Raw genomic sequence first — 121,896 nt, 5'->3', positions numbered from 1 at the left:
CTTATCTAGCATTCACCTCACTCTGACTTATCTCATCTTATGGGTTTCAGCTTAAACTCACTTTCTCAGAGAAAACTTCCCTAACCTCCCAGAGTAAAGTTTTCTAGATAAATGCTTTCATTGTACCTTGTAATTTTCTTTGTAGCATTTATCATAAGCAGTTATTTACTTGACATTTATTTCCCTTGCTAGATGTAAACTTCATGAGGATTTTTGTATTGTTCAGTGATTATTTCCCACATTACTTCCCGGGTCATAGCAAATATTCATACCGTTTGTTGACTAGTTGAATGAATGAAAGAAAAGTCATAGTAAGAATATAAAACATGATAAGAACAAATACTTTACAGTGAGAACAGATCTTCTTTTATTCATATATTGAGATAAACTGCAAAGACTGAAAGACAAAAATTCATCATAAATCATTCAGCAGAACATTGATTAAAAATCAAATGCATTTTCTTTAGTGGAGTTCTTACACAGAAAATTTCATTTTATGTAAGTCTGATACAACATTAAATATTTTACAAATTAGACATTTTGTTTTTAAATCTAACTGTATAATCTTGAATGCACTATAGACAAATAAAATAAGATCTTTACCAATTTCACTTCATTTAACTTATGCAAGGCTTCCATTCCATTAAAATTTCATCACACCTTGAAAATTACCTGCAGCTTTTAAAAAACACATGATCTAAACTTTATATGGAAAGAAAAGTCTTATGTAGCAATCCAAAAACTGAAAAAAAACCCAAAAAAGGTAAGAAGCATTTCTTAATACAAATAAATTGCAAAAGTACCATTTATGTGTGAGTTTCTTTCTTTTCACTGATACAGTCATCCACCCAGAGTCCAAAACAATTCACTTTAAAGTCAATGCTTAAAATATTCCAATGTCACTGAAAAATCTATTATTTTAGTGGTACAATTAAATGGCAAGTCGAATATCAGATTAGAATGTCCAAACTCCTGTACTGAAGTGAATGAGACATTCACATTCATGCCAGATGTCATCTATTATGCATTACCAGACAGTTTGGCAATCAATAATCCCAATTTTTAATGAAAACTTACTAAAACATTGCAAGAAACACTTCTTACCCCTACATATTTCCAGACTGCTATAGAAAATACAATTATATTTGAAGTATGGGCCTTATAGTAGGAATCTCTGTTAAAATATGGAAAAGATCAACAAAAAGAACCCACACCAATGAAATTCTATGGACTGATTTTCAAAGTTAGAAATAAGAAAATCCACTGCTAATGGAAGCCCTGCACCGTGCAAATATAGTGTGGTATATATTAAACAATCACACATTTGAGGTATTAGCTAGAAAATATATATGTATTTATCTATATATATACACCTATACATGGACACATCCACAGAATATCCACAAATCTATTGGCCCCCAAACCAGCAGATAATAAAATTAAATGAAAAGAAATGACATACCAACAGGAAAGTTACACACAAGGAATTTACAAAAGATGTGGTTACATAATCCTTAATATAAGGAATATGATCTGAACTAGTGTTTTGAGGGAAAATGTTTCCATTTATATGAAACTGTCTATTTAATAGTAATAAAACCAAAAAGGAAGCCTGAATTCAAGGACTGTATTGCCTGCCAGATTATTAAAGGGCTGTACAAGAGTTCTTGAAGATGCTCATTCTATGCACTTTTTCTTTAAAAATTAAATGAAAAAACCAAACAAACCAAAAACCTTTGAAGTTATTATGAGACTATATAGAGAATTTTATGAACTTTAAGCAGTAGTCCAATGTGGCCAAGAGAAAAGGTCTTTCAGCTATTTAGTACAGATTAAAATTAAGATCTATTGTTCATTTTCAGAAGGTTTTCTGTTTAAAAAAAAAAGATTATAAATGCCCTTTCAGTTGGTTCACTCAGTACGAGGACAGAGTATAGCCTTCAACAACAGTAATATATTACAACAGTATAGTAATACTGAACACAAGCTATGGGTAAGCTAAGTAAGTGCACAAAATCTCCTTTTGAATCTTTTGGTCTTTTGACATAATTCTTACTTAACTAAAAAGACGACTTATTGGTCCTCAGGGGTCCTCAGGCCAACATCATGGAATATTTCACTGCCTTCACACAGGTGGGAGATTTTTTTAAAATGAAATCTGTTGAATGCATTATTAAGCAATATTAACATGTCACATCTGTTAAATAACACTGGCATTTAAAACTATTACAGATCAACAAAGGGAAGTCAAGAGGTTAATCATTTCTCTCAGAATCTATTTTACATACTAGTGTAACTAAAGATGCAACAGGAAGAACACTTAAGCATGAAAGTGCAATTAAAATAAAGGGCTGGAATTCTATCTTCCTGTTCTTAACAATAAAACCTGAGGTGACATACAAGCAGAGAGGCCTAATGCACTGGCACACGTGTACCTTAAAGATTCACTTTTCTCTACCAAATCTTTGTAGATCATAAATAAGAATGGAATGATTATGAAAGAAATACTTATTTAACCATTCAAATGCAGTCTGTTCCCAAAACATAGTTTCACTTATTATTTCTCATTGTTGAGAATTAAATTCTCAGATTTGCTCACAATAAATCCCAAAACAAGGACTAGCACCTATTGGGAAACAAAAAAATCAAAAGAGGAGCAGAAAAGGTACTATTTTCTTTCCCCTAAATTCCTGCAAGAACACTGATGTCTGTGTGTGTTTAAGAGGGATAAAAATGTAAAGCATTAATAAATATAATTGCTTCCAAACTTCTAAAATACCAGTCAGAGAAGCTAGTAAAGCAATATTCAAAGACTGACAGCATTTATGCAATGATTAAAATGAAGAGGAGAAGTTATCACATTACTGGAGAGCTCAGGTAGCTAAAAATATGATGGTAAAACATTGGGATTTTTGTTAGAAGAGCAGAAAAAAAGTCTTACATTTCAAGATAGCTGACACTGAAAATCAACTATACTTTGATTACAGAAACAAACATAGATTAGGTCATTTTACGTCGTAGAATTAACCCAAAATTCTAAGACACTTACTTGGACCGTTACATCATGACATAGGTGACATTAAGGACTTACTCTTTACTTGCATACTTTACATGTAGCTTAAATTGTTAGGCACTCGATCAGTCCTTTACCAAAGTCATTTGAACATTTTATCAAACACATTTTATGAAATTTAATGTAATGCAACTGAAATATAATACTGTCCAAAAGTCATGTATGACTTCATAATATGTAACTTCACTTAACATGATAACTTCACCTGTTCCTTTAAAATCAGGATTAAGGGAAAAACAATCGGTCAACAAGAGTTCAATTCACATAAACATCAATCACAATAGTGTAAATTTCCCATTAAAGCCAGAAAATTAATGGATGGAATTTTTTCATTTAAATTTTTATAAGTTTTTTGGTGAATATAAACTTTCAGTTACTTAGAATGCTATTATTTTATTTTTTTAGAAACTCATTCTATAGGCTGAAGAAAACATTTTAGATTATATTTTCTTTTAGGCACGCTAATTTAAGGTTACATTTCTAAAGAAAGTTGATTAAGTTGTCCAGTTTTTCTAGGACAGTATCTTGTTTAGTTAAACGACTAATTCAATCAAGGCATTTCTACTGATAAGAGAACATTTAAAAAAGAATGGTCTTTTCAGAAGCTCTATTCAACAGATGCTATATAAATTATACTCAGGAAAAAAACTTTAAAAGAACACCACACTATAACTAGCATTCTCCCACACACAGAAAAAACCAAAGATGTGTTTACGTTCTGTTAAATGAGTATGAAAGCAAAATCATTAGAATACTACAACTTGTTAAAACATAGAAGACTAGAAATCAAATAGCTTCATATCCAATATATAGGCATCAAAAACTTCAATTTCCAGATGATTTTTCTAATTTACATTTTTGGATGTAACTGTAAGGAGCTTATTCCTATAGGATTAATTGAATTACTAATGGTGAATAAATTTGAGCTCAAATTTTTGTAAAGATAACCTGCTATAAATCACTATTCTACCTGCTGCTATATTTCTGCTCACTGTTGCGTATGGCCAAACAGATCATGCTCTGATCAAGTAAGTGTGCTGTAATCTATGTAAATGTTTAAGAGTTGGCAATCAGGTTAAAAGGCACAAGCTTCATTTTAGTAGTAATTTTTCTTATTACTTAGACAATAGTAAAAACCCATTTACTTTTGGATCCTGCTTAAATGATCACTACTGCAGATTTCCATGGGGCAAGGGGTAAAACAGGTAGGTCCTTTTCTTCATAAATTTTAACAGCCTTCAAAGATGTACATATGAACATTTGGGGGCCTTTTAGTTATTGGAACTGCAAATGACATAACTGCAATTTACTGTTGAAGACCCTTTTTGGTTAATATTTATATAGCCATTTCCTCATATTTTCTTTAAAATCTATCGGTATAGCATTTCATGTCTATGCATGGCTTAGCAATTCATAAAACTAAATAAATAGCAAACTGATACTTTACACCAGTTCATTTATCTCAATATATACTTTAGAATATAATGGCAATATTAAAAATATCAGTTTTCTCTAAGCTGATAATGCTATAAGATTTTACACAAGTTAAACAGCTTTTGTTTTTTTCTTCTCTTTTTGATAAAGTTTCATTGTAAACTCCACACATTTGACATCTGACAAGATAAATGTAATTTTGTCATAAAACATTTATTCCATCAATTTAAACTAAAGTGTCTCATGGAGTTAAACCCAAAAGAATTTAAATAAAAAGGCAATAACCTGTATATACACAAAATGATCATTCCATAAATATTTACATGACAAGGGAAAAAAATGGAGGATCTAAAAACCAGAAATTGCTACAGGTATGATAATCCTTTCTCAAGACATTTTTAGTTAGGAATCATATAAGCTTTTAAAGTAAAAATAATTACAGAAGCATAACTAAAATAATAATTTTAGTTTTCAGTTTCTTACTATTTAAAGGAGCCAGTAGACCATAAACAGTCCAAGATTTCAGGATCAACTATTCAGTTTAGTTTTCAATATCAAATCTTTCTCTTTAGCTCTCATGATGAAACTAAACCTACAGAAAAAATAGAAAGTACTCTAAAAGGTATAAATAAAATTCCCATTCATCCTCCTTTATAAATACTGGTCAGTCGCTCCAACTCTTTACAGTTGTCCATGCTTAAGGCTTCTGCCTTCCGTCGGAGTCGTTCATCATGGTAAACTTTTGCTGCATACTGCATATCTGTTTCTGTTAACAAACAAAAATATTTTGCTAAGTAAATAATTTAGATCAACCAGTTGTTTAAACTCATGATGCTTCATAGAAGCCCTTCAATATATTTCTATTAATTGTTTTTTATTTTAAAATTTATTTGGCTAGGCCAGGTCTTAGTTGCAGCACACAGGATCTTCAACCTTCACTGTAGCATGTAGAATCTTTAATTTTGGCATGTGAACTCTTAGTTGCTGCATGTAGGATCTAATTTCCTGACCAAGGATCGAACTGGGGACGCCTGCCTTAGGACCTCAGAGTCCCAGCCACTGGACCACCAGGGAAGTCTCTTATTATGTTTGTTTTTTTTTTTAAAACCCAAGTACTAGACCTAAAAGCCATGTGGAGTCCTACCATGTAAAATAAATACAAGTTGCTCTAGAAAAGAAATAAGGATAGTATCATATCAACCCTTTCCCTCCTCCACTCCTGTCCCCAAAGGTTTAAAAACAACTGCCCTAAAGCATCCTCTTGATCTCTTTCCCCAAAGATATCATATGCTATTCAGTACTGTCAGTGGTTGTTTTTGCTGTGACCTTTATTGAAGTTCCAGATTAATTAATTATGCTGAGATCTGAGAAGAAAAATTTACAATCTTGTTCTGAGTTTATTTGAATTAATGCAGGGGCCCAGGTTCCATCCTTTCATGCCACAGCTAAAGATCCAAGTTGCTACAACTAAGATCTGGCACAGCCAAATAAACCAATAATTTTTAAAAACCATACATACTAAATTTATTGAAGGAACACAAAAAAGAAAAAAACCTTGCTATACAATCAGAGTAGTGGTATTTAGCAAATAAGTACTTTTGAGCCTTCCTTCAATATGTAGGTAACATTAGTAAAGAAATATAGACTAGAAATCAAACATTCTTCAGGGAATGTATTCCTTGTCATTTTCCTGGTAGTCTCAGCCATTTTACTATTAGCACTTCTAAAGGGTGGGAGCAGTTTAGATAAGATGTAACCAAAAACAGTGACTAAATTAGAAGACATCAATCAGGACCATATTCAAAATAAACTCATAGATAAGAGTATAATCTATTTGTAAAAATCTTCAGAAACAGAAATGATCAGTTAGGTTAGGATTTAACCAATCAATCGAAATCATTCCACTGCTTTTATTTATAAGTGAGGCACTTGTAATATCCATCTGCAGATGATTCTTTTCAAGTGAGGTAGATAAACCAAAGTTCACAGAGCTAGTAAATGGCAGAATCTAGATGCCAATTCAAATCTTTACCTCCTAGCCTAATATTCTTTCCATTACCTCAAATTACTGCATGTATTTTATAAAACACCCATTTTACCAATCTAGACCTCTGACAGTATTAGAAGTGACTTCAAAACAGAAAAATGCTAGTAAAAGAGTATCCAAGCCTTTAACCTATAGATATGCTGAATTTTAAAAATTTCAAACATATACAAGTTAAAGAGTACCACAATAAACACTCTAAAGCCCTTTACCTTGACTGACTAATTTTTCACATTCTGTCAAATCTGCTTTAGCATTCTACAATAAAGGCTGCTGTTACTGTTGTGGTGGCGATTATTTGGAAGAACTTTTTGAGAGAAAGTTACAGGCATCATGACCTTTCATTCCGAATACTTCAGCAAGTTTCTCCTAAGAACAAGGGCATTCTCTTATATAACCACATTACAATTTTCAAATCCATAAATTTAACAATGACATAATACTGTTAGACATAATACTATTATCTAATACATAGTCCATATTCAAATTTCACCAATTGTCCCAATGATGTCCCAATTTATAATTGTTTCCTCTCACCCAGGATTCAATTTAGGATCACATACTATATTCAATTGTCATGTCTCTTTGTCTTTAAGAGCTTTATCTTGTTTCACTGATATTTTTTAACACAAGCAAGTTGTTTTACAAATAATGATATTAAAACTGATTTACCAATAAATAAATAAATAAAATAAAACACATTTAGCTAAAACTTCTGATAGTAACTTTAAAAGACACATGTAAATGTGTACAATATAGCTATAGACAATGTGATATAGTGGACAGAAGATGGACTGAAGGGTCCATGAAACCAATTGATAGCAATCTTGTTGAACTGTTAAGAGATTAAATTATGCCAAGAAAAACCACATGGCTCATGCTAGGGAAGGAGTAAAACAAAATGATAATAAATAATAATATAGAATACATATGGATACAAGGCATTATGCTAAGTGTTAACAAATATTATCTGTTCTGGTCCATATTTTAATGATGAGATAACTGAGATTTAGAGAGGTTACGTAACTTGGCCTAGGTAACTGTGTTGCTGAAGCCAGGATCTCACAAGGGATTCCCAGAGCCAACACTTAAAACATAACATTACACTTTCATCCATAAATGTGAGTATCTTTCCTTCTTTCTATTTTTGCAGTCACTTCCCTATTATTTAAGGTAATAGAATATAAGCATGCAAAACTCAAAAATCACCCGCTTTTAGCTGGGGACTAGAACTTGTATTTGAAAGTGATATATCTAATGTGCTCATTTTTCTTTTAGCAACAAAATACGTAGGCCTTTCACTCATTCATTCATTCATTCATCATGTGTGTGTGAGTATTAGTTGCTCAGTTGTGTCTGACTCTTTGCAACCCTGTGGACTGTAGCTCATCAGGCTCCTCTGTCCATGGAATTCTCAGGGCAAGAATACTGGAGTGGGTTGCCATTCCCTTCTCCAGGGGATCATTCTAACCCAGAGAGTGAACCTGGGTCTCCCACACTGCAGGGAGATTCTTCACCATCTGAGACACCAGAGCCCTGTCATTCATTCATATGAATCCATTACTCATTCATTCAATAATTGTGCATGGTTCTAAAGATAAAAAAATTAAGTAAAATAAAATTAAATAAAGTTTGATAAATACTTCTCTTAAGACATTTGGCTAATGCAGTTTCTCAGCCTCAACAATACTGGTGTTTAGGGCCAGATAATTTTTGTTGTGGAGGCTGTCGTGTGCACTGCAGCATGTTTCAGCAGCACCCCTGGCCTTAACCCATTCAGATGCTAGAAGCGATCTCTTCTACTCCAACCCCATGCTGATGCACATCAAGTTTCCACATATCATCAAATGTCCACTGGGAGGTGGGAGCAAATCATTCCCAGTTGAAAACCACTAGTCTAAGGTAACCTCCACATTGAGAACATACTGATTCACAGACTCAGAAACCAGGGAGGTTTCTACTCTAACTATCAGTATATAGATGAAGAAACCAAGGCTAGAGAGAAGAACTCTCTGAGAAATATATAAAGGTAATGTTTTATCAAATTTTCCCCAGTAGGTAAGAGATAATGTTAACTGCTACCATTTTCTGAGTATTTACTGCATGTGAAACACTTCAGCTATTCCCTGATTTAATTTTCATAACAAATCCATAAAGTTAGGTATTAATGAGAAGACTGTAGAGCACACTGCCTAGATTCTGAAAGGAAATAGGTTTTGAATCACAGATTACCTTAATGACCTTGGCAAGTTATTAATTAATCTCTCTTTGGCACAGTTTCCTCATATGCAAATTGGGTATAATAACCTCACAGTGTTGTTGTAGATTTTAAATAAGTTAATATATATAAAGTGTTTGGGACAATGACTGAGAAAATAGGTGTTATATAAACTATAGTTATTTCTCTTCCCACTCATCATTATCATCCATCTTATACATGAGGTTAGAATATTTGGTACTAATCACTCAGCTAAAAATTTCAGAGCTAGGATTCAATTTCAGTCTATTTAATCCCAAAGTCTATACTATATAATCTATGTTATGACTTGGAACAGCAAGAAAAATAAAAAACTATAATAAACAGTTAACAAGGAACATCTCAGCATATTCTTATGGTCAATCTTTTTATAGATACAACTACTTAAATTAAGGAAGCTGAGGCTGGAAGATGCTAAACAATTAAGTGTTCACAAGAACTTCTCTACATACAAATAAAGTAAAGGAAAATGAATTGTCAACAAAACTCATTGTACACTGACACTGCTACCTGTTGAAGCTAAATTAATGAGCTTCAAAGTTAATTCTGAAACAGGATGCATATTAAAACTGATGACATTACATTGTTTATGCCAGGACCTTCTTTCTTAGTGGTCATAAAATAATGATGCATATTACAACCATCAACATCTTAAATACAATGAAATTTGACACTATCTACTTATTCCACCTATAGTTACTAAGAACAACAATAACACAAATACCATTGTCTTTGCCATGTGCCAAATATTGTTATAAGGCTGCAAGTACATTATAACACATTGTCTCACTTAAGTACCGGGCTCCGGGTAGGTGCCAGGCAATTTTAGAACATCTCTTGAGTAAGGAAATCTTCAGTAATCAATTCCAAGACTGAATAAGTTTTTAAATGTTAAACATTTAAAATGTAAACTTACTTTGTTGTCTTTCTTTCCAGCAATTATTTCGAATATTAGTCACATAATCTTCTTCCACACTCTTTTCTACCTTTTGTAGTAACATTCCTTTATATTCATTTTTAAAGTCCTTGTTGACATAATAAACAACACCCAAGTTTTCTGTCTGCATTTTAATTGTTTGTCCTGATCCACTGTAAAAGAAATGTTTGATCATTATTTTTTAATTAAAAGTGTACATTCTGATCTGCTTCTACAAACCAAGCTAACAAAAACAATTAAAAATAATTTAAAAATTACTATTGGTAATCAAGTAGTTACATAATTTCAAATTGCCTAAAGCTACTTTTTAATGTCATAAAAAAGTAATCATATTTTAATACATTATGTTCTTATAAGTTCTCTCAATTTTTAGTTAGCAAAAATCTTATTTGGAAGAAATAAATTATTTGTAGACCAATCATTGTAATACTATAAAAGAACTAGTAATATGGTTTTACAAGGTTTCCTTTATCTTCATTGTATTACACTAAAGTTTTTTAGAATGTATACTGCATTAAATTTGCTTTGTCCTGATCGCTTATAGAGTACAATATATTGTGGAAAAATACATAAAAAGTAATATTTGCTTGTATTTAATCAATATTTTATAAAGAGAAGAGTAACATCATTTCCACTTTAATGACACAAATCTATATAGCATCAATCACAATTCTACTTTTGTCTTTAAACTATTTTTGTCTTCTGAAGGTTTTTGTCTTTGATGTCAACCCATTACCTATTATATTAAATTGCTATCAAGTTTGAATATAGCACTTCTGTCCTTATCCACAATAGAACAGAAATGTAAACTAACATAATACAAACTTACTGCTTAGGTAAATTCTTTAAAATTAAAGATTTTTAAATGGTACACATAAAATAACAGAAGATTTGTCACTTAAAAGTTTAAAAGTGCACAGGGCCCTTTAAAGTTATCCAAGTAAAAAACAATTTTGGGGGGGGGGAGGTAAAACTTCACTTAGCTACTTACGATCTGGGATATAAGGAATAAGGAGGATTAGAGACCATCAACTGGCTTAATAATGAAACGAGGATCAATACGATAATGGGCATCAGCTGGATAAACACAGAAAAACCTCCCTGTAAAAAATCATTAAAAAATAACAAATTTCAATATAACTGTAGTTGTCAATAATCCAACAGTTGTCAAATATTTTTAGAGGCAGAAATGACATTTGAGATCATCTGAGTCAGTGCTTCCAAATCTGCCTGATCAAACCAACTTCCTGGGATGATTCTTAAAAATACAACTTTTTAGGTGCTTCACCTAGAGATCCTGACACTGATCTGGAAAACACTGATATAACCTGTTCATGGGGTTCTCAAGGCAAGAGTACTGAAGTGGTTTGCCATTCCCTTCTCCAGTGGACCATGTTTTATCAGAACTCTCCACATGACCCGTCCATCTTGGGGGGCCGTACATGGCATGGCTCATAGTTTCATTGAATTAGACAAAGCTGTGGTCCATGTGATCAGTTCGGTTAGTTTTCCATAATTGTGGTTTTCATTTTGTTTTTTCTACCTTGGAAGAAAAGTTATGACCAACCTAGACAGCATGTTAAAAAGCAGAGACATTACTTTGCCAACAAAGGTCTGTCTAGTCAAAGCTATGGTTTTTCCAGTAGTCATGTATGTGAGAGTTGGGCTATAAAGAAAGCTGAGCGCCAAAGAACTGATGCTTTTGAACTGCGGTATTAGAGAATAGTCTTAAGAGTCCCTTGGACTGCAAGGAGATCCAACCAGTCAATCCTAAAGGAAATCAACCCTGAATATTCACTGGAAGGACTGATGCTGAAGCTGAAACTCCAGTACTTTGGCCACCTGACGTGAAGAACTAGCTCATTTGAAAAGACCCTGATGCTGGGAAAGATTGAAGGTGGGAGGAGAAGGGGACAACAGAGGATGAGATGGTTGGATGGCATCACTGACTCGATGGACATGAGTTTGACTATGCTCTGGGAGCTGGTGATGGACAGGGAAGCCTGGCATGCTGCAGTCCATGGTGTCACAGAGTCGGACACAAATGAGCGACTGAACTGAACTGAACTGATATAACCTGATCTCATTTTACAGATGAGGAAGTTCTCTGTCTCCCTCTTTTTTTTTTTTTCCATACATAGACTCTATCAATACGCAGCAGGTTGCAAAACTATTTTTACCTTGGATTTGAGGGTGGAACGTGGACACTGATGAAAATGGCAGAGCTGGGGCCCAGACCTTTTAATTTCTAGTCTAGAGCTCTTTCCATTTACCTTTCTCCTTCATGTAATTTAACTGCTATACGCAATGAAGTATAACTGCATTAGAACAAGGACAGTTACTTCTAATTTAAGTTGTTCAGTATTAATCCTAAATTCTTTGACCCAACAATAAGAATTTGCCTTAGGGACATGGACATTTGAGGTTTATCTTCATTCAGACCATAGAATATCAAATGTGAAGGTGTCATATTGCCCAACAGCCTGCCACCCTGACTTCTTCTCCTGGCCCCCAATATCCCTAGGGGGTTCTCTGGTCTATACCGAACACCTCTGGCAAAAGAAAACTCATTATTTCCTTTTAAAACAATGTAATCTATTTTCAGACAACTCTATCCTTTCCCTGAGCTGAAATTTGCCATTTTCTGATTTCTAATCATATCATAAACATACATCTCCTCTTTCTTCTTCTCTTTCATGTCCACTATGTCGATGCTGATGTTGATTGCTATAACCAGCTCGTCCATTTGAAAATGAATGTACACTACCTAGAAAATTAAAAGCAAGGTTAAATTAGGGAGAAAAGTTATGATCAGAAAAATTATATTTTCCTTTATATTTTTATTTTTTTAATTACTAAAATAATGCACATTTGACTAATGAACTTTTATTGCCCTCCTGTGTATGAAGAGTGGACAAAACCTGGAATGATTCTTCTTTGTTTCCCTTAAAGTAAAGGAGAGACTCTTCTTTGATGAAAACTTGAGTAAGAATTCCTCTCTAATACTGCATACAAACAGGACTTTTGTTGTGGTTGGTTGATTTTACAAACCTGGGATCATTAATCTGAAACTGTGCCTTCTGCATTTATCAATGAAACACAAGTACCTCTAGAAATCAAATGATACTACTTTCATTCATTAAAAAAAAAACAGCTGTATAATATACTATGGTACAGGTGGACTACAACTTTCCAACATTTTCTTGTTGATGACATTCAAGTTGTTTACAAAAAAAGGTGACCAATGAGCAATGGCTATCACTGCTAAAGTAAACTATGTTAAGACAAGCAAAATAACTGCAGATCAACTATCAGAAAGTCACTATTTCCTAAAAGATTTCTAATTGTTCCTAGCATATTTTTAGTCAAAATTATCAGCCTGAATAATTTTTCTATGAGAGGGAATTATATATCCTAATATGTCAAGGTTATATTTTCAGTCATTAATTTGTTTTACATATCCTCTTTCTTTCAAGGATGTTTTACAAAATACCTTATCAATGACCACAATGTTTCTCAATAATATCAGACAGTGCTACCACGCCAAATTATACTGCTACATTCATAAAGACTCTCCTAATTTTGAATGGGATGTTTAACTCAGCACCTTTTTAAACTGTGGTAAACAAGACTAGAGCTACAATTTTAAACACTGTAGAGAAGCTACTCTTAGAAAAAATTAATTTCCACACAAGCAACTCACAGTAAATGTAAGTAAAACTCAATACTACATATGCTGTCTATTTATTTAGTAATACTTCTACAGTACTTTACTTTGATAGCCTAGTTCAAGTAATTATTTCTATCTTAATGTAATGTAAGTTGTTAAAACCCACTTACTTTATATAGAACCAATGTTTCAGACATTTTAATATTTCAATGGAAAGTATCTCCACATGTATTCATAATATATCTATAATGCTATTAATGAAGTATCTATGAAGATCTTCAAAGAACCCATGTCAAATAGTCCTCCAACAGACAGATTACTTCCTATAGTTGTAACAGCATTTAACTAAGATGTTGCCACTGGATTTCCCACTTATAGATCCTTTCTTCAGCTTTATGTAAAATACAGAACATCTTTTTAAAATTAAAATATATTATGGGAAAAAGACAGACTTACAATAAAGTTAATAAGTCTACATTTTTCTCCTATTTTTATGAAGAACTATCACAGGATCATAATACTATAAGAAATGTCAGAGAGAGGTACATAAATCTCTAAACAGCCTAATTGGTGGTGAGGATCTCTAGCTTCATAAAATATAATATTTATAATTAATACTAAAATACCTGAAGGAAATCCTCCACCAAAGAATATATTAAACAAATCTTCTGGCGTTATATCTGCTTCACAACCTCTATGGAAATTAAATCTACCATTGTTCTGCTGATTACATGCTTGTTCTTCATTGCCTGTGAGGTCATACTGCTTTCGTTTTTCTGGATTGCTTAAAACAGCATAAGCATTTCCAATCTCTGAAAAAGTAATGAGAAGTTGATAAGCAAAGTTTTTACATTAAAAAAGACTGTACCATATAAAAGCTACTTGTCAAACAACAACAAAAAATACTTGAGGCTAATCAGAAAACAAAACACAACAGTAACAATTTCTTTTAAAGGTATTATATACATTGCTTGTAATTATATGTATTACCTTCCAATACAATTTTTTATACAGTACAGTCTCCCTACTGCCTTGAACATAAACGAATGCCCATCTTGCTTTCTTACTATTGTGCTCTATCCCCTAATAGCCTGCTATTATTTCCTGTTTGAGTATCCTAATCTAGTCACTCACTAGTGCCCTTCAAACCAATAATAACAGCAATAGCTACCAACTGCCAGGCTCTGAACCCAAATATCTTATTACATTATCCATTACTATCCCCACTTTACAGATGAAGTTCCCAAGTTTCAAAAAGGTTATGAAACTTGTTTAAGATCAAATTTATTTTAGCATAGTAAGCTAACTCTCTGCAACCTACACCATAAAATTTTTCTTGCACATGCCAGCCCAGAGTGAGCTATTCTCCATTCTAATCCTGAACAATTTATTTCTCTTAAACTGTCAACTCCATGAAGGTAGGAACTGTGTGTTTCATTGCAATATCCCCATAGTCTAGCACAAAGTCTGAATTTTTAAAAAAATGAATCCATATAGTCTCTAGTTTTCCTATCTTACTTTGCTACTTTTGTGATATTCATAAAAAGTTTGATTTCCTATATCACATTTCCATGTCCAAAAGAGCACATTAATTACCAAAATGTCTTCTTGAGGTAATTCACAAAAACTGTACTGCTTTAATCTAACAGCAGGAATTACCCTATTCTTATTCTGAAACTTCTAATAACTAATCATTTTATAAATACAACTTGCTTCTCAAACTAGATCATAAGCCTCTTACATATGGGATTGTTTTTAAATACTTTATGGATCCCATGTGGTGGTTGTCATAGGTACTGAGCAAGCAAATAGATGCTCATTAGGTAGTTGTTTCTGGATGACTACATATCACATTGAAATTAATTATATGCAGATACTCTGGAACTTTTTTCTGATTCTGAGATAGCTTTCCAGTCATCTGTGAACACTATGGAATGAAAATTTAGGTGAATAGTCCATTTATCTTGAGGAGATGGCCCAAAACTTTCCTTAGATTTCCAAACAGATCTATGACTCAGAAATATAGCAATCATTTATAATGTTGATCCAATGGGAAACCATAATCAGAGATCCAAGTAATGTACTTATAAACACCACCAAGGTACATACCCAAAAAAGAAGCATATCTATCAATATCTGCCAAAGTTGTACTTCCAGTATTAGCAACAGTTTTAGGATTCTTAACCTCTATACACTGAACCTATTTCAGGTTCATAATGCTATTACTTTTTAAACTATTTATATATTGGCAACTCAATTCTACTTCTAAGGCTTTGCTATAAAAATAACTTCCAAATGTTATGATATTTCAAAAGATATTTGTGAACAATTGTCATAATTCATAATTGTATATGTAAGACAATTTAGTCTATCTACTGTGACTAATTTTCTATTTATTTACCTTGTGCTATACCTATAATCAAGACTTTTTTCAGTTCTTTATTATCTTAATAATTAAAATCAAAATTCATTTTGGTATTCAAAGCCTCACAAAACACATTTCCAACTCAGTGTTGTTTACTTCACAAAAAGATACATTCTACTTTATTCATTTTCCTTTAGTTACACTGTTTATTTTGAGGCTAACTTTAGATTCATATGAAGTTGTAAAGAATAATATAGGTAGACTCTTCTACCCATTACCTAATTTCCCCCATGGTAATACCTTACAAAATTATTATATCAAGGATACTGACATTGATAACAATCAGGATATAAAACATTTGCAGCACCATCTCAGGCTGCCCTTTTATACACACACCTACTTCCTTCTCCTCCTTCCCCCTTTAACTCCCCACAACTACTGACTTGTCTTCTCTATTTCTATAATTTTGACATTACAAGAATGTTAAATCAATGAAATAACACAGTATGTAAATGGAATGAAATCTCCTGGACTGACTTTTTTCAATCAGCTTAATTCTTTGGAGATTGAACCAAGCTGTTATGTAAGTCATTCATTCCTTTTATTGCTGATTAGTTCTCCATGGTATGGATGTATCACTGTTTCACTAATCACCCAATGAACAACATCTGAGTTGTTTCTAGGTTTTGGTTATTACAAATAAAACTGCTGTGTACATTCATGACCAGGTTTGTGTGTAAATATATATTTTTATTTCTAGGATAAATTCCTAGAAATGCAATTGCTGGGTTGTCTATTAGTTAAATACTTAGTTTTGTGAGAAACTGCCAAACTGTTTTACAGAGTGACTGTGTCATCTCATAACCCATCAGCAATGTGTAAGTGATCCAGGTACTCTGCATCTGTACCAGTATTTGGTGTTCTTACTTTTTAAAATTTTAACCATTCTGATAGGTGTGCAGTAGAATCTCATTTTGGTCTTACTTTGCAATATCTCTAATGGCTAATGAATGATGTTAAAAACTTTTTCACATGCATACTTGCCATGTGTATAAAATCTTTAGCAGGATGTCTCTTCCTGTCGCATATCCATTTTCTAATAGGGTTGTCTATTTTTTTAAATTGGGAGTTTGGGGGAGTTCTTTATATATTCTAGACACTAGTCCTTTGTCAGATAGGTATGTGCTTGGCAAATATTTTCTCCTCCCTTGTTGCTTTTCTTCTACTTCATAGCATCTTTGCAAAGCAAACAAAAAAAATTTTTGATCAAGTTCAACTTATCTACTTTTTGTGTTATAAACTGTCTAGTGTTAAGTCTTAAGAAGTCATTGCATAGCCTAAGATCCTAAAAATTTGCTCCCATGATTTTTTGCTAAAAGTTGAAGTGTTGTTTTAGACTTTATAAGATTCATGTTGAACTCATTCTTATATAAAGCATGAGACTTATTTCAAGGTTAAATTTTGTTGTTTGTTTTGCCTATGAATGTCCAGCTGCTCTAAAACTATTTTGTTGAAAAGGCTATCTTTCCTCCACTGAATTGATTTTGCATCTCTGTCATCTGTCATCACGGGAACCCATCTCTATGGGTTCCCATCCTGTTCCACTGATCTGTGTGTCTCTCCTTCTGCCAATTCTATACTATTTTGCTAACCACAGCTATAAAGTAAGTCCTGAAATCAGGTACACTTATTACTCCTACTCCTTTAATGAATCATTTATTCAGGTTCTTTGTATTTTCCATATGACTTTTAGAATAAACTTCCTTTTATCTACAAAGAAGTCTGTTAAGATTTTGACAGGAACTATATTAAATGTGTGTATCAACTTGGGGAGTCTTGACATCTTTACTATTATGTCTTTCAATCTATGAACATGATATATCATTCCATTTATTTAGATCCTCTCTGATTTCTTTCATTAATATTATATAGTTTTCAGCAATACAAATCTTATACAAGTTTTGTTAAATTTACACTGAAGTATTTCTTGTGTGTGATTATAAATGGTAATGCATTTTTTAATTTCAGTGTCTACATGCTAGTGTGCAGAAATATACTAAATAGTATATATTAGTATGCAGAAATATACTAAATAGTAATTGATCTTTTTATGTTTATCTTATACCCTGAAATCTTGCAGGATTCACTTATTGGTTCTAGGATTTTTTTTCTTTTCGGTACATTCCTTAGGTATTTTATACATGATCATATTATTTGCAAATAGGGACAGTTCGTGTGCCTTTCATTTCTTTCTCTCACCTAAATGTACTGATTAGAATTTTCAACACTATGTTGAACAACTTATATTTGATTTGTTTTATAACTAATTTTCAGTTGTACTTTAGTGTGAATAACAGGGAAAAGTCTTCCTGAAAGTGGAAGTCCTCATTGACTTTTAAATCACTTCCCTCATTCTCATACCCAAGTTTCTGCCATCTTCTCTAACCAAAGAAATCATACTCATCTTGAAAATACTTCATTCTCACCTATAATATGAAGGCTGCTTCAATTACTCTGATTATAACTCTACTGTATCTTTCTGACTTTTCTTTGGATATTTTTATTCTATGTTTTGAATTTTAATTACATTCAGTCTTCTGGGAGATCCTGGGTAAATCAGTTAATCTCTTTGAGACTCAAATTTTCTTACTTGCAAAGGGATGACACTGGTCCCTGTTTACTTCAGAAGATTTTTAATAGCATTAAAGTTTTAAAAATGGGAATGACCAGAAGTGGGATTGCTGGGTCATATGGCTATTATTCCAAATGTTCTGTGTGAGATTTGTCTCCTCTTCATAAATTACAAATTCATTTAATAAGAGGATATCTCATATTTTCTTCTTGTATTTCTCTAGAAGAACTAGCCCATAAGGTAGACTGACTTCTCTACTCTTAGAAATTCACTCTAAATGTTAAGAATACTGAGGGGCTTCCTTTGTGGCTCAGTGGTAAAGAATCCGCCTGCCAATGCAGATGACACAGGTTCAATCCCTGGTCCAGGAAGATCCCACCACATGCCTCGTATCAACTAAGCCCATGAGCCACAGCTATTGAGCCTGTGCTCGAGAGCCTGGGAACCACAACTACTGAAGCTCATGTGCCCTAGAGCCTGGCTCTGCAACAGAAGAAGCCACCGCAATGAGAAGCCTACTCAACATTACTAGAGAGTGGCCCTTGCTTGCCACAACTAGAGAAAAGCCCATGCAACAATGAAGACCTAGCAGAGTCAAAAAGAAAGAAAAAAAAGAATACTGAACTACCAAACCTGACATAGACAGTAGCATCTGATCCATTGTTATTTAACAAGCAAACATACAAACAGCTAATCAATGCCCTTTGTAATCAGATTCACGTGTATGTCAACAGGCACCTGTATTATTCAAACAGTCTATGAAATACTTCGAGTCTTTGAAGATAATGCAGACAGGGCATGTTTTGAAAATATCCACATCAGAGAGAAGGAAAGGGATCCATTTCAAATATTTTTAAAGGTGTGTTTATATATATTATGCAAGTTATTGTCTAGATGTAAATAAAATATTCCCTGCCTTGAGAAATTCACAAACCTAGTTAAAGGACAAAGAGTTACATGAACTTAAGAGTTCATTTAATCTACCCTCTTTGATGGTAAGCTTTTGTTTTTAAAGTTTTACAAAACACACAATGAAAATATCTCTTCTATCTAATCTCATTCCTTAACTAATTGTCTCTTTTTCTATTCTAGAAGAAAATTAAAAAAAAAAAAAATGGTTTCCATCTTCTGTAAAAAAGTATTTTAGCAATCACAGAGCAATAAATCTATACTTATCTCTTATACAAACAAAAAACTATTAGACTGAATAGCTTGGTATCCCAGACACAGAAGTTAAGATCAATTGATTAAAGAGAAAATAAGATGATTCAGAAGGTCATGAACAGATCCTATGTGCTGAATGAAGGAAACTTGCCACTTCTCTGTGATGAAATACTAGCAATGATACTGTCTAATTAACTACCTTTGTTCACCAATCTTCTGCGGCTTACAGTCTGGGTTTTTTTTTTATTTCTTTATAGCTGTACCATGGGGCATGCAGGATTCCCCATCCAGGGACTGAACCTACTATGCCCCTTGAAATGGAAGCAGAGAGTCATAACCACTGGATCACCAGGGAAGTTCCAACAATCTGGGTTTTCTGTGTAGTTTTACTCAATGAAAAATGGGCTCATCAACCCCCACCCTATTATGATCCTCTTTGGGATTAATAAATCAGCATTCTGATTTACAAATAACCTTCTGTGTATTGAATAATGAGCACCTTTCCTCTACAGATGAGTCACCACCCAGCATGTTGATAAATATTGCTTCTAGTTTTGCAAATCAGAGCATTAGACTCTACACATCAAAGTAGTATCACCTTTGTAAAACTTCTCTGAGTGTCTGTGTGGGGTGACATTTATGTTGCTCATCTCTTCAAAACACAACACAAGCTGTAAAAATATTGGTAGATCCACTCACTGTTATTCTAAGACCAATAATGCTATTAATAACACAATTTCAATACAGAAATGGGAGAAAGAAGCATGTTCTTAGCATTAATGAAGAATTAATACTGAAATCATCTAACAGATCACAGACATGCAAATAATTCACTGCCAAACACTTTAAACATCTTAAAAACACAACAAAATTTAAATTAAATGATTTTAATTCAGAATGTGAAAAAAAGTTTTTTAACTTTGTGGGGGGAATATGTGGTAAAAGTTAGTGTTTTTGAGTAAAGAAGCCTTTTCTGTACTTTCAATATGCTACTTTTAATTTAAGGAAACAATCAGAGAAGGTTCTTACTGTCACAGTGATATTTTAATTTCACCAGTACCACTTTGGCAGCTGCTTTTATTGAACTATATTAATAATCCTCAAATGTATGTTGATTGGCAACTTCCTTTAAGAAATAAAACCGTTCTGGAAACAATTTTAATGGGATTTTGTTGAATCACCAATTGAGTCATCTATTTTTTTTAGGAAAATTTAAAAAATTAGTATCTCCTTTCTGTTATTCCAAGACCCCAGCACTTCACCGTAAAGATCATACATTGGCTCTATGAATGCCAAATTCGCAAAAACAAATAATTGCAAATTTAAGGATTTTCTTATTAACCAGAAAAGAACTCTTATGAATAAATTGTAATAAACATGAAATTATAAAATCAGTTCTCTCACGCTTGTTTACTAAATTGACAAAAAAACTGAAATAACAAAGAAAAATGAATAGTAGTCAAGAGGAAAGAAACATTCTTGGAGAAAAAAAAAGTCATGTTAGAACTACATATGAAAAATGCAAAAAATTGTCTGGAGTTAACAGAAACAGAAGAACACTGGACAAACAGTGATCCTAAGTAATTTTCCAATTCTAGATAGTCTCTAATATTTTAAAACCTCACAGAAAATATATTTTGCTTTTAATTCCTTTAGAATCAGCTGGTAATATGCTAGAAGCTCATGCATAGTCATCATACTACTTGTATGGTAAACAAGAAAGCATGCTTGTGTATCTAGAAAAGTTACTTTGAAATTTGCCAAAACTGACATCTTGCTTTTGTGAAGCCAAACATTATCTGTTTGGCTCTTGGTGTAACAAGTTAAGTTTTAAAGACTTTTGAGGACCCATGCTTATGCTGGTCTTAAATGCACCAGTCTAAAGGTAGGACTTAGTATCTGAAATACTGTAAAGTAAATTTTAAAAAGAGCTGAGAAAATTGCTTTAAAAGGTTTACTTTACTTTTAAAAGCATCTGTTGCTCCAGGTGCATGGTTTTTGTCTGGATGAAACTTCAAAGCAAGCTTTCTATAAGCTTTTTTCAAATCTTCATCACCAGCATCTTTGGTTACTCCAAGTACTTCATAGTAATTTTTACATTTGTTTATGCTGTGAACAAGAGAGTGTGTTATAAGTAAATTTCAAGGAAGAACTTTGAGTAATATTAATTTTTTATTGGTTAGAATAGTATAAAGAACTATTTGTGTATTCTTTCCTCAATATCAAATGATCATTTATTCATCAAGGGTCACTGCTCCATTCTCTTCAAGCACAGACCATCTTTCCAACCTCTCTCTAACTCTAAGAAGAATTGGCCGTGAGAATGTCCTTGTACAATCTATCACAACCACAGAGAAGTAAAGCAGAGCTCATAACAAATATGGATGGAGGACAGAGCACATACTAAAAATGAGAGAGTAAGAACAATTTCATAGCACTCTTAAATACCTAAGAAATCCCAAAACTCCTCTCAAGATGTCACAGCTAAGGATTAACAGACATTGCATTTCAAGAGTTTTGTTGTTGCATAATGCAAACCTAACCAAATATCAAAGCAACAGTTTGGTGCATGTAAAACAACTACTGTATCCTATGGCTTAAATGTCAAAGCAAGTGAATTCAGCTAGGCAATGTTAAAGAGAGTTCACATGTATCACTCTCTATGAAAGATAAAATCTCATAATAAAATACATTATGGGACTCAAAAACATTTGTTACACCTGATTTTCATTTTGATGAACACACTCTTAAAAGACTACTTACATTGTTTATAACCCTAAATATGCAAAATTTAAGCCCAGAGTCTCTGAAGTAGGTTAGAAAGGAAGTACTGTGAATGGAGCAAAGAACATTAATCCTTTTGGATGCTTACATTTTCTCATGACCTAATAATTTTCCTTCACTAAAACAGATATATTTTACATATTTTTTGGTGTGTACTTTATGACTTTAAATGTGTTCCATGTATGAGTGGCTTGATGACAGGTAGTAAGAGATTAATGGATCTGAGGCACAATTGTTCACTGACAGCTAGAGGACTGCAAAGACTGACTCTAAGTGTTCAAAGAAAAGAGAAAAGATTGACCTTCTTTCACTACTAAACCTATCAGTCATCACTGTGCTTGGTAAATATTTATGGAATAAATGAACTTCAGCTTTCCTTTCATAATGAAAGCATTCATCATTTGTTATATGAACAAGGGTAAAAAGAGAACACACTGAAAAGATTATAGAGTTCTTTTATAATCACATCAACAAAAATCTGTTAGGCAGTCTTCTTCATAATAGTAACAATTAAAATTAGACTTTTCTACTTTTGATAATAAATACTGACACAAGTCAATTTTATTTCATAAGCATGGCATTTCCTTTATTTAGGAAATAATATTTATTGAGCAATAAATAATTAATATTTATCAATTCATTATTGAGTCAATAATATTTATATCCCAGGGCTTTTGAGATCAGTTAGTGAACAAAACAGAAGATGATTACTCTACCTTTGTAGAGACTCATTTTCCTAGATAAGTTAAGAAAGTATGTGACAGAAATAAAGGGAAGAAGGACATGTACAGAACACCTACTGTGTGTCCGGAAGAGGAGAAATTCTTTGAGAAGCCAGTAGAGAGGTATAAAGCCAATGTCACCAATGGACAAACTATAGACTACATATTTCAAGTAATGCTAAAAATATACTCATTTACTTAAATTTTCACACCTAAATAAGAAACTACCATTCACGTATTACTTTTAATCCACATATTGTTTATCATACTCCTTTTCACCAGCTAAATGCATTTATCACACTTTTTATAGTTTGCTCCTTCTTCGCCATCCTCATCAAAGAATTAAAAAAGAAGGAAAGGAAGGATGGAAAAAGAAAATAAATTAAAAAGAGGTAAACTGTTACCTGCGCTGGAAGGAAATATTGTGGACAAAGGCCAGAAAAATTTGTCTAGGAGCTCAACAAGGAAGAAGTATGAATGGCTCAACTTTTATGTCTTCCTTTATGTGCTAGAAAGCATATTGGCTGGGGCAGGGAGGCCTTGTTCTATTCTTTTTTCATATGTTATAGATGACTTTTTGTTATTGTTATTATAGATGATTTTTAAATATACTCCAAATTCAATTGGTATTTAGGAAAATAATTCTTTATTCCTGAGACAAAAGATTATTGATTTTATAAATTTAGCAAAATGACTCGTTTCCATTCAAAGAACGATAGCTTAAAATCAATCCTAATGAAATCCCCATAATTCAGATAATTTTAACGGTTATACGAAAAGTGTTCCTAACTGATAAAATGATGGCCAGTTAATGATTTCACACCGATCTTATATTTTTAAAACAAAAAGATGGGCTTTTTTCCCAATGAGATATTAAAAATCTCTTCAAATAAGATCTATGACACCTTTTGCACTGTGATTTTTCAACACATTTCAACACTCAGAGACAATAAACAGTGCTTAGTTTCACAGAATATGAATTTTACAAAGTTACATACTTTTTGTTCAGTCTTACTGTATGCTAGCTCTTACTTATGCAATGGATACAGTATTATTGCATGGCTTCTCCCTTTGAGCCATGTCACTGAGCAACTTGTTTGCATAATCATGCTAACCAACAAGATAACATGGCTTTCTTCAGAAAAATCCCCTGTGTATAGGTAAAACAAAAACACACAGCATGTGTTTGCTGGTGATCTGTTACCTCACTAAAGCAACACTTATGAAGGCTAATATGATGAATAAGTGTTACATGATTAGCTAAAGCTAAGCAACTCTTATATAAGGCAGCAAATGAAATACTCTGAATAACTCAGGGATTCTATTAAAGAATGTTCTGATCATATTAATCCCCCCAAAAACTACATTTATGTAATACAATAAAAAGGTATGCTAAAATTGACCAGAGAAACAATCTCTAAACACAGGCATAAAACTAAGCTAATTCTTGTAACTCACTAAGAATTCAATCTGAAACTTGGCTGGCTCCTCAGTGCTAGCCAGCAATCCTCCCTTCCTGTCTGCCTTTCTGTCTGCAAGTATTCCATACTTTCACCATTCTTCTCAAGCTTTCAAACTCATATCTTTCTTCTAACTTCAGAGGATAACTTCATCTCCAATTTCAAAGAGAATACAGACCCAACAGACAGGATCTCTCTCAACATTTTATTTCCATCTGCCCAATTCTGGCCACATACAAAAGTGGATCTGCACCCATCATCATCTTTCATTCTTCCATTCTCAAAATGTCCCCCTGCCTAGCTACTAAAAAAGAGAGGAAAACAAAACATTGCTCTTCTTTCTTTATTTCTACCATACCTTGAGCTACTCCTCTTTTCCTTTCAAGGCTAGAGTAGAAGAAATGAAGAAAAGAGATTTTTAAAAAATAATATCAGATTTAGGAGATTCCTATTCTCCAAAATTTCAATTATTTGGGGAAGGGGGTATATTTTCCAATATATAGGTGATTCTATAGTCTTTCTTTAAAAACAAATTATAAAATAATTCTAAATAAAAATCACATATAACAAAATTCACTCTAGGTCTTTTACTGAGAATATGTTCTCCTGGTAAAAAGTAATTTCTACCAGAAAATACAATTTGGTTTTTGGAGAGATATGGCTTCCTGGAACACATTTCAGCACACTGTTTAGTAGAAGCTTTTTCTTAAAGGAATTCAAAAGCAAGTCTCTCATTTATTCACTTATCTCACCTATTCAGCCTCTGACGCAACACTACAGTTATAAAAGTGGTCACCAACATTATTTATAATTCTTAAAGGACTTCACTACCATTCAGGCCAATTGAATACCTTTATCATGACTTTATCATAATCAGGGAGTCTTTGTTCTTATTGTGGTCACATACAGATAAAATGTTACATTTAAACTTTAGCATAGGTATGAAAAAAAGTAAAATATAAATACATTGATACTTAATTTTAAAATAACTTCAATTCCAAATAATGCTGAGTTAAAAAGAACTAACTAAAAATAAGAATGGAGTAAAAAAGGAAAAAAAAAAAAAGGAAGTCAGGTTAAAAGAGGATAAGAAAGGGCAAAAGAGAAAGAAAACTAGCTTTGCCTACTCTTCACTTAAGCTAGTTCACTGCTATTCACTCTCCAAGTTGAATTATCTGATTAATCACTGTTCAGAGTCCTTCACCCTTATACTTTAGACTTCCTAGAGAGCAATTTCAGTACAACATCAATACAGCCTCCTTAAGCTGTACAAGGGAATAACAGTATTTTTTCTAGTGTTTCATAGTCAGTTCATTTTCTTTCCAGAAGACATTTTCTTAATTACAAAATTAATAAAGTTAAATCTCCAAAACCCAGTTCATAATTTACCAATTCTACCTAATTTTTTTGCTTTAAGTAGAGGTGTATCATGAAGTAAAAATAAAACACTGAAGCAGAATAATGAGAATAAGAAAAAATACTAAAAGGAGAAGACATTGTAGTACTTGCTATATATAAAGACAGCCTTAAAGAAAGAATATAAATAGAAAAAAAAATTATCCTTCATTTATATAAGTAGAAAATTGAAAATGCTTTGCAATTACCCACAATATGCTCCTCATATGAAATTATCCTTCATACATATATATATACACATTTGTTGTTGTTGTTTGTTTTGTTTTTTGTTTGTTTGTTTAGTTGCTAAGTCGTGTCTGTCTCTTTTGCGACCCCCTGGACTATAGCCCACCAGGCTCCTCTGTCCATGGGATTTCCCAGGCAAGTATACTGGAGTTGAGTTGCCATTCCCTTCTCCAGGGGCTCTTCCAGACCAAGGGATAAAACCCACGTATCCTGCATTGGCAAGGGGATTCTTTACCACTGAGCCATCAGGAAAGGTTTCATTGTACTGTGTCAAAAAAATTGAAGCAATTTTCCTAAAAAAATTTTTTTTTGTAATTGGTTTTGTGCCTTATATTTAAAAGATGGAAATTTCAATAGAATTGGTAATTTACACTACTTTATAAAGAATATAAAGCATAAGACACCAAGAGTTCAACTCCTCAATGTCTGTTCTTCTATCAAATTGTAATTAAAACCCATTTTTTAGGTGTTACAACATTAAACTTACATTAGTATCAACTACAGCTGACACATATAAATCATATTCATTCCTACCTGAGAACTCCATCTACTTGGTCTTTGGTGTAGCCTTTTCCACTTTCACCACAACCAGATGAGCTGTCCTTTGTGCAATTAGGTTTGCTTTGATCACCACTACCTGATGGTTTTCGGCAACGAGGGCTATTTCCAGCAGTGCTTCCATTTTTCATGATTATTTCCAACAGTGCTGTAGAAAGATATGGAAAGCATACTCCATCTGTTTACATCAAGGTACATACACATAGTCTTAAGAAGAAAGTTATAAAGCTGACAAAATGTATACTCCAGAAAGATATACCACAGGGCCTTTTTAAATAGATAGTAAGCACTCTCTTATGTACTTAGCTGTTCACAGATCACTAATCACTATTTAGAAGTAGAATAGTAAGTTTAATGTTAATAACTCAAAATTACTATCACCTAATTTCTTATGACATACTTTATTTGTAATAAAATGGTGAAACTGCCAAATACCAAAGAAAACAATAATCCTTAAAGTAGTCGATGAGATTATCTACAAAGAAACAGAAGTTAGACTTCCTACTTATTTCCCAACAGCAACAATGGCAGCTAAATTGAGTAATAGCTTCAAAATGCTCAGGGAGAATAACTGTCAATTTGAGTTTTGCGCTGCTGCTGCTGCTAAGTCGCTTCAGTCATGTCAGACTCTGTGCGATCCCACAGACCACAGCCCACCAGGCTCCCCCATCCCTGGGATTCTCCAGGCAAGAACACTGGAGTGGGTTGCCACTTCCTTCTCCAGTGCATGAAAGTGAAAAGTGAAAGTGAAGTCGCTCAGTCGTGTCTGACTCTTCACGACCCCATGGACTGCAGCCTACCAGCCTCCTCCGTCCATGGGATTTTCCAGGCAAGAGTACTGGAGTGGGTTGCCACTGCCTTCTCCGGAGTTCTGCACTAATTTTCTGGAAATTATATAAGATTAAAAACATTTTCAAACAAACAAAGACAGAGAAAATTATCACTAAGATTTCACTAGAAGATATTTACTACCTTGAGATACCACTGTACATCCACTAGGATGACTATAATCAACAAGGTGGACAATAACGTGTTGGCAAGGATGTATTACTAGGAAAATTACTAGGAACACTCATATACTGCTAGTGGTAACAGGAAATGGGGTGCTTGCTTTGAAAAAAGATCTGGTAGTTCTTTAAAAGAGTAAACATATAGTTATTATCTGACCCAATAATCCTATCTCTCGGTGTATATCCATGAGAAATGAAAACATACATGTATACAAAAACTGGTTCACATATGTTCATAACAGTATTGTTCATAATAGGAAAAAAGTGGAAACAACTGAAATGTCCATCAACTGATGAGTAGATGAATAAAATGTGAAATGTCCATACAATGGAGTACTATGACAATAAAAAAAAAATGAAGTATTATATGCTGCAATATGGCTGAACCTTGAAAACATACTAAGTGAAAAGTCAGTCACAAGAGACAATACACTGTATGATACCATTTATACAAAATGAACAGAATAGGCAAATCTAGAGACAGAAAGATCAGTTGTTGCCAAGGGTTACTGGGGAGGAAAGGATGAAATTTGGGAGAAGAAGTGATTGCTAGTGAGTATGAGGTTTCTTTCTGTGATGAAGAAAATGTTCTAGAATTAATGGTTGCAATGGCTACACAACTCTGTGAACCCACTGAATGGTATACTCTGAATGAGCTGTGAGATATGTGAATTATATCTCAATAAAGCTGCTATATATCTTCCCTTGTAGCTCAGTTGATAAAGAGTCTGCCTGCAATGCTGGAGACCCGGGTTCAATCCCTGGGTCGGGAAGATCCCCTGGAGGAGGAAATGGCAACCCACTCCAGTATTCTTGCCTGGAGAATCCCATAGACAGAGGACCCTGGCAGGCTACAGTCCATGGGGTTGCAAGAGTTGGACACGACTTAGCGACTAAACCACCACCACCAAAGCTGCTATATAGATATTTTAAAAAATCCAGCAGTCATTGCCACATAGCCTGTGGGATCTCAGTTCCCTGACCAGGTACTGAACCCAGGTCATGGTAATGAAAGTGCTGAATCCTAACCAGTAGATCACCAGAGAACTGTCAGTAATTATTTTTAATATTCCAGAAAAACATCTGCTTCATTGAATACACTAAAGGCTTTGACTGTGTGGATCACAGCAAACTTCAGAGAATTCTTAAACAGATGGGAATACTAAACCACCTTACCTGTCTTCTGAGAAATCTGTATGCAGGACAAGAAGCAACAGTTAGAACTAGACATGGAACAACAGACTGGTTCCAAATCGGGAAAGGAGTATGTCAAGGCTGTATACTGTCACCCTGCTTATTTAACTTCTATGCAGAGTACATCATGTGAAATGCCACGCTGGATGAAGCAGAAGCTGGAATCAAGATTGCTTGGAGAAATATCAATAACCTCATATACACAAATGACACCACCCTTATGGCAGAAAGTGAAGAAGAACTAAAGAGCCTCTTGATGAAAGTCAAAGAGGAGAGTGAAAAAGTTGGCTTAAAACTCAACATTTAGAAAATTAAGATCATGGCATCTGGACCCATCACTTCATGGCAAATAGATGGGGAAACAATGGAACCAGTGACAGACTTTTATTTTCTTGGGCTCCAAAATCACTGCAGATGGTGACTGCAGCCATGAAATTAAAAGACGCTTGCTCCTTGGAAGAAAAGCTATGACCAACCTAGACAGCATATTAAAAAGCAGAGACATTACTTTACCAACAAAGGTCTGTCTAGTCAAAGCTATGGTTTTTCAGTAGTCATGTAGGGATGTGAGAGTTGGACTATAAAGAAAGCTGAGCGCCGAAGAATTGGTGGCACTGGAGAAGACTCATGAGAGTCCCTTGGACTGCAAAGAGTCCCACCAGGCAATCCTCAAGGAAATCAGTCCTGAATATTCATTGGAAGGACTGTTGCTGAAGCTGAAACTCCAATACTTTGGCCACCTGATGAGAAGAACTGACTCATTGGAAAAGATTCTGATGCTGGGAAAGATTGAAGGCAGGAGAGAAGGGGACAACAGAGGATGAGATGGTTGGATGGCATCACTGACTCGATGGACATGAGTTTGAGCAAGCTCCCCGAGTTGGTGAAGGACAGGAAAGCCTGGCATGCTGCAGTTCATGAGGTTGCAAAGAGTTGGACACAACTGAGTGACTGAACTGAACTGAACATATAAGAGAAATTTCTTCCAAATCTTTTTCATAGCTCATGCATTCAAGAGGTCACCAAATACATAAGATACTTAGTTTTTATAACAATTTAATTGTAGATGGTACAGAAAGGCTCTTAATTAGCTAGCTATCTAGTAGTTTAACAAGATAATAACATATAGTTTATTTTTAATTATAGTTCACATTTAATGCAATCACATTGACCTTGAGAGTAGAAGCCATCATAGTCTAGGGGGTAGTAGTTCACAACTTACTACTATGAAAAGTTCTGTGGAAATTCTGGGAAGGCAGAAGCTTAAATTTTAAATCTCATAAAACCAGAGCAGTTAGGTAACAAAATCAAAACATCATGTACAAAATCCCAAAATACAAGAAGCTGGGACAAACCACCAACAGTCGCAAGATCTATGTGGGTATTAGTATTTGTGAGGGGAAATACAGAGGATAGTAACAGGGCATTTTATCAGCCCATAGAACAAAATAACTCCAAAAGAGCCAGCAAGGACTCTCTATGAAACACAGCAGGCAAAAATAAGAAAAGGGAATAAAAAGAAATGGGTTTTGCTCACTACAATAGCATGTGATTGAAAGGATCTATAATAAAGTCTTAAGGGCATACAGTACTCCAGTCACTAGAACTCTTAAAACGAATCAGTCAAAGCTCTTCTCTAGAGCAAAGCCACATAAAGAAGAAATTTCTAGGAACAGGATCCAAACTGAAGAGGACAGGGGAATGGAGAAAAGAAAATAGAAAATTCAGGTCACGTGAGGAAGGAGAGAGTGAAGAGATCTTATATATCAAGGTGACATATTTTCAAACACTACATAGAAACTGGAGATCTCTGTGTATTTTGACAGACTAACTTCATATAAAAATAAATAAAATGATAAAAGTTAAATCTGATACAAAGTTACAAAAGATAAAAGAAAACAGGACAGATCTCCAACACAATGAAAGCACAACACAAAGACTTGCAAACAAAATAGGTAAACACTATAACCTACTATTTCAAAACAAGCTGAAAAGACTTTTTAAAATTATACATTATACAAAAGAACAACATAAATTTGAACAAAAACAACCCCCCAAATTATCTACCCATTGCTTAAGTGATAAAACTCGGGGTGGGGGGTGGTAATAAAAGGAAGAATCAATCCAAAAAAGAACTAAACTAGAAGAAACAAAGAGTTAATAAACACAATAGATAATGTTGTCTAGGTAAAAGAGAACATAAAAAGGAAGGAAAACTTTTTAATTAAATGAAAAAGACAAAAAATTAGAAAGAAATGGCAAATACTGAAGTCAAGTTAGAGAAGATCCAACATACACAGGAGTCCTGAAAAAGAAAATTAAAGAAAATAAAACCAACAATAACTGGAGAAAACTTTTCTGATATAAAAATAAAAATATGAAACCAAATAATGAAAGGGCAAATTACATATCTAAGAATACAGACCCAGAAAAACCAACATTAAGATATATTCTAGTAAAATTAATTGGGCATCTAGTCAAAAAGATTAAATGGCTTATAAAGGAAAGAGTATTAGATTGTCAGTCTTTGCTCATCAGTAGTACTTGTATAAAACAATAGAATAATATACTTATATATCCAGAGAAAGAAAATTTGAGCCAAAGATTTTGTATCCATCAAAAACTTCAAGTATTAAGACCCACAGATGAACTGTTTTCAACATTCCCCAGAACTTAGGGAACACAGTTCCCACAAGGCCTTCCTAGAAATCTACTATAGGCTTTAGGAATCCAAAATAAATAGATATACAATGACAAAAGGACCAATGGTAAGCATTAAATGTACAGTGACCTATTGAATTAAGACTGAATGACAACTAAAAGAGAGTACATAGTATGTAGTGATAATGTGCTCTGACACTGTAGATAGGTTCAATAATTTTTAAATGGCAGGCTTCCTCTGACTTTCCTTCTGTGGTCGGGGGCGGGGGGAGGGGGAGGCCAGAAACTGTCTTCTCTTCCTTTTAAACTTGGCAGCTGAGGCCTGGACCAAGACAACTTATTGGGACCAACGTTAATACTCAAAGCCTAAAGCATGACTGAGCTTGACAGGCAATGTACCACTGAGGTCAAAAAAGGCAACTCATTACATATAGGGGAAAATGAACAAATAAGTAAACTGATGGTAACAAGAGTCACATTTCTTGGCTGTCAGAGAATGGAATTACAAATATGAAAATGCAGAAGGCAAGAAAGAACCCTATGGACTTCAGAGGGAGGTGTGTGAATCTTTGCACAGACTGCGAAATTAATATAGAGTAAATTACTATAGGTATGTGTATATCCACAAATGCATATAACACACAGATACACATAACATACATTCATGCATCATGCATACATACATCTCTTAGCTCTGCTACTAAGAGGGTCTAGAGGCAATGACACACTTGTAGCAATGAATTTATCAAGTGTCTATATCTTAGTTTCCAAGTATCATTATCCACTAAAAAGAATCAGAACTCTTGGGGAAAGAATTGATTCCCAGGGCAGAGAATATGAGCTTGAAAACTTTTTTGTGTTTGAAAGTAAAGAAATTCAAAGAATGATGAGGACATGTTATAAGACATAGAAGCTTGAAGGGGCTTGAAGGGGCTCCTACTGATTAAATCTGAGGCAATCTGAGCATCAAAATGAACGGTGATAATAATGGATTAAATAGGAATCCATGAATCCATATTAATAAATAAGGTTGAATGTCAACTAATAAACTGTAGAAGGAATAATGGAATAAGAAAACCAACATTTGGCAACCATTAGAAATTTATAATGGAAAGAATTATCAATGGATGCTAAAAGGAGCTGGTGGAAATTTGTTGCAGAATAGGAATTCAGAGTTTAAAAGTATTTTCCCACAAAATACTTATTAATCACAAGAGGGGAAAAAAAGTAAGTTTAGAGTAGACAAACCCGGTAATACCAACTTCACCAAGTGATCAAAGTTAACCTCACCAGTAAGGACCAAATCAACATGTTCCCTGATATGTTACACTAAGAATGCAACATCACTTCTATGGTATGCGTGCCAAAAATTCCTAAGGAAATGTCAGCCAAACCTAAATTGAGGGAAAATCTATAAAATAGCTGGCCTGCATTCATCAAAAACACAAAGATCAAGAAAGAAAAGAGACTGAACGCAAATTGGTACAACCACTATGACAAATTGTATGGAGGTTCCTTAAACTAAAAAGAGCTACCAGCAATTCCACTCTTGAGCATATATCCAAAGAAAAAATGGTTCAAAATGATATGTACACCCCAGTGTTCCCTGAAACACGGTTTACAATAGCCAAGACATGAAAACAACCTAGTCCATCAACAGATGAGTGGATAAAGCAGACGTGGCACATATACACAATGGAATATTACTAAGCCATTAAAAAGAATGAAATAATGCCATTTGCAGCAACATGAATGGACCTTGAGATTATACTAAGTGAAGAAAGTCAGACAAAGGCAAATATGATATCACTTATAAGTGGAATCTTAAAAAAATGATACAAATATACTTATTTACAAAACAGAAAGACTTGCAGACTTAGAGAAGGAATGAGGTGGGGGGAAGTATAGGGGAGAGGGATAAACTGGGAGTTTGAGACTGACAAACTGCTGTATTTAAAACAGATAATCAACAGGGATCTCTCTGGGCAAATGGGAAAAGAATTTAATAAATAGATACATGTATAACTGAATCACCTTACTGTACACCTAAAACCAACACAATATTGTTAATCAACTATACTCCAATATAAAATAAAAATTAAAAAAGGAAAAGAGAAAAGATGGTATCTAGATAACAAAATATGCCAAAAAATGCAATGTAACAGGGAGAACTGGCAGAATCTGAATGAGGTACTTGCATTAATTTCATGACTCTGACAGCTATACTGAGTTATGTATGAGTGTCCTTATCTTAAAAAACATATACTGAATTACTTAGGTGTAATAGGATATCATGTCTACAACTTACTCTTGATTGGTTCTGGAAAAAATATAAGAACAAACTGTATACCTGTGGGGGTGGAAGAGAGATAGCAGGAAGAAAGAAAGGGCATGATAAAGCAGATGCAGTAAAATTTTATCAAATAGGAAGCACTGAGTGAAATGTATATAAGAAGTGTACACTGTTTTTAAGACTTTTCTATAAGCTTCAAAGTATTTCAGAATTTTTAAAAAGCTAAAATGAAGAGGGAAAATGGAGAAAGTATATGCAAAGAAAATTTAACTGTTTTCAGTAATTTTATCAGTGAGGTAGTACTGGTAATGTTACACTGAAACTATTACATATATCATGTGGCATAAAGCAAATAAATAATCATGACATATTCTACCATTTGCCATGGGCTTGAAAACCAGGATTACTACTGTAGAAGGAAAAAGATAGAAATATATGCAAGAAAAGTTTAAAGAACCCAAAGTGCTTAACTCAAATTTCACTTACTAGTATAAATGTATAAGCTGTTTTAACTTAAAAAAAAAAAAAATTCCCTAGTCTATACACTGAAAAGGCCCAGAAACAATCTATTAACCACAGCATCATTGTTACCAGACTCTGATACTAAAACACAATTTTCCACTAAAAGAAACCATGGCTTATTGGAGATACAGTTGATTCAAGATCTAGTACAAGGAACGTATAAGAGAAACCTGAAACTTTCTGTTATACCAAAGAGAAAGAAAATTATTAAAGACTATTAGGAATGTGTCTATGAGACTCAGGAGGTAACCTGAAGAGGTTCCACTGGCCACGTCTAAAAAATAATATTATCTGCTTTTGGAAAACAGGAGTCAATTCCTTTTATTGAAAACTGATAAAAGCAGTCAAGCACTTACCATATCTTGCCTTTCCTATATGAACTGTACCACTGTGTAACCCTAAGATAGGTGAGGGGGAAAGTGTCTCTTTATAGAAGTATTTCAGCCAATAAAAGAAGAAATTCTTTTGAAAAAATTGGTAAACCAGATGGGAAAGTGGTTATATGTATTTATATTTACAGGTGGCCACAAAGTCCCTATGCATGCTAGTTAGACGTTATCTGTACATTCCCTTTCATTCTTTGCACAAACACATTTTCTCAGTTTTTCTGGACATTTTCCACGCTAACAGCTAGATGCTGGATATTGCTAAAGCAAAATCATATAGTTGTTTTAAATTTTCAAGTTATGATGATACTGAAAATCTTTCTACAGTGCCTAGGGGTTCTGCTTAACAATGGCTATGTATTTTCGTGCACTCACATCAAGCACTTTGGCTCCAAACAGTGAAAATGTGAACAAGCTCTATTACCTCTGTGTCTCAATATCCAGTTTTATCATCTTACAAATGGAATCAGCAAGGTTTTCTTGCTGATTTCTTCCACAATCACTGGAACCAATGCCTGAGAAGGTAATGTGGTTCAGTTCAAGTACTGCCAGAATTTGGAACTCACAAGCTTTTTCTGATTTATTAAATGTCTTAGCTATTATATGAGATCACATTTACAATAATGCGCAGTATTACAAACATTTGTTGGACAGATATAAGATCTGTTTATAAACCGGATTACTTTTGGTTTTAAAACTATCCAACCTTATTTTATATGTTCACTTTCCAGACATACAACTTTGCTTGTATGTCTTAATGTAATCTGTATGGTTTTAATGTAATCTGTACTTAATTTACACATATCCCATATTAAGGACCAGTGAAAAAGTAAACATAGTATTAAAAATGTTTATGTGGATAATCCAAAAGTGAATAACCAAGATCTACTTTTATTTCATTAGGTTCTGCTGCACACCTATTATATATAATACCCATCACTAACAAAACCTAAGAATATATGATTTGGAAAACAGATTTTTTCATTCCAGGCAAACAGATAATAGCTTTTATTTGTGTGATTATAAAAGTAATGTTGTTCAGTTCATTAAAAAAAGATATAACAAAGTAAAGATCTCCTATAAATCACACACAAAATCACTCAACCATTGTGGTATATTTAACTCTAGTTACTCTAGTTGGCTAGCTGTTTAGCTTTTTAAATATTTTGAAACAAAACTAGAATAATCTACATATGTTGGTAGCCTGCCCTTAATAGGTTTATAATTCAATGTATATATCATTTTATAGCAATAAATGTAGGTGCATATCATCTTTATTTTTTAAGATCTTATTTAGGACTATTGCAACAGGGGAGTGACAACAGGCTGAACTCTGAATTCAGTAAAGACAACTGGAAACTTATAGTCAATGAGCAGGGTAAGGTGGGTCACTGAATAGAAAATTACTGAGGCACATCATAGTTTTTAAGTGCACAGTATATGTAGGCAATTCAATTTATTTGATCAGTTTCCAGTGATGGACTCTTTCCAAATTTCTGCTATGATGACAACCCTTATATACATTTTTCCATACTTGTCTATTGTGGGAAAATTTCATTTGTGAATATATTATCATGAAAAGCCTTACAGCTGTAACTTTTTCATATATTTATGAACAAATTGTCTTCACTGATAAGGGATAAAACTACCTAAACAGGTATCATTCCAGAAAACCAGGATTTACAGATGCCACAATACATGCAAAAGACTGGTAGACACCACATGAGTAGAAAAGACAGTAACATTAAAATAGTTCCTGACAGCAGAGGAATTTTTAATCTAGGAAAGGAAGAGCTATATACATAAATAATACAAGGAATAAATGCAAAGCAGGGAGAACTACATATTAACTAAGAATGGAATGAGTACCTGAATTCACATGGAGATTAATCCTAACTTAAGGCATTTTTTTAATGATAAAAATGACGGAAAAGAGACAAATATTATATAAGTAACTCCAAGGAATCATCCAAATACTTTTGCCATTGTACTAATACATGAAATTCTTATAGCACTTAATAAAATAACCTCATAATAATCCTGTGAAGACTACAGATGAGAAAACTGTAGCTCAGGAAAGGAAAAGCGAATGATAGGAACTGAGCCATTTTTGTGTCTAGCAGAGATTTCCTATTCCATTCCTCTAAAATGTAAGCTCCAAGAGGACAACTGTCTTATTGATCACTGACTCGCTAGTTCTGAGAACAGTGCCTGCCACAAAGAAGCATGGATTCAGTAAATACTGCTGAATAAATATATCCCCATCCTACAGATGTAAAAATTGAGGCTCAGAAAGACAGTTATGGATATAAACACATAAAACCATTAAATTGAAGTTCAAAACTAAGTTTAGTATTCTTTCTTCAACTATAATGTTTGAGACAGTTTGGTTATTAGCTGAAATGTGGAAATCATTTTATAATATTTAACTAGTGCTACCAAAATAACTGTTTTGAATGTATTATTTACACTCATCACTAAATTTTGATTAAGTCAGAAACAGAAAGAAAATGGTATTGTCTTCATAGGAATAGGCTGGATAATACTGCAGATGTGAAATGAGAGTTTTAAATGTTTTATTTTATCATTTTAAGTGAGACTAAAGGGAACAGAACTTTGAACTTTTTATTAGGTTTAAATTTTAAAATAAAGTAGCAAAAAAAGGGAAGAAAAATCTATACATATAGCTCTCACCTGAGGGGAAATAATAAAAAGAGGACTATTTTAATTTGCTATTGTACAGATAGAGGCTGCAAATTATATGAGTTATCTATTCATTAGAGTAGACACAGGATGGCCTTTTTTGAAGCTGTAGACTGCCATTTGGTTCAAATTACTATGAAACTCTTGAAAATAATTAAAATGTTTTTCTCTGAAAAAAATCTATACTTCAAACTGCCTGACAATTAGAATTAAACACTAACATATTAAAATAGTAATATAAAGCATTAAAACTGTGAGGCTGAATCTCTCTGTAAAAATATAAAACATATCAATAATCCAGTAAACATAAAGTTTAAGAAATCAAAATGGAATTTACTTCCTCTTGCTGATATTTTCCCAGTTTATATTTCCTATGTAGCATCATATACATATATTAATCCTTTCAAACATAAACCAAACTCATAATATGAAAGTATTTGAAAGTTATAAATCCAATTTGCTTACAAGTCCATTTAAATAAACTGTAAAATAATATCCTCAACTAAATACTTAGAAAGCAACAATGTCCTAGATTCTTTTGAGGATGCAGTTTTTCCCTAAGGAAAAGTCTTGCCAATTTTTTAAAGTGGTTTATCAATCAGATTCCTTACCTAGCAAGAATAAAATGTAAAGGGGACAAAAACTCTGGAATTTAGCTAGAATTTAGTCTCACATTTTTGCATTCACTATATAAAAATAAGAGAAATCAAAATGCAATGTTTTATTTTGCCTACCTTAGCATGAAAATACATCCAAGAGGAATATTTTTAACCAAAGCTCTAAGTTATAAAGATGTAAAAGTGGTCTAGAATACATGAAATTCAGGGATAAAAATTTTAAATTTCATTTTAAACAATAGCTTCAATTCCCTTCTACACTAAATATTTTATCAGGAGCTTATACAAATGTTCTAGATCTTTTCCTCCTCCTCTGGATTCTTAAATTATTCCAGTATGCATCTGAGAACATTCTATGTAAAATACACTTTGTTAAGTATTTGCACATGATCTATTTCACCTAACATCAACCTTGTGATGAAATCCTCATGTTATACATAACTAAACAAGGTTTGGCAATAAGTAACTCATCCTTGTCAGAGTAACTCAAATCTGTCAGAGGCAAAGTCCATATCTGAATAAGGTCTTCAGACTACACCACAACTGTAGCTAATCACTTTATGTTGTAATCACGTGTTGCCTTACAATACATTGTACTATTAACTTTCACTGTTACTGTCTTAATTTTCCCTATGTTCATGTCTTTAAAAGCAACAGCTGTATTGTGCTTTGATATTTTACAGTATCTTTAGTAGATTGATTCAAATTGCTTGTTTCATAGAAGAATTACAGACTATAGGTTTAAAAACTCTGTCTCACACTTGTTAAATGGAAATGACACCAAAATAATCAAGTGCTATTAAATGCTTCCCATGTATTAACTCATTTAATCCTCATGCCACCCCTATGAAATCGGTACATTGTTGTCCTATTTTGCAGACAGAAAAGCTACAAGCTAGATAGGTTATCTAACTTGCCCAAGATTAAGGTTACAAGCTAGTTATGGGTGAGGCTTCAAAAGCCAAGGTATTCCGTCTGGAGTGGTTACATGCTTAAAGTTAAAACTGTCCCTCAAGTCTGTGCGTGCATGTGTGCTAAGACACTTCAGTCATGTCCAATTCTTTGCAACCCTATAAATAGTAGCCTGACAGGCCTCTGTCCACGAGATTCTCCAAGCAAGAAGACTGGAATGGGTTGCCTTGCCCTCCTCCACAGAATCTTCCCAACCCAGGGACTGAACCTGTATCTCTTTCATTTCCAGCATTGGCAGGTGGGTTCTTTACCACTAGTGCCACCTGGGAAGCACCCCCTAAGACTACATAATGACTAAATGAAATCATGCATTCATACAGTACAAAAATTCAAAAAGTTTTAACTCTTGGCAATGATTTCTTGAATATGAAACCAAAGTGAGGTGAAGTTGCTCAGTCGTGTCCGACTTTTTGCAACCCCATGGACTGTAGCTTGCCAGGCTCCTCCATCCATGGAGTTTTCCAGGCAAGAGTACTGGAGTGGGTTGCCATTTCCTTCTCCAGGGGGATTTTCCCGACCCAGAGATCAAACCCGGGTCTACAGCATTGCAGGCAGACGCTTTACCATCTGAGCCACCAGGGAAGCTCTAAAGAAACCAAAAGCATAGGCAATAAAAGCAAAAATTGACAAATGGGCCTATATCAAAAGGAAAAAACTCCCGTGTATCAAAAGAAACAACAGAATAAAAAACAACCTACAGAACGGGAGAAAAAAAATCTTCAAATCAGACATCTTGTAAGAGTTTCCTAGCATGAGTGGCATGAGTGGTAAAAAAAAAAAAAAAAAACCTGCCTGCTAATAATGCAGATGTTACGATGTGGGTTCAATCTCTGGGTTGGGAAGAGTCCCTGGTGGAGGGCATGGCAACCCACTCCAGTAATCTTACCTGCAGAATCTCACCTGCAGAATCTCATGGACAGAGGAGCCTGGCAGGCTATGGTCCATAGGGTCACAAAGAGTCAGATAAGACTGAAGCAATTTAGCACACAGGAATAACTCAACAACTAAAAATAACCTAATTTAAAAATGGGTAAAGGACTTGAATATTTCTCAAAAATGGCCAACGAGCAAATAAAAAGATCCTCAACATCACTAATCTTGAGAGAAATGCAAATCAAAACCACAATAAGGTATTACCTCACACTTGCCAGGATGGGTAAGTCAAAAACCAACAAAGAATCAAACAGAAAATAACAAGTGTTGATGAGGATGTGGAGAAACAAGAACTCTTGCCCACTGTTAGTAGGAATGTAAAATTGTATAACTCTTATGGAAAACAGTATGGCAATTCCTCAAAAAATGTGAAAATAAAATTACCAATATGATCTGGTAATCCCATTTCTGGGTATATATCAAAAACAATTAAAGCAGGATCACAAAGAGGTATTTGTACACCCATGTTCTTAGTAGCCTTATTTACAATATAGACTGTGATGGTTTCCAAGATATAGAAACTATCAATACAGTCTAGTCATAGATGGTGAATGGATATTGAAAATGTGGTATATGTACACAATGAAATATTATGAAGCCTTCAAAAAGGAAATATCATATTTATGCTATAACATGAATAAACTTCAGGGACATTATGCTAAATTAAATAAGCCAGTGAAAAAAGGCAAATACTAAATAATTCCACTTACTATATAATAAGCATCCAAAGTAGCCAGAGTACTACTTAAAAGAGAGTACAGTGGCAGTTTTTTTTAAAAGAGAGTACAGTGGTGGTTACCAGGGGCTGGGTGGAAAGGGAAAACAGGGAAGGGAATTGTTTAATTGGCATAAAGTTTTAGTTTTGTTAAGACAAAAAATTCTGTAGATCTGTTGTACCACAGTGTGAAAATCTTTAGCGTTATGGAGTTGTACACTTAAAAATGGTTAAGTTGGTAAGCTTCTGTTTTTGCCACATTAAGAAAAAAAAAATCATTCACTTATTTTCTTTCATTTCCCTCAACAGCAGGGAAATAAAAAGGACAAAGAAAAGTAAAGAAATTCAAGGACTTCAGTAAGTAGAAAAAAACTAAGAAAACAATAAAATGAAACAGGTAACCCCACACTCTTACTGTCTTATTGATAATTTTCTTAACATGGAAATATCCTGAACCTCAAGTGAAACTGTATCCTATGGACCAGATAATGGAATGTCGTGGTTAAAGGCCTTTTGGAGCTGGAGAGCTCAAATACTACTCTGACTTTGCTACAAATTACTGTGTGACCTTGGGTAAGATATTTTCATTGATTCACTCATTCATTCATTCACTCATCAAAAGGTCTGTTTCCATATGAGTGAGCCTGGTCAAATGAATCCTAGGATCGATTTGAGGAATAAATGAAATAAGTCATATAAAACAGTAGGTATTTCACAAGCACTCACTAAGTGCTGGCTATAATTACTTTAGAGCCTAGAGAGCAAGAGAAGAGCAGGATTTCGACTAAAGGAAATCCAATGCTCTGTTCCTAAAGATGTGCCTCATTTGTCGATAATTATGGTGCTATCAAATCGGATATTATTTAGCAAACCCTCACTGACTCTTATCATTCTTGTGGTCCTCTCTTCTAAAGAATTCTTTCCCAGGGAAAAGCAATGTCATCTCAGGTGTTCGAAAATGTTTGCTTTGGGAACAACGTTTTCTACCCCAGAGGCGGTGGAACCAGGGACCTGTACATTAACCACTGAGTTCCCTGTTCCTCTCACTTCACTAGGGACCTAGGCCTTAATCGCGGATAAGGATGAGGAGGGAGGGGGGTCACACAACCACACATCCAGATATAAAGCCCCATCTGGTAAGACAGGACCAGATGAATCTCCTGGGAGGATGACAGCTGGATATTCATGAAAACCGATAGGGGAACCGGCAACTCCAGCCGGGTGCCTCAGAGCCGGCATCTCGCAGGTAGGCCGGTGAGGAGGGAGTCTCGCGGAGCCCACGGCCGGCCCGGCCGGGATGTTCAGGGCCCGAGCGGGGGTGTGTCGGCGAGGAGCGTTCTGGGGGTCCGACCGGAAGGGTCGGGCGGGTGGGGGGCTCCGCGGCTCCCTGAGGGGCGAGGGTGGGGGCGGGGCGGGCTGCGCGGCGGCCCGGGGACAGGGCAGGGAGGAAAGGGACCGAGGGCCTCACCGCGGGCCGAGGGCAGTGGGTAGAGCTTCTCGGCCTTCTGAAGGAAGCGCTGGGCCTTCTCGCGGTTGCCGGCGTTCAGGGCCTCCCGGGCGATCTCCACACATTTCTCCGCCTCATCCCGGTTCCCCTCCATGGCTTGCGCCTTCTTCCGTTTCCTGCGGGAGCTCAGCAACGAGGGGCGGAAGCCGCCGCCGCCGCTGAGGAGGCAAGGCCGGCCGGGGCTGGGGGCGTGCGAAGGCGAGCGGGGAGGAGCGCAGGCAACCGCGGCGGCGGGGCCGGAGCGCACTGGCGGGCTCGCAGCTCCGCCTCCTCACGGCGGCCTCCCCGCCCCCCGCGGGTCGCTACGCCGCGAGCCGCGTCCCTCTGGTCCCCGGACTGGGCTCCACAACCGGGCCGTCAGAACCCGCTCGTTGGTCCTTGCCGGCGCGGACAGGCTCCGGGTCGACCGACCTGGAGGGTGAGGGGGGGTGTGCGGGCGATATCAGGCCGGCTGGCCGCCGGAGGGGCTCCCCTGAAGGGGTTTCGTCGCGGCGTGGACCCAGGCGCCAGCCTCAACAACGCGGTGCCCTCCAACCCCCAGCGCGGCCCGCGAAGGCGGCAGCCCCCCTTCCTAACTACCGGGCAACGAGTGAGGGGGGACATTGGTTTTCAAGAAAATTCCCAGGCATCAAAGGCCCCGCCCCCCGGCCCCTCTCAGCCTAGGTCAGCCTAAGGAGAATTCGGTCAGGTGTGGACCCAGCTGCCAGTCCCCGGGACACCGCTTCCGGCACAGCTGTTCAGGAACCCAGTAGGGCGTCCTTTGACCCTAATTCCTGTTTCATTGCCTTATTTCATTCATACTCCATTTTTCTGACTCAGTGCCATTAAACGCTTAGTACATCCCAAGAGGTACAAAGCGAACACTTAAGATAATGTGTAGTTCGCACTTATTCTGGTGAAAACCAAAACGCTAGTAACCATGACCAGAACAGGGCAGGAATCAGCTCCTTGGCAATGTATTACCTCTATAGGTGAACTTGGTTTTCTCCCTTCTCCCATTTTAATCATCACCCTTGTGAAATACTCGCCATGTTGGTATCCTCAGTGAAGGCAAAGGGCCCACCTTTTGCTTGGTATTAAGAACGTGCCAGAAACTAAGTGTCAAAATGATCCACTTAACCTAATTACAAAGTAACCATTTTCACACGTTCTTCGGTAAAGATATTGTCTGCCATAGCAGCAAATATGTAACTCAGGACTTTCAAAGAAACCTTGATTCTTCTCTGTTAAATGTGAATAGTATGTTCCCCAAAGATGTTACCACATACTGAACAATTTAATACAAGTAACCTTCAAAACAGCGTGTAGCACACTGAAAACATTATCAGTCTAAACTGAAAAGTGCCTTCCGTGTAGGTAGCTACATACAGGACTTTCCTACCTGGCCTCTGCTCCCCACCCCCACCCCCACCCAAGTCCCCACAGTACTCTGGTGTAGTGCTGCTAACACAAACAGCAAACAAAGCTAAAGAACTGAGATGGTTAAACTTAGCCTAAAAAACATCAACTTGTGCTGAAGTTTTAAAATCTTTTAATAGTTCATTACACAGCATTAAAAAAAAAAATACTTGGGCCTTTTAACTTTGTTGATCTACAGACAGAATTAACAGTGATTTCAAGGGAAGAAATGTGCTTAAGTTATTGCTAGGTAAGATACCTATTCAAAACAAAGCTGTTCCTACTATAATCAAGCAAATTTTATACACAACTAGTTTGGGATATGACCTTTATTGAGCTTATCCACCAGAGTGGAAATAATGTCTGTACAAAACCAAATGTTTGTTACTATAACTTCTGCATCACAATTAAAATCCAAACAGTTTTTTAAAAACAGTCAACTCAATCAAAACCCACTACTTCAGAATCAATAGCTTCTTTGAAGCCACAGTAACACTTAAATATGGTTAAGACTCAAATGCAGAAATTTGGTTGGTTGGAAAGCTAATTAAACTTCCAACTTGCTCAAATAGAATTACAAAAAGGCAAAATTGTGTTTTTCACAGAGATACAGTCCACTGGAATCACCAACACTGGACAGCTGTTAAGAGTGTTTAGAGTCCTGAGATAATAAGGAATCCAGGCATCCTTTAGACAGTCTTCTGTTGTCCTTTCTTCCCAATCAGAGATTTGTGGATGTGTGGAATGACACCTAGAAGAGGGATAAAATAACACAGTACTTTAAAACCAAGAGTTTAATGTTCAACTAAGTGCAGAGTAAAAATTCAGAAATACATAGAGAAATCAAATTTCATAATGCAACCATACTACAGATCAGTGAAAATATACTGTGTCCTCTTCCAGACTGAAAATTACTAGAGGGAAATTTAAAAGCAAATTCTTTTCTCTAGAGAAATTTATAAGTTAATATTTACATACCACCACCAGCAATGGTAGCCTTGATGAGAGAGTCCAATTCTTCATCTCCACGAATAGCAAGTTGCAAGTGACGAGGGGTAATACGCTTTACCTTCAAGTCTTTCGATGCGTTTCCTGCCAATTCAAGTACCTAGAAGGCAGAATGAAATCAATCTGCTTCCAACTTTCATTAATGTCAAATCCAGACAAGAATCAAATCTTCATGATGAACGCATATCTACCAACTATCATCTCCCCCACTACCTGAATGCCAAGATAAGCAAAAGCCATAAAGAGGGCACGCAATTTTATTTCCTAAGGCCGCAAGCTCAGGAGGATCCCCATCATGATCACCAGCCCCCCCTAGCGTTGTCGGAAGCTTCTCGCGGCGTTCAGAGCCTGGGAGTTTTCTTGCATCACTTTCCTCCTTCCCTCTCGCCGCCTCCCCCCACCCCCTCCCAACCTTATCCAGATTATAGGCGTACACCCATTTACCTCTGCGGTGAGGTACTCCAGGATGGCTGCGCTGTACACAGCGGCAGTCGCGCCCACACGTCCATGGCTGGTCGTCCTAGATTTCAGGTGTCGATGAATACGGCCCACCGGAAACTTCGTTTTTAGCATACACAAACATAAATGCATAAAGATAGACGAGTCAAAGATGGTAAAATTATACGCGCGCCAAAGGCAGGGGCACGGACGCTGGTGCAGCAACGCGCCCCAGCACAGACACACGTGATCGCCCCCCCCCCATATTTATTGCATCGGTAAACCAAGTCGCGACACTATCACCCACGCAAAGACGAAACGCTCATCCAGAGCGATGATAAACAAGAGAGGAAAAGGAAAGAAAAACGCCACGATTTCCAGAATGCACGAACCACCACTGACCTGCAAACCGGCTCTCTGCGAGCGGGAAACCGCCTTTGTCTTGGCCTTTCCGGAGTCCTTCCCAGCCTTACCGCCAGCCTGCGGCGCGCACACGCCCGCGAGCGAAGGAGCAACGCAGAATATAGGATTACCAGAGCAGCGCGCCCTTCCCCCACCGCGCCGCGGCTCGGGCGCGAGCGCGGCCCCGTGCCCAGCCGGGGTCTCCGGCCCGCCGCGCACCGCAAGGGCGACCCCGCCCGCCCGCCCGCCCCCCGCCGCGCGCCCGCCGCGGCCGCGCGCCTTGGTCCGCCCGCTCGCCGCCCGCCGGCCCCCAGCGGCGCTGCGCGCGCCACCCAACCGTCACCGCCCGCCGCGAGATCCGAGGCTGCTCCGCTCGCCGCCGACAAAACACCTCCCCCTGCTCTTCCAAATCCTGTCTCCGCGCGTTCCCAACCGTCGCCGCTTCACCCCCATCTCCGTGTGTAACGGGTTTTTCTCCCGCCGGCAAAAACCCGCGGAGTCTTCGAGCGTCTCCACCAAGTTTACCATTTCGAATTCTGCGGAAGCTCTAACAAGCAAGGCAGAGAAAGGACTAGTCAGACACCCAGCGAGAACCCGCCGCCTACTCCTCCGGCGCACCGCGATTCAAACTGCGCTGTCTCCCGCCTTCCCCGCTCCCTTTATACTGCAGAATGTTCCCTCATCCGGGAACTCGGATTGCTCATCCCACCAATGGCTGCCACCCGCCCTCGGGACGCGTCCTTGAAGCTTCAGCCAATGAGAAAGCGAAGAAAAGGGCGGAGGGGCGGGCGCTTCGCAGCTCGAATCCCTATTGGAGCGTGCGGAAGGAGGTGGGGGAGGGCGGAGGGATTGGAACTGGGGAGAAGAAGGGCACGGCGGCGGGAGGGGAGAAACAGAGCGAGCTTTGCAGCGGGAGCTAGGGGACCCCCCGCCCCGGCTGTGGTCACGTGTCCGAGAGGCGGAGCTGAGAGGCTCAGGGGAGGGGCACGCAGTATCGCGCACCCCACCATCACCCGTTCGCCTTCTTCTCCTACCCTGATTCCGGAGACCACGTGAAGTCTCCGCGGGGTCTAGCGCGCCCCACTTCCCGCCCTCCCCTTCCAAATGAGCACCTCGAAAGCAGAGACCCACCAGTCCACAGCCTTTTTCCGAGGCCCAGGGTACTCTTTTCCCTGGTACCCTCAGCATCCCCCAGCTTTTTCAGTCTGACAGGTGACGCGAACGCGTCCAGCGAGAGGAGCCCCAACTCCCCTAACCACAGCCTCGATAGTGATTCCAGTCTTCTAGCCCCGCTGGGCGAGTCTCGAGCCACAGACTGATCATGATCCGCTGCTCCCACGTCACCTTCAGTTCTAACTCCCCCTTCTTTCCTCACCATTTTTGAATGCCCAACCTCCCCCGCCGCCACCCCAGTGGGATACTTTCACGGAAAAAACGGTGTTGAAAGCCCCCTTGCTGGTCAGAAAAGACACTTTGGACTACCCCTAGAGAGCTTGGAGTGAGACGGTATTCTTTAATCAAATCATAAGCCGTATCTTTCTGGAGATTACACATCAATGGGTTGTACCTATAACCTGGTGACTAAAGGTGATTTAATGAAACCTCAAAGCTACTCTGTCAACTTTTCTATGCTAAACAGTTTGCTACATGACAAATGTTCGGTAAATGTCAGTGGGGTAACTTATAACGTGATTCAAAGGCACATGGTCCATGTAATCAATTGCAAATGGTGGGCTTAAAAAATAGTACAGTACACACAGTACTATCATAATGCCAGCTACTTAGTCTTCCAACTATCAGATTAATAACACTTGTGTAAATGTCCAGCTGCTTGAAGGCGGTAATGATCTAAATCTTTTATATTTATAGCATTTAATGTATTACATTTTAAATATAATTCAGTATTTCTGACGTCAAAAAGTTTTAATATATGTATTCTTAAGTACTGTAGTTTGAGTTTCAGTTTGAAAGATTTTTATCAAATTAGAGGACCCTTCCATATCTGATAGATACGTTCCAGAGAAGAAGTTCCCAACAATTTGACAGAAAGTTTTGTTATTTTCTTCCCCTTAAAAATGAGGAATTTTTACACTGTAATCAGTAGGAAAAGTTAATCAGTTCTCCCACTGAATTGTTACAATGACATTTTAAAACTGTGAAACCTGATGTAATAGTTAATCTGAGCTCTGCTGAGGCTTCCTGATAGGTAACTAGAAGCCAACATTAATACCTTTTCCAGTTTGGACAATATGTACTCTTTGCTATGAGGTCCTGCTAAAGGAATTCACTGTTGCCTCACTAAACAGCAGTTAAGAGAATGTGCTCTGGAGCAAGTAGACAAGAACTCTGCTCTGCTTTCTTCTCAATGTGTCATCTTAGTTACTTTTTGGAGCTTCAAGTTTCTCTTCTATGAAAAGAATACAGTAACACCTATTCTCAGGTAGCTGTTGAAAGATTAAAGGAGAAGGTATGCAATGTATGCTCCATCATGTGTTTATCACGTAACAGATGGTAATGATGGTGTCCTCTACATTGGATGCTGGAGAAGGATGAAATAAAGTATCTTTGATTCCTAAATCTTTTCCCTGGTCTAGCATACTGTCTTCCTTTGACGTGAAAGTAAAAAGCCGCAATGCAAGCCTGAAACCTGCCTAGGCCCCCTGCATTGGGAGAGCACAGTCTTAGCCACTGTACCGCCAGGGAAGTCCCCACTTTAATTTTAGATTGCCTATCACTTGCTGAAATGGATCTTAACTATTATAGTAAGTCAACACCCTAAATCTTGGGGAAGGAAAGCACACTTTACCCTGAAGCACTGAGAAACCCATCAGTATTTCTGAGAAGGGAGAATACAGTTTTCCTCAATTTTAAGGTACTAATCTAGCATGGGGTAGAAGCTAAATCATAAAAGAGAAAATTTTTGTGAGAAGGCTGGTAAAGCTGATGTATGTCATTTAGGTATAAACCCTAAAACCATTAACCCTGAAACCAAGACAAGGATGTAGAATCTTGAAGGAAGACTCAGTAATATTTAGTAACTGGGTGTGGCATTTAAGAAAGTGTAGGAAAGATATGGATAAATGAGAGAGGGCATACAAGAAGATACTCAGCCTTTTTAGATTGATAGTTTAGGATGTGAAGTAGCATCTATAGAAACGAAAATGCCAAAAGGGTAGACATGGATGAACAGAGGAGAGAAGAAAGGAAAGTCAGGAACGTTATGAAAAGTTCAAGCTGACATTCGGGGAATTCAAGTGAAATTTTCTAGTAAGTATGTTGGCATTGAGGGCAAGAGTTTGTGAAAGAAAAACTTTCAAAGATATATCCTAAGAAGCATCCCTAATAAAAAAACTTTAGGTGATGATGTCAGCCCTGTCACAAGATAGCGTGAGGCATATTTAGCAGTTTATGTGAGCAAAAATTGGTTGGATCCACTTTTAAATTAAGTGAGCCATTTTAAAATTTGTAATTCAATAAAGTGGTGGCTCAGATGGCAAAGAGTCTGCCTGCAATGCAGGAGACCCAGGTTTGATCCCTGGGTCAGGAAGATGCCCTGGAGTAGGAAATGGCAACCCACTCCAGTATTCTTGCCTGGAGAATCCTGTGGACAAAGGAACCTGTGTCCATGGGGTCACAAAGAGTTGGACATGACTGAGTAACTAACATTTACTTAAAGTTTCTTGTTATTAAACATGTAAAAAAAAATCATTGATTAAATGTGTAAAAAAGGAAATCAATTGGAATTGGCAGTGCCAAAAGGGAAGTAGTTAGAGGCACTCCACCAATAGGAGCTGGGGGAGAAGACTTCTTTAGGGACCGTCTGGAAGCAAAGAAAGGAAATTATTTGATTGGCTTAAAAAGATTTGATTAACTGAAAGCAATTGGTCATCTCTAGGTTTTGATTGGAGAAGGCAATGGCACCCCACTCCAGTACTCTTGTCTGGCAAGTCCCATGGACGGAGGAGCCTGCTAGGCTGCAGTCCATGGGATTGCTACGAGTTGGACACGACTGAGTGACTTCACTTTCACTTTTCACTTTTATGCATTGGAGAAGGACATGGCAACCCACTCCAGTGTTCTTGCCTGGAGAATCCTAGGGACGGGGGAGCCTGGTGGGCTGCCGTCTATGGGGTCACACAGAGTCGGACACAACTGAAGTGACTTAGTAGCAGCAGCTACAGACTCAGCCCCAGGGGAAAATCATATAAAACGTGTGACCATAACACCTATTGTTAAAGCCTTGCACAGATAAGTGTGACTCCCTAGGCCTCTCAATAGGATAGACAGGGCTCAGAGAAGAAGCTGAAGGTTTTTGCATACTCTAAGACTTTCTCAGCTTTGTTTTGTGTAGGTGCTATGTATATGTGTGTGTGTGTGTGTGTGTGTGTGTGTGTGTGTGTAGGAATGGGAGTGGAATTATTTGTCAGCATAGAGTAACCTAGTGAAAGCTAACTAATCCAACCAACAATCTATCTGAGAATCATCTTGTTTACTTTTGTAACTGCTTTAAGTTTTCCCCAGTTTGCTATAGAATTACTTTCATTGAGATTTCTCACTGTCTGGGCCCAGGCAGAGAATGAAAGAGCAATGCTTTTGTTCATAGGAACATTTAAGGCTATCAGATCATGATTAATGAGTCAATGCCGCTGCTGCTGCTGCTAAGTCGATTCAGTCGTGTCTGACTCTGTGCGACCCCATAGACTAGGTTTAGGATATTTGAGGCATGATATTATGCAAGATCAATTGCTCAAAATACTTTTTGAGCCTTGTAAATTCTGTACAGTTACAAGGCATTTTATGAGTTTTCTATGGAATTTGACCTAGAGGTCAAATTTCAACCTAAACATGTCTGAGGTAGACATGATCATGGCTTATCTTCATTTTAAAAGATGAAGAAATAGACTTAGGGGACATCCAGGGATAAAAGAGACCTGATGTATGTTCTCTGTGCTCTTTTATAGTTTCGTACTTCTGAGTTAAAAACCTTGGAAGAGGATTTGATTAGTGCCCATGACCATATATACCTGTGATCTTCTCTGTCTTAAATGAAAGAGATGCAATCTCTCACTGAACAGTTTTGAAGACATCACTGTTATTATTTCTAGATGAATACCATTTTCATTATCTTCTAGTGTCCTGATGTTTTGTGAAATAAGTTATTAATTTCTTCGATAAGCCTTTTCTACTGCTCAGAACCTCAGCAGGAAGCAGCCTGAGATGAACTCTTCCTCCATTAATAGATTATTCCAACAAGTCTAGGCAAGAGCTGGCCAGGTCGTTTATCATATTTCACCACAGGATATGGAAATTTGCATGCTGGCTCTTTGTTTAGATTTTTATTTCCTGTTTTTAAAGTAAAACAGTGTACTCATTTTAATTCTCAAAAATGAAACAAGTCACTTTTTCTCCAAACTTCACTGACAATTCAGGAATTTTATAAAAATCTGAAGAAGAGAGAGAAGAGTTACTATATATTATTATAATGTAGAACCTGTTTCACAAACTTGTTTCACTGGTTTTGTAATAAAACTTTACTAATTTTACAGAAAGTGCTGTTTCAAATTAATGAATATTATAAATTACAGAGCACTTGATAAATAAATATATATATGATATGTATAAAAATAAACATATAGCAAATGTATAATACTTTTACATATGGATATATATAAAACTCCAAGTGACCAGTAAATAGTTTTGCCAAGAGCAAATACAGTCATCTCCAACTCTTTGCAACTCTCCACTGTAGCCTGCCAGGCTCGTCTGTCCATGGGAGAATACTGGAGTGGGTTGCAATTTCCTTCTGCAGGGGATCTCTTGTGACCCAGGAATCGAACCCGTGTCTCTTACATCTCCTGCTTTGGCAGGTGGATTCTTTACCATTAGCGCCACCTAGGAAGATCGTGTATAACACTCCAAGTGACCAGAAAATAGTTTTGCCAAGAGCAATACTAGTAGATTTGCTTTAAAAAAGAATTTGTAATAGCATTAATGATTTATAAATGTATCAAAGATCAAGAACTTTTGTAATATACATTTGGAAATTTCTGTATTTGTGTTCTCTATTAAGTAGGTTTACAAACATTCTTTGTGACTGATTTAAACCATAGTTCAGTGTCCGTTTCCAATGACATATTTAAAATTCTCAAAGAATAGGATCCGAAATATTGCGGCTCTACTCTTGGTTGTCTGTGGCAATCCGATTGCCTCCCAAAAGTGGGGGACATGACTTGAGACTGCATTTACAAAGCATCACATTTTTATTCAGACTGTTTATTTTGGAGGTAGGTCAAATCTCCCCAAGTCACTCCTAGGTGCTGAAACTTTGTGTTGAATGATAGCGCATGTAAAATTACAGACATAGAAAACTGCACCTGCCATGGCTCTTTTGTTCCATTTGCTTCACACACATCCAAAGGCTACTTTGCAGTGGGCACAGCACCTTTTCACTGACATGATCTTTTTATGGGTTACAGATTTCTATAGAAACATTGGAGCAAATATATTGAAGAATATGAAGCAGATAACCAGGGCCTTAAATGACCAAGACTGGCTCACTGTTCATCAAACTCATTTTTTTTCTTCCTGAGCTTTCCACCAGAACTCCTGTTCCATGCAGAAGGGGTGGCCATGTGACTGTTTCTTGTCAAGATGTGTCATTTCCATATCGAGGCTTTCAAAAAATAAGTGTGCCTTCTCCACCCGCCTGTTCTCTATTGAGAGTTGGGGGCAAAGCAGGAGACTTCCAAGTAAGATAGGAGATTAAAACCATGAGATCAATCTCACAAAAGCCACCCGCCAAGAAGAAACAGAAGACAAATACTTGTATTGTTTAGTCCCCACAATTTTGTTGTTTGTTACAGCAGTTAGCCCTCCCTAACTATTTACCTAGCTTACAGACAGAAAACAGTGAAGGCAGAGGTGTTTTTGAGAGACCTACGTATGTGTAATCTATTATTATTAGTATGCTGGTTTCGTTTGCCAATACTGTAAAATAGAAGGATAAGTTTTGGCAAACATTCCCTACTAAAGAATCCTTGTTTTCATTATACCTTACTTTTAAAAAATTAATTAATGAATTTGGCTGCATTGAGTCTTATTGCCGCATGTAAGACCTTCGATCTTTGTTGGAAAATGCAGGATCTTTATTTTCAGCATGCAGGTTCTTTAGTTGAGAATGTGAACTCTTAGTTGCAGCATGTGAAATCTAGTTTCCAGGGATCCTGTCTAGGCCCCCGGCATTGTGAGTGCAGAGTCTTAGCCACTGGACATCAGGGAAGTCCCCATTATTCTGTACTTTTAAAAAGAATGTTCTTCATTAAAATATTAAGTAACTTATGGACAGGTTTACTTTCCATGGCAGTATTTGTAAGAGCAAAAGACTGAAAATAACCCAGATGATCATTGATCAGTTCAGATCAGTTGCTCAGTCATGTCCAACTCTGAGATCCCATGGACTGCAACACGCCAGCCTTCCCTGTCCATCACCAACTCGTGGAGCTTGCTCAAACTCATATCCATCCACTGGGTGATGCCATTCAGCCATCTCTCCTCTGTCATCCCCTTCTCCTCCTGCCTTCAATCTTTCCCATCATTAAGGTCTTTCCAAATGAGTCTGCTCTTTGCATCAGGTCGCCAAAGTACTGGAGTTTCAGCTTCAACATCAGTCTTTCCAATGAATATTCAGGACTGATTTCCTTTAGGATGGACTGGTTGGATCTCCTTGCAGTCCAAGGGACTCTCAAGAGTCTTCTCCAACACCACAATTCAAAAACATCAGTTCTTCCCCTCTCACCTTTCTTAATAGTCCAACTCTCACATCCATACATGACTACTGGAAAAACCATAGCTTTAACTAGACAGACTTTTGTTGGCAAAGTAATGTCTCTGCTTTTTAATATGCTGTCTAGGTTGGTCATAGCTTTTCTTCCAAGGAGTGAGTGGCTTTTAATTTCATGGCTGCAGTCACCATCTGCAGTGATTTTAGAGCCCTCCAAAATAAAGTTTGCACTGTTTCCCCATCTATTTGATATGAAGTGATGGGACCAGATGCCATGATCTTAGTTTTCTGAATGTTGAGTTTTAAGCCAACTTATTCATTCTCCTCTTTCATTTTCATCAAGAGGCTCTTTAGTTCCTCTTCGCTTTCTGCCATAAGGGTAGCGTCATCTGTGTATATGAGGTTATTGATATTTCTCCCAGCAATCTTGATTCCAGCTTGTGTTTCATCCAGCCTGACATTTCACATGCTGTACTCTGCATTTAAGTTAAATAAGCAGGGTGACAATATACAGCCTTGATGTACTCCTTCCCTATTTGGAAGCAGTCTGTTGTTCCATGTCCAGTTCTAACTACTGCATCTTGACCTGCATACAGTTTTCTCAGGAGGCAAGTAAAGTGGTCAAGTATCTCTTTAAGAAGTTTCCATGGTTTGTTGTCATCCAGCAGTCAGAAGGGTTTGGCATAGTCAATGAAGCAGATGTTTTTCTGAAACTCTCTTGCTTTTTCTATGATCCAACAGAAGTTGGCAATTTGATCTCTGGTTCCTCTGCCTTTTCTAAATCCAGCTTGAACACCTGGAAGTTCACATACTATTGAAGCCTGGCTTGGAGAATTTTGAGCATTACTTTGCTAACATGTGAGATGAGTGCCATTGTGTGGTAGTTTGAATATTCTTTGGCACTGCCTTTATTTGGTATTGGAATGAAAATGGACCTTTTCCAGTCCTGTGGACACTACTGAGTTTTCCAAATTTGCTGGCATATTGAGTGCAGCACTTTCACAGCATCATCTTTCAGGATTTGAAATAGCTCAGCTGGAATTCCATCACCTCCACTAACTTTGTTTGTGGTAATGCTTCCTAAGGCCCACTTGAGTTTGCATTCCAGGATGTCTGGCTCTAGGTGAGTGATCACACCATCAAAGTTATCTGGGTTGTGAGATCTTTTTTTGTATAGTTCTTTTGTGTAGTCTTATCACCTCTTCTTAATATCTTCTGCTTCTGTTAGGTCTATACCATTTCTGTCCTTTATTGTGCCCATCTTTGCATGAAATGCTCCCTTGGTATGTCTAATTTTCTTGAAGTGATATCTAGTCTTTCCCACTCATTGTTTCCCTTTATTTCTTTGCATTGATCACTGAGGAAGGCTTTTTTTTAATCTCTCCTTGCTATTCTGTGAAACTCTTCATTCAAATGGGTATATCTTTCCTTTTATCCTTTGCCTTTAGCTTCTCTTCTTTTCTCAGCTATTTGTAAGGTCTCCTTAGACAACCATTTTGTCTTTTTGCATTTCTTTTTCTTGGGGATGGTCTTGAACACTGCCTACTAGAAAATATCATGGACATCCATCCATAGTTCTTCAGGCACTCTGTCTATCAGACCTAATCCCTTGAATCTATTTGTAACTTCCACTGTATAATTGTAAGGGATTTGATTTAGGTCATACCTGAGTGGTCTAGTGATTTTCCCTACTTTCTTCAATTTAAGCCAGAATTTGGCAATCAGGATTTCATGATCATCAAAAAAGCAAGAGAGTTCCAGAAAAGCATCTATTTCTGCTTCATTGACTATGCCAAACCCTTTGACTGTGTGGATCACAATAAACTGTGGAAAATTCTGAAGGAGATGGGAATACCAGACCATCTAACCTGCCTCTTGAGAAATCTGTATGCAGGTCAGGAAGCAACAGTTAGAACTGGACATGGAACAACAGACTGCTTCCAAATAGGGAAAGGAGTACGTCAAGGTTGTATGTTATCACCCTGCTTATTTAGCTTATATGCAGAGTACATCATGAGAAACACTGGGCTGGATGAAGCACAAGCTGGAATCAAGATTTCTGGGAGAAATATCAATAACCTCTGATATACAAATGACACCACCCTTATGTCAGAAAGTGAAGAAGAACTAAAGAGCTAAATGAAAGTGAAAGAGGAGAGTGAAAAAGTTGGCTTAAAGCTCAACATTCAGAAAACTAAGATCATGGCATCTGGTCCCATCACTTCATGGCAAATAGATGGGGAAGCAGTAGAAACAGTGGATGACTCTATTTTGGGGGGGCTCCAAAATCACTGCAGATGGTGATTGCAGCCATGAAATTAAAAGATGCTTGCTCCTTGAAAGGAAAGTTATGACCAACCTAGACAGCATATTAAAAAGCAGAGACATTACTTTACCAATAAAGGTCCATCTAGTCAAGGCTATGGTTTTTCCAGTAGTCATGTATGGATGTGAGAGTTGGACTACAAAGAAAGGTGAGAGGGGAAGAACTGATGCTTTTGAACTGTGGTGTTGGGGAAGACTCTCGAGAGTTCCTTGGACTGCAAGGAGATCCAACCAGTCCATCTTAAAGGAAATCACTCCTGATCATTCATTGGAGGAACTGATGTTGAAGCTGAAACTCCAATACTTTGGTGACCTGATGCAAAGAGCTGACTCATTTGGAAAGACCTTAATGATGGGAAAGATTGAAGACAGGAGGAGAAGGGGACGACAGAGGATGAGATGGTTGGATGCCATCACCGACTCAATGGTCATGAGTTTGAGTAAACTCTGGGAATTGGTGATGGACAGGGAAGCCTGGTGTGCTGCAGTCCATGGGGTTGCAAAGAGTCAGACATGACTGAGTGACTGAACTGAAGTTCACAATCTGAGCCACAATCAGCTCCTGGTCTTGTTTTTGCTGACTGTACAGAGCTTCTTCATCTTTGGCTGCAAAGAATATAATCAATCTGATTTCAGTATTGACCATCTCGTGATGTCCATGTGTAGAATCTTCTCTTGTGTTGTTGGAAGAGGGTGTTTGCTATGACCAGTGTGTTCTCTTGGCAAAACTCTGTTAGCCTTTACCCTACTTCATTTTGTACTCCAAGGCCAAATTTGCCTGTTACTTCAAGTATCTCTTGACTCCTAATTTTGCATTCCAGACCCCTACAATGAACAGGATATCTTTTTTGGGCATTAGTTCTAAAAGGTCTTGTAGGTTTTCATAGAACCTTTCAACTTCAGCTTCTTCAGCATTACTGGTCAGGGCATAGACTTGGATTACTCTGGTATTGAATGGTTTGCCTTGGAAATGAACAAAGATCATTCTGTCATTTTGAGATTGCACCCAAATACTGCATTTCAGACTCTTTTGTTGACCATGATGGCTACTCCATTTCTTCTAAGGGATTCTTGCCCACAGTAGTAGATATAATGGTCATCTGAGATAAATTCACCCATTCCAGTCCATTTTAGTTCACTGATTCCTAAAATGTCAATGTTCAGTCTTGCCAGCTCCTGTTTGACCTCTTCCAATTTACCTTGATTAATGGACCTAACATCCCAGGTCCCTATGCAATATTGCTCTTTACAGCATCGGACTTTGCTTCCCTTACTGTCACATCCACAACTGGGTGTTGTTTTTGCTTGGCTCTGTCTCTTCATTCTTTCTGGAGTTATTTCTCTACTCTTCTCCAGTAGTCTCTTGGACACCTACTGACCTGGGGAGTTAATATTTCAGTGTCTTATCTTTTTGCCTTTTCATACTGTTCATGGGGTTCTCAAGGCAAAAGTACTGAAGAGATTTGCCATTCCCTTCTCCAGTGGACCACGTTTTTTAGAACTCTCCACCATGACCCCATCTGTCTTGGCTGGCCCTACATGGCATGGCTCAATTTCATTGAGTTAGACAAGGCTGTGGTCCATGTGATCAGTTTGATTAGTTTTCTGTGACTGTGGTTTTCATTTTGTCTGCCCTCTGATGGATGTGGATAAGAGACTTATGGAAGCTTGCTGATGGGAAAGTCTGTGGGGGAAACTGGGTCTTGTTCTGATGGGTGGGGCCATGTTCAGTAAATCTTTGATCCAATTTTATTGAAGGAGATCACCATTATCTTCATTACCTCCATCAGAGTTTGGTCTCAGGTGAAACAACAAGGAGGGAACACAGCCCCACCCATCAACAGAAAATTGGATTAAAGATTTACTGAGCATGGCCCCTTCCATCAGAAGAAGATCATTAATAGAGAAAAGTGAAAAGTGAAAGTGAAGTCAATCAGTCTTGTCTTTGCCACTCTTTGCGACCCCATGGACCTTCCAGGCTCCTCTATCCACGGGATTTTCCAGGCAAGATTACTGGAGTGGGTTGCCATTTCCTTCTCCAGGGGATCTTCCTAACCCAGGGATTGAACCTGGGTCTCCTGCATTGTAGGCAGACTCTTTACCATCTGAGCCACAAGGAGGCTTCATTAGTAGAGAACTTATTAATAAACTATGGGTCATCAATGTAATGAAATAAGATGGAGCTGTAACGGGAAATTATATGAAAGAAAGATAGTATGTAATAGGTTATCTAGCATGTTGTGTATTTTGTATAAGTTGCATATTTGGTAATATTTGCAAAAAGAAACAATAGTGGATTGATAAGCCAAAATTAATAAAAAATTATGTTAGTAAGAGGGAGGATAAAGAGAACAGGGATGGAAGCAAAACTTGTTTCACAGGTTTCACCTTGGTGTGTTTTAAATTTTTTTTACATAATTAAAAAACCAAACTTAATAAGTAGTCTGTAAACATTAAAAGCAAACTGAACTAAATAAATCTGCCTGGATATTAAGTTAATGCCGTTTTCTAACAGAGAGAAGGAAGTATATCCAAGTAAACTTAGAAGTAGTATTGCTCTTAATCTTCAGTGGAATATATTATTGTTATTGTTAAGTTGCTTAGTGGTGTCTGACTCTTTGTGAGCCCATGGACTGCAGCACACCAGGCTCCTCTGTCCTCCACTATCTCCTGGAGTTTGCTCAAATTCATGTCCATTGAGTTCGTGATGCTGTCTAACCATCTTATCCTCTGCTGCCCCCTTCTCCTTTTGCCTTCAATCTTTCCTAGCATCAGGGTCTTTTCCAATGAGTTGGAATATACTATAAAGACAAAAAAACAAACAAACAAAAATACCAAGAAGTCTTATAATTCTGTAAATAATCAATGCTGGGAATAATATCAGTATTGTTACTTTTAAAATTATTACAAGTATATAATAGGATAAAGAAGTATGTTAATTTTCTTAAATATCAGTAATTTAGCATAAGGGGGAAAAGAGATATGAATATAAAACCAAAAAAAGACCTTTTAATCTTATATTTGAGTGGGAATATCAGTGAAAACATATAAATTTTCCTTGGCTCTTTAAAAAACAAAAAAGCAAAGCTCTGTATCTTAAATCTTTCTAAGGAAAAACCTTAGAAGCAATGACAAGCTACTAGCAGTAAATAACGGCAAGATCCCTGTCTCTAAATACCATTTCCTACTAAAAGCAGTCTTTGGAGAAGTGACTGACTCCAGGGCCGAGGCAAAAAAAAATGTACATGATGGGTTTGTGATATTATAATATTATATTGTCCCATAAAGCAAGGACACTATCAAAGATTGTGGAATCTTGCAAAAGGGACATAGAAAAAAGTTTGAAGGTTCTCCCACTGGCCAAAATGGGGTAATTTGAACATTGAAATAATACCTGTAAGGGTAGGTCCAACACATTGAAATGAGAAAAAGCAACGAGTTCAAATTAGACAGAGAAGAGGGGAGGAAATGGGACAGTGGAGAGGAAAGGGAGAGTAAGGAAAGAAGGGATAGGAGGAGGGAAGGAGAAAGAGAAGCAGAAAAGAAAATCCACAGAATGCCATTGGAAGTGTCCACAGTCCAACTCATCACTCTAAAAACTGACAGTTACAGGGGGAGAAGTGTACAGGACATCTTATCTCTATGCAATGAACTGTATTTCATTTTGAAGTGAAAAGTGAATGTGTTAGTTGCTCATTCATGTATGACTCTGCCCCTACCATGGACTGTAGCGCACGAGGCTCCTCTGTCCATGGGATTCTCCAGGCAAAAATACTGGAATGGGTTGCCATTCCTTTCTCTGGAGTATCTTGCTGACCCAGGGATCGAACCTCGGTCTCCCACAATGCAGGCGGTTTCTTTACCATCTGAGCCACCAAGGAAGCCCATATTTCAGTTTATACTGAATTAGTTAATGAGGAAAATTTCATCTAAACAAAAGAATTCCAGTTAATAAATATAGAAGAAATAATAAAATTAGAAAAAAAAATCCCATTTTGCAACCTTCACATGAATCACTTAAAGTTCATAAATCTATGGTAAAACCACTTTTTCTTTACAGTATATTCCACTGAAGATCGAAAGAATAATATTTCTAGGTATTACATGGAATAATCTTTTTAAAAGAATATTTATAGATGGGGCTGTGTAGTTTATTTCATATCTATTTGAGTCTTTAGGACTAATTTCTTGGCCATTGGAAATCAAAGGACACCAGACAGGCAATGCAAAGGACCATTATCAGCCACATATATAAAGTGGAAAATTGACCTGGTTTTCCCAATAAGGAAATAGCAGTGAGAAGAGAAGGGGGAGAGAGAGCATGAGATTGAGAGAGAGAGAGAGAACTCTGTTCTAGACTGAGAAATTTTGTAAAAGAATTAAGAGACCATACAACCCAATAATATATGTGAATCTTCTTTGGAAGCTGATGTGTTGTCCCTAGTTTTATTTTTCTTTTGTTTTTATGTTTAGATAATTGGGAAAAGTTAGATATGAACTCAGCATTAGATAATATTAATGAATTATTATTAATGTTGTTAGATAAATTAATAGCATTTAGTTATGTAAAGAAATGTTCCTTATTTTATTATTTGTAAAGAGGCACACTAAAATATTTAGGGTAACATGTTTCTATTCAAAAATACTCAAAAATATTTATGAAAACATGTTTGGAATTTGCTTTAAAATGTTTCAACCAAAATAAGATTTTTTTTTTAAATTCAGGAAAGATAAACTTGGCAAAATGTTGATGGTTGTTGAAACTGGGTATTTATATTTTGGAAATTTCAGGCAAAGTTCAAAAAAAAATTTTTTTGAAGGTGATGAAACTGCTACAAATGATATCTTTATGGTGGGGAAGGAGAAAAATTGTAAACTTTGCTCTGTAGTCTTGCAAAGCTTAGGTTCAACACACTTGACCCCTCCCTTGTTGTGGGTCTGAAACTGTTTTACATCATGGTTTGCCCTTTAATTTTTTTTTTGTAAAGAGTAACCTGAATATCTTTTTAAATTTTGTTTTATTTTTTATTTTTTCATTTGTTTTTATTAGTTGGAGGCTAATTACTTTACAATATTGTAGTGGTTTTTGCCATACATTGACATGAATCAGCCATGGATTTACATGTGTTCCCCATCCTGATCCCCCCTCCCACCTCCCTCCCCATCCCTTCCCTCTGGGTCTTCCCAGTGCACCAGCCCTGAGCACTTGTCTCATGCATCCAGCCTGGGCTGGCGATCTGTTTCACACTTGATAATATACATGTTTCAATGCTATTCTCTCAGATCATCCCACCCTCACCTTCTCCCACAGAGGATGTGAAGAAAAGGGAACCTTCTTACATTGTTGGTGGGAATGCAAACTAGTATAGCCACTATGGAGAACAGTGTGGAGATTCCTTAAAAAACTGGAAATAGAACTTCCATATGACCCAGCAATCCCACTCCTGGGCATACACACCGAGGAAACCAGATCTGAAAGAGACATGTGTACCCCAATGTTCATCGCAGCACTGTTTATAATAGCCAAATATCTTATTTGTACAAACCAGGATGGCTCCTCAGCCCCTCTGGTTTCACCATGTGAAGGATCTTATATTGTGTGATGTTGTGCTAGCTGTCTTTAACAGACAAGTTTATCTCTCTAAATGTTTTTATTGTTAATTTTGTTTTGTTTTGGCTATACTAAAATAACATGCAGGGAATTTGTACAAGAGTTCACAGTGTACCAGTGTGAACCACAAAAGATAAGGAACAATAAGACAGGAGTAGAATAAAAGGAAAATTGAATTCAGACAATGTGGATCTGACAGATACTGCCCAGTTAGGAGACATTGGTCACATCAATCTCGGTGAACACTGCACTTGGGCAAGATGGGAAGGGTAACATGGTTATTGTAAAGACTGCATGAGCAATGTGAGGTACTTTTTCAACTCTAAACCCTTATAATATTATTAGTATGAAGAATGAATACTGGTAATATTTCATATGACTATTTTTACTTTCCAAAAGTGAAAAGTTTTCTAAATTAATTTTTAAAAGTAAAGCAAATAAGCACACTAAAGTTTTCCATTAAACGATGCCAGAGTAAAGAAATGATAATTTCATAATGTACCTGTTTCACTGTTTTATGCTTTTAATATATCAAGTCTTGGTGTTGGCTTTACCTCAGCACCTAATACAGTTCCACCTATTCAAAAACTTATAGGTAAATTTAGTACCATACTGAAGGGCAACAGGAAACATTGACTATGGCTTAACTTGTTTTCAGTAATTTATAATTTCGATTTGCAGCCAATACTCAGTACTATTATGCCCTTGAACTAAGCTTTTCTCTAAATTGTTTAAAGCACTTAAAAATCTTGCATTAATGAAAAATTGTTTTACAATATAGTTGTAAATCATGAAAAGATAATTGAAGAGAAAACATATAACCTTTTGCCCTATCGTCTCTGCCAATGCAGGAGACGCAAGATCCTTGGCTAGGGAAGATCCTCTGGAGGAGGAAACGGCAACCCACTCCAGTATTCTTGCGTGGAGAATACCAAGGACAGTGGGGCCTGGTGGACTACAGTCCGTGGGATCACAAAGAGTAGGACATGACTGACTGAGTAAGGACAAGCACTCTTTGGCAGAAGAGACCACGTGAAAGAACATGAGTATCTCTTTAAAGTAATTAATGACGTAAGGGCTGCAAATACTATGAAACAAGCAAACAAACAAAGAAAAAAAAAAGATTTTTTTCCCTAAAGAATAGCAATAAGATGCATTTCATCTGATTCTACATTTTCTATCAGTAGAAGGATTAGATCAGCTCATCAAATACAGAGCTCCACATTGACTTCTTGCTTGGTGCCTGCCGAGCCTCATTTCACTACAGTGATGCTGGACTTTGTGTTCTTAAACTATTATTCTGTTTCTTCGGGTGATAGGCTAGAGAAAACAGCCTATGTTCCTATGGATACTGTTAGCACTTCTAATACCTTTATCAACTGGCTCTTTCATATTTCATGACCCTCACTTTTTACTATCCTTGTCTTTCAATTCAGACTGATCTTTTTAGATAAAAAATTACCTACATATCTGTCTACCTGTTTTTGAAGGGGTTAAATGCTTACACATTTCAACAGTTTAAAAGGCTAAAAAAAAAAGAGGTACATAGTGAAAATTCTCTCTCCCATCCCTGTACCCCAGTTATTCAGAAATATGTTCCCCCATATTTTTTTGATCACCTGCTTTTATTCACATTGCTGTCTTTATCTGAAATGTCCTTCAGACATCTTTCATTTTTTTCCCCTTCACTTCTTCAGAATGTAGCTCATTATTCTCCTATAACAAGCATTCCTTGAACCATCCACTCTAAAATCAATTCCTTATTCCCCTTATTCTGCATAATTTCATACGACTTATACCTTGCTTTCTTTAATATATTTAAAATGCTAATATACCTAAATTATTTTCAGATTTCCTGAACAGAAGATTTCTGAATGGCTTATGGATTTGTAGTTTCCTTGAAAGCAAGAAATGACCCCTATCTCTTTTGTTTTCGCGTAACAGGCAGTCTGGACTTGATGCCTAATATGTTCTCTATCCTCAAACATCTTAACCTGGTGACTCTCAAAATTTGCTGCTATTAGAATAAGCTGAGAAGATGTAGAAACTCATAATCCCCTGCCTTCATCCCATTTCAATTACATCAGAATCTCTGGGGGTGTGATCTACACATAAGGACTATTTAAAACTTGCCACAAAACTTAGCTTCCAATGTGAAGCTAAGTTTAAGAATTAGTAGCTTAACCCACCTGCATGCCCCCCATCTGTCCTTGACCGCATTTCATGAAACCATGCTCTTCCCAACAGTATCAGACAAGCCCGCTCCCTGCACTCACAGCCATCGTTCCTGCTTTTCTCTGGTTGCAGGTAAAAAAAGTCTTCCTCTTCCTCCTGTAGACCTTCTTGCAGCAGTCACATTTTCTTGGTTCCCCTTCCCTGAAAACCTTCTGGTAAGGTTTTCCTATGTAGATGGTTGTCATTTTTTTCCTCCTCCAAGTCTCTCTCCGACCTACTTATATCTGGCTCTCATTCCCATGAGGCCTCAAAAATGTCCTTGTCCATGTCACTTGTCATGTTGCCAAACCCAAGGGCCAGTTTTCTGCCTCCTCCTTACCTCTTAGCAGCATGACCACTCTGTGCCCCAAACACTGTCTTTCTTGATTTGCTGAATCTGTGTGTTGCTCCTTCTCCTCTCCCTCTGTCTCATCTTTATTGACTCTTTGCTACCTGACTGCAGGATGACAGGTTGCTAGGGCTTCATCCTAAGTCCTCTGCTTTCTCCACACATTTCTATGAACAACTAGCTCATAGAGATGATTTCAGATAGCAAATGATTTGAAAATTTTTTTACCTTAATCTCTTTTCAGTGATATTAGAAAAGAATACAGCCTACAAATCGAACCTACTTTAAGGCTATAAAATGAAAGAGGTAAGTTTAAATAACAAAGCACGTGACAAACTCCCTAAAACACCCTTTATATATCTTGGTTCTTTCCTTAAATTTCTCCAGACCACAGCTACCTTTGTTCCTTCCAAAAGCCTCCATCAACTGCTAGGTTTCCCTTTTTCTTTAGCCTTCCCTTCAAGCATCCTTTCCATTCTTCCCCACTCATCTCCAGCAGAAACATCTTGATGTACTCTTTAATTTGAAACTGCTTGTACAATGGAGAATGTAGTGTAGTGCATGTGTTAATCGCTCAGTCATGCCTGACTCTTTGCCACCCCATGGAGTCAGGTTCCTCTGTCCATGGGATTCTCCAGGCAAGAATAGTGGAGAAAAAAAAAAAAAAAAAAAGAATAGTGGAGACAGTTGCCATTCCCTTCTCCAAGGAATCTTCCAGACCAAGGGATCGAACCTGCGTTTCCTGCATTGCAGACAGATTCTTTATCATCTGAGCCTCCACAGAAGCCTGAAGGGTTCACTTAGTAGAGAAATCTTTAAAATGGGAAATGTATACATTGCCTGGAAGCCACAGAAAAGTTGCTTGATGTAGAAGAGATATTCTGGGGAAGAAAAAGGTGTAGCAATAAAATGATATATACATATATTTCAATAATAAAATCTGTCTCAAATATGTTTTTATTATCTAAGCATCTAGAATTGTTGTCATTTAGATATGTTGGTATACTTTAGAAACAGGGAGTCTCAAAAACACTTGGGTCAAGATCAAGGCCCTCATCTTCATCACCAATTTATTTAAATATTTAATGAGACTGAGCATTATCAATATATAACTCTATCTAATTATTATTAATAGATTTGCATCCCTAAGATTTTAATAGAATACCTATAATAAATCTTTTTTCTAATAGTTCTGTTAGAATCTCTTAAGCTCATAATAATAATTTCTGACATGATATATATAACAATTCTATTAGTATCTATAGGTTACATTTATTAGTTCACAATAAAGCACATGAAATATACTGTCTTTGTAGGACTGGAAATAACACAGAAGTCAATGTCTTAGTGAAAGTGAAAGTCGCTCAGTCGTGTCTGACTCTTTGTCATACATGGACTTCTCCAGGCCAGGATACTGGAGTGTGTAGCCTTTCCTTTCTCCAGGGTATCTTCCCAACCCAGGGATCGAACCCAGGCCTCTCTCATTGCAGGCAGATTCTTTATCATTTAAGCCACAAGGGAAGCCTGAGAATACAGAAGTGGGTAGCCTATCCCTTCTTCAACGGATCTTCCCGACCCAGGAATTGAACAGGGTCTCCTGCATTGCAGGCAGATTCTTTACCAATTGAGCTATCAGGGAAGCCCGTCAATGTCTTAGTGAGCAACCAAGTTCTATTATTATCTTATTACAGCATTTTTTTTCATTTAAAGTATTTTATTTCTTCAGACAGGAAGGCTACAAAGTTAAAAGCTTCATAACCAAAATTTAATATAATAATTCATTCTTCAAAGCAGCCACAAGCTTTTCAACTCTGGACATCCAGGTTACACAACAACCCAAATCTTCATGCTTTCTCCATAAATGTACATCTTTCTCAAGAGGTCTTGCGTTCCAACTCCACAGCTTAAATTCCTGTTACAGGACTGAACCAAACTGAAATCAGGCTGCAATCAACCTACCTAGGCCCTGATGTACACAGGGCTCTGGTCCAATTCTCTCCCAATCCTGGATCCGTCATGGTCCATTCGATGTCTGTTTACTTCCCACACTGAGCTCCAGAGGTCAGGAAACTGAAGGTTGTGCGTGTCTACATGTGGTTCCCTTGGAGCCCCAGCAGGGACTCCTCCTTCAAGATTCATTCTGTACCGTTTGACCACGCAAATAGTAGTAAACTCTGATTCCCGGGTTGAGACAACGTCAGATGAGGCACAGACAACCAATGATGAAGAGAGAGCGCCGCAGACAAAAAAAGCCTTTTACTGCATTTTGCCTTTGTTTGTTTTGTAATCTTCAGTGGGGATGTTTGGTATGGGTGGTATCCTTTTTTAGCATCACAAACTGTAACAACCAATAAACTGTAAATGAGGCGGGTAAATAACGTATAAACCCTTGGGAATGAAACAATACTTTATATATTTATGTAATGACTTTTAATAAATTAACCCTAGCATTTGTGGGGGCTCATACACTATAGTCCTGGATGTTTACATGTTAAAAATTAAGCTAACATTGCTAAATATCTTTTATCTCCCTACACTGAAAAAATTACATTTATAATAACAAAAATTTTAAATGTGAGGAACTATGTTACTGTTTTATAACTCAAAGTCAGAAAATGTAAAGGATGACTGATTTTAATTATGGTTGGCATGTCTGGCCTTTTGTTGATGAACCAGTGATATTTGGATAATATAAAGAAATATGGAACTGATAAATTAGTATATATTTATTTCATAGTAATTGTTACTCTTCCTTTCATTTTAGAAATGTCATTAATTATGCTATGATTAATATTTTAATGCAACATATGTTGACAGTATGCCGAATCAGACAATATATTTTGATTCAGTAGAACTTTTTGATAGTTTTAAAAAATGCTTTAATGAACATTTTATTTTATTTTTTAATCTTGCCACACAGTGCAGCATGTGGGATGTCACTTTCACCACCTGGGATCAAATCCTTGTCCCCTGCCTTGGGAGCACAGAGTTTTAACCACTGGATCACCAAGGAAGTCCTGATTGTTTTTAAAATTAATTTTAATCGGGCAAAACTTTGCTGAGGCAATACCATCAGATTTTTAATATAATTCTTAATGCAATACTCAGATCTGGTAATGAATCATGAATTTTACATATCAAGTGTTGTAGTAGGTTTGCATATCATAAATTATTGTTACCCTATAAGATTTTACAAAATATTTAAAATTTCATTGGCATCATCTTTATTGGAATTTATGCCGTCTCTTAAGGCAATATCTAAATCTGTATGGTAATGTAAAGAATTGATAGCACATGACTGATGCCATATCTAGATTTACATGCTCAATTATAACATGAATGACAATATTGAAGATTGATTCTCGGCTACCATGTGCAATTATGGTGATTATCATGTTAATTTATGAGCAGTTTTAGAACCACAAACAGAACATGCATGAAAAAGTGGACACTAAGCACTACTGGAAAATAACATTTCCTTACCCAAGAAACTACTCTATTGCCCTGGATTTAGAATTGCATTATAGATGTGCAACGTTATCAATAAGTAGCTCTATTTCTAAATAAAGATGCATATTTCCAGGGCATAAAAAGTCAAATCTCTATTTTGTTAGAGTTGTGCGGTGATGGGGGGAGATGCAGATGTTTCAAAAATGTCATTGATATTTGAGTATATGTGCTGCCGAAGTGAACACTGTCACAGATATTTGAGAAAGTGAATTAAAAATACATATCTACCAACCAACAAGGTTTAAAGTTGATGTAAATTATTGATGTTAATTTGTAATTAAGTGACAATTTTTAGAATGTTACTCAAAGTAAGCTTAAATATGCATAGTGCTGCTAAATTTCTGAGTCAATATAATATTCAACAGCCATTTCAATACAAGTGAAATCCATAAATATCAGAAAGGCAAATTTTTGATTTAATGAAGAGTGGTTCTGTGGACTACTAAGAAATAATTAATATTCAGGAAGTAATATATATCGAGAGCTGTGTGACAAAAATTTAAATATAAGCCAGGTATATATTTTAAAAAATATTTTTAGTTTTATTTTATTATGGCAAGAACTTGTAACATGTAATCTGTCTTCTTAACATATGTTTAAGTGTGTAATACAATATTGTTAACTATAAACATAATATTGTACACCAGATTTCTAAACTTTATTTATCTTGAATAACTGAAACTCTATACCTATTGATTAGCAACTCCTTGTCTCCCCCTGCCTCCTATCCCTGGTAACCAGTGCTCTGATCTCTGCATCTATGAGTGTGACTATGTTCGATGCCCTCTGTAAGTGAATTGTGCAGTATTTGTCCTTCTGTGACTGGTTTATTTCACGCAGTGTAATACCCTTCAAGTTCATGCATGTTGTTGCAAATAACAGAATTTCTTTCCCTTTTTAAGGCTGAGTAATATTCCATTCTATGTATATATCACATTTTCTTTATCCATTCATCCATCCATGTACAAGATACGGATAATCTTAAATGAATCACATGTTAATATGTAAAACAGAGAAATGAATTTTATTACAAGCTTGTGAGATCTATTTAACTGCTTTTCTAGAATTGTATTTTTACGTAGAAATTGGGATGAGAAAATTGAGTTCTAAGAACCCTTAATCCCCTACCTTATTTAACCAGTTTATTTGGAATGAAATGCCTTCTGGGTTTTTTGATGATCAAAAAAGTCATCAGTTTATAAAGTAAACAAGCAACTGGCAGACTACAGTCCATGACAACAACAAACAACAAAGACTATGATAGCCAAAGTGCAGAACCAATCCACTAACAAATATTTTTAGAGCTTCCTCTAAGACACAGAGAATCACTACTGACCAAACTTTTCATACTTCCAATAGTCTTTTAAGATTTCCATTTACAATAACCCAGTAATTAATGATCATAATGCTGAATGAGGCATCATGAAAGGCAAAGTGAAGTTCCCTTTACTTTGTTTTTCAAGCCAGGAAAATATGAAAAATACACATTAGGACAGATTTCAGAAAAATGACCGACAGTTATTTAGTCCTTAAGTTTTAGTTGTCTGTAAAACTTGTGTGTGGCGAAAACTCCATTTTATTTGTTAGAATCACTAGAAAATAAAGTGCTAGTGTTTGTATCAGAGCCAAGCCTAACGCAGGGTCCTACACTCACTGCCTTCAGCCAGCTGTTAGTCACTGAACCTCTTAGGACCTTTTGCTTCCTCATCTATAAAATAGGAAAAAGAAAAGAAAGTCAAAGTGTTAGTTGTTCAGTTGTGTCTGACTCTTTGCTATCCTATGGACTGTAGCCAGCCAGGCTCTTCTGTCCATGGAATTTTCCAGGCAAGAATCTGGGAGTGGGTTGCCATTTCCTACTCCAGAGGATCTTCCCGATCCAGAGATCTTGCTTCTCCTGCATTGGCAGGTGGATTCTTTACCACTAGGGCCAACTGGGAAGCCCTTATAAAATAGGAAGGTGATCTAAGTAACTCAAAGATAATTGCCAACTCTAAAATTCTATATCTTAAAGAAGATTATGAAGTTTTATAAAACAGGAAGGTGATCTAAAGTAACTCAAAGATAAGTGCCAATTCTAAAATTCTATATCTTAAAGAAGATTATGAAGTTTTTTTTTAATTTCTTAGAAAGAGCTTCAAGTGTATACTTAAAGTATGTATGTTTACTTCAAGTGTATGCTTAAAGTATGTACAAGTCATTAAAGGATAAAGTATTTTATGTTGGAATTTACCCAATGGGGCAAAAGAGACTGATTAGAAATGAAATCTTCACTCACAAGATACCACATAAGTCTAAGAATAAGATCTGGTTTTCTCTCAACTGGTAGAAAAATTTAAATAATGGCATATGGAATCCATAAGTAACTAATTTACTGTTTATGACTTACATTAGAGATCAGTTGTTGGAATTTCCCAGAAGGTAATTGCCCACTATGGCTTGTCTTTCCTGTTACATGGACCATTGGAAGGCACCTAGGTGACAAATCAAAACAGTGACTAATATTTGGTTTGTATGGAGCTTCCACAGTAAGTACTTCTCCCATTTCGCCTTCTTTCTTAAAGTCCATGTCCTTAGTCTGACTTCTCAAGGCAGAGTTTTAATGTCTTTGGGTGTTTTTCCCCCTAACTTAGACCAATCATATTTCCTCACTTGGGATGTTGAACTAGAGAATGTTAATACTGATTTAGATATAAGGGAAATTGAAAAAGAAAGACCATACCAGGCAATCCCAAGAGGTGAGCTGGAAAGTGAAAGTCCACGTGTCTGCTCAGATTATTGGGTTCAGAAAACTGAAAAGGTTGAGAGTGGAGAAAGGAAATGAGCACGGAAGAGCAAAGACACAGCTTTCACAGCTTCTGTGAGGTAATGTCATATTTTTACAATGAACTGCAATTTACAAATTAAAAGACTAATACTCAGAAGGGGAATGACTGACTTTCCAAAGGTCACATGACTAATTACTACCACAATTATTTTGGAACCTCACTTTTTTGACCTCTAAACTGGTTCTCTTCCTACTACACTCTTCTAACAGTACTGGCTCGGCCATTGGCCTTGTGACTTTGGAAAAGTCAGTTAATCTCTCTGAGTCTCCATTTCCAGGTTAGTAAAGTGGAGTTAAAACACAAGCTTTGCCCTACTTCATAGGGTTGTTTTAATACTACATAAATATTTCAATTCTTATTATGTTTTAGAGTTTATAAAGGGACAATGATGCATGATTTCATACTGTCCAATTCCTACAAAGATGCTGTAAAAATGTATGCAAAAGCAGTTGCATGTAATTATCACATGCTTCTACTTCCATATACTATTTCCCTTCTCTGAAGCTGTTGAAATTCTTGAGAGATATTAGTGAATTAAAGGTTGTCCAGTGAGACTGGTCAAACAGACACTATAGCCTGTTTGATAATGCTTAGAATAAAATTGAGGCATAATGAGAATTTTATAACTTGTAATGTCCAAATTCTTCAAACAGACTTTCAAGGCTATTAATAATCTGCCCACCATGACTTACAATATTCTTGTAAATATCCTCCAACTTTATTATTCCCAATGTTAAATGTTAAGTGAATTCTTTCTCCATGTAGATCTCTTTGGTGGTTCATTTAGTATTCCTTTTCTTTTTAGCTGGACAAGATATGTTAGTGAAAAGAACTTGCTATAAATAGACCGTTAGCAATATGGTGGCCAACTATTGGGGTAGGGATGTATTCTACAGCCCTATGGTTGGGTCTTAGTCTTTTAGTGAGCCTATGTCTCATTTAATAACCCATCTTGATCATTTAAGTTTACATTGAATGGAAAGAACTAGGTATTGCTTGAACATTATCCTCATTTTCTAGGATCTTTGGCAAGTCATTTTGTCTCTCTAAGCCTGTTTCCTGGTGATAGTAATATTTACCTTGTAAAGATGTTTCCAAAATAAAACAATTCATGTAAGAGCATTTTGTGAACTCAAGGGCTACACCAGAGTACAGGGTTAAAAAGTTGCTATTTTGCAAACATGTCCGTGTATTAACATTTTAATGCCTACAAAGAAGTGTCAAAATTTCCGAACATTCTGCTGTTTGTTAAAGAATGCCATCTAAGTTGCAAAAAATTTCCCCACTGGAATTAAAAAAAAACTACTTTGAGATAAAAAAAATGTAACCTATGAGTTTTTTCTCTCCATACTGGGCCATGTGCTAAAAAGACTCGATAAGCATATGGGTATCCATCCCAGCTTGCACATGACCCCTCTGACACTGAAAGTCACCCACCACAGACTATTCCATTTTCACAGCTTCCACTAATCAATCCTAGTTTCTCAAAGCCTCACAGAATCTTCCTAACTAACTGCCCCTCAAATATCTGACAAGAACAGTGAATTCCTCTTGCTAGGTTTTCAAATTTTTCCCAATCTGACCACTGTGCCTTAGATATTTTCAGTTTTTCTATTTTTCTCATGGTGTCTAGAATAGAGCAGAGTATTCCAGATGTGGTATGAATTATAAGAAAAAAAAATCGCTTTCCTTATTCTAGGTCCTGCACTTCTATTAATGTGTCCTTGTGCGTATGGAGTGTCCTAAGTCACTTCAGTCGTGTCTGACTCTTTGCCACCCCATGGACTGTAGCCTGCCAGGCTTCTCTGTCCATGGGATTCTCTAGGCAAGAATACTGGAGTGGGTTGCTGTGCCCTTCTCCAGGGGATCTTCCTTACCCAGGGATTGAACTCGATTCCCTTACATCTCCTGCATCAGCAGGTGGGTTCTTTACCATTAGCACCATCTGGGAAGCCCTAACATGTCCTTAGTTCATATTCAAGTTTTAGTTAAAATCTTGACTTTTCTTTGTTTTTTTTTTTGCAATAGCTGGTGGCTGAGCTATACTTCCCCTGTTCTGTTTCCCCCAATGGCTTTTTAAGGTTCAACTGTAGGAATTTAATTTATTCCTTGTAGATTTTGTCCTGTCAGATGCAAAAGTGAAAGTGTATAGAAAACATTTTTGTTTCCCAACTTTTCATTTCACGTGAAGTCTGTCCTAACTTCTTCCCTGTCCTTAGACTAAGTAAAAACCAAGAACAGTGCTCCTGTATCACCAGTGTTGGTTTTCTTTGTACTTGAACTAACGCGAGTGGGTTTCTGGTCTTTGCACCCAAAACAGCTGCTGCTAGAACATGGCCTTAACCAGACTCGGGCTGACTTTACTCATCCCCAGTCTGAGGACTGGAGGCCAGAATAAGGAGCTGTCTCAAACTGAAAGATCAAGAATTGTGGAATCTTTGACTACACAATTGCTGGAACAGAAGAAAGTACTGCAATTTTCTCTCTCGTACTGAAAATGGAAGCAGCTATGTGTAAAAGAATCAAGTATGGGGAGGTGGGGAATGAATGAAGGTGGGGGTGCAGGGAAGCAACTCCACTGGCCTTGGAGTTGGGGAAAGGTTGATTATTATCTTAATTCCGCTGCATTCAAAGTGTGTGACACTGAGCTAGTCACAGCCTTCTCAGCCTTTGGTTTTTTCACATGTAAAATTTAAAGAGTTACATGGATTACATATGATATCTAATGTCTTTTTAGTCTTGAAATGTCAGCTTTCGGTATAGCTCTGCACCACTTTGCCATTGCCCATAGCAGCCCTCTTTATCCTTGCTTTTGTTTCTTTATCTGAAAGATATTACTCCCCAAGTCCTGGAGACAGCCAGGACTGTCACAGTGTGTGACTGTGGTTCCTAGATTCAAGACCTTTCCTCTCCTTCTCTAACCGTGTCATGTACAGGTACAAGCCTGAACATGTGCAAGCCTTTTTTGTTCTTTGACTTTGGACAAGTTCATTTCTGCTTTCTCAAATCTTCCCAGGCCTAAAATGAAATCTAGGGTCAGAGGGAAAGATGTATGGAGGGAACATCTTGTCAGCAGAAAACAACAGACTTGAGGTATTCAATCAGAAACAAGCTTAAGGAGATTTTTTTGGCATGAATCCAATTCTTGATGATTGATTAGGGCTTCCCTGGTGGCTCAGATGGCAAAGAATCTGCCTGCAATGCAGGAGACCCACATTCAGGAGACCCAATGCAGGAGATCCCTGGGTTGGGAAGATCCCCTGGAGAAGGGAATGGTAACCACTCCAGTATTCTTGCCTGGAGAATTCCATGGAAAGAGGAGCTTGGTGTACTACAGTCCATGAGGTCACAAAGAATCAGACACAACTGAGCGACTAACATTTCACTTCATTTTCAATTCTTAACTGGTGGCTCAGCAGTAAAGAATCTGCCTGCCAATGCATGAGATGCAATTTCAATCTCTGGGTCCGGAAGAACCCCTGGAGTAGGAAATGGCAACCCACTCCAGTACTCTTGCCTGGGAAATCCCATGGACAGAGGAGCCTGGCGGGCTACAGTCCATGGGGTTGCAAAAGAGTCAGACAGGATTTAGTGACTAAACAACAAAATTCTTGATAAAGTACTTGTTTTTGATTTTTTTTCTTTATTTTTATGGTTTTGATTTTTTTATACTTAGACTTCTTTATAGTTAAGCAAAAATGACTTACTATCTTTTATATGCATATTCATGTGTATGCTTTAGTATTTTTACATAATTTTAAAATAGATTAATACAGAAACAGATTATCAAATTCAGAAGATACAAGAATGCATACATACCATTTCATCTACAGTTCACTGTTTTCTGGATGTTTATTTTCCCTTCTAGGAAGGAATCACTACTTATATTAGCATTTAAAAAAATTATTTATTTATTTGGCATGCTGAGTCTTAGTTGCTGCATGTGGGATCTAGTTCCCTGACCAGAGATTGAGCCAAGACCCTCTACTTTAGGAAAGAGGAGTCTTAACTGCTGGACCATCAGGGAGGAGCCACAGTTTTTTTATTTTTAATGAGATGTTCTAGAGATATTTTTATCCATGCACAATAACACATGAATTCAAGCATTCATGAATATAGTCATAAATATAAAGATTGCTATAATTATGAAATTGTTATAATTGTTTTTCCCCTAGGGCAACATATTATGTAATAAAGCATTTTCACCCACCTACCAATAAGGCTTGGCTCTGATTGCTATAGCAGCTTTTGTAGAGCTTCCTGGTTTATTTAACCAGCTTTATAGTATTTCATTGTTTGGGCATATCAGAATTGGCTTATTTAGTTTTCTATTGCAGCTGCAAGTAATATTCTTTTATCTTTGTTGATTTGTGCACATATATATATCCATCCATAGGACTGGTTTCTGGAGATAGACTTGCTGGGTCAAAGGGCAGGTGTATGTGTGATCTTGATGGATGCTTCTAAATTTCACCCCCCAAAATAATGGTTGCTTTTATTTATATTCCCACAGGCAATATGAAAGTGCCTGTTCCCCTACACTCATTCCAACACAGTGAATTATCAAACTTTTGGGTTTTGCCAATTTGATAGATGAAAAACAGTATCTCATTGTTGTTTTAAATTGCATTCTCTTACGGTGAGTGCAGTTGGCTATCTTTTCATGCGTTTAAGGACTATTCGTCTTTCCATTTTTATTAAGTATCTGTTAATATAATTTGCCAATATTTCTATATAGGTATCGTAAAGACAAGTTTGATCAGGTTATTTTGAGTTCTGTAACATAAAAGCCAAGTAATGGTCAAAAGTCAAAACAGAAGGTTTTTAAATTAAAATAATTAAAGAGAAAAGATTTGAAAGAATTTCTACTGATCGTCTTCCCTTTGGCATTTCATTCTGTCTTCTTTTTCCTATTCACTTCTGTTTCCTCTCTCCCTTAACTGTTTGTAAGATTTTAAGTCCATGTAGTCTATCTATTTACAGAGCACAGATTTGTGATCTGTTTCCTTATTGGGTAAAAAGAAAAAATAATTAGGTGACTCTACATTTCAGTTCAGTTCAGTTCAGTCACTCAGCTGTGTCTGACTCTTTGCGACCCCATGAGCCGCAGCACGCCAGGCCTCCCTGTCCATCACCAACTCCTGGAGTTTACCCAAACCCATGTCCACTGAGTCGGTGACACCATCCAGCTGTCTCATCCTCTGTCGTCCCCTTCTCCTCCTGCCCTCAATCTTTCCCAGCATCAGCGTCTTTTCAAATGAGTCAGCTCTTCGCATGAGGTGGCCAAAGTATTGGAGTTTCAGCTTTAGCATCAGACCTTCCAGTGAACACCCAGGACTGATCTCCTTTAGGATGGACTGGTTGGATCTCCTTGCAGTCCAAGGGACTCTCAAGAGTCTTCTCCAACACCACAGTTCAAAAGCATCAATTCTTCGGCGCTCAGCTTTCTTTATAGTCCATCTCTCACATCCATACATGACTACTGGAAAATCCATAGCCTTGACTAGACAGACCTTTGTTGGCAAAGTAATGTCTCTGCTTTTTAATATGCTGTCTAGGTTGGTCATAACTTTCCTTCCAAGGAGCAAGCGTCTTTTAATTTCATGGCTGCAATTACCATGATTCTACATTTATTAAAGGAAAAATTAAAGATACAATTTTTTGTGTGTGTGTCAGAGGTTTTAGTTGGGAGAAACAGAAACAATGGATGATTTGAACACAAATGGAACAGCTCTAGAATCTGTGGCAGGCATTTCACTAGGCTACTGATCTGTGAATAGTGGTTTGAGTCAAGTCACAGAACTGTGAGTCTGTCACAGTCATTGAGCGTGACTTGATCACTGCTGATAATAGACCCTGGGGGCCGCTGCTGGTACTGCTCCTCCTTTATCCTAGAAGATGAATGTGGCTGATACTGGCTTCTCTAGCTTAAATTAGAGCACTCCTTGCATCTTTGGAACTGTAGCATCTGATTTAGTTTGTCTGACCTTTGTTTGGTCCGTGATCTGGTTGTGGTGTGTATGTTCTAACTAGAGAGAAGCTATGGAAGCCAGTATCAGGCGTGCTCACCTTCTGTAGTCAAAGCCAGGCTCATATAATAAAATGAGGGAGGCTCCTTCATTGGAAGGGTGTTTAGATTCTGGGCCAAAAAGATTGACAGTCATCAGCAATTCTCACTTGCTTTTCTCCTCTGGGCAGAGATCTTCAAAAGATGACCACTTGAAAATCAATCTGATATACTATTTCTTCTCTTGGCCTGAAATATTGAGGGCTAAGGAAGAAAGTAATTGGTCTCTTCTTTGCATAGCTTGATCAGAGTTTGGCTGAGAAAGGAAAGAGGAGGTTACAAGTGAAGAAATAGCTGCCAAAGCCAAAATTTATGCAAAGCCAGAGTTTATGCCTGAAGGTACCAATTTTTAATCCTTCCTTCATGATACTCTGATATTAAAATTATACAGTCTCTTTCCATCTGCTTACTTTTTCTCAAAAATGATTTAATACATTTACAATTCTCCATGAAAATAACAATTTATTGTTTTTCTATCTTCTGGAATTTCAACAACTAAGTTAGGACTAGCCATAAAGATACACATGGCCTAAAAAGTGAATATAATTCATTTTCCTCAGGCTAATTGCACTAGTTTGTTAGAGCTGCTACAAGCAAGTACCACAAACTGGGTGGCTTAAACAACGGATCTGAACCTCTTGCAATCCAGGAGATTAGAAGTCCAAGTTCGCTAGAAGTCCAAGGTTAAGGCATCCGCGGGGTTGGTTCTTCCTGTGGGCTGAGAGGGAAGGCTCTGTTCCAGGCTTCTCTCCTTGGCTTGTAGATGGCTGTCTTCTCTTGGTGTCTACACTTCATCTTCCCTCTGTTGGTGTCTCTGCATCCACATTTATCATTTTTATAAGGACAACAGTTGTACTGGATTAGGCCCCATTCAAAGGACCTCATTTAGCTCACTTATCTCTATAAAGATCATATCTCCAAACACGGTTGCCTTTGGAGTTTTACAGATGCGGACTGCAACGTTTGAATTTTGAGAGGGACACAATCAACATTAATCCTGTTGCTAATCTTAATAAAATTTTGTCTTTAAGAGAGGAGGAAAGCAGACTGTAAAAGACTCTTTTGGCTGTATAGGCTTCTAATTTGAGAAGATAGTGCCAAGGGCCAGGAGTCTGAGATAATGGCATTTCCAAATGTGAGCAGGCCTGAGAAGACCTCTCAGTATGCAATCTATGGGAGTGATATTTTAAAAGAATAATTTGCAAACATGATCTAGACAATTACATATATGTAGAATTTGGTACGTATGTGTCCTGTGTATGCAGCAGTAGAAACATTTTGTGTGTGAGAGAGACTTAAAAACCACAACTTCTCTAATTTGCTCTAGGTGCTAAAACTTATTCTGGAAACAATTTGACAATATTATAATAGAACTTAATCCCACTATTTTTATTGAATTTTCCTTTGATTATAGGAAATTATAGATCAATACAAAATCTCAAAACTCACCAGTATTTTCATATGGATCCATCCAATCGAATGAAACCAACTTATTGGAGCACCTAAATTTAAAAGACTGCATTTTACTGCATTTTAAAGTAAAATGCAGTAAAGAAATGTACTAAAGCCAGAAAATTTTGATGGAATCTTCTCTAATTCTTCTGTCTTATCTATCTCACAGGACACAAAAACAATAGTATAAACTACATAAAGCTCTACAAGTCCAAGGTTTTTTAACCAAATTATGACTAAAGCCTCGCTTTTGCTTTTAGGTTACTGAGACATCTGGCAAATACTTTATGGGTCTCAAGCACCTCAGAAATAAAATGAAGATGATTGCTGAGATGTTGCAAAGAATTAATAGTATAAACAATTAATGTAAAATTTTATTAAATAGCTTTATTAAAATTATTGCCTTAAGGTTTTAAAATAGATTATAGTTTAAGACAGTTGACTCACCTGAGTCTCCTTTGCGTGTAGTCTAAGTTTTTCAGGTTCCTACCATATTCCATCTTGGACTTTGGCAAACTGCATGTATATTTCACATCTTTGGCAAGTTATACCTATTTTATGCCATACTCGGCACTAAGTTCATGGGAAGGATGTGTTCTATTCATTTTCATTTTCTTTGAGGGCTTCCTGCTTTACATGTTGCTGAAGAATGCCGTCACTGTAAACATTATCTTGGAAACACTTGAATGTGAATGAGCAAAGTGACCACATGATGGCAGTATGTTAAAGGAATAAAGAGTCCTTCACTTCTAGCCACCGTTTTAACTTAAAAGCATGTATATGATCAAAGAGATAAACCTCAAATCTACCTACTTAGTGAACCCTTTATCCTAGTTGATTTTTACAGATGCAGGAACTGAGGGTAAATGACGGTTTCCAGATTTCAAAAACAGCAAGGATTAAGAGAGCTCTGAGTTCCGAGATTTTAAACTAAAACCAGACAATCAGCCTGTGACTCATCCTTCAAACTGAACGATTTGGGTAACAAGTAAGGGAATTATTTGGCTAATTGTACAAAGAAGAATAATTTATGGATCGTACCTAATTTTACTGTCTAGTAGTTATACAAGACATTTGGGGTTGCTCTGCTGATTAAATTGAAAAACCTCTCAGTTACATACATGCATGCGTTACTTTTGAGTGAATAGCCAAAACATTGCAACGATGAATTTGAGCAACAATTTTGCCTTGTAATCTGTGACTAAGGATTTTTATTTCATTAGCAAACAAATTAGTCAGCACTTGAAAACCTCCAACTGCTTGATAATTGCCTAGGAATGAGAGAGAGCCAGAGGCAGATTCTTGTGCTGGAAAAGTCCAGATGTGATTAACAATGTCATCAGACAAGTCTTGCAAACTCTTGGTTTTTTTTCTTTTTCATTGGCTTTGTTTTCAGCCAGGATTTCTTTTGTGATGGTGAACATCACTCCAGGTTGCATTTAGTTGGAGGTGCAGCTAGTTCAAAAAGAAAGGTGTCTTTCCCATAGTTTCAGCAAAATCTCTGGGGCTGGCTCCCATGGCTGGTCTTGGATACTTACAAATTCCTGAACCAATCACAGTGGCAGGGAGGAATGGGGTGCTCTGAATTGCTAGTCCAGTCATAGGCACTCAAGTGGACCCAGAGTGGAGCCACTTACCTCTGCACTAACAACATGATCTGAAAATGCAAGAACAGAGGTTTCCCAAAGGAAAATCAGGATTCTGTTACCAAAATAAACAGGAAGAGATATTAGGCAGATTGTTGTTTAGTTGCTCAGTCATGTCCAACTCTTTGCGACTCCATGGACTGTAGCCCACCAGGCTCCACTGTCCATGGGATTTTCCAGGCAAGAACATTGGAGTGGCTTGCCATTTTCTTCTCCAGAGGATCTTCCTGATCCAGTCTCCTGCAAGTCTCCTGCTTTGCAGGCGGATTCTTTACTGCTGAGCCACTGGGGAAGATAAACAATAGCTGTTCACTGAAAGAAGTTTAAAAGATGCAGTCCCTGCTTTCAAGAACCCTACACACTTGAAAAGAATCATGAACTGAAGAAGTAAGATCATCAACATTATGTTTAAAGTCGCTTTAGAGTTTTGAAAATACATATTTCTCGTAATCCTTAAAAGAAGTGTTTCAGTTCAGTCCTGTTTTGTGATTAAGGACAAAGAGAAACGTAAACATTAAATTATTTAACTGCTGCTTAGCATGTACAACATAGAAGAACCTACATCAAAATTGAAACATATTTATATTTTCCCAGATGACAGTAGCTCTCCCTGTGTATAACACTAGGGCATCTCTTATGTATGTGTGTGCTTACTTGCTCAGTCATGTCCGATTCTTTGCGATGCTATGGACTGTAGCGTGCCAGTCTCCTCTGTCCATGCAGATTCTCCAGGTAAGAATCCTGGAGTGGGTTGCCATGCCCTCCTCCAGGGGATCTTCTAGACCCATTGTGGGTAGTTATTTGTGAGTAGAAAATACGTTCACATTATAGGATCTGTTTGCATGTGCCCCGTTGTGACCCCATGGACTGTAGCCCACCAGGCTCTTCTGTCAATGGAATCTTTCAGACAAGAATACCGGAGCAGGTTGCCAGGAACCCAGGGACTGAACATAGGTTTCCTACATTGGCAGTCAGATTCTTTATCACTGTGCCACCTGGGAAGCTCCCATACATTATATGATCTAATATGCAATAATCAAGCTGTGTTTGACATAAGAAATCCCACCTACCACAATGTTTTCTCAAATTGTGGTCTGCCTACAGAGTAATTTCCTTGAGTGTTTGTTATAAATACAAATTCAAGGGCTTCATCCTTCAGACTTCCTGAATCAGAACCTCTAGAGATGAGGTCCTAGAAATTAATGTTTTTAAGCCAGAGGCTCACATGAGTTTCATGCACCATGATGTTTAGGAATTTCTGACTTAACACATTTAATTGCATATAGCCTTAGTGATCTAATAGTTATAGAAATGAAATCAGAGATCTGCAGGATTCCACACAATCCTTCCTTTAGGTTTTTCCTCTTAGTCTGGTCATTTTTCCCTTTTTATTCTCTTCACTCTAAATTAAAATACTCATAAATTATAAAGACTAAGAATTATGCCATCATGTCATTTAATTTGTGATATTCCAAATTAATCAGTGAATGAGTATCAGTTCTTGTAGCAAATACCATAAAATAAAAACTTAGAATTGGAAAGAAAATTAGCTCAATGGCTCTTAGGCTCAGATAAAGATACCCATTTCCAGGAAACTAAAGTGACTTGCTTAGCTAGGCAGTTGGTATGGATGGTCCTTTTGAAACTACTCATTTTTAAATGACTATCTCATTTGGGGAAATCATCGTAAAATTCAGTTAGCATTTAGAATTAAAACCCAGCTTTAGTTACATTTAATTGTGTGCGCACTAGAGCATAGAATTCAATTTCAGAATCCCGAACCATATTTTATTACTTGTCTTTATGAATAGTTAATGGACATTTGCTATTCCTATGCATGTATTCCTCATTATTTGCCCATAGCGGTAGGAGTAAGTGCTTGTATTCCCATTTGATAAATGAGGAAGGTGAGGCATGTGTAGATTAGAAGTAGGAACTAGGAAACAAGAGGTCGAGCATTTCCTGGTAAGGCCAGCAGGCCCTGTTTTCTAAGATGAGCTAGTCAAGCTGAGTTGGAGATGGAAGACAGTGACTGGTGTATGTTAATTTTCTTGACAGGGATTTTCCATAGTGCAGTGTAGCTTAGGTTTAGATTTGTGATGTTGGCCTGCCATTGTGGTGCCCTCCATTTTGTGAGTCCAGATGTGCAGGTTAACTTCATCAATATAATATAACCAAGTATTACTTTTGCTTCATGATTTTTAGCTTACCTTACTTAGCTTTTCATTTTCCTTGGTGCTCCTGCCATTTATTTTCTTCTGCTTCATCTTTTCATCCTATACTTTCTTTTAGAGCAAAATCACTTCCTTTTTATTACACTACTCTAATTTTAACAGTTACTAAAAATGAAGAAGATTCAAATTAGTCCCTTTTTATATTGTATTACTTTGGCAAAAACAGCCTTTTCCCTGTTTTATTTCTCTTCAGATTGAGGCAGTTTGACTAACTTGGTTTGTTCAAACTGAGGGACAAGAGGAAATAAATCTGGGTGTTCAGCATAAAAAAAGCTAATGACAAAGACATTTTTAGGGACAAGGGTTTTTTGTCTTTCCTAGGTTATTCTTCATGTCTTTTTGATATCTCTGTTCTCTGGTTCTTATCTTTAAAAGACAGCTGCTTTACCCCAGGCATAAATCAGAAGAGAAAAGCCAGTTACCCAGCAAAACTGGGCCTGGGGGGAGGATGAAAGGGAATAAGCCTCCAGAGAAGGAGAAAGGAAGAATAAAGGACCCCTGGAGAGTCCATTGGGCCAAACACAACAAACACAAGCCGGTGAGGACCGAAGGAACAGAGGCACTGACTGGGGAAGAAGAAGATGACGCCTTTGATGCCTCAAAACCAGAAACGAAGATCCCAGGCGAGTGACACATATGCCTTGGGAACAACTCTGCCCCGGAAGTACAAGGCGCACGCCTGTGATTCATGGAATACATGGGAGGTAAGGGCTCAATTCCCGGGCACGAGACCAACAGGAAAAGAGGGAGAAATGTGCTAATTGTAAACCATGGTTACATAACATAGGAGCCACACTGTATTTTTCCACAATGCTGCAGTTAAGAATTAATAGGGGAAATGTTTGTTTTCTTGGAGAATATATTGAAGACAGATTTATTCAAGATTATATGCATCAAAAGTTTTTCAAAATTTATGTGTACACACTAATTTGGACTTCGTGACTTAACCAGTTAGTTTATTTAAAAACCTGTAAGCAAAGAACTCATAAAACACTCATTAAAATTTAGCTGATTATTTGACACCAGATAGCTAGCCTTGCATTTTCCCATTTTTTTAGTCAGCTGATAGAAATCATATAAACACAGTGTAATTTATACAAACTTAGCTGAAAAGTTGGAGGACTAATATCAATTTCAGTTAATGTTTTTATGTTTTGAAAGTTTGTTTGGTATGAAACAGCTTTTAAAAAGTTGAAACTTGTGTGAGGAAAATAAAAATCTACTATGAGACTTGCTCGCTATTACTGTTGTCAGCTCATTCATATTTTCACATCCTCTTACTCTAAGGTATTAGAAACTGGATTATTTTCATGCAGGTAAATGCTGGTGCACTGGGAAGACCCGGAGGGAGCGGGTAGAGAGCGAGGTGGGAGGGGGGATTGGGATGGGGAATACATGTAAAACCATGGCTGATTCATGTCAATGTATGACAAAACGCACTACAATATTGTAAAGTAATTAGCCTCCAACTAATAAAAATAAAGAAAAAAAAAAAAAGAAAATCAAGAAAAAAAGCTATGGAATATATTAAGGTAGAACTTAGTTTTACAGAATATTCTTGAACAGAAACTATTGTAACTGCTATGCTATCAGGCAATACTGAGTCTGAATAACAGCAATTATATGAATATTTTAAGACTATAGATACTTCCTTATGTATAGGTTTTTAAAAAAATTAGTTTAAAAAAACTTTTGCACCATATGGATACAGTGCAAAATTCAAGAACTATAGTAAGAGGAACCACTAATCCCCTGTCACAAACTCCTACTTCATCACTCCTAACCTTTACCCACCAAATTCTCCCTCTGGAGGCAACTACAGTTAAGATATCTTGTGTATTGTCCAGAGATGTTACGTGGAAGATTTCAAATGCCCTCTTTTACCTCTTGGTTGAAACTTAAGAACTTCAGTTTTCCATTGACTTTAAACCGCAAAGTGGAATTCTAGTCTTTGGTTCTGACATGGAAATGACTTCCATATCAGTCCAGACAACTGAGAGTTTGCTGATTATGCCAGGCAAGGTCCCCATTCTGCCTTAGGGAGAGTTCTTTTCTCTCTCAACAAGATAAATAGACAACTCCTAGGAAGCTGTCCTCCCTTAATGGGCCCTATTTCATTAGTTCATTGCCAAGAAATTACAGCTAATCCAAACGAAAATGTAAAATGAATGTGATTTACTTGTATAGTTTGAAAGATATGGGTGACCTGGACTGTGAAAAGAGACAGATTACTCTTTGTTTTTTATTGTTATAACCAAGCGTTCTTATCTGTTTTGGATGAATTATCACCGGCCACCTGAAAATACACTGATTAAAAAAAAAAAAGAAAACAAAACAGGAAGAAGCTATGCATCTTCCTCCTTGCAGAGTGCTGATAAATTTATACAACTATCTTGTCTGTATAAAATACCTATTATTAATAATTCAGCAATAGATCTTTCTCTTTAAAAAATTGATGATGTTACCAAAATAGCTATAATTTGCAACCATTTAAAACTTACTAAGATGGTATGGCAGAAAGTCCTTATCAAAATATCCATGTTTCCTATAATGCCAAAGTTTCGTTTTGGTATTTATAGCAGATAAATGCCAGCACTGTGGTAGTTCTCATTGCAATAAATGTGAGATTAAATTGAAATGACAAACAAGCTATGATGACAGTTAACGATGGAAACACTCTCTTGTATTCCCTGTTGCCATCTAAATTGGTCCATATAGCAGTCTGACAGGTGGGTTGCTGGGTGCAAATTGTTGTTTTTGTTTAGTCACTGAGTCCTATCTGATGCTTTTATGACCCCATGGACTTTAACCTGCCAGACTCCTGTGGAATTCTCGAGGCAGGAATACTGGAGGGGGTTGCCATTTTCTTCTCCAGGGGATCTTCTCTACCCAGGGATCAAACCTGTGTCTCTTGCATTAGCAGGCAGATTCTTGACTACTGAGCCACCTGGGAAGAAAGACTTCGGGGTGCAAATAGGACCATTCAAATTTGGCAGAATGGTTACACGGTGATGGTATTCAAGATGAGAATCTCATACCTCAAAAAGTATACTAATGGTATTACCAGTTATGAATCATTATGCCCTCAGTATGTGCCAGCAGGAAGTCACAAGAGTCTAAAATAAGGTTGACCTTATTTTCCTAGGTCAACCATCATTAAAATGTTCATTTGTCATTATTTATAAATTAAATTTGAGTCTCTGAGGATAAAAGTCTTTTTTCTACCTTCTAAATCAGAATTTTATTTTAATGCTATAAACAGATGCAATTTTTTTAAAAAATCAAGTATTTCACAATGTTTATCATTTCAAATCAGCAGTCTTCTCCACCTTCCTCCTCATGATTATTTTTCCTCAAAAACTACTTTCAACTTTTAGATCTTTTCCCTGGTATTTATAAATAACATTCATGTAGTACTATTTTGTTCAATTTATTACTATTGATAAATTCTTATTTCTAACCTTGGCACTCCTGTCCTTCAAACACGGTTACCCTTTCTTTCTTTGTTCTAGTATAGCTACAGCTTCCTCTTTGCTAAACCAATATTCAATGTTTATTATTATGCCCATTTAAATATCATTGACAGCTGACCCATGTAGTATACTACAGGGGAGGAAAAATGTTTTCCTTGACTCTTTTGATTGAGTCTGAAAATTAAACTGACAAAGACAGATTAATAGGAGGAGGAAAGCATACACATTTATTTAACACATTTTTGCATAGGAGCTTCCCTGTAGCTCAGATGGCAAAGAATCTGCCTGCAATGCAGGAGACCTGGGTTCGATCCCTGGGTCAGGAAGATCCTCTGGAGAAGGGAATGGCAACCCACTCCAGTGTTCTTACCTGGAGAATCCCACGGACAGAGGAGCCTGGCGTGCTACAGTTCTTGAGGTTGCAAAGAGTTGGACACGACTGAGTGGCTAACACTGCTACATGACATGGGGACCTTCATAAAGTAACAAAGATCTGAAGAAATGGTTAAATCTGAATGTTTTTGCTAGGTCTGATGAAGAATGGACAGCTGTGGAGAAATGTGATAGGACAAAGGATGTGAAGTCAGTGAAGTGATAAGGAAAACTTAGCCAGACCTGTTCATCTGGATTCTGGGTCCTAGAGACAAGGATGTTCCTTTCCTATAAGTATAGGGAGGGTACCTCTCAAGCAAGGATCACATGACCTGCTTCAGGGGAGGGGGGCAGGAGAAGGTCAAAGAGGCCCTCTTGCTTATTCAGTTTTCTCAGACTCTTTCAACTTAAAATATTAAATATGCCAAGGGGTATATTTAGGGGTCTCCTATTCTGAGTTCCATCAACACAATGATTACAATTACCTTCTTTTAAAATTTTGTTGTCTCAGTTCAGTTCAGTTCAGTCGCTCAGTCATGTCTGACTCTTGGCAACCCCATGAATCACAGCATGCCAGGCCTCCCTGTCCATCACCAACTCCTAGAGTTTACTCAAACTCACGTCCATCGAGTCAGTGATGCCGTCCAGCCATCTCATCCTCTGTTGTCCCCTTCTCCTCCTGCCCCCAATCCCTCCCTAGATAGTTATACTTTCATCTTTATATTTTTTTGGCTTAATTTTCCCTATGCTTATGTCTAATTCATCCTGTGTTGCTTTACAAAGCGTTACCTTCCTCTTAATATATTCTAACACTTTGGATAACCTCAGATTTCCCTTTTCTCTTGAAGACACACCTTGCCTCCTAATGCTCCAATCTGGAAATTTGTTCTCATCACCTGCTTCTCAGGAGTCTTCCTGGAATGTCCATCACAGCATCCCAGAAATCTCCTTTGCCCTCTTCCTGTACTGGATCCCTCATCCTTGGATCCTGAGATCCTGAGATTTACCTCTTCTTGGTTTACTGTCCTTTCCTGATGGAGTGCATCCTCTAGTAATTTCCTACAAGACTGCGTGAGAGGTGGATGTGGAGACATTTCTGTATCTGAACAGGAAAATATCCTAAGTCTACCATTAACCTATGTGATAGTTGGACTGGGTGTCTAGAAGTATAGATTTCAAGGGCTTTTTTCTTAAAATTTTAAGGGTTCTACTATGCTCCAGGTAGCAGCTTTGAGGCTGAGATATCTGGAGTATTCTGATTCATCCTTCTTGGTATGTGGCTTCCCTTCCCTTTTCCCTCTTCTCTTTTCATCCCCCACCCTCAGGAGCTTTTAGAATCCCTTTTCTTTAAAAAAATATTTTAAAAATTTATTTATTTTAATTGGAAGCTAATTACTTTACAATATTGTAGTGGTTTTGCCATACATTGACATGAATCAGCCACAGGTGTCCATGTGTCCCCATCCTGAACCCCCTTCCCACCTCCCTCCCTTTTCTTTAGTCAGTGCTCTGAAGTGTCTCAGTCTTATTCATTTATGTGATTTGTTTCCTTCCTGTAGTGCTGGACATCACCTTCAGTTATGGTGTGACCTTTCAGTCTGGAAATTCTTGTCCTTCAGTTCTGGGAAATTTTCTTAAATTGATTGTTTGATTATTTTCTCCTCTTCGTTTTTACTCATTTCTTTATGGAACTCTTATATTTGGAAATCAGATTTCCTGGGAAGATGCTCTAATTCTCTTATCTTTTTGTTTTGCTGTTCTCTCTCTCTCTCTCTCTCCCACCACCCCCACCTCTCTCATTGGTTTCCTGTCAATTTAATGAGGTTTCAGGAGGGAGTATACATGAATATATATTTATTGCATGATATTTAATCACAAGTCTGACAATTGTGAAAAAACTGAAGTTTTGCAGTAAACTAACTGTTCCCTAAGAGCTAGTAGCTAAGCCCTGCTGCTGCCGCTGCTGAATCGCTTCAGTTGTGTCTGACTCTGTGCAGTCCCATAGGTGGCAGCCCACCAGGCTCTCTATCCCTGGGGTTCACCAGGCAAGAATATTGCCATTTCCTTCTCCAGGCTAAGCCCTAGTGGCCAGTATTAAACCAGTGGTTGATATGGCATTATCCTTTTTATTTTTCAAATATGAAATCACCTTACATGAAAACTTTTATGAGGATGCGTGACTAATTACCTATTAACTAGTCTAGAAATGCATCCACAAAGTTTAGAACAGGGAAATTATTCCCAAGTAGGAGAAAAAAAAAATCCCTCGAATGAAATCTTTATCTTGTCTATAACGTTAAGCTGGTCCCAAACATCAGTGGCACTCTCTTGGCCATATAAACACCCAACACTCAAAATACACATTTTTACTACTAATCTGAAATACTACTACCAAAAAATAGTAGTAGTATACGACTACTAATAAAAAATACTACAGTTGCTTAATGTATGTATAGGAGAAGAAAATGCCAGTTTTACCCTAGTTTGGGCTTATATATTTAGCCTTCTACACAGATAATTATGATTCAAGGGACATTCAAGAATGCATGCTCCTGTAACTGATTATTGTGGTTCTCTTTTATCTAACAGTGATTTTCGATATTCCTTATATGTTCCCCAAGCTTTCACTCCCCTAATGTTAACCAGGACTAGTTTCTTTCTGCAGCATGGACGTACATGTGGATTGCAGGCGCTGCTGCCGGCTTCCCCTCCAACATGAGGACCAGATCTGTCATTCAGGAAATAGGTGCAGAGATTATTCCTGGGTTAAACACACACAGGAAGGGTGAATACGTAGGATGGCATAGGAGACATGTGGCAACCATGAGAGAAGAGTCACACACTTAATTGGAGAAGCCATAAGTTTTATTATCTTCTTTTTTCCTCTCAGGTTTTATTTTCTTGTAATTTATTCGAGAGTATCTTTTCCCTCCCAGTTTATCTTCTTATTGTTTAGTTGCTAAGTCATGTCAGGCTCTTTGCGACCTCATGGACTGTAAGCTCACCAGGTTCCTCTGTCCATGAGATTTCCCAGGCAAGAATACTGGAGAGGGTAGCCTTTCCCTGCTCCAAGGGATCTTCCCACCCCAGGGATCGAACCTGCATCTCCTGCATTGGAATTTTACTAAGCCATTGGGGAGCCCCCCTTTCCCCCCACTGCAGTTTACCTGTTGATCAGTTATTTATTGAAACTGAGGGCATGAAAGGGTAGTAAGCCATGAGGAAAGGGTTAACAGCAGGTTTAGGCTGATCTAGGCCTGCCTTGGAATGTCTCCTCATGGCACTGTTTCCTTGGCCACAGCAGAGTGAAGATAAAATGTGGAATGTTGTGTCTATCATGCTTTATTTACCCTTGGTCTGTGCAGCTGGGGTGCAGTGAGTGGTGATGCAGGCCTTAGGCTGACCTGACTGGAATGGTTTAAAAGACAGGTAGAAAGTTGAGGGCAGCCTCACAGAGACCCAGGGACCACACACACCTGCTCTGTGGCCGCCCTGCAAGCTGTGGCTGAGGGGTGGCTTCCAGGCCCCCGGATGAATGCAGAGATTATACCACCTGCATTTCTTCTCCCATTTCCCTCCGTAAAGCTGAGCAAACAGACTGTTATATTGAAGCCCATTTGTGGCTTGTGAGCCTGGCTGTCAAGTTGGACTAGTAACAACCACTGAGGTACTGTAAAAGCTGTTGTTTCAGGTTCTTTTCTTTTTCTTTTTTGTAATTAAAGCTATTTTCATTTTGTAAATTACCAGTGTATTTTATGTTTTCCTATTTCTCAATAAATGAATTCAATGAATTGTTAGCTTCCTAACTGAAGCTAAGGACAAGCTAGAGATAACCAGTGAATGCTGTAAATTAAGTTCAATTTCTGCTTCACTTAGACTCATTCACTGAACTATTAAAGGAGCTACAGTGTATGAGGCAAGTAGCTGGGTATACAAAGGAAAACAAAAATAAGCAGAACAACCTTTCTTTTGTGGAGCCTATAAAATGTGGGTTTATGAGTGAGTGCGGGTGGGAGTGGTATCCCTGATACTGTAACAGAGGTGAGTACCCATCGCTATGGAAGAAAAGGAGGATCCTCTAATAGTCCTGAAGAGTTCAGGTGAGATGGTGGTGGTTACAGTGAGTCTACAACAGTGGGGAAGGAGAAGAGTGAACATGTGAGAGACCTTAGGAGTCTGATCACACAGAACTTGGAGCTGATTGAATGTAAGAGAAGTGGTTTTTCCAGGTGGCTCAGTGGTAAAGAATCTGCTCGCCAAGCAGGAGACATGAGTTCAGTCCCTGGGTTGGGAAGATCCAGAAGATCCCCTGGAGAAGAAAATGGCAACCCACTGCAGTATTCTTGCCTGGAGAATCCCATGGACAGAGGAGCCTGGTGGGCTACAGTTCATGGGGGTCGCAAAGAGTCAGACAGGACCTAGAGTCTGAGCACGCCCATGCCAGGGAAGTGAGGAAGGGGTGAGCTGTGAGGGAGAAGATAAGGAATTTAATTGTGGACAAGTACCACCCTCTTCTCTCCCGTGAAACTATGGACACTCTGCATCTTTGTAAAAGATCTTATCATTCTGTTTTGCAACTTGCTTATATCTCTGCCCACAACTTTGAAATGCTTGAAATCAAGGCCCAGGTCATATGTTTATCTTTGTAACCATAGAGCATAGCACTATGTCCTCAGATTTGTAGAACTGACTATAGCTAAGGCTGAAATACTGATTTCAGTCTTTTATCACAAAGGATACACTTAAAACTCTTTTTTTTTTCTTAATGAATTTTGTGTTTTAATAAATTTCTACTAAGAAAACTACAATATAAAAATAATCTCTGGCTTATGATCCTTGTTGATATAAACACACACCATAATCCTTAAAAAATTCCAACCAAAAGTAAAGCAACTTGATGCTGTGGTTAGTTTTAGCAGTGCTGCTGCAGTTAACTATTGTGTGTCTGTGCGGTGTCTGTGCGCTCAGCCACTCAGTCCTGCTCTACGAAATACTGAAAGAGCTTGGAATTTCCTTTTTTCCCTTCATGATGATTTTTAGGATTAATGCTTGGTGATGTAGCTAACTTTAGCTTGTTCTTGCTTAAAAATTCAGCACAATAGTTGAACTTTTAATGCTGGCTTAGTTGTTACTTCTGTGAGGAGAGGGTAAGAGATGAGAATGAGTGTGTTTTTATCTTTACAGTGCTTTAGTTCTTTAAAAAAAAATCTGGAGTGAATATGGCAAAATAAAAACCTACTAAATATGGCTGGTGCATGGGAATCAAGTTTATTTTCTGTATGTTTTACAATTTCATACTTTAAAAAGTGAAATGGCTGATTTAAAATGCCTTTTTAAAACAAATACCCTTTAAAAAGTCGTTAACACATTTACTCATGATAAAAAAAAAATACTGTGAAATTCTCTTCTAAATACCGATTGAAAACATCTGCCCTTAACTTTAGAAATGATAACTTTAAAAACATCAGAGTAAATACAGAATTTCAATTATTCACAACAAGGGAAGATAGATCATAAATGATATGAGAATTTTAAAAATTGAAATTTTGATATTTAAAATTAACTTTTCATTAAAGCCTATAAAACCTAAATTATCACCTTTATTCAGATGACTCAGACGTCTAGACATCTGTAAAATTCCCAACACCCACAGCCAGCAGCCTGCTGTACCACCCTTCTTGAGCCCAATGAGATCCAAACAAAAGTCAGCCACCTCTGCCCCCTCTCCTACTCAGGGCATCCTAATCTGGTCCTCTTAATTCAGTGATTGGAGTCACTGCAAGTCAGAAGCCCAGGGCAATTATTTTGGTCGTTAAGCCTTGCAATGTTAGCATTCACTTCATCCCAGGCTCCTTTACAGGAGTCGTTTTGAAATTGTGTCCACTTTATCAAGGTTGTAAGTAAACTATCATTAGTCCGTGAACTCAAACATACACAAACTGAGACACAGCCAATGAGTGAAAGCATGTGAATGAATGAGGGTTCCCAGATAACGCTGTGGAAAGTCTTGTTAGCCTGGGTTTATCTCTACTCCCCCAAGTGACATGATCATCTGACACACAGACTAAATGAATCCCTGGGCTAAATACCAGTAGAGCTTAAATTTTTTAATGTATTATGTTCACAGAAGTTCAAATATTTTCCTTGCTCCCCAGTGGAACATCTTGCATACTTCACTTTGACAGCTGTGGCTTTATATTGTGATAAGAGTGATAGTTTTGAAACTCAAAATGATCATGTTCCTCCCTAACTCATGTCACCCTCCCCCTCTCCCATATACATACACACTCCAGAGATTACCTATTGCTCTTAAAATAAGACCAAAATCCTAACATAGCCTTTGATCAAAACTTTTCTTAATTTTTCCACTGTCTCCTCCAGCTGCATCCTCCCGAAACTAACCCATGCTCTTTGATACAAAGAAATGAAAAGTTGAACTTCGTTATTATACAGTTTCATTCTAGTACTTACCACAGTTGTAATTTTACTTGCATATTTTGTTATAAGTATTTCTCTTCCATATCATAAGATATATGTGTTTTCATTCTTGTTTTTGTTTTGATCACTACCTAGTATCTAGCTTAGTCCCTGGCTCATTTCTTTTTAATGAACAAATGGTCCAAAGAGAAAGAAGATAAAGCGTTCTCTCAAAAGATTGATATTTACATAATGTATTTGCCTATGAACCCAGATAAAAGAAGGATATGTGAAAAAATTCAAGCATCAATCAAGGGGAATATAAGTAAGTAATATTTATGAGCTTATAGGAAGAAAACGGAAGCTCCTTAAAATTGGAAAAGAATAAAAATGGGTTTTAGATTTGGGGGAAGGCATAGACTCACTGCTTTGAGCTGATGGCATAAAATTATAGATGGCAGCAATAAATTTGACTTTTACTTTTATCGGTATTGCCATTTGGGTATGTAGATTATGGAAAATGGCCTAGATGTTCTTACTAAGCCTATATATATTTTTTGGTCCAAGTGAATTATATGCTTAGAATAGAAGAAGCTTGCAGATGAAATTAATAAACGGTATTATGTCTATGTGTACACATATGTGCAAGCTAAGTTGCTTCAGTCATGTCTGACTCTTTGTGACCCTATAGGATCTTAGCCCTCCAGGATCCTCTGTCCATGGGTTCTCCAGGTGAGAAAACTGGAATGGGTTGCCATGCCCTCCTCCAGGGGATCTTCTTGACCCAGAGACTGAACCCTTTTCTCTTACGTCTCCTGCATTGGCAGGTGGGTTTTTTACCACTAGTGCCACCTGGGAAGCCCCGAAAGCAAGCCCTATTGACTTTCAAAACCAAATGCCCAGAGGGTGGAATCGGGTGAGCCAGGTGACAATTCACATACAGCAGGTTGAATTACATCACAGGAACCCTGATTTGGGGGAATCCTAATCTTTTATACCAGACAGTAAGCCTGACTAACCTTTGCTTTGGAGGGTGTGTTTATTTCCTAGGTAACAAAAATACCACAAACTGCTGAAAACCACAGAAACTTATTCTCTCACAGTTCAGGAGGCCAGAAGTCTGAGGTCAAGTTATTGGCAGGTGTGGTTATTTCTGGAGGCTCTGTTTCATACTTTTCTCCCAGCTTCTAGTGGCCCCAGAAATCCTAGGTGTGAGTGAGGCTCTCCACATGCAACTCAAGTACAACTCCTTGAATGCAATATCTGTTTACCTGTGACCCATGAGACTAAAGAGACAAGTCATCTGACTCCACACATCCAACATATAATGTTGGGACCAGCATAGGAAAACTACCATAGACATTTCAGTTCAAAAAAGGGGGGAAGTGGGAGTCACAAAGGAGTTCTCAGTCTAGAGCAGTTCTGGGGTCCCCCCAGACAAAGACTGAAAGTTCCTTGATTGGATGCCAAGATCTGGAATGACTCCAGACCTTCTCCATGACTTTTGGCTCCATCCTCTGAGCCCTTGGCTTCACTCTCTGATTCATCCTTCCTTTCTTCATCACAGGAAGCATGTTTTGCAGGTGAGTTTTCTTAGCTTGCTTCCTGTAAGTAGAAAATCAGGGGTTCAATGACCTCTTTTTATTTTGCGCCATCTCTGTCCCTATGAGTATCTTTGCTGATATAATTCTCTCATATCTTTCTGGACATTCTGTGATGCTCATTGGAGTTCACTCCGTTAAACAGAGCCACCATCACACTTACTTTTCTAGTTTTCTTTGCCCATTGTTTTCATCTATCCTTTTGAAATTTGTACCTCTTGCTTCACACTATTCCCTATTATCCTTCTGTTCTTTCTCTATAGCACTTATTATCATCCAATATAAATTTTACTTTTTAAAAAATTTATTATCTGTTCACTCACTTTCTACCCCAACTATAATTTCAGCTACAATTGGTCAGTGAATTTTGCTTGTTTTGTTCACAGTGGTTAGAACAGTGTCTGACACATACAAAATAAATACTGAATAAATGACATAATTTCAAAAAGGATTTGAAGAGTTTCAAAACAGACATTCATCTTCTGTGAAACCTTGTGACATATAGAAATATGTGAAAGAACATTCATTCAGGAAGCAGGATCAATAGAGATGACTTTGGATGCCCTAATAGGATTAAAAAATTAAAATCTCCTCCAATGCACACACATATGCACACAGACCAAAAAAAAAAAAAACACTTTCAACAGTAAGGAACACCACTACTATCATAAATGCAGTCACACAAAGACTGAAACATAGACTTTTCAATACATTATTGTGAATAACCAACAACTCCCTAAAGAGGAAAGAGATATGTTATCAAAGTTGAAGTTACATTGAAGAAATTAGAGTAATATATAACTTATTGTGTAAGTATAAATATTTATAATTATAACTTATCATTTTGTTCATACTGGACTATGCTAATTATTTTTTCTCTAGTATATCTTTAATATGACCATTAAATATATTTAATGATCTTTGTTTTGTGCTTATTAAGATTCTAAATGAAAGTCTGTAAAACACCATCTCTTGTTCTCCAAATTTCCAATTCCTGATTGATTTGTTTGGTTAAAAGACTTGAGTTTAAAAGTCTATTTTTAAGCTCTTGATCTTGGAATCAGTAATAGATATTTAGCTTTCATGGCAGCTATAGAGAATTGAGTTTTTAAGTTTGAAGCTATGTTTTTTTCTTCTCTTAGAAGAAAAATCATATCTGAGAGGGAAGATGTCAATCACACTGTGTTTTTTCTCAGAGTCTGAGGCCATCCTCAGAATCCAGCTAGGTGAGGGTAAGAGAAAGGTATGGGGCCCTGAGCTGTCCTTGCTGGTGAAGTTCTTCATGGTCTTGCTGCATTTCAAGGCTGCCCCGCAAGACTGAGTTCCCTCTTAGCCTCTGATGTCTGCATGAATCAACATCTCAGAAAGTGTTTGCCATATTTCTCAAAACAATAATGGCCACATCGATTCGGTTGATGGTTGATGTAAACTTGTTTGGGCATCAACCCATGGCTGAAGTACAAGCTTCTCATGGGAAAGAACCTCACTTCGTAGAGCTTCCTGAAGGGAACTTACAGGCATGTTCACATTGCTAGAGAAAATTGATGTTGGGAGTTCCCTGGTGGCCTAGTGGATAGGATTTGGGCTTTTACTGCCATGGCCCAGGTTTGATCCCTGGTCAGAGAACTGAGATTCTGCAAGCAATGCAGCATGGTCAAAAATGACAAAAAAAAAAAAATTAATGTCAAGGCTCCTGCTAATCCACCAGCTCTTTTAGGAAGCATCCTCCACCGTCAGACAAGCCTACTGGTATGGGCTGAATTTTGTCCTCCACCAACTTCATATGTTAAAGTCCTAACCTCCCCCCCACACTGCCCTTGTACCTAAGAATGTGACTGTATCTGGAGACAGGATCTTTACAGAGGTAATTACGTTAAAATAAGGTCATTAATATGGACTTTAATCAATAGGACTGGTGTCCTCATAAGAGGAGGAAATTTGGTCACAGAAGTTTACAGAGGACAGATGAGGCAGTTATAGGGAGAAGACAGTCATTTATAAGTCAAGGAGAAAAGCCTAGAAAAAGCCAATCCTGCTGACACCTTGATCTGGAACATCTGGTTATAGATTGTGAGAAAATCCATTTCTGTTGTGTAAGCCACCCAGTTTGTCGTATTTGGTTATGTCAGCCCTAGCAAGCTATGAGTTTTCTCATCTTCTCTCATCTTCTGGAGACCCACTGGCTCACCTGGACCTCTTTAGGGAGGAAGCTGAAAGTGCCATCTGAAGGTCTTTTATTTCTGTCGTTGCAGCCAAAAGTGTCAGAGAAGGAGACCAGGGCTGTGGGTTCTCTGGACTGGCAGAACAGGGCAGGAACCTCCCTCCCATCTTAGCCTCACCACCCACTGTTTCTGCCCAAACAGTAAACATGTTAATTCTCTTTTCTGCTTCCTCTTTTGTTTCTGCCTTCATTTTTTTTTCCTTTTATAAACAGTTAAGATCCTATTGGTCAGTATCCAATACTAAGTAGTTACCCAAGCCAGTTATATTACATCGCCCAAAAAGTTAAAAATATATCACCAGAATGATTAAAAATAAAAGACTAGCGATAATAAAAATTTCCCCTATAAACAGAGACCTATGTGGAACATCCTTCATCTGTAAATCATATGGATCTCATCCTGAAATGCCTTCCTTATAGAATATACTCATTTCTCCCACATCTGAACCGTAAGTATATCCCCACACTTCTCTTCTGTTCCTTTTTATTTTTGTAGCTCCTAGTCATATCAGGAAGCATGGTCTCTCTGCTTTACATCTGGCTGTGTTCCCAGAGCTTCCATTTCCATGTGGCACATCTTTATGCTCACTTGGGGTACCCCAGTGCCCAGCATATTGTTGGCCAGAGATACCTGAAAGGTAACTCTTTTGCTCATCTTGTGCTCATTTTACTAGGGGAAAAGGAAGGGGAGGCGTTTGCTGGTTAGAATTTATTTATGTATCTCTAGGATTATAGAAGATTTTAGTTAATAATTGACTGAGTCCCTTTTTTCTGTGATACCTTTTGGTTTCACCCAGGAGCTGGTGTGGTGAAGGATCAAGAGATGGCAATGCACTGGTTTAGGTAAGAAAAACAACCCCCACCAAAAGCAAAACTCTAGAGCTGTCATTTCAGGAAGTGCTGAGATAGAAAACCTTATGATTTTGGTGCTTCTTCCCTAGAACAAAAATAAGGTACACTTTTTTAAAGTGTTGGTAACTTCTTTTTCCACTCAGCTGTGAGGTAGGAGTAGTGACATAAGTGATGTGTCTGATGCATTTAAAAACAGTCTACACAATGTAAGCAGACAACAGATTAGCTTTAAAAGAGCTAAACTGGAAAATATATCCCATTCTAGATCAAGATCCAGAACATCAATAATATTATTAACAGCACTGTATTAGCATTACCTTATTTGCTAAAGTTTTGAACTCTTGACAATTAGAGACACATTCATTTGAATTTAAAAGTAGAAATACATTTATCTATTTTTGATTCTATTTTGGGCCTAAATTCCACTCAATATACAAATTCTTCCATGGGTAGCTTTTATAATTCTGATTGTATAGCACTGGTGTGATGAGTCCTCACAGAAAAATATATATTCTATTTGCAGTTTGAGAAAGTAATACTAACTTTGGAAACAAAGACTTGAATGCTTTACCTGACACTCTAAAGGTCAGACAACTGGAATAAATAGGCTCTGAGATGTTAGAAGCTCCATTCTACGTGAGACTGTGGTAGAAAACAAGGACAAGTTAGGACTAAGGTCAAAGTCACTTGATATAGAGAACTGGCTTAGGGTTCATGAAGTCTCAATGTATTCAAAAGTAGAAACCCCTGAAAGTGTAATTTTGCCATAGCATTCTTTAAAGTGATATTGTCCAATATGACAGTGACTAGCCACATAGGCCACTGAGCCCTTGAAGTGTGGTTAGTGTGAACAGAGATGTGCTGTACATGTAAGGTACACAGAGGGTTTCCAAGATTTCATATGAAGAAAGGAATATAAAATATCTCCATATATATGGAATTTAGAAAGATGGTAACGATAACCCTATATGCAAAACAGAAAAATAGACACAGAAATACAGAACAGACTTTTGAACTCTGTGGGAGAATGTGAGGGTGGGATATTTCAAAAGAACAGCATGTATACTATCTATGGTGAAACAGATCACCAGCCCAGGTGGGATGCATGAGACAAGTGCTCCGGCCTGGTGCACTGGGAAGACCCAGAGGAATCGGGTGGAGAGGGAGGTGGGAGGGGAGATCGGGATGGGGAATACGTGTAAATCCATGGCTGATTCATATCAATGTATGACAAAACCCACTGAAATGTTGTGAAGTAATTAGCCTCCAACTAATAAAAAAAAAAAAAATCTCACTAACAATTCTTTGTATTGATTATACGTTGAATGATAATATGTTGGGTATAGAGGATTAAATAAAGTATATTATTTAATTTTACTTATTCCTTTTAAAGCTTTTGATGTGGCTATCAGGACATTTAAAATTACTGGCATGCATTTTATTTCTATAGGGTAATGCTGATGATCAGAGTCTCCTATAATGCAGAGAAGTGTTCGGTTATCCGAGTGAGCAGGGAGCACGGCCATGGCTTTGCCATTGCCCTCGTATTGATGAGATCATCCTTCTCAGATGCTTTTTGTCTTCTTGCTAGAATAGTGGGTGACAAGCCTGGCTACATATTAGCATCCCCTGGGGAGCTTTTGAAACATAATAATCCCCAACTCCAGATTGACTGAGTTGTGCTGAAAGCATCCTGGGTAGCTGTAATGTGTAGGGAGGTCAAACCACTGCTCTAGAAGTCCACACTGATTTATAAAGTAAAAACGAACCAGCAGAGGAAGCCATTTCAGTAACACATTTCAACACGAAGTTTAAAGTGGATATTCTGATCAAATTCACCTGCCAACAGAAGTACCTTTGAGAATCAGGAAGGGAATGACATGGGTCTGGAGTGGCTCAGCATGGTTGGTGTTTAACTCTGCTTGGCTGGAACTCTTGCTACTGAGACCTAGGCCACACACGAGCAGCACTGGTATCACCAGGCAGGTACTTGTTAGAAATGCAGCCTTTGAGGCCTTAAGCCAGCCCTACTGAAACATTATAATAAGTTTCATTTGTTATAATGAACGAAGATTCATAATCTTCATTATAACAAGATTCTGGGGTGGCTAGTTTGTGGATTAAAATTTTAGAAGTGTTTCCCTAAATAATATTTTATAAACCAGATCTTCCTTACACGGGACATACAGTTAAAAGCCAATGTCAAAAACCTTTCCATTTTTCAGTGATGGAGTCCACTATCAGGAATGGGATGGGAAAAGCATTACAAAGGCAAGATTTCTCCCAGCATATTTTAAAAATATCTTTTATGGTTCATGAGTCATTAAATTTATTTATTAAATAAGTGCCTTGTTAAATTTTTGTTTTGGTCAATTGTGAAGCTTTCTTATCTAAATGTCTGGTGGCTCAGATGGTAAAGAATCCACTCACAATGCAGAAGACCTAGGTTCAATCTCTGGATTGGAAAGATCCCCTGGAGAAGGGAATGTCAACCCATTCCAGTATTCTTGGCTGGAGAATTCCATGGAGGGAGAAGCCTGGTGAGCTACAGTGCATGGGGTCACAAAGAGTTGGACACGACTGAGTGACTAAGCACACACATAGCATGTTGTAATTTTAATGCTTTTTTTCCTGTGAAAAGTCTATTCATGCAGTCTTCTCACTTTCCCACTGGATGTTGTTATTTTCCTGCTTACTTTTCAAAATGTTCATGCATTAGAGATAGAAAACTTTTGTACATTTCCTTGTATTTTGGACTTTCCCCCCTAATCATAAATAAATGAAAAGAACAGCAAAGTAGCAAGGCAATAATTATATAAATTTTACTGTCCAATATGATGGCCATTAACCACATGTGGTCATTTAAATTTAAATAAACTAAAAAAAATTGGTTTCTCAGTTGCACTATCTACACTTCAAGTATTCAATACTCACACACAGCTAATGGTTACTATAGTGGAAAGCACAGACGCCAAACATTTTCATCTTTGTAGAAATTTCTGATGGAAAGTGTTGACATATTACATATTTCAGCAACTGGAAATAGTGCTTGAGAATCAGCTTACATGCTACTGAATTCCTAATATTCCCAGATGGTTCTTTCCTATATTTTGATTTCCTATATATTTTGGAGAGAAGATTGTAATGATTTTAATGTTTGGAGAAGCTGATGAATGAGTTTGGAACAAATAAATGATTGAAATATTCTTACAACATCAGTTTTTTTTTTTAAGTGCTTTGTTTCAAATAAGAGTTTTTTTTTTTTTTTTTTTAATGAAAGAGGATTATCCCAATGTAAAGACAGAAGTAATGCTTTTTCAGAGTGTCCCTCAGTCATGCCCGACTCTGCGGCCCTATGGACTGTAGCCCTCCAGGCTCCTTTGTCTATGGGATTCTCCAGGCAATACTACTGGAGTGGGTTGCCATGTCTTCCTCCAGGCAATCTTCCTGACCCAGGGATCAAACCTGCGTCTCTTCTGTCACCTGCATTGGGAGGCAGGTTCTTTACCACTAGTGCCACCTGGGAAGCCCCATGATTTCCAGTAATGCTTACATATTTGTATTAGCAGTGCCTTTGGTTGTATTAAGGGAATCCATTTTCACAGCATTGTTTCCTTGTTTTTTATTGCATATTCCTCTCCAACCCAATTTCCACTTCCGTTTTCTTTTCCTCTCTTTTTCAGACGAGCCTCCCAGCAGGACCATCCTCAGGGTTCCTTTAACCTTGCAGTCGGAAAACTGAAAAACATGACTGGATCCATGGCAGTAGGGTAATGAACATTAGCAGTCTTTTCCCTTCCAGCTGAGATGTCATTCCTTCTAAACGTGCCCCCATACATTGCCTGCAATTGACAGACGAAAGCATTTTATATATAGAGCACTTCCCACTCTTGCCTTTTTATCTACTTACAGTGCTATGAGTTATGATAAAAGTCACAAAGTAAAAGAATTGAAGATTCATATACGTTCATAGAGCCCATGGAATAAATTTGTAAGGTAACTGATGAGTCCAAAATGAAAGGCCAGGTTATTTCATGATCCTAAGAGTCTCCTGTGAATTTTTTTAAGGTTCCTAGGAGTCCCATCTTTACAGCTGTAGAACATTTTCTCATAAACAGAATAGAACATAGAAGAGTATAAGGTAGAAAGCTCTTTTGGGACACAAATTCTGTTTGTGTTTATGGGATGAATCCCCTTTTGATTACTCACAGTCCCAAGAGAAATGCTACTATTTTCTCTGGAGAAGTTTTTCTTAAAGTTTTTGAGTAGTTCATAATCTGTGATATTTTCATGCAGAGATTCTGAGTCAGGAACATCTTCATAGGCCTCCCCCAAATAAACTGTTCAATTTTCAGCTTGTTTTAAGAAGTGCAACGGACATGTATTCCATTACCACGTTGTGTGTGTAATCCCCACCCCCCAGTTGTAGACCTTAATCCAGCTCAGGCTGATGAGTAGACGAGGTTCAGAAAGAGGGAGACTCAGTGAGAGCCTGAAGGATGGGGGGAGTCTAGGGACTTGGTGTAACACTCAGGGATAGCGGTTTCACGCATTACGTGGTGATGAAATCTTGAAATGACCAATGGGAGGCAGCCAAATCATACGGCAGTCTGCATTCTCTTTCACAACTGCTGGTGGGCAGTTTTACAACTGACTGATGAGCAGGTTGAATGGAGCCCCTCTCCAGTTACCACTCTAAACCAAAATATAGAATTTGCTTGCAAGAAAGGGGTGTCTCAGACATTACCTAAGAGTCTTGGCTGGAAAAATTTTTCTAAATAGGGCAAAAGTATCCAGCTGGACTCTGATGTTGTAAGACTGTTTCTTTGGGTAGTTTTTGATTTTATTATGAAGACACTCATGATGAAACCCAGATGAAATGGCAAGTGTTTCACTCAGTACCTTAGATGAGTCTAAACAGGTGTTAACCTGGCCCTTAGCCTAAACACTTGGACATGCAGGTTCTTTGAATTCACTGTTTCTTTGTGATTCTACTAAGTAACTCTCTCTCCTAGGGACATAGAGATGCTCCTTCACATTGCTGCAAGACAGGGGATCCAAGAGGCCCAGGAAATTCTGGAGAATATTATTTGGACTAAAAGCAAGCCCTTGCAAACTAAAAGAGTGGGCAGTTTTTTATAAACATTAACACATGTCATGCATGCTTTTTCTGAAGCAGGGTCTGTGTGTCTCACTCACCAACTGTGGCCTTGCAGTGTTTTGTGGAACTGTCGGTGGAAGTGGCTTTTACTTGCAGTTTTATATGCTGCTGCATCTTCAATTTGCTGTTCCAAGTCCTTTAAAGCAACAGTACCCAACCTTTTTGGCCCCAGAAACTGGTTTCATGGAAGACAATTTTTTCCATAGACCAGGGGATGGGCGGGGGATGGTTGTGGGAAGATTCAAGCGCATTACATTGATTGTGTGCTTTATTTCTTTCATTATTTCATCAGCTCCACCTAGATCACCAGACATTAGATCTCAAGGCTGGGTATTCCTGCTTTAAAGCAAGGTGTTGCCTATATGTTTTCCTGGGGTCGGAGTTTGACCTCATCTGGATGGAGAGGTATTTTCTTTTGCTTGCATGACTGCTCACTCAGTTAAGTTTCAAGTCAGTGAGCATTGTACACAGTGGTGGGAGGGACGGAAGAAACCTGTCACACTAGAGACTTGGCTTCTTGGATGTGTGAGTTGGCACCCACACATCCACGGTGAAGGAGCTAAACTCTTCATTAGCCTAATCTATGACATGTGGTGTTCTGCTTAAAATAAACTTGTTTTCATCTCTACATTTCAATTTTCTGCTCGATTAGGCTTCTATGGTATTTTATTGTATTCGCTTTTTGTATTACAAAAAGGCCTTTATGGGGAAAAATAAGAAGACTGTGAATATTGCCACTAGGAGGGAAAAGGCTAAAGTAGAAGAATTCACAGTTATTGAGCTCCTGACATGTGTATGGTTTTTCCTAACTGCTTTCGAGTATGTTAGTATTAACTTGGATAAAAGCCTTATGAGATGGGTAGTATTATCATTCCCATTTTATAGATGTAGAAACAGGTGTAGAGAATTAATATGTGCAGAGTCATAGCATTACTGGTAAAATAGGTTTGAATTTCATAACTAGTTTGACTAACATTTCTCCATTAAATTATTAACATCTCATTCTTAAGAAATTCAAAGATGCTCTAAGAGCAGGTACATGACTATATTACTAGCACACAATGAGAACTTACCTTAGCCAAAGACTCAGTCACGTTTTCTAACTGTATTATTTGAGCACAAGCCACATATTCATATTCTTTTAAAGTAGTATTTTTAATCTTCAATAGCTAGCTGCATTTATTGCATTTAGATTATAGCATGATTCTCTCCTGGGAATTTAAATTCAGAAACATGATGTAAGAATGACAAAAGTGTTAAAATAGAATTCAATAACATAATTAAGCTGTGTATAAGATACTTGTTTTACCTTTAAGTTCAAGTGTCAAGTTTACACTATGTGCACGTTCAAGATGACTGAATCTCAGGCAGTCTCTTTGTCCAGACTAGAACATATAAGCATTTAAAGGATGAAGATAAAAATGGTCAAAGATTTTCTTTTTCCCTGCTTTTCTTTATCTTACAAGCACTTGAAAACTCTTCAATGTAGAAAATCCAAAATTCATAAACTAAGTTCTTCACTTGAACCTCTGTTAAGTATTTCTGTCATTCCTAGAAACACTTCAACTTTTCTTTACATTTTTCCAGAGGACGCAGTTTTCACTTCAATCTATGTTGTTTCAGGTATATTAATAACTCTGAAAATTTTATCCTGAGCCATGAATTTCATTTGCATAATACTAGGATAATAATTTCAACCATCTTGTAAATGTGCATTTTTTTTTTTACCTTCACAATGATACCCACTTTCTGCATGCTCAGTTGATAAATCGCATCCAACTCTTTGTTACTCCATGGACTGTGGCCCTCCAGGCTCCTCTGTCCATGGGATTTTTCAGGCAAAAATTCTGGGATGGGTTGCCATTTCCTTTTCCATGGGATCTTCCTAACCCAGGGATCCAAGTCTCATCTCCTGTGTCTCCTGCACTGGTAGGCAGATTCTTTACCACTGAGCCACCTGGGAAGCCCTGATACCCACTTCAGTGTATTTCATTTTAAAGTCGTATTTCAAAGACATATAAGTATTTCTTATAGTGACAACCAAAACCGGCCATTGTGAGGATATACCGTAGAAATAACCACTAACTGGTGTTAAATTTATTTTTTAAGAAATTCTTTCAGGTGACTTCTATAAGCATCTCCAGCTAATACTGATTTTGTTTGCATTAGGGTGAAGATAATGTCTTTTAATAGTTCATTGTTGGTGAAATAAAGTAATAAACTAATTGAAAAGGCATAACTACAATTAGAAAGACTATGTATGTACTCACTTTAAAACCCCTTCACTTTTGACCTTTATACTAGAGTATTAAATAGAGCATGACCTGCCAGTCCTCCAGGGTTGAAGCTAAATCCCTCATGCAAAACCAGAGAGTGAGAAGGATTAGGAATCCCCTGAAGCCAAAGCAATACTTCTACCTTTCCTTCCTGGAGTTGGAGAGTCAAGGGAGAAATGTAAGAAATAAAGAGAGAGAGGGGAAGAGGAACAGAGAGAGAACTTGTTTATGTCCATTGAATCTGGATTTAGAAACGGAAACAATGTATTTTAAAGTTTATTAAAAAGTAGTATTTGGCATATCTTAAAAAACTGAATTAAACTGTTGGTGAATTGCTCACCCAGGTAACCCAAAGGCAGTACTAATATCTGAATAAACTTTTTCACCTAGGATCCAACTTACTGCAAAAACTATTGATGCGTTTTAAATTCTTAATATAACTTTGAAATTTATGCATGTTCTTTTTGTGCCAAAGTAAACATGCTAAGTCCTCCTCTTGTTCTTTTTCCACTCTAAATTCATGCTGTTCTGTCAAGGAGGCAGGAGACCAAACGTGTGTGCACCAGCTTTGGAAACAATTGCATGAGTTTTGCAGTCTTGAATATGTGGATTTACCTTTCAAAGTTGCCTCAGCTGTGCAATGTCAACTACCCCATACAGTCACTGTGAGGATTAAATGAGCTAATGTTTATAAAGCACAATGCTTTGCATAAAGTAAGCAACTGAATTGAAGATGGGTATAAATGTTGTCTGGTATGAGAAAATGAGAGAGTAGTCGTTTTCTGTCAGAGTGAAGCAAATGAAACTAAGCCTCAGGTCCTCACTTGCAGGAACTTCTCACAAATGTACTCAGAATAAGATATTTTAACTCCAGTTGACTCAGATCACTTTCGCTTCTCATTTTGACTTCTCTATCACATTTGCCCTGGCATAACCCAGCATTGGAGGACTGCAGGCATTTCTGGATTTCAGTTGTGGGAACTTGAGTTGAGAATATGTTTAGTTTGGGTTAGTGCTTCCCTGCTGGCTCAGATGGTAAAGAATCTGTCTGCAATGCAGGTGACTCCGGTTCAATCCTGGGTCGGGAAGATCCCCTTGAGAAGCAGTGGCTACCCACTCCAGCATTCTTGCCTGGAGAATTCCATGGACAGAGAAGCCTGGTGGACTACAATAGATGGGGTCACAAAGAGCCGGATGCAACTGAGTGACTAACAGTTCCTTCCTTACTTAGTTTGGGTTTGGGGGATATATCTCATACCCCCACGTATAGCTGACTTACTGCTAGCTGTCTCGGTGTTGCAATGACTTCCGGAAAACTTCCAACTGCTCACTAGGATTTGTGCAGGTGCAAAACGAGAGGTGTGGTCAAGCTGTTGAATATTTGTACAGGATCCAGTCTCAGAAATACGTGGGTGGTGGAGGAGGACATAGCTTGATATGCAGCCATGTAAACTAGATGCAGCTAGTAGAAAATTCCTTTAAACCTTAGGGCTCATGTTATATAAATTTGGTAAAAGCCTTTCCAATATTGATCATAATCCCCAAAATTCATATGAAGTTACCAATAATGAGCTGTGAAACTGAAAGTTTTCCTAAATTATCAACAAAATAAAATTTGCAAACCCCGCTTACAGAGATACCAAAGTCCTTCTATTCTCTCTATAGAAATTATAGAACAATTTTCCTATGAAAAACTATTCAAAAAGCATGAAGTCTAAAACATGGAGAAAAAGGCTCATAGGAGTATGTCAGGACGTTAACACCATTGTTATTTCTTTCAGGATGCTCACAGTATGTGTCAGTTTTTAGTTTATTTGTTGTGATTTCTTTTTTTTTTTTTTTTTAATTTTTATTCCCTGATACATCTGTATTCAGTTCTGGATTCACAAGTTTGGGATTCTTTTTCTAAAGGGAGCCCTCAGATTGTACAGGCTTCTGAGGCACACTACTTGAATCTGACCTCCTTTGTGATCGTCTGCCAAATGGCCCAAAAGGACGTTGATAAACACACCTCTGTTTGTTACTTTCCTTGTCTGTGAGTTCTAAACTGAGGAATCTAAATATAAGTCAGCACTCTGTCATTGCTTCTGTATCCATGGATTCTCCCTTGACAAGGAAACCTGATTGGCAGGGAGGCTTGGCATGCTGCAGTCCATGGGGTTGCCAGAGTCGGACACGACTGAGCAATTTAACTGAACTGATATAAGGGATGAGCATCTGTGGACTGCAGTGTTTGTGGGGATGGGAGTCCTGGAACCAACCCCAGTGGATACTGGAGGGATGACTGTATTTATAGTGATAGAATTTTTTGAAAAGGCTTTTTATTTTATATGAGAATCCCTTGGACTGCAAGGAGACCCAACCAGTCCATCCTAAGGGAAATCAGTCCTGGGTGTTCATTGGAAGGACTGATGTTAAAGCTGAAACTCCAGTATTTTGGCCACCTGATGTGAAAAGATGACTCATTTGAAAAGACTCTGATGTTAGGAGGGACTGGGGGCAGGAGGAGAAGGGGACGACAGAGGATGAGATGGTTAGATGGCATCACCGACTCAATGGACATGAGTTTGGGTAAACTCCAGGAGTTGGTGATGGACAGGGAGGCCTGGCGTGCTGCGGTTGATGGGGTCGCAAAGAGTTGGACCCGACTGAGCGACTGAACTGAACTGAGAGTATAACCAACTAACAAAGTTGTGATAGTTTCAGGTGAATGGCTAAGGGACTCAGCCACACATATACATGTATCCATTCTCCCCCAAACTCCCCTTCCCCCAGGCTGCCACAGAACATTGAGCAGAGTCCCCCGTGCTATACAGTAGACTCTTGTTGGTTATCCATTATAAATATAGCAGGGTGTCATGTCCATCCCAAACTCCCTGACTACCCTTCCCCTGGGATGAGATTTTTTAAACATTTCATTCCACTCTTCCCATTGGTTCAGTTCTTTGAAGCTACAGATTCCTGACCATACATAATGAGATAACAAACTCTACCGTGCCCCAGAACTAAACTGGAGAGAATTACTTTCTCGGAGAAAAAACTGAGGCTGAAGGAGGTCCATCTGACTTATCAAGGACACAGAGATTGGCATTAAACCCAACTAACGGTTGGATTAACTAATCTGTGTAAATTCCTTGCTATCTTGCTGAACGACTCACTTCAAAAGCCAGAGGAAGAAAGATTTACCTTGAATGTACTTTGATATAGATGTTTCCTTGGCAACCGATTCTAAGTCAAAAGCAAAACAGTGATTGAAAATATGCACTTTTGTTAAAAAATTGTGGGCTCTGAAGCAGCAGCCTCAGAAGCTCTTTCCCATCCTTTGTTAATTGAAAAGAGAAGTTCTTTATTTCAGATGCTGTTATGCAGCCTTTATTTTAGAAAAATCTGTGTTCTAGGCATTAAAGTAGGAGGCCATTTTCCTCCCCCCCTTTATCTCCCTCTGCTTTGGCCTTTTTTACTTCCTTCCACTCACTCAGAGTCATGTGTGTGATTAGCATTTACCACCCCCCTCCCCCGCACCATTGACATCTTGTCATCAGTACCTGTCTCTAATTGAAATGATCAGTTATAATTTTGTTGCAACTAAAGGTAGATTACTATGAGCATAAGGTATGTGTATTATTAATAGAATAGATATTTTTTCTCTATATACTTTAAATTCTCGGGTTAGGATAAATCACTCCAGTATTACATACCTTGTATAGATCTGTTTTTAAAAAGCGATGCTTTGGAACTTCTCTGGTGGTCCAGTGGTTAAGGCTCTACACTGCGAAGGCAGGGGCATAGGTTTGATTCCTAAGATCCCACAAGGCCACACAACCATAAGATGAAAAAAAAAAATCATCTCTAATAAATTTCAAAAGCAAAATTTTAAAAATTACTAAAAAAAGAAACTTTTACTGAAATACTTTGTTTTAGGCCATCCCCTTCCTTAGAAGGATTTTGTAAGATAGAACCCCTCAACTCTATTGGTAGTTGTTCCCTAGAGCTTTGCCAGCCACTCTGTGGTCTGAGCCAGCAGCATTAATGTCTCCTGGGAGCTAGGGAGAAATGCAGAATTTCAAGACCCACCTCAGATCTACTGAATCTGAATCTGTATTTTAAGATCCTTGGGTGCTTTATATGCACATTGAAGTTTGAAATGGACTGTTCTTCACTGCTTGGTTTATTTTCTTTAGGATTTACATGAACAATTTGTTTCAGATATACCTAGTGGTTGTATTCCTAGGCTTGAGGAAGGCAAGGAGTTTGCTTGATTGTAGGTTGCCAGTCTTTACTGGTGAGCTGATTTTGGGAAATTCGCTTAGCTTCCTTAAGCCCCAATTTTCTTCTCTGTAAAATGGAGACTACAATAGTACTCATCTATGGGGTTATTGTGACCACTAACCAAGAAAATACATATAAATTAATCAAGCCCCATATTATGGAGAAGGCAATGGCACCCCACTCCAGTACTCTTACCTGGAAAATCCCATAGATGGAGTAGCCTGGTAGGCTGCAGTCCATGGGGTCGCTAAGAGTGGGACACGACTGAGTGACTTCACTTTCCCTTTTCACTTTCATGCATTAGAGAAGGAAATGGCAACCCACTCCAGTGTTCTTGCCTGGAGAATCCCAGGGATGGGGGAGCCTGATGGGCTGCCGTCTATGGGGTCGCACAGAGTCGGACACGACTGAAGCGACTTAGCAGCAGCAGCAGCAGCAGCAGCAGAGATACTGTCATAATCTGTCTTTTTTGCCAAGTTAGATTCAGTAATCTTCTCTTGTGGAATCAGCAAGAAAATGTTACGGGGCTATGAGTGAAGTCATGTTCCTGTAACTCTTGATGATTCTTTTTGACTCAGGCTTCCAGGGCTGACAGAAGCTGCTGGAGTTATGTCTATTGATGATTTGTGGTGAATGTAGTTGTGATTCAGTATTGTCTAGGTTTCATGACTCATCAGTGGTTGTGCAGGAGAAAGGTAGGAAATATTTACTGTTACCCAGGGATTGCTGCAAAACACAGTTTCAAACTCTCTTTGGATTTCTTTTTGTTGTTTCTCTTTATTTCTCCTCTTTTCATTCTGTAGCATTATTTCTCTTTTTTACATGTTTCTTCCTAAGAATACATTATAGATATCAGAGTTAATTTATTCCTAGGAAGTGCTGTGTTTTTTGCTTTTTTCCTTTTGGAACTTCCCCTTAAAATAACCTCCAGCCTCTTTTAGCTCTGTGCAGGGGCATAATTTTCAACGTTCTGAAATGCAAAATGCATGAGAATCAAACAAACAAATCTTTCCGTCTCAGAATTCTGAGAAAGAGTTTCATTAAAACAATTCTCTTATTAGAGACTATACAAAGTTACATAAGATGCTTTTTCTATCCACCAAATCCTTGGAGATACGAATATATTTTACTGTAAAGCTGATATGTATATTTTCAGAATTTTTCTTATGAATACGTATTGAATAAAAGTTCTTTGAGCAACAAAGAGACTGGCGCATTAGAATAGTATGCTCATTATACATTTGTAGTGGGCCTCTAACTATGCTAGTTCTTTCTCCATATGACAGTTGAGGATACATTTCAGATCAAATCTGATCATCTCGCTTTCTGATTAAAGTCCCACTGGCTCCCTACTGCCTACAATATTAAATCCAGGATGAAAGCTTTGCTTATTTTGTCTCCAAATAATCTCCCCTGCCTCAGCTTCAGCCCCTGGAGTTTGCACCCACCCCCGGAGCTCCAGCCACAAAGACCTTCTTACCCTCACTGCCTACAGGTGGCGCTCTTTCCCAGCTGGGCCTCTGCACAGGGCTGTATCGTCCAGCTTGTTGTAAAGAATCAGTCCAAATGCCCTTTCCACTAGGAAGCTTCATTGGAGTTCCCCAAACACTTATTCTTTACTCTTGGGTCCCATAACAATTCATAGACAACATTTACATAGCACTTATTATGCTGGGTAATAGTGTTTCCATTTACAAATCTCTAATTAGCTTCTGGGCTAGTTGAAGGAGGGTAGGTTGCCTGCTTTTTCTGTATCACTCACAACATCCATTCCAATTTCTATCACATAGAAAATACCCAATACAAGTTAGCTATTCATGGACACACTCATGTACACTTATATATTTTAGGGAATACAATGCATGTTGCTCCTATCAGTTCAATTTAATTTTGTTGATCTTATACATATGAAATGAATATTAATGCAAATATTAATACAAGCCCCTATTTAAAAAAAAAAAAGCCCAAGTTCACACTGATTTGTACAATTATGAATATTGGAAAACATTCAAATTTTTTTCCTTGTGTGAACCTATTATTTTGAAGGCATATATCAGCTCCCAGATGCCACAAGTTGCCTGAGTTCAGCATGTCAGCACAGCTGCAGTTCAGATTCCCTGTTGGTCACTTAGCTGATCTTTTTGGTTGATAAGAGACCAAGACTACTCACAGAACTCTGTAACCATGGTGATAAGATGCCCTATTTTAACTTTTCAACAAAAAAGATGAGATGCTCTAGCACTTCTGGGCCTGTGGTTCCCAGTGGTATTTTGGGGAGCCATTCAAGCATTTAAGCTATAGAATCAGGCCTTGAACTGATAATTACTTTTCTGTTTATACTAGATACCTTTTAAATTAGGGATGGTGACTGATAGCACATATAGTCCATGTCCAGGCAAATGTGAGGTCTAGGGCAAACCTGGGAGGCTTGTCATTTATATAATACATCAGCTGGAAAAAAAAAAACCCTTTTAAGCTAAGGGTTTTGTTTTTTAAATAAAATTAGAGTACTCACCAAAATAAAGACTGTATGCTTTTTCACTACTGATGAAATAAACCTATTATGGAAGATGGATGTGATTCTTGTAGAAAATCAATGTATTTGGTTAGACTGTGTTTTCCAACAAGATTAGTCTTAGACCTTGTTAGAAGGGAAGTTGTGTACACCTGAGATTTAGGGGGCTCAGGGAAGGTACAGTGTTCAATCTCCTCCTTTTCATTTAGTCTACAAGTCTAACTTGCCAGAATTTTTTCCTTTAAAGGTTTACAAGCATTATAATATAAGCATTTCTGGGAAAGGCATCACAGTAAGAGAGAGGCTGAAATTTAGTGGCCTGTGAAATAAAACTGGTTGCAGCCACATTTGTTTGGTCTAAAGAGTGTCTTTTTTTTTAAATAGTGTTTTGAACCAACATTTAATCATAAATAAGAGACTTCATAGAAAAAAATGTCCATTACTACTAAACAACAGAAGATGTGGCAAAACGAAATCCTTACAAGGCTGGGCTCAGATCACTGTTGTCCTATTTAAGGGGAGCCAGATTTGTCTCTAATTTGTCAGTCTCTACTCCTCTCAATTTATAGTCAGATACAATTCTTTAGGCCTTCCTCACTCATTTACTTACATTCCTGCCTCCCGTTGGTAAAGAAAACAGGGCAGCCTCAATAACTGTGACAATTTGGGGATTGAGAGCAAAGCATTTGCTTCATGTTTGGCCTTGGATTGCCTTCATCTCCAAGAGATCTGGGGGCTTCCCAGGTGGGGCAGTAGTAAAGAATCCCCCCCCCCCCCCCAATGCAGGAGACACAGGAGTCTCGGGTTCAATCCCTGGGTCAAGAAGATGCCCTGGAAGAGGAAATGGCAACCTCCTCCAGTATTCTCACCTGAGAAATCCCATGGACAGAGGAGCCTGGCAGGCTACAGCCCATGGGGTCGCAAAAAAGTCGGACACGACTTAGTGAGTGAGCACACTTGCACACCAAGAGATCTAGAACATTAAGACGTTTCCATGCCTCTTGTGTTGTTCCTGCCTGCTGTGGACTGAATGTCGTGTCCCTCCTAACATATATGTTGAAACCCTAATTGCCACTGTGATGGTTTTTGGAGACGGGGATCTTAGGGACCTAATTAGGTATAGATGGTGGGCCCTCTTATGGGATTAGTGTGCTTAGGAAAAGAGACCAGAGAGCTTGTTCCCTCTCTTTTTCCATAAGAAGACACAGCAAGAATGTGGCTGTGTCAATAAGCCAGGAAGAAGGTCCTCACCAAGAGCTCTGTCCTGATCTCAGGCTTCCAGCCTCTAGAATTGTGAGGAATAAATGCTTATTGTTTAAGCCATTCAGTCTATGGTACTCTGTTATCACAGCCATAAATAGTTAACACACTGTCCCCATTCTCCCCTTGGGATATTCTCAGAAAACAAACAAGCCAAAGGAAACAAACAAAATGTGTGTTTTTAATATATTTCCTGTCAAGCATTCATTCAAAAATTCTTATTATTTAAATTTCTAGCACAAATACATACATACATACCACGTATGTACATAAATGTGCCAGAGAAATTTGGCTTTTACTTGAGGCTGAGTTGATTTGACTGAGTTTTCTGAAGTTGTTGTTTAGTATCACCTCAATTGGGAACATATTTCACTTGTTCCTGATAGATGCAGCAAATTGGAGTTAAAGCATGGACCTTATTCTATAAAATTTAATTGTTATGAAAAAAAGGAAAGTTAACTAATCTATTCCGAAACCCCATCCTCTGCAGGAGGGGTGCTGTTTAGGTAAGAGGTTTACTTGATCCTATTGTGTAAAAAGGAGTTTGAAAAGAGCAGATGCCTTGGGCATAGTCCAGAGATGCTTCAAGACTGGGAAGGGAAGCATATGCAGAATGTTTTCTTTCTTCCTTGGAAGACTTTAGAGTCTTAGGAATTGATCAAAGCCTCTAATTTCCTCTGTCCAAATTTCTTAGATGTTCAGTGATTCCTGAAATACAATGTTTATTTTATAATTTGCATTAAGCTCAAAATGCAGATGTGTGCAGGAGTTTATATGCAAACATTCTTGGAAGCAGAAACACTTTGAATTATATTCATACTGTCATATTTACATTAAGCTCTATATGGTGGCCGTGGAAGTGCACCATTCCAATGTCCCTTTAAGAGATCTGCAGCAGGGAACATAGTGAACCGATAGCCCAGCTGTTACACCTTTGGATCCACTGTGGCAAGATGTGAGGCCACACTTTCCCCGGGTTGCTGTCCACAAATCACCGATCACAGAGCCAGCTCAGATTCAGTGTGGGGACACCCAATTGGCTAGCTGAGACTTCCCTTCTATCCGAGGCTCTTCCTGCCCAATACCTCTTTCTCTATGCAAATATCAGACATATATCAGGGTATGAAGTCTCTCTGCCTTCTCTTGCTTTTTTCTCATTGCAGACATTTCCTCTAATAAATCCCTTGCACCCTTTCTTGTTTCATTCGGCATCTGCTTCTCAGAGGATCCAAACTGACATGTTGTAAGTGACTAATTCTTATTGGCAGAGTCAAGGAATTAAAGAACAATATCACACAAGAACCCGAGGAGGACTGTGTGGGTGCCTTATAAAGAGCACAAAATGATCAAAAAGGACACTTTCCTATTAGTCAGCATGGGTTTTATGGCTGTAGATACTGTAAGAATGCAAATAAATTTGAGAACAAGACGATGGTTACTGCTGTTTGGAAGGGGTGCGCGCGTACACACTCAGTTGCTCAGTCCTTTCCGACTCTGTGACCTACGGACTGTAGCCCACCAGACTCTGTCCATGGGATTCTCCAGGCAACAATACTGAAGTGGGTTGTCATTTCCTACTCCAGGAAGGGGTAGCAGAGATCAAATCTAGTATAAACCAGGCATTAACTTATTAAGTTGTAAAAGTAGATAATATAGAAAGAAGTAGAAAAGACCCTGATGCTGGGAAAGATTGAAGACAAGAGGTGAAGGGGAGGACAGAGGTTGAGATGGTTGGATGGCATCACTGACTCAATGCACATGAGTGAGCAAAGCTCTGTGAGATGGTGAAGGACAGGGAAGCCTGGCGTGCTGCAACTTGGCCTCGGCGGGCCTGGGTCCATGGGGTTGCTAAGAGTCCTATACGACTGAGCAACTGCACAACAAGATAATATAATAAACAGAAGTTTCAATGGTGAATTGCTAATTGTTATAGTCCATAAATACTCTGAGCTAAGAGAGAGGAAGGAGAGACCATCTGGAGCTTTAGAACTTTGGGAGGAATATTATAGGATAAACCTCTCTAAGAGCTGGCTATTGCAACTGGATAAGGCTTGGTTACTTTCACCACTGAGGAAGTGATAATGGAGGAGCCTGAAAGAGGGTTATGTGAGTATTAGGGAAGGTAGTCACCCAGCAATATTTTAGAGCTGTATTTCCCTGCAAAGTCATTGTTATCTATAAGAAACTGAAAAATGTTTTCATTTTGATGCTAGTATAAAAAATAGTATTTGAGATCCCCTAAATCATCTTCTAATTGAAGTCTAACTCAATTTCTTTGCCTCCTTTTGTATTTATGTTCATAATTTTGTTGGCACCAAAGAGTATCACTTTTATCATCACAAGGTGGTGAGAAAAAACAGAATTAGACTTAATATGTAAATGAAGTCAAGTGAAGGCCCAGTGGGCATTCTTGCAGAAATAATTGTTTTGCAGGACTAACCTGGTGGTCCAATGCAGGGGCAGGGGTTTGATCCCTGGTCAGGGATGCTAAGATCCTGCATACTGCAAAGTGGTGCTTCTACAAAGAATAATAATAGTAGGTCTGCAAAACTGTAGTTTGAATACTGAATAGTGGTGACAAAACTAAATCTTCAGCTAGGACAGAATTATATATATCACAGATTCAGTGTACTGATGGGTGTGATATGGCAGATTCAGCAAAACACTTTTAATTGTCACATTAAGTGAATGTGATAAATTTGGACATATTTCTTTTTAGTGTTTAAAATAGAATTTATAAGTTTAATTTGGCTTTAGTATCACATAAAATCTATCAGGGTAAGGAGGCTATGTTCAGTTTTGTGTACAATTCACTTGTATTCTCTGCCTTCCTCCTGTCTCATCCCCAAAAGGGAGAACTGTGTGTTCACTTACCTCTGCCCCCTCACCCACACTCCAGAGGAGGGGCTGCTTCTGAGCAGATAATTGGTAAAGAACCTCATGGCCAGGTGGAAGCCCCGCTGACTTGGGTGCGATGAGTGGAGGCCAAGTCTGAAAGCCGCGCCTGCTGTAGAGTTTGAACTGGTGCCCTCGTGTGCCCTACAGAGTCCACTCCATCAAACAGACTTAATATGTAAGGGAAATGTTCTCGTCAAGTGAAGGCCAAGTTGACATTCTTGAGGCACGGTCAACAGGACCCCTGAGTTAAAAAGAGAGGGGTCGGATTCTTAGTGAGAGAAGCAAAGTATATATAACAAAGGGCAGAGAAACTAAAAAAGGTCCCATGAGTGGAGTTTAAAGAGAGTTTGGAGGAATTTGGGTAAGAAAGAAAGTGTAGGTTGAGGAGGCTAGGAAACGTGGGGGCAAAGCCAATTTGAGAAACATTTCTGGAGGTTACAAATAATATGCTCACAGTGTCTTTCCTGGAGTCACAGGTAAAGATTGGAGCTCCTTTTTCAGAACTGTGGGGAGGAAGACCTATCTAAGCTTAAGGACAGGAAGGATTCCTCTTTCAATATCCCCTTAGTTGCAGACTGCTGATATGCTGGTTCCTCTAATTATATGAACCAATAAGTTCAGCAGGAAACTTCTCAAGGACAGATGTTTCATTTCAAGGGAGATATTGAGAAAGGAAATAGTCTTTCAAGAAAAAAGACACCCAGCCCCATCCAAGTCTGAGTTGCTCCTCTTTTCTGAAGTAGGGGAATTAGCACTTGATTCCATTCCTTCTTTGCCTGGGGGCTTACCAGAACAATAGAGGGGACACTGCAGTCTTGAGTAGCTCCAGTTCATACATTCTTTAGGGTCACAGTTCTCCTGGCATTAGTTAAACGGAGTTTCACTTCCTGTAGGAAGAAACCTGTGTCAGAGAGGGTGCCCAGTGGCTAGGTAAAATGCAGTTAGCTCAGCACATAATAGAATTAGCATCCCGTCAACTGTACGTGGGGCTTCCCAGGTGGCACAGTGATAAGAGAATCCACCTGTCAATGCAGCAGACTCAAGAGATGCGGGTTTGATTCCCTGGAGTAGGAAATGACAACCCACCCCAGTTTTCTTTCCTGGGACATCCCATGGACAGGGAAGCCTGGTGGGCTACAGTCCCTGGGGTCACAGGGTTGGACATGACTGAGCCCGTATTGTACATTGTACGGCTGTACATCTCCAAGAGCTCTTGCAGCTGCCCATGCCTCTCCATCTCTCCTCTCTTTGATCTCATGCATAGTTGTAACACTTTTTGATAGTAACCCATGCTTCCAGGAGCTGTGTTTTCTTTCATGTGTTGATGTCCGCTCAGAGCTTACTGTGTGTCATCCATGCCCCTGTGGGCTGCTCATGTGTTAGATGCTGCAGTGAGGCCCCTCAGACAGTCTCTGCTTCTGTAGGTTATAGCTTAGTGGTAACAGAGTCTTTAAATGAGAAACAACTCAAATGTTCAGCATGATAAGGGCTTCCAGGATTTCATTCCGGGGGAAGGGCAAGTGGGAGCTCAGAGAAAGGTAGCCCAAGATGCCCAGAGGTCTTTAACCTGAGGCCAGAAAGATGAGGAGGAATTCACCAAGCAGAGGGCCAGCAGAGGGCAGAGGAGCAAGAAGGCTGCTAGCACAGCCAGAGAGAGGCTAACTGGTACCCAGGAGAAAGGAGAGGACTGGCATTTTGGGGTTAAGTGAGTTAGGCGGGAGTCAGTCACAGTGAGGTCTGGCCTCATTTTCAAATCCAGAAGGACCCTGTCAACCAGGGGAAGATTTGGTGTTTTATTCTCAGGGCTACTGGAGGGCAATTAAGGTTTGCAGCATGTATGTAGAATTCATTCCAAATGGCAGCTAATTTGGGAGTGCAATCTGATGACATCACTCTCTTTTTAAAAGTTTTAGTGACTTCTTAATGCCATCTGAATGACATCTAAATTTTTAATAAGGTGTGCAAGGCCCTGCTTGAATTTAATCCTGCTACTTTTCTAGGCTCATCTGAGATTCATTGTCCCCATCGCCCCGCTGCACTCTGTTGCTCACCCCAGACTGCTTCTCCCCTGCTGTAGCCTAGGGCCTTTGATGCCTTTGTGACCTTAACCCAGTAAATAATTTTCAGTATTTTACACTGTGATCCAGTATACAGGCATGCACACATAGAGAGGATGTAACAGAGAAAATTTTACGGAAAAAAATGGAAGATACACACTAATATTTCCTCTTCTTTTTTCTTCCTTAACAGTGTGGGGTAATTTGGGCAGTGTGCTAAGTTTGTCCAACTCTTTGTGACCCCATGGACTGTTGCCTGCCAGGCTCCTCTTTCCGTGGGATTCTCCAGGCAAGAATAATGGAATGGATTGCCATGCTCTCCTCCAGGAGGTCCTCCCAACCCAAGGATCAAACCCTTGTCTCTTTTTGTCTCTTGCATTGGTAGGCAGGTTCTTCACCATTAGTGCCACCTGGGAAGCCCAGACTAATACTTACTCCATTAATTTTATGACCCTTACTTCCTCCACGAGCCAGGTTCTCCCTCTTGCTGTGGGACTTCACACATGTACTTTCTCTTCGACACTGTTCCCTGGGGGTACTTGAACTTCCCATCTCAACCGAACTAGAAGGGCTCAGGGAATCTTGGCTGATTTAGCAAGTCCAGGCCCCTCTTCTTTTCACAATTATTTAACTAGAGCCTACTGGATGCCAGGCACTGTTTAAGGCATGGGTCAGAGTGGCTTCATAAGCTCTGAGCTCAGCACAGTCCCACATTTGGCTGAAGGCCTTGCTGTTGCTGTTTTAAATTCTTAACATTTTTTTTTTTTTAATAAACAGGAAGCCCTATATTTTCATTTTGTACTGGGCCTCATAAAATATGCTGCCATTCCTGCACTGAGGTAATGAACAAAACTGATCCAAATCCTCACTTTCACAGAGTTCAGCTTCTAGTGCTTACTGTGTTTTGACTTCCAGCCTTAGCAGTGGTCACCTGCATGGCACCTGCCTATTTGTCTGTCTGTTGGCCCAACTAGACTGTAAGTTTCTTGAGGGCAATGTCTATCTCCTGCTATGATATCCAGCACATATTATACTGCCTGGTACCTTGCACACATGAACAGATTTATGTAGAACAAATTAATGAATATGCATGATGTTCTGTAATGCATGATTCTCTTAATCAAGGTTATCCTTGATATTCCTTTAAAATTTTTAAAATTATGTTTTTATTTAATCTGGTACATATAAAATATTATAATTTCTATTTCAACATACAAAATATTAAGACATTTTATATTCATTTTTTTCCATACTAAATCTTTGAAATCCAGAGTGTGTTTTACACATACAACATATACTTGATATTCCTTTGATGAGACATCACTTCTATTAAAATTCCTTCATTGGCTGTTTACCCATTCACTTTGAAGTGATAGCTCTAGAAGTTAAAATTGGAAGTATATGAGTAAGTTCTATTTACGTTTATGAGTGTGAAGAATTCACCAAGAAGATCATTGAAAACAAGATTTTGAATTCAAGGATCATTTTCAAAGTGAACAGAAAAAGTGAAAGTGAAAGTCACTCAGTCATATCCCACTCTGCGACCCCATGGACTATACAGTCCATGGAATTCTCCAGGCCAGAGTACTGGAGTGGGTAGCCTTTCCCTTCTCCAGGGGATCTTCCCAACTCAGGGATTGAACTCAGGTCTCCTGCATTGCAGGTGGATGCTTTACCAGCCGAGCCAAAAGGGAAGTCCTTAAAAATATTTTTTAAGATGACAATGGCTTTGATTGGAAATGAGATAAGGGCAGAGGAAGAGTATCAAGCAATGAGAACTCAAGGGAAACCAAGATGGAAATCTTGCCTTACACTTATGAATGTCCTTTAAAATATAACTGAATTACTTTATAATTTATTTGTAATAATATTAGTTTACACTTGAAGATAGAGGTATGGGAGGCACAGTGTCTAAATGATGTCATGATCAAAAATTGGGCAAGTAAAATGTTACTTGAGGAAACAAATTTTAGTCAAAGAACTCCAGTATTTAGGATATTTTTATTTGTTTGTATATCCAGTTTTAATAATAGTTTACAGGTTATATTCGGACACTGGAAGTTTTATGTATCTTTAAAACACTTTTAAGGGCTGCTGCTAAGGGTGAATAACATACATGGCCTAGCCTTATCTCTTACCTTTTACTGCCATCCTGTGGCCATTTCATTTTCTGGATTTGCAAAAATACATTTTCAAAACCTTATTTTCCATCTTTATCACAGATTATGGTTTCAGATTTTATCAGTCCTCAATTAACATAGATAAACTACAGTACACAGAGTTAGTAGCATTTTGCTACATTAAGATGTTCCTTCTTACAGTAGTATATAAATATTGTGGAATTTTAATTCTGAGCAAGTGTCCATGAAATATTTTCCAAAAACACTGTCGTCAAACATCTCCTGGTTTCTTTTCATCCCTCCTCCCTAACCTGGCTTTTTGATGGCTGCTTAGGCAGTAGCAGTTTATTGTTGTCTCAAGGACACACTCCCTGGATTGTCTCTATTTGAAATGCAGATACATTCTTTTGGAATCCAGGTTTGGATTTCTTTCCTTGGAGGTCCCGTCTTCTGACCATCTAGATTTCTACTAAGTCCCAGTGCCCTAAATCAATTTGCCCAAAGTCATATAGCTCAAATCAGTATCCAGCAGAACCAATGTATATGTAATAAATATTAATTGCACCCTGAGTCTCTCATCTCACCTTCCAGGTCTCTGGATCTGGCTGCCTTTTTCGCCTCTCTGCACAGAGACCTTGTCCCGGGAGCTAACACCGCCGCCTTTCTCTCTGAGTCAGGAGATTTGTTTTCTCCTTCCCCTTTAAAGCATCTTAACTTTCCCTAAAGATTGGAACCCTATGGCTTTTTTATTTCTAACTTTTACTTATAAAATTTATTACATACAGGAGTATATATTTTGTGCAATTTAATAATGTTAATGAAATGAATACTCATGTACCCACCACATATCTTAGGAAAAAGAACATACCAGTGCCTCAGAAGTCCCCTGTGTGCCCCTCCTTAATGCTATCCTGCCCCTACGCGCCCACCCACCAAGAGGACACCAGTATCTTGAATTCTGTGTAAAGTGTTTCCGTGCTCATCTGTAGTTTTTCGCTCTATCAGTTAGGGTCTCGTCAGGAAAGCAGAGCCACTGTGAGTGATGTGGGCTGAGGGGTTTCTTATAGGAATTATACCTGAGATCTTTCAGTGAAGATCTGCAGGGGGCCATGGGAGAAATGCAGGAAAAAACACTAGGCCGCCTCCTGAGGCAGCGCGGGCTTGGACGAGACAGGCCTGCAGGGGAATCTAAGTATCTAAACGTGCCCCCCCAGCCATAGAAAGCATGTCAGTCACTCAGTCGTGTCCGGCTCTTTGTGACCCCATGGACTGAGCCCACCAGGCTCCTCTGTCCATGGGATTCTCTAGGCAACAACGCTGGAGTGGGTTCTCATGCTCTTCTCCAGGGGATCTCCCCGACCCAGCGATCGAACCCTGGTCTCCTGCATCGCAGGCAGATTCTTCACCATTTTTCTGAACCACCAGGGAGGCCCTTCAGCAGTGGGGTGGGGCCACAAGGAGGGAGCTGGAGGGGACTGTGGAAGTGACCGCCTCTGCGCCGCTGCCGCTCTTGGGGCCACGGCCCACTGTCTTGGTCCAGGGCCAGCAGCGGGGAAAGGGGCTGAGGGGTGCGGAGAGGAAGTTCAGCTGGCACTCCTTGGCACCGCTGCTCTGCCCACCACATCTGCCTGCCCACACCTTCCTATACACAATGGATACTACTCAGCCATAAAAGAAGCATGAAGTCTTGCCATTTGCAGAAACACAGATGGACTTCGAGGGCACTACGCTAAGTGAAATAAGTCAGACAGAGAAAGACATATACTGTATGATATCACTTATATGTGAAACCTAAAAAATACAACAAAGTAGTGAATAACAAAAAAGAAATAGACTCACAAATACAGAGAACATAGTAGTGGGGTTACCAGATGGGAGTAGTAGGGGTCTGGGGAGATGCAATACAGGGGAGAGGGAGTGAAAGGCACAAACTATTGGTTATAAGATAGGCTACAAGGGGATATAGCCAGTATTTTGTAATAATGACAGTAAGTGGACTGTAACCTTCAAAATTTGTAAAACACACACACACACACACACAAAATGGCTGCAAATAAACTTTACAAGAAGCATTAAAAAAAAAAAAAGAAAATGTTTGCAGCTTCACCTTTGCCTCCAATATGTTGCTCAAGTTCCTCTTTTAACCAAGTCTAACCTTAAACCATAGAAGGAAGGAAACTCTGGGACTTGTAGTTCCTAGCTTCAGTCAAGTTGGCGACAGAATAAACTCCTAAGACAATGTGCTGTTTGGCTTGGGCTATAATTTTATCACAATAGAAATTGTGCCATATATTTTTTTATGACTTGCCTTGTCTTTTTGTTATTGTTGATGTGGTTAACATCATTTTTTGAGATTTCTTTCTGTTGAGTCATTCACTTTCAAGTACTGTATATAGAATTCCAAAATATTAAAGTATAATTTATTTATCTGCTTAAATATTGTTTAGATATTTATCTTTTCCCTAGCATTTGCCCTTATGAGCAATATTTTTGTGAATATTGTATATACGGCTCCTCATGACTTTCTCTAATGCACGGACCTAGGAGGGAAATTGCTGGGGTAGGGAGTGTGCCATGTGCAACTTTATTATGTTTGGTCAAATTGTTTTCCACAAAGGCTGTGCTGCTACTCAAAGTGGATAACTCTTTCTGGTGCTAAATACCTTCACTCTGAAGACATTTGGCATGTCAGATACTTTAATATTTGCAAGATCAGGGAGGCATAAAATGCCATCTGGGTTCAATTTTTTCCCCTTATTATGAGTGAGTCTGGACATCTTTTTATATATTTATTCATCACAAGTATTTCCTCTTCTCTGAAATGCTTATGCCCTTTACTCATTTTTTCTTTGCAGTAGTTGTTCATGAATTCCAGTTAATATTCTTTTATT

At 37.8% G+C, this 121,896-nt stretch overlaps 2 protein-coding genes and 1 long non-coding RNA gene across 4 annotated transcripts; all 3 read right to left on the bottom strand.

The window, feature by feature from the left end:
* Window positions 1–343: 343 nt before the first annotated feature.
* On the bottom strand, window positions 344–42,465 carry DNAJB14 (DnaJ heat shock protein family (Hsp40) member B14). 2 transcript variants are annotated; one of them, XM_061164337.1, is made up of 8 exons: window positions 42,216–42,465; window positions 26,718–26,889; window positions 21,540–21,685; window positions 14,042–14,227; window positions 12,418–12,512; window positions 10,737–10,846; window positions 9,725–9,897; window positions 344–5,273 (listed from the first exon to the last, which is right to left on the bottom strand). In XM_061164337.1, the coding sequence occupies exons 1-8, from the start codon at window positions 42,346–42,348 to the stop codon at window positions 5,149–5,151; spliced, it is 1,140 nt and encodes a 379-aa protein (XP_061020320.1). In that variant the 5' UTR covers window positions 42,349–42,465; the 3' UTR covers window positions 344–5,148. The 2 variants fall into 2 exon arrangements, with proteins under 2 accessions (XP_061020320.1, XP_061020322.1); XM_061164339.1 differs by lacking the exon at window positions 26,718–26,889 and having other exon boundaries at window positions 42,216–42,319.
* Window positions 42,466–43,963: 1,498 nt separating this feature from the next.
* Window positions 43,964–46,184, bottom strand: LOC133071690 (histone H2A.Z). Its single transcript, XM_061164336.1, has 5 exons — window positions 46,026–46,184; window positions 45,501–45,578; window positions 45,105–45,218; window positions 44,631–44,760; window positions 43,964–44,403 (listed from the first exon to the last, which is right to left on the bottom strand). The coding sequence occupies exons 1-5, from the start codon at window positions 46,026–46,028 to the stop codon at window positions 44,342–44,344; spliced, it is 387 nt and encodes a 128-aa protein (XP_061020319.1). The 5' UTR covers window positions 46,029–46,184; the 3' UTR covers window positions 43,964–44,341.
* Window positions 46,185–100,113: 53,929 nt separating this feature from the next.
* On the bottom strand, window positions 100,114–107,680 carry LOC133071896 (uncharacterized). Its single transcript, XR_009696554.1, has 4 exons — window positions 107,585–107,680; window positions 102,920–102,995; window positions 102,684–102,821; window positions 100,114–100,291 (listed from the first exon to the last, which is right to left on the bottom strand). It is a non-coding gene; the product is annotated as an uncharacterized LOC133071896 (long non-coding RNA).
* Window positions 107,681–121,896: the final 14,216 nt, after the last annotated feature.

Source organism: Dama dama, chromosome 17 (genome assembly GCF_033118175.1).
Source record: "Dama dama isolate Ldn47 chromosome 17, ASM3311817v1, whole genome shotgun sequence".
Taxonomy (NCBI): domain Eukaryota; kingdom Metazoa; phylum Chordata; class Mammalia; order Artiodactyla; family Cervidae; genus Dama; species Dama dama.
This window is presented reverse-complemented; position numbering and strand designations above follow the sequence as displayed.

What these genes read in the sequence shown, in the direction of transcription:
- LOC133071690 (XM_061164336.1), bottom strand. An exon ending in CGCAGAGAGCCGGTTTGCAG is followed by an intron (nt 45,219 to 45,500) that starts GTCAGTGGTGGT and finishes CTAAAAACGAAG; the next exon opens with TTTCCGGTGGGCCGTATTCA. An exon ending in GGCTACCATTGCTGGTGGTG is followed by an intron (nt 44,404 to 44,630) that starts GTATGTAAATAT and finishes TCCCTCTTCTAG; the next exon opens with GTGTCATTCCACACATCCAC.
- DNAJB14 (XM_061164337.1), bottom strand. Translation starts at nt 42,348, where the DNA reads ATGGAGGGGAACCGGGATGAGGCGGAGAAATGTGTGGAGATCGCCCGG. An exon ending in CAAGTAGATGGAGTTCTCAG is followed by an intron (nt 21,686 to 26,717) that starts GTAGGAATGAAT and finishes TCTTGTTCACAG; the next exon opens with CATAAACAAATGTAAAAATT. An exon ending in TATTCCTTATATCCCAGATC is followed by an intron (nt 9,898 to 10,736) that starts GTAAGTAGCTAA and finishes TTTCTTTTACAG; the next exon opens with TGGATCAGGACAAACAATTA.